The 144,179-nt window shown below is 40.9% G+C and overlaps 3 protein-coding genes across 13 annotated transcripts in view; 1 reads left to right on the top strand and 2 right to left on the bottom strand.

Moving 5' to 3' along the window:
* Positions 1-7,103: 7,103 nt before the first annotated feature.
* On the top strand, positions 7,104-21,675 carry CUNH6orf58 (chromosome unknown C6orf58 homolog). The gene is made up of 6 exons (XM_009460835.2): positions 7,104-7,425; positions 12,568-12,654; positions 16,784-16,968; positions 18,134-18,267; positions 18,717-18,955; positions 21,488-21,675. Exons 1-6 carry the CDS (start codon positions 7,104-7,106, stop codon positions 21,673-21,675), a joined length of 1,155 nt encoding a protein of 384 aa, XP_009459110.2.
* Positions 21,676-28,876: 7,201 nt separating this feature from the next.
* Positions 28,877-111,642, bottom strand: THEMIS (thymocyte selection associated). Of its 2 annotated transcripts, none has more exons than XM_087775654.1 (7): positions 111,478-111,642; positions 96,165-96,323; positions 87,686-88,144; positions 83,593-84,638; positions 45,108-45,261; positions 35,398-35,557; positions 28,877-30,998 (listed from the first exon to the last, which is right to left on the bottom strand). In XM_087775654.1, the coding sequence occupies exons 1-7, from the start codon at positions 111,566-111,568 to the stop codon at positions 30,989-30,991; spliced, it is 2,079 nt and encodes a 692-aa protein (XP_087631780.1). In that variant the 5' UTR covers positions 111,569-111,642; the 3' UTR covers positions 28,877-30,988. The 2 variants fall into 2 exon arrangements, with proteins under 2 accessions (XP_087631780.1, XP_087631781.1); XM_087775655.1 differs by lacking the exon at positions 111,478-111,642 and adding an exon at positions 96,768-96,887.
* Positions 111,643-131,895: 20,253 nt separating this feature from the next.
* The window catches only part of PTPRK (protein tyrosine phosphatase receptor type K), a 415,551-nt gene continuing 403,267 nt past the window's right edge, over positions 131,896-144,179 (bottom strand). For all 10 annotated transcript variants that reach the window (XM_087774463.1, XM_087774462.1, XM_087774464.1 and 7 more), the window contains 8 exons: positions 143,964-144,099; positions 142,514-142,663; positions 141,765-141,938; positions 138,614-138,745; positions 138,257-138,382; positions 135,987-136,150; positions 134,555-134,690; positions 131,896-132,039 (listed from right to left, as the gene is read on the bottom strand). In XM_087774463.1, the coding sequence (XP_087630589.1) occupies positions 131,986-132,039; positions 134,555-134,690; positions 135,987-136,150; positions 138,257-138,382; positions 138,614-138,745; positions 141,765-141,938; positions 142,514-142,663; positions 143,964-144,099 (1,072 nt within the window). In that variant the 3' untranslated portion in view covers positions 131,896-131,985. The remainder of the gene's footprint in view (positions 132,040-134,554; positions 134,691-135,986; positions 136,151-138,256; positions 138,383-138,613; positions 138,746-141,764; positions 141,939-142,513; positions 142,664-143,963; positions 144,100-144,179) is intronic.

Below are 144,179 nucleotides of genomic sequence, written 5' to 3'. Positions count from 1 at the left end.
TTGTGCTTAACTGTATACTACATTAGTATGTGTAATTTAGCCTGTAGCAAGGTCTATGCTAAGGCAAAAAAATTACTCCTGGTCTTTCATTTAAATATAGTCTACAATGTAAGGCTTTCTTATACCTGTGTCAATGACACTCCTAGTCATCTCTAACAGGTCTCAATGCTCTCCAGGAAAGGCAATCTTTATTCCTAGGGAGAACAGCAGCTCCCTTCACCACCCAAATGGCAAAAAAAATTTGGATCATAGCTCCCCAGCCTCTTCTGCTGGACAGCTTCCCATGGTCTGCCATCCACTGTGAGTAAGCACTGTGTTGTGTCTCCCTGTAAAAACCACAGAGCATGACCCAAGCAATGGTGCAGGCAGGGAGAGGATGAAGGCAGGTTATATTGGAAATCAAAGTGGCAACAGGACAGAGAGTGGGATGGCAGACTGAAGAAGACATACTTTTTTTCAACAAAGCTTATTCTCGTCTTCCCAATGAGAATAAAATACGGCAAATATGACTCGAGCTGAGTAAGGTCATGTGCCACATTCATTTGAAGAAATGGGTCTTTGGAGAAGGCAGGAATACTTGGGAATCTGGACATTTTTTCCAGTGAAATCAGCGAGCCCTCAGAGGTTCTTGTTTGGTAGGAATTTCTGGGGACTAAAATGAATTACTTTCAAACACATTTAAACCAAAACATCTGTTTCTCTTGCGTCCCTTTGATAATCCAAGGCCTAATTTTTTGGCAACATGGGGCAATGGACCAGAAAGCCCTGTCCCACAACGGTTGCCTTGTTGTGCACCGCAGGGTTTTCATTATGACCCCAAGCTTGGGGACTTTGTGGCGCTTAGTCATGTTTATGTTTGCTGTGTAATATCAGCAGATAGCTGTCAGCTACAGGAAATATATTTCACATGAATCTTTATGCATTGGACACTTGTATTATGGAATTGATATTGGTGCATATGAAATCATGTCATGTGAGAAATATGAGAAGCGGGGTCCTTGGGAGCATACAGGTATTGGAGTTTGGGGTGTGATCTAAAAAGAAATAAAAGTGAAACAAAAGCGTGAAAAAATGGACAATGGAAATACTTATGGTGTGTTCCAGAAAAATATTCTGTTTTAAAAAAACATGTTTTCTCTCATGTCTCAATTTGGTGATGTGACATCTCTCCATATACTATCATTGACCCTTATTTCAAAATAATGCTGGCTTTGTCATGCAAGTATCTGTCAATACCCAGTCATTCTTTTTTAATACCTGTCCATGCATATGTTTGCGTCTTACATACCTTTCCTAGGCCTATAGTACCATGATTATATTTCAGAAATGACATCTTAATTTAATCAAATAGGTTTGGAATTTGTTTCTAGCGAGTTATTCACACTTCTCTAAACATGACTGAAATCTATTTTTCTTGAAAATAACCCTTCTTTCCTCTGTCATTGCAAATGAAACAGCAGAACAAAATCACTGTGTTGTATACCAACACAGAATATCAATTAGAGACAACAAGAGTGTTATTCTTTCCCACGACAGAAGCAAAATTAGGCAATAAAGGCAAGGATGATTTATACCTCCTGTCTTTTATTTTACTACATTTCTTTTGAGTTGCCTTGTACCAAAATTTATTTTTTCCTGCTTACACAATAAAGACTAATTTATTTCTTCGAGAAACATGTTTGCTAACTCTCCTTTCCTTTCTTGCAAGCAAGCTTCTCCCCTCCCCCTCCCTTTTATTTTTTCAGTTTAAGGAAAATGGCTGCAGCTGGAAGAAGATGGATCACAGTCCTCTGAAAATTTTCTCTGCAGTCTCTGAGTTTCAAGAGGTGAAAATAGCTCCTGATTTAAATTTCTGAATTAATTGTTTACTCCGTCCAAATGGCAAAAAGGCTGTTTTGGTCCAAGTTTCTAATTGATGCTGTCATTTTGCATACTTCACATCAGTTAATGTGGGCGCTAGCATCTAAATACAGATTTACTGCTTTGGATGTTTGTGCCCTTCTTTTAATGAATCTTTGCCATTATGCTGATTTTTTTCTAATTAGCTATTCCCACTTATTATCATTTTCATCTAATTAAAATGCCATGCTAAAAATATAAGTGAAGATTCAGTTAATTTGTCTTATAAATGGATGCATAATTAATGAAAGATTGAAAAAAAGCCAACTCACAATGTGATTCTGGTACTTTTTTCTGCAGTTTGCTCTTTCCCTAGTGATACACAAACAAACAGCCAAAAGATTTCCTTGCATTTATTTGCAGACTTAGGGCTGTATTTGAGTAACTATCTCTGAGACAAAATAGACATATTATATTAAAAATGTACTGTCATCTTCCTACATTAGACAATTCTTTACAACCCTGATGCTCTCAGGAATATATCTATCTATTCTGGTTTCACCAAATTTTAAATATGTGTTTCAGTGAGTGGGGGTTTAGTGTGGTCTGCCTCAAAGGAATGATATCCATCACGTTATGAAAATAAGGCTGATGTCTTTTATGATAAGTGTTGTGGAAGAGGTGATGATGAAGACCATACATCTGTAGGTGCTAAGCGCTACAGATATTTAACTCCATGATCAGTTTAACCTTCACCTTCTGGGCTGAAGATAACAAAAAGACGTGAAGGTTATAGTACCATCTGAACTAACCTATAAGGTAAATACACCTCCATGATATCCTTATGAAAATGAAAAACATAGGTTGATTCAAATTTTCCTGTTTCAGGTCTGATGCAGGGGGTTTTGTTTGGTTGGTTTTTTTATGTAAATATCTTAACATTGGTCCTGCAAGCAGGCAAGCTCAGGAAATTTGAGTATTGCCTGTACTCCTCCTCTGGAGCACTCTGATCTGAAAGGGTGCATCTGGGACAGCATCAGGTACCCATTACACATCTTGTGTACAGGCTTGATCCTAAATCAATATTTTTACCTTGCCGGTAGTTCACCTTCTCTTAATATTAGGAATTGGAACTCTGGAAACATTGGATTTACACTTGTCTTTGTAGCCATTTATCCAGCCAGTCGTTCACCCAGCCAGCCTCACAGAAAAATGACTGCTTCATCTGGGAAAGAAAAACTGCATGTGGTAGATATCCCACCACAACTATGAATCTGGTATTTCCTAAAATAGGAGCAATTGGGTTTTATTTGGAACATTATTCATTATCAGTTTATTTAAATTTAATTTTAATTTTTTTTTGGTGCTACTGTGTATGCCCAATTCAGTAGATTGCTTCTGTTAAAAAAAAAAAAAAAAAAGACAAAGTGGATATTTGATTATTACCATCCTTCATCAACAGGATTTATCAGCACAATTTAAAGCCTGAATTGTCAGATCTGCAGCACAGGTTACTCTTCCTGGTGAGGCAAGATCAGCAGATAACATGGGAAAGCTTTTGCAGAGGGGAGTACAGGATTAATAGATAACGAGAGAATGATGTTTTCCAAAGAAGGAGAAATTTTACGTCTAAGGATGTATGGAGGAGCCAGGATACAAGGATACAGCACCTCCTGCTAGCTCCACCACACACGCAACGTAACTTCCCCTCGGATGCCTGATGCTCTTACCATAACATGTGTTGCTGCATTAGTGGTAGAGTCCACTCATGTGGCCAGGGGCTTTGGCTGATGACCTTTACTCACAACCACGCCTAAGAGAAGTGAAGCAGCAATTTAAAATCCCTTTTATAGCCCTGTCATGGGGTTTTGCTGGAGGACACTGGGGCCAGAGAGATTCTCCCTGCCAAATAGCAAAGGCCTGTGACAAAAAGAAATAGCAAGTCTGTTCAAAGCAATAGCTGCAGACAATAGCAACAGAGATTGTTAAGCAACCTAAATATATTCACTGCTACAAGTTTATCCAGTGAAATACATGAAGAATACCTTTAGCTACAGTGTGGTCTTGTTTTCCCTGGAATGGCTTGCAGTCAAGCAGCCCTCACAATCACTGGTGGGAGAGTCAGGGAATGAAAAAAGGGTGACAGGTGACAGGGAGGCTCATCCAGACCAATATCCCATCTAAATGAAAACTCATTCTTCTTCTCCTTAGGAAATTTACCCTAAAAGAAAGTGGGTGAACCCTTCCTTTCAGTGCTGTTTTATGTGACTGAAGGATAGTGACCTCCCCAGGTTACCTGAAGGTTTTCTCACCTGCAAAGCTCTGCATCAGTTCTGAGTTCATTCCAGTGATAGCACTGATGCCTCTTCCTCACTGGCTTGCCAGTTCCTTCCTCAGCGCGTCCCATCAGGACTAAGGAACTTTATGTTTTGATAGTTTTGGGACTTACTTAAACATGGGCTGCCATTTCTTCTTACAGTCACCTCAACTAATCTAATTGATGCTTATCAGCTTTTCTGCAGTTATCTTGAAGCAAACTTTGCAGCCCAGCTCAAAACTATAGTGTTCTCTCTTGAAACTTGACAACAATTACATATCAGACCCAAATGCACCATCTATCACTATCTACAGTCTTTTCCAGGACTTGCATCTGTTACAATGTCTGTAAGAGCACAGCTGTACTGAGTAACTGGTAGAGTACTTATTAAGACAGTGGTAAATAGAATAGTGATGCTGACATTACTAATAGTCTTCCTTAATCTTCCACTTATTTAAAATGCTGACATCCCTGAAGGGATGGTATGACTCAAGATCCAATACCAACACCACTCACATCCCTTTGATGTCACATGAATCCTCCCCTCTTCCCTCTCAGGGCAGCAAACCAACAGGACAGGATTCCAAGCTGGAAACGGCAATGCAGAGACTTCTTGAAGGAAAGCTGTTGTCCTTAAAGTCTTATAAAAATTTCAGCAACTTATTTGCCTACACAGATAAGTGGAAAAGGGTGTAAGAGCTATAAAATTAATTATAAAATTTTCCAGGAAGAATATTTTTATTATATTAATTTAAAAATTATTATTGACACTTTAAAGATTAACTGGGTTGTTGAAGTCCTTTGTCACCATAATAAGGCAAAAGGCTCAAACTTCAAGAAATGAAGGAATTCAGCAGAGTCTGTCTAGTAGGCGTATTCTTGTTTTACATTATTTACCATTTAGTGTATAGCACAGACCTTTTTTATCAAATAGCTCAAAATTTGACATAAGGCAAGCATTATGTCATTAATTTATCTTAATTATTTATTGTAAGTCTTTTGAGAAAGTATGTTTTTGCATCCAGACTAGTAATTCATATTTGTGTGCCTGCCAGTTTAGACTCCCAAACAGGACACTTCTTTCAGTGATGGTAAAAATAACTCTCACTCCTTCATGTTTCCAACTAAAATTTCTGCCCTAGTGCTATTGTGACCTTTGTGCCTTTTATGTCATAGAATCACAGGTTTCCTCCATGTATCTTGTGCCCTAGCTAATGCCTTTCAGGATCCTTGCTTTTCAGGTGAGCCTCACTGCCCATTACCTCAATTAGAGCCTAATATATATATATAAAAACAACACAGTTCTTGACATTTATCCTCAGCATTATTTTGTAGAATGTCATCTTTCAAGAAAAAACAAATACCTTTGAAAACATTTCTGAAACTATTATGTGAAAGTAGGTAAAAACAATATTGATTTTATTTAATCTGGAAGTCTTTTTCTATGTCTAAAGCTAAACCTGTAATTTCAACTCCCTCTACAGTCAGTCAAGAGCAATACATCTCTCAGTGGTATATTTTAAACGAGCTACATTCTGGACATACCTGATCCTCTGCTTTGGCTATCGAGGGAATCTACATAGCTAGGTTAATGTTTAAATGTCCACAGTTGGGTTAGATAAATCCCATCCATAGAAACTTAATGAAAGAACAACTTGGTTATTTGAAACCTCTGTCAGGCAGCATGATTAGGAAAAGTGTTCTCAGATCTGTGCTAATCTGTATTGAACACTGATTGTTTTTCAAAAGTCTTTGGGTTTCTTTCTCAGTAGTGGAGCCGAAAATAAAAAGTGACCATTGAAAAATTATGCTATTTACTAAAAAGTCTCCTTAATAAATAGAGAAGATGGAAAATTTTTGAATTGAACTGATACATTTCTTTTAAATTTACTGTCGAAAGTTTGCAGCCAGTTTTGACTTGCTCGCATCCAGGGTTTAAGGTACTTTAAACACACGAAGCCCAACCAAAACTCACAGAATTAATTCAAAGAAATTAGGCATTTGCAATTTTTCTCATGTGAAAGAAAGGCTACAGAGATAAGAAATTAAGTGTTTGTTTGCTGAGTGCTCTTTTGTAACCATTGCTTATCTGAGAAAAAGCAGCTGGAGATTATAAAGTCCTAGAAGTAGGTGAGGTGAACGTAGCTGGACAGTTCCATTTTTGTTGGAGTGTAACTTAGTCAGCCACTGATTTTATCAGTGGATGGGTGGCCTTTGTATTCCCTTTGGAGTCTACAAGATCATGGAGGTTTAGTAGGAGACTTTAGATCTTTATAATAACCATTTCCACACAAGACAAACAAACAAACACTAAACATACAGCTATCCAGGTGCTGTGCGACATGCAACCAGGCTGATTTGGCTGCCTTCAATGCTTTTAGGATCTGAATGCTGCAGGCAGTTGTCCCAAGGCCAAAAGACTAAGGTGCCAACAGCAGCACCTGCCTTATGTTACTGCTACTCCTTGGTCGGCGCCTGGAGCCCTCCTCAGAGCACCTCAGCTCTAACCTAACCCTGCCTGTGCCTGTTTTGGGGTGAGCTCTGTGGCATTGCTGTCCCTTCTTTACCTGAAGGAATTAGTCAGGGAAGGAGAAGGTGACAGCTAGTAAGAAACACGGGGACAAAAAGGTTGATAACGCAACTATACAATCAGTACTGTAGCACCTCAGCTTTTTGGGAGGGTGGGTATATGCCACGGGCAGCACAGATTTGGACATTTTCTGGTCTTACTGAACCCTCTTAAACATCTGCTGCTGCTCCCCAGATGCCATGGGGAGGACAGAGCATTACTCACAGCTTGCTAATCTGGCAACTCCATGTCAAGGTCACAGGAAAGAAGGAAGGGAGATGGAAACCTCTGCATCTGACTCACCCTTTTTTGCCCAACCCTCACCTTTCCTTGATAAAAGCCCTGCAGCTACAAACACCTGGGTCACAAACCTTCACAATGCAGCCCTACTTTGGCATACATGCTCTTCTTATAGTGACTGTTACCCTGAGTCCAGTGATTGCCACAGCACAAAGTGAAAAAGATGCCACTGGAGAAGATGTCTATCCCCCTCTGTGGGACCTTGCCCCTGAAAACCTGCTGGATTTCCTAGTAAAGGATAACAAAAGTGTCATCAATGCTTGGAACTATCAAGAACGACTGGGAGTGTACAAGAACTTGCTAAATTCTTCAGCCAAATATTTTACTGCCTTTGGATCCCAAAATTTTGGCAATATTCTCTGGGGATTACCGTTGCAGCATGGGTGGCAATTTCGTACAGGTATGAGTTATGTCCTTAAGCTACTGGAACAGCTAAGTGTTTACCAGACCCACTTTGGATCATCCTTTCCAAGGTTTCTGCATCGCAAGCCCCGTATAGCCTCAGACAGTGTAAATTTTGACATACCAAGCTAAGCTGCCGTTTTGAAAGAGAAATCCTGAATGACGGGAACACCCTTGCCTTGTTGAGCAATAGCTGTTAAACTTCCTAATAGGAAAAGGTATTGCTAAACACGGGACTGGTCAGAATCTAGAAGATCTGTGGTTTAGATGGGTAATATTTCAGTTAGCTGAAAATCTTTGAAAAGATATTCTCAGTTGTTCCAATTTACAGTAGGTATATTTTAAGTCCTGCACTCTGCAGTGCGGTTCTTAAATCATTAACTGATAGGGGTTTTTGGGTTGTTAATGTTATGATCTTTTATCAGTGGTTTGAGTTTCATTTCTAATACAGATAATTGAAAGTCCACCTCTCCATCTGAGAATTTGTTACCATTTGCCATTTTTGATCAGTTTAGTAGTAGCCTCATTATTTTCTAAATATGTTCTTTACAAAATTAAGGTTTGTTCTGTTTGTTGGGTTTTTTTGTTTGGTTGGTTGGTTTTGTTTTATTTTTTAAATTATGTCCAAATTCTAATAGCTCATCGCCCAAAAGCTGGTTGTTATCTGGGGTGGTCATTCTTGTTTGCTTATTGGCCATGCCAGGGAATCGGACACAGAAACACATGTGAAAGGCCCTTTGAGGCTAAGGCTGCAGTATCTTATCGAGGGCTTTATCAGAGAACGTGTTCTCCCACACGCTGCCTCACACACAGCTTGCAGTGAAGCTTTCTGTTCAAAGCTGGAGTTGACTTGCCTTGTTCTACCAACTGGGAGAGGTGGGAAGATAGGAATAAAAGTCAATGATGTTTTCAGGAACTTGTGCCTGCTGGTAACCAGGTGTAAGCAAATGCTTCTGTCTGCCTGTTATTTTCTTTATTGGTTGCAATCTGTAGTTTTGTGAGGTGGTGGTTTGGCTGAAGTTGTATGTTTGGAAGAAGCAGAGGCGCTGCAGCTGGTGCTGAAGGAAGGCTGTCAGCATTTAGTCACACCTAATGGAAAATTAACTGCTAAGTCAAAATGAGGAAAAGGAGGAAAAGGAGGTAGAGTAAGCAAAATCCAAGCAGGCAACTAGCTGGCCACCAGAGAGCAGCAAGAAGAATTTGGCTGGAGTTTAGGCAAGCTTTTTCCTCTTTCCCTTCTTTGACCATCCCCATGTGCCAAAAGACAAGCCAGTGGGGAAGAAGACCGGCCTGGCTGAACAGAGAGCTTTGGCTGGAACTCAGGAATAAAAGGAGAGTTTACGACCTTTGTAAGGAGGGGAAGGCAACTCAGGAGGACTACAAGTATGTTGTGAGGTTGTGCAGGAAGAAAAATAGAAGGGCCAAAGCCCAGCTAGAACTTAATCTGGCTACTGCTGTAGAAGACAACAAAAAATGTTTCTATAAATGCATTAGCAACAAAAGGAGGGCTAAGGAGAATCTCCATCCTTTATTGGATGTGGGGGGAAACATAGTGACAGAGGACAAGGAAAAAGACTGAGGTACTTAATGTCTTCTTTCCCTCAGTCTGTAATAGTCAGACCAGTTGTTCTTGGGGTGCCCAGCCCCCTGAGCTGGAAGACAGGGATGGAGAGCAGAATGAAGCCCCCATAATCCAAGGGGAAATGGTTAGCGACCTGCTACATGACGTAGACACACACAAGTCTATGGGGCCAGACGGGATTCACCCAAGGGTACTGAGGGAGCTGGCAGAAGTGCTCACCAGGCCACTTCAAATCACCTGGCAGCAGCCCTGGCTAAATGGGGAGACCCCAGTCGCCTACGGGTTAGCAAATGTGACCCATCTACAAGAAGGGCTGGAAGGAGGATCCAGGAAACTATAGGCCTGTCAGCTTGACCTCAGTGCTGGGAAAGGTTATGAAGCAGATCATCCTGAGTGTCATCATGCGGCACGTACAGGACAACAGGTGATCAGGCCCAGTCAGCATGGGTTTATGAAAGGCAGGTCCTGCTTGACTAACCGGATCTCCTTCTATGACAAGGTGACCCGCTTAGTGGATGAGGAAAAGGCTGTGGATGTTGTCTACCTGGACTGTAGTAAAGTCTTTGACACTGTTTCCCACAGCATTCTCCTGGAGAACCTGTCTGCTCATGGCTTGGACAAGTGTACTCTTCACTGGGTAAAAAACTGGCTGGATGGCCAGGCCCAAAGACTTGTGGTGAATGGAGTTAAATCCAGGTGGCGGCCAGTCACAAGTGGTGTTCCCCAGGGCTCAGTACTGGGGCCAGTTCTGTTTAATATCTTTATCAATGATCTGGACAAGGGGATCGAGTGTACCCTCAGTAAGTTTGCAGACGACACCAAGTTGGGTGGGAGTGTTGATCTGCTGGAGGGCAGGAAGGCTCTACAGAGGGATCTGGACAGGCTGGATCGATGGGCTGAGGCCAACGGTATGAGGTTCAACAAGGCCAAGTGCTAGGTCCTGCATTTGGGTCACAACAACCCCTTGCAATGCTACAGGCTTGGGGAAGCGTGGCTGGAATCATAGAATCATAGAATCCTTAAGGTTGGAAAAGACCCTGAAGATCATCGAGTCCAACTGTTAACCTATCACTGCCAAAGCTGCCTAGTGGAGAAGGACCTGGGGGTGTTGGTTGACAGCCAGCTGAATATGAGCTGGCAGCGTGCCCAGGTGGCCAAGAAGGCCAATAGCATCCTGGCTTGTATCAGGAACAGTGTGGCCAGCAGGACTAGGGAAGTGATTGTCCCCCTGTACTTGACACTGGTGAGGCCACACCTCAAATGCTGTGTTCAGTTTTGGGTCCCTCACTACAAAAAAGACATTGAGGTGCTGGAGCGTGTCCAAAGAAGGGCAACGAAGCTGGTGAAGGGTCTAGAGCACAAGTCTTACAAAAAGCGGCTGAAGGAAGTGGGATTGTTTAGCCTGGAGGAAAGGAGGCTCAGGGGAGACCTTATTGCTCTCCACAACTACCTGAAAGGAGGTTGTAGCGAGGTGGGGGTCGGTCTCTTCTCCCAAGTAACAAGTGATAGGACAAGAGGAAATGGCCTCAAGTTGCACGAGGGGAGGTTTAGATTGGATATTATGAATAATTTCTTCACTGAAAGGGTAGTCAGGCATTGGAACAAGCTGCCCAGGGAAGCGGTGGAGTCTCCATCCCTGGAGGTATTTAAAAGACATGTAGATGTGGTGCTTAGGGACATGATCTAGTGGTGGACTTGGCAGCGCTAGGTTAAGGTTGGACTTGATGATCTTAAAAGTCTTTTCTAACCTAAACAATTCTATGATTCCATGATTCTATGAAAGTTTTTAATGACATTTTACAAAATAGGAATGAAAAGGGGAATTTCAAATCTGGTAAGGAAACACCTAAAGGAGAGTTTAGTGACAAGTGTTGCTAAGGGAAGTTTACAGCTAAATGGAGGATATGCTCAGAGTTCTTCAATTATCATTCTTGAGAACAACTGTATTTAGCTTTTTCATTAACAGCCTTGCCACAAAAAATAGCAGAGAAACCTTGCTGATGAGGTTGCACATATTTGCTAAAGACATACAGCTGGGAGGCACTCTCAATACAGAGAAAGACTGGGATAGCTTGGGTAGACCTGAAGACTGACATAACAATCATGTTAAGCACAGGGAATAGGAGGGAGACAAGAGGACAAAACCTGGAGTGTAGACCTGGAAGTAGGGTTACTGCTTCCAGCTCCAAGTAATTTATACATATCTTATAATTACCACCAATACTGCCCAGCACTCTTCATTTTCCCAAAACACCTAGGCTAACAATCTTTGGTAAATCTCATGTACAATTCTTCTCCAACATTTTGTCTTCTTTTTCTCCTTTTCCTTCACCCTTCCCATTCATCCCCTTTGCACACCAGTGAACCACTGTTGCCTATTTCTGTTGCCCTGTGTCAAAACAGAATCTTGAAAAAAAAAATTTCTGTATATTAAAAAATATCGTTTTTCTTTAAAAAAAAAATCCTGTTGAACTGCATTCCTCACCACTGCAAGTTCATGCTTTCAGTGCTCTGCTACTGAAAGATGCAGGCTTGAGCAGGCAGCATGCCCCAAACCACAAGCTCTGTCCAGTCAGCTGGAGAGGATAATTAAGATAATGTGTATGTACATGGTTCATGATCATCTCTCCTTCTCAGGCAAAAAGTATCAGAAAATTTGGTTTGGTTTTTAAAGAATGTGATGAGGTTTAGTTCTAATCTGACAGAAATGACAGTGTTGGCATTCAGCTGACTCGTCAGAGAGTAAGTGCTCTGCAGGGCAGAGTTTGGGAGCTTCTGGAATAGCTCAAGTCATTGGACCTGACCATGGTAATTTCACATCACACACTTAAAGCAGGCTTCCTGACTCACTATATGACTAATTACCACATAATGTACATGTACATTATGCTTTCAGGAATTAGGCTATTTTTCCACATCACGTGCTTAAAGTAAAATATGCCTTACATGCTGTCACAAATAATTGTGAAATGTCTTGCACGTTTGCTACAGCACAGATGCTTGAAAACCCTGCTAATGAGGTACAACAACGTTTGCATGCTTAGCTCCACAGTAAGGCCATGTTTGCATGCGTCGTTAAACTGGAAGGGATTCTGTATCACACAACCCAATTAGGTGAGACAATTACTAGCACATTTAATTTGTGTGATTCTGCTCGTTAAGCAGCTCTCCTACACTAGCAGCCCTGCATCTATTGAAAATGATGAATCAGTTATGCGTGTGTTTATGCTTGTATGTGCATGTGTATTTATATGTCCATAAAAATATCACTGTGATGTCCTACTTTCAGACAGTTCCATAAATTCTCAGAATACATTTACAGTGAGGAATAAATTGAACTGTAAAACACAATCAAATTACTATGCACAGCATGAAGTATTGACTGAGAAATTCAGCTACTCGAGGAACAATAGTTTATGAAGCAAAACAACAGTAATCGTTCTGCTTCTCTGAGCAAAATTCTTCATGCTTTACTCCTATATATTTTTTTCACCTCAGTGGGATTTCTTGTGTGAAAAAGACTGACAAGTATTTGGTGTATTATCTCATTTGATTCAGGCAGATTAGCAGATCCTTCCAGTGTGACTTCCTGTGGTGATGAAGATGGAGACCTCCTGTGCATATCTGTAAGAAGCTGGTGGTCCTGTAAGTATATGCTATTACACTGTTCTTCTCTGAAATATGGTTAGTGTCCTAGAAGGCAATTTAGAATCTTTCTTCCCCTTAAACTTCTGTATTACAAAGTAATTCCAGTGCTATATGATTCTCCATCAAAAACTTGCAGCAAGACACCTAAGTGTGAGTGAGTAAATGAAAGCTAATTGACTTTGATAACTTATTTGAGGAAGGAAAAAAATGCAAATTTGCAGCCTTAACAATGTTTAGATGCATGCAAATGCATGCAAAAACATGTGAGAAACACCATGATGGGTATCTATATTGGTGGACATTTGTAGAAATTACAGTTTTCAATTACTCCAGAGCAGATTTGTTCTGTTTAGATGCTAGTACTTCAAACTAAAACTTTGCGTGAGAATGTCAAGCAGAATCTTTGTGGTTCTTGCATCGCTCTCAGTAATACAAATCTGACAGGACTTTTCTGCCTTCAGTTGCACCTCCACAACTTCACTGTGGTCAGTAGAATGAAATAAAGGGAGACTTTGTGCCCACAATATCCAAATAACTTCATTACCTTCATCGCACTGACAACATTTATCCAGCAGGCTTTTAAGTACCGAGCTGAAACTCAGTTAATACTTTGACCTGGTGTACATGAGCTATCAGACAATTTCTGTTCTCTTTAATATTGGCTTTGGAGTTCTAGTAGGCTGAAATTCTGTTTGTTTTTTTTTTGTTTTGTTTTGTTTTGTTTTTCTCATTATTCCGATAAGTAGCAACAAACTGAAGACAGAGAGAAGTGTAAAGGTCTGAATTTCCAATGTCAGTGCCACTGGCATTTTCAGTGTTTTCCTCAATATCTCTAAAAATACACATCCAGATAATTCAGTCTTCCCAAAAATGGAAATGTCCAAAGTTCCTGGATACTTTTAATAATTCAGGCCATTCATATGTTGCCCTGTTGAACTGGAGGGATCAAGTTAAAATGTGGTTTCTCTTAGCCTGAGAGAAACAAGAATTTCATTTGTAGAAATGTATATCATAGATGTAACAGGAGAATGGGTCTATCCACTACACCTAAGCAAATATGCATTGCAGGAAGCAGTGTCATCTCAATGATGGTGGCATCAAATTTGGAACCACCTTTGCACTAGGCAGTGCAGAGAAAAGGCAAAGTGACAAACTCTACTGAAGGACCAACTGTGAGCTAACTCAGCCATATGTGCTGTTGGCATCACTCCTTGTAGATGTGGCAGGGCACCTTATCTTCTTGTGGGACATAAGGGCAGGTCCACTGCTGGGATCATGGGAGAAATAATAGTGTGTGAGACAGGATACTATAACCAGATTTTTACATAGAAAGGAAAATAACGTTGTATCCATTTCTAGCTAAGAGCTTTGCAGAAGAGGAAAGGAAGTGATCTGGAATGCCACATGCAACTTAAGGGTATCCATTTGTTGTTGCACAGGGCAGCCCAAGGAATAACACTTGTAGCATCAATAGAGAAAGCACCGATATTACAATGCTCACTGTCTCAAGTGCAAGAGCATGTGTAGCCTGTTTCCCTCTGGTATTTTTACAGTCAGTGTCTATATGGAAATAGAAACCTCAAACAACAATGCATACCTAGATTTCCAGAGTTCATCTTACAAGACAAATTTTTTCTGACCCCATGAAAAAACATAAACAACAGTTAAATTTTTTTCATTTGATAAATCAAAAATATTTAATTAATTTGCCTACACCCAAACTGAGTAACATATTCCAACCAGTCCAATAGAATCCCCCAAAAGATGTTTTTGTTTCCATTATGCAAAAGCTGAATGAACATATTATTTTAAAAAACCTAAAATTTACTTTTTATCTGCTCTAGGTCAAAGTCAATATTTTTAGACTCCCATTTTTCTTCAGAAACTGGAACTCTGACTCTTTTGGAAAGTTTATCTTCTATTTTTTCAGAAAGAGAACTGACAGATAGGATGGGGGGTGGGAACAAGCCTGACCTATTGGTTACAATCACTACTTGTATCTAAAGGCAATAAAATGATTGAAATATTTTTTGGTTTTAAGGAGGTAAAAGGCCTTGTAAGTCCTCCAGTTTAAATATTCTTTCCCTTCCTAGGGAAGGGAAAGCCTCATGTTCTTTTTCCTGTAGCACATTTTCCCTCCATCACTTCTGTCCCTCACTCCCTCAGCTTCTCTGCTGTCCTGTCACAAGTCCCCTTTCCACCAAACCTGCTGGCGGACTGCAGCGAGCAGCTCTGTCTCTTCCCAGCCACATGAGCGCTTTCTTGTAGGGGCCCTTGGAATGAAGCTTCTGGCTGTAAGCCAGAAATTAAATGTGTATATCTTCAAGTGATCAAAGACATAAGCATAGAGTAAATTTAAAATGTAAATTTAGACTAAAACCAAAGCTTAGTGTGATACTCACTCCAGCTACTAAGTTCAGTTTCCCATCTCTGTGGGTGACTAGCACTAGGTCCTCTGTGGGAAGGTGTCCCATGCAGTGACAAGTAAGAAGGGCCATTGCATAGCTCTGTGCAAGCAGGAGACCTTTCTGAAACAGAAACCACCACCTTTACTTTCTCAGTGTTTGCATTCCTGCTCTTCACTTCTAAACACTGCATGTTTGCATCATACCAATTTTGTTGCCTCCAGAAAATGAATAAACTCAGCCTTGATTTACCCTGTTGCAGCAGGAACATGCAAAAAAGTCTTTCAGACTTCACAGAAACATCTCTTACGTCTTACATCTGAGGATGTAAGTGGTTTGGCTGGCCTTCAGGGCAGCCCTCTCTGGCATGAGTAGTCATACAAAGCTGGGAATGAGCTTAAACCAGAAACTCCCATTTAATACACCCCAAGATGTATGAGATGCTCCCTGCTCAAGAAGTTCAGTCCTTTTTGCCTAGAATAATATTCAGTATGGTCCTTTCCTGCATTGTCTTCTGCCCTCTGAGTCCCCCAAGCAGGTATAAATATGTAATATATGCAAGCCCATTTAAAAGACTGTAAGTACTTTCTGATGTGAAATCCAGGTTTCAACAATTCTCATGAAAATAGTGAACAAGAAGCAAGGCCCAGCTCAACAATGACTCCCAGTGTGACACTGTCTTCTCGCCACTTGGGACTTTTCCTTTGCTCTTCTGACTGGCTATACATTTCCTCCTGAATTCCCAGCCAGGCCCACATACAGGAGGTGGAACAACAGTTTCCCATGAGTAGGACAGGGATACATGGTAGGTGGTCAGGTTTTGATGACTTTGGTCCTCACTGCTGGGACTGTGTACAAAACACCTAGGCAGTCCGTGGCCCTGAGACCCAGCACAAGCAAATGACTTCTCAGCGTAACGGCTCAGGAGTACCCATCCAAGAGGGAGAACAGCTGGTCTCCAGGCTCCTTCTTCACTGAAAGTTATTAAACTTTATTTCTACAAAAAGGACACAATTAAGAGGAGAATTTAAAATCCTCCTTTCAAATGAAGAATACCAAATAGCCCTATGGGCACTCTCACTGGAGACATGGTCTGGCACAGGTGAGAACTGAACCTGTTTTTCCTACGTGCTGGGTCTGACTGCTCCAGCTTATGGATCAGACCAAAGGAAACCATTATCCTAAAATAAATCTAAAACAAACTGAGGTAATTTTCAAGAAGTTTTCAGTGAGCAAAATATTTTTTAAAAGCAAAGCTCGTATTTTCCAGTAAAATATCATTAGTATTTGCCTTTTTCTTTCTTATACCTAGCATGCATAGAAGAGATTTTTAATGAAAACAATATTCATGGAGTACCACTTAGTCTTTCTCTACTTAGTTTCCAACTAATATTTGAGAGACTTTTGATGACCTGTCCATGACAACCTATAAAGATCTAACTTTTTTCAGTTGTTTGTCCTTTCCTGCAAAGTATAGCACACTGTCAGCTCATACAAGGCTATTAAAGGACAATATATAAAAGAATATTACAAATCACATCTAAATCAATACAGATATCATCATTAGTGCATTTCGGTACATACGTCCCACTGCTGAACACAGTTGTATCAGTGGCAATTTGAAACGGTTGCATTTGGTATGGGAGAGTTTTCATTTTTCTGTGCAGGAATTTTTCATTTGCATGTAGTTAACACATTCACCTTTTAAATGATTGTTTCAGGTATGAACTACTACCTGGCTGTCATACCCTTTCTGGGGGCAGTGGAGGCTGGCCTCTTTGGGCAGCTGCAGTACGAGATAGAAATATTGCCACCAGAGGAGCGAAGAGCTGATTTCTGTTACAGTGTTGCTGACTGCCGGTCTCGCATTCCCAAGCTCATGGATAAGTGGAAGGCCTATTTTGAAGTAAATAATTTTACTTTTTTTAATATTTTGTAGGAAATGATATCAGGATATTACTTTTTAAAAATATTATTACTGTTATTTGTAAGACTCAGAGAGCTTGGTTTGCTTTCAATAACAGCTTGATATAAAAGTAACAAGCAAAAAAAATGAAAAACATGACATAAAGTGAGTCAGAGTTAAGAAGGCCAGGATTTTTACAGGTTATGGATTTTTTCCCTTACTTTAAGATAATTCTGTATTTTGGAGTCTGTCCCAAGAGACTGTTTTGTTAATAGCTATATTTGTATTCTTGCTATACTGCTTATGTTAGCAATGCAAAATAAGCATGTGAGATAGAATGTTACCCTTGAGAAATGGCCTTGTGTTGGTTTTATAGGGTTCATTTATTCCTTTGAACATCTGAGAAACTGAAAATGCTGAAAATTCATTCAGAAGGACACTTGCTTATGCAAGTAGATATTCTCTTTCCTCCTCATTCATCTGTTCCCTAATCCCAAAGATGACAGTATTTTTATAGATAGGCTTCTATATTCAACATTTTTGTTGGTAGTCAAATAATGGATAATGATCAGAAAATTTAAACCGTAAGTCCCTCTTGGCAACTGTGAGTGAAGGTAGAGGTTTTAGGAGCAAGATCGGATTTGTTTTCTTAAGATTATTTTTCCTAAGCACTGTGTTTCAGAAGTTATTATAAAAGATCTGCTCCTCAAATAGCCATAATGATAACCATTAAGATTTATTTTCTTCTTTTCTGAAAATCTCCAGAAAGTTGTGGCCAAAAGAGTATAAACAGGTTTTCAAGGAATCCAATATTTCAGCACAGAAACTTCCATGGCACTCAGATACAAAAATCCACTGAATTATTGTGATAGAATACCTAGATTATGTAGGTAAAACCCTCACTCTGTTGAAATCAAAGAACTGGCAACCCCAGTTAACTTCAGTGGGGATACGTATTCACTTTATAAATCTGTGTTAATGACCTTTTTCTCCCTATGTCAGACATTATAGTTACTTACAAAGCAGCATATTCTAACTACTCAAAAGCAATCTCCCTTAGTTTGCAAACTTACTATTTTATGAGGTATGTGCGTAAGTCTGAAAAATTCATTGGTCTTAAACCACCACCCCGTTTCTCTGCCTTTTTTCCTCCCTGTTGCTGCAGTATCTGTTGTCTACAGAACACAAAGCCATGAGCCCTGCAACCTTCTCCTCCTTCAAACTGGATGATGCCCTCCATCTCATGTGGAGGGCGCACGTCGCCTCCATTGCTTACGCACTGCCCAAGTTCCAGGACAGGTATGGGGACGAGACAGGTAGCCAAGGGGGATCTTCCCACCTGCGTGCCTTTTTGGAAGGACAGTGTCTGAACAAAGTCCACATGAGCTTTCCTACTTTTAGCCTCTACTCTTTAGTCTCTGCTCTTACTTCTGCTCTCTTGGAGCATGGGATGACCAGCGAGAGACGGCTGCCCAGGTTGCAATGGGTGGGCAGGCTGTGGGCTTAACATGAGATGCTGAATCCTCTCTGGGAGCCAGGGCCTGAGTCAGGAGCCATGTCATCTGGCGAGAGGCAGTGATGCCAGGAGAAATTACGTGTAAAGTGCGGAAGGTGGCTTTAAGTCACCGTGGCACTGAGACCACTCAGGATCTTACACTGAACAAAACATCTTTGACATAAATGATAGACTAATGTGTTCTACAGTGGATTTCAATTATCTATTATATCTTTATTTTAATGTCTTTCAGCTTAAAATATCTCTCTCATCCAGAAGCAAATTTCGGTGAAGACTGGGCTAATGCTGTAGATTTCATTGCAGCCACACACTTCTCTACAGATTTACAGACCACAAACAACTTCCAGGCTTTCCTGCCCCCGAGGATGCTGGTGGAAGGGGATGTCCTCCCATCCATTAGTGACTTCAGTCCACAGCAAAATAGAGTCCTGCTTTCACTGAGAGTTCTTCACAAAGCAAATCAATTAACAGGTACGAGCCTGACATACAAATGTCCGTAATCCATGCATATTTAATATCTTATTCCCTGCTTCTACACATTTCTCCACATGAACACACTGATTTTTGATATACAATAGTATAAACACTTCCTAGAGACTAACAATAAAACGGTACAGCTAAAAATACAACCAGAAGTAAACAACACACCAGAGAGCAAATGCAGCAATGGGATACTGACGATACGCAGCGAGGAATTCACATGAGACAAATGCATCGTTTGTTGGAGCAGATGATCTTACTTTTTTTTCTCCAGTTTTCACAGGAACTTCAGAAACACGGACACTACTTTGTGTTTCACCAGTTAAATCTGAAACTGTTCAAGCTCTAAATGAAGTTATTAGATCAGTTGAGGTCATTACAAAATAATGGGCAAATGATCATGAACAACAGTTTGTGCGTCCACAAGTGTTCTGGTTTTGTTTTTTTGGTTTTGTCTCAATCTTTGGTTTAACAGAGAATATCATCTGTCCCAGCAAAACTGTATCCTTAGACAATGCCGGCTTCTTCACGTTCGCTAAAATCAGTTGTGCATCACCATCCAGCGGTGAGACACAGAATTACACCCTCTCGAGGTTTCAGTTCGTTCCTAGATATTGCTGGGTTGGATATTTTTGCTTGCCCTTTGTGAAGAAAAGCTATTTTGAACCTTTAAATGAAAACACAATATAAACATACACTGAAAAACTAATATCCAGAGCTATGGCATTGTTTTGTGAGCTGCTTCTTCTGTCTATTCATTTCAGTGAAAATTCTCTCACCAGCTGTGTTTACGGCTGAAAAAGGCCGTTTAATGAAGCTATTCAGTGTTACAAAAGAGCATCCTCACATCACACAGTGCTTCCTGCGCACCTTCCACATAGCACGAGGGGTGCTCGTAGTCTTAATAGGGACCTTAACCGCTCTGTCCCACGCCTGGTAGCCTGTGACACAGTTCAGGGTTTCTTGACTTACCTCCTGCAGGGCAGGGGGGCACAGCAAGGAAAAGCAGCACCAGCAGGGCAGCAAGGAGGGAGCCGAGCACCAGGGCAGCAGAGCAGATGAGGGCAGCACTGGAGGGAGAGAGGAGAAGAGGCATGGATGCCGAACACGGTAGAGGGAAGGAAACGGAGGGATGAAGAAGTTTCATGCAGGTGCAGCCATAATGAAATCTGTAGCTGAAATCCCTTGCAGGTCAGAGATTTCCCTGACTCTGCTTTGAAAGGATGGGCTTTGCATTCAGCTGAGAGTTAAATGCCTGCTAACTCAACCTGGTGACTCCTTTGCAGACCAGAAAAGGAGCTTTAAACTAAATTTGACTTGGGTCTGGATCCACAGCCTCAGCAGGGACCTGAAACACTAGATCTTATTGCTACAAAACTCAGATGACAAAATGTCAATACTGTTTTTGTAGAGTTAAATTCCTCAAACTTTTAAATACATCCTATGAGATGTGGAGTCCTTTTCTGGTGCTGCAAACTTCAGCTGCAGATAGAGGGTCTCAGTACCTCTTAGAATGGGACCCTGTGCAATGCAGAGTGAGATTTGATTTCTTGATTCAGAGTTTGATTACTCTTTATTTTCCTCTAGCTGCCTCTACCAGTCCTACAGAAACCTGTATTGAGAGAGTGCTGTGCTATCTCTAAGGCTTCTTGACTCACAGACAGTCAGAAGCTTTACTTTTTACGCTCTGCCCCTCACTGATATCTGAAGGCAGAACAGCAGATGCCTTGTTATTTGAGACCTTTCCTGCTGTCCTCACCTTTTCTGCCATCCTCCTATGCAAGAGGACCATTAGCTGCCTTCTCCTCTTAACTCCTCATCTCCCTTGTACAATACTGTGCAAATTCAGTTCTTCGCTGTTGCTAGTTTTATACAAAAGCAGGTTTTGCAGGAGAATAAACTCGCCTTCGTTTTCTAGTAGACTTTTTTTACCTTCAGATTTCCTCTGTGGACCCTTTATTCACCATAAAGTTCGGCACTGAGAGGACTGGGGAGCAGGCAATGACTATCCTGCAAACTGGTGCTAATGCTAGACTGTTCAGGCACGCTTCCTAGAGAGCTGCTGCTCATTGCCTGGATGAAAGTATTAGGATAATTTGCTTCTTTAACTTGAGCCCTTAGCTGGCAGAAGTGCAAATTCTTGGTTGATTTAGAGTAAAAACAAAGACGTACATGATTATAACTACCAGGCTACTGCTTCATAAGCCATAAAGCTATGTGCAATTGCAGAACAAGACCTTAACAAGCATCTTCAATCATTTTGACTTGTAACACTGGTGACAAGGGAACAAGCCCAGTTGCCTATCAATACAAAGGATCCTGAGATGAATGAATGGCCTGTGTCTCCCTACACAGTTGTAGGCAATTATTACCCCATCAGCACGCTCCAGCTTTGTCTACATTTCACTGTGCACAGGAGAGTGGTGGGTGTTTGTTGCCAGACGTGCGCTTCATCCCTTGCGTGCCGCAAGCTGCCTGTGCTCCATGTTAATTTGACAATGTCATGTTGTGTTTCTTTCCAAGGAGGATTGCTGCTGAAGCTCTGGCAAAAGGCTATGTCTACTGAAGCAGGAAGAAAAATAGGACAAAAACTGATTGAAGACTTGGCTTCAAGCCAGAAGTTTGACCCAGTGGGAATATATAATGATTTGAAAGAAGTGGATTTGACAGCACCTAGTTTCTTGAGAAAAAGCAGTTCCAACATTGATTGATTTAATCTTTTAGCAGATATGTGTCTGGTAATCTGGCCTTGGTAATTTCTTACAGCAGGATTTCCTGAGTAGCCATGTGTGCATCTCTCTCATATTGAATCAACATTTTTATCCTTAATTTTCCTAATTAGCTCATTTGTTTAACTCATTTCCTTATAAATAAAACACCTCACAGAAAATCTTACTTCATTAGTTTTTTGGACTTTATAAATAATATATATCATTATTGGAGACAAAAATTAAATACAGGCAAATTATATTATGTTTCAGACTGTTCTTTTTCCTGTATACAGGGATCCCACCAGATATGTAATTACTCAGGTCCTTGATGGTCTAACAGATGATCATCCGAAACTTTTCTTTGAAGTTCTGATCCAAAACCAATGCCTCAACTGTTTCCCACCAAAGTCGTTATTTTGCAGACCAGCTGCAATCAAATTTGAAGCTTTCAGGTTTATCAGATTAAATACTTGAGTACAGATGGACCCCCTCGGTATGCTGCCTTGCAACAAGTGCGTGCCTCATTTGGTACTGTGGAGCCAGTCCTGAGAAGTCCTGAAGTAAATGAGCTTATTCTGTAGCAGCTTTTACATGACCAACAGAGATTTCTGATATTTGATTAATTTCATTTACCTCAAGAAAACATTGATCTATCTATTGATTTATGTGATTACATAGGCTGTACAGCCACAGGTTGTTTTTCCATTCCCCCATGTCTAACCCTTCTTATTGCAGCGTGTCATATGTTAGATTTGGTTACTGATAGAGAGATGTATTTGCACTGTGTGTCCTCCCAGCGCCTGGCACACTCAGACCCAAGTGCTGATCCCGGTCTTCTGGGTGATAACACATATTGGGAATTAATTATACCAGCTGGCATCAGAGGTTGTGGGCAAGTGGGACAAGGCACCCGCAGGCAGCCAGAGGTTGAAGTTTCTTAGAAAATATCCTGACTTCGATCCTCCATCCTTATGAAAACTTTCCCCAGAGAATAGACACAGCTGGAGCTCCTTTTCCATGGTGGAGAGCAGAGGATGGCAATACAGCCAGTGCCTGCTGCGTCCTATCAGATAATAGCTTGCACTACAGCATAGTTAAGAATAACACAAGCCTTAGACTCATAAGTAAAAATAAGGGAAAGCAGCTTTGCTTTGCCACCATTTTAGGTCTGCTGCACAGTTTCGGTTGTACCTAGTATCTCGGTTGGTTACTCTGTCCTGTCCCTCTCACTCGGAAGGAGAGATGCATGCACCACCTGCTCTTCTACTGGAGCACACGGTTTCACTATGATGCACTCACATACTACATTTCATTTGTAGCCATTGTAGCAACAGCCTTCCTGACACATGTACAACACTCAAAGGTTTTCCACGGATGTTAGGGGTGAGATTTGGACTCCCAGCTTTTCCCCCAGGACCAGAGTGCCTGAAAGAAGCTCTCGCAGCCTCGGTAGCAGCTGAGCAAGGACCCTTCCAGAAGGCACCTTGCGAGGCTGCCCTGAACAGCCTGCCCTCCCACCCAGGCAGCAGCATGGTGCTGGGAAGCGGTGTCTCCACACCTGCAGGAGGAGTGTGAGGGAGCCCATCCACAGCCTGAAAGGTGATGCTACACCCAGCAGCGCTTTCCATATGAAATGGCCAGCCGCTGCGTGCCTGCCGGGCACAAGCCCTCGCATCTCTTTGTGCTGCTAGTCCAGCTCCAGGCAGCCGGAGAAATATCAGCTCCTCGGGAGTCTCCACACCTCCTGAATTATTAACCAGATACCAAGTAAATGAAGGAAAAGAAAATTATTTGTGTCTTTCCGTGCCACTTTCCCAGTTTGATTGGTCCTTTCTCCCCAAAACTTGCATGATATTCGCACCACAAATTAAGAAATAACCATCAAGACACTGAGCTGTTAAACATTGTTCTGTCCTTTAATGTTCTGGGACAAAGTTTTTAATTATTCATTGTTGTTTCATGGATAAACTCTTAATGTACCATCATTAGCTAACAATTTTCAAAGGAAATACATTAATGAGGTCTAACAAAATGTGGCAGTTTTTACCTTAATTACCTGGTTCATAGATCAGAGTAATTAGACTCCAACAGACTTTAGGTATCATCTAAAAGTAATTACCACAGCTGCCAGCTGTTAAAATATTAAGTTTATTGTGCTCCAGAAAAGTTTGGAAAAAAATTTGACCTTTTCTGTGGTTAACTTAGATTTAACCTAAGGTGTGCTTTGAGAAAACAAAAAGAGCCATTAATACAAACAGGGAAAACAAAGTGGCGAACTGCTGCACTTCAGGGGATATTTGTAAAACTCATTTTTAAAAAGCAAATATCTCCTTACCTGAATTTATGATAACATTAGGAAATACTTCGGTATTCTGAAAAAGAGCAACATTTCTTAATACAGCATTGGCCATTTATGTATTTCAGGCACTTTTTCCTAATCCAGCGTGCCAACCAGTCAGGTAAAGGCCAGCAACTGCACTTTGGATGTTGAAGCACATGTAAGAGTTTAGACAAAACACGGGATGGTGGATTCTTACAAGTAGAGCAGAGCCAGGTATCTTGAAACAGAATAGATGCATCCTAGTAAGAAAACATACAGGTGTCAGAAAATAAGCAGAGAGGAAAGTATCAAAAGAAGGCAGTACAGGTATGGTAGGATGTCTTTGGAGAAGGATGGGAGAGCACTGGAGGTGTCTGATTGCTAGTTAGGGCCAGCAAAAGCTGACAACTACCAAAGCAGGGGTTTGCCCAGCAAGAATGATTTGCAAAACAGAGGGGGATTTCTTACTCAGCATTAGTCTGGGGTTTGCAGCCCTGTTTTCATGCCTGTTACATGTATAATCTTTTTGCTGAGGACTGCTTGGCATTAAGCAGGGCCAGTTTCTATTTCACAGAGGTGCTGTTAGAAGAAAGCATAAACACAACTGGCTGCAGATCGGGACAGCCCCGAAGCTAAACCTCTGTACGCATTTGCCAATAATGAGCCTAAGGGGATTGAAACAAACAACGTTCAGGAGGGAAGGTTAGAAAGGGATATGTGATAAAGAAAGAACTTAGGAGAATAAAAATGCCCCAGGGAAGAGCCTGACCATCTTCAAAGTTTAGTCAATAGTGGTGAACCCTGCGGCCCTCCCACAGCTCTGTGGGGCTGATGGGGAGCCGCTGCCTTCCTCTCCTGAGTCTACTTTATGCTCTGTGATCCCTAATCTGTGCAGAAGTATTTGGGCTCTCTTCCTTTCCAGCCTGTGCTCTCTAATGCATAATTATGTGCTCTTTGCTGGTGGAAAAAAGCACTCTCCTCTACACCTGCCAGGTATGGAGGGAGAGCAAAGACGTTCTTGCCCAGGGCAGCCTTTAACTTGGCAGCTAGGAGGTTTTGCTGGGAAGCAGAAGATGTAGATTTGGACCCTTCCAGATAGAAAACAAAAGTGAACCTAGTATAAGTACTTTAACTGTTGGTGCACAACATTAAAGAAACCCCGCATTTCCCAAAACCAAACTGCTTAGTTACTTTTTCAGACCAGGGCATGCTGCCTGCCCCTCTTGGCAGGGTGTTTTGAGCTGTGGACCTCCAGTTCCCACTACTGGTGGGAAGGCAGTGAGATTCAAGATGATACACTGTTTTTACAACATTTCCTTCACCCTAACCTTGGTGGCTCCAGGAGGAACACACCGCCTTTTTCAGATCTCATGTTAAGCCTTCATATACAGAGTACAAAGAGCTGGCACCTGTAAAAGGCCTGATATTTCCTTCAGTTTAATTTTCAAAGAAAAATCCTGGTTTGATACCACCTCTCCCACTGCTATTTCATTTTTGCAGTGATGCTGGACATCAGAGCACTTGCTGGGCTCTGTTCTATTTAAGTTTGAAGTGCTTGTAGCCCATATCCACAGAGGCATTTGGGCTCCTAACACCCAGTAGGATGTGTTTGATACGATTTAAGAACTTGAATATGCTTGCAGAGCTGAACCTAAACTCATTTTGTATCTAATCTTCTGTACTACAGATGAGACAAAATGGGCCATGAGGCATCTTAAGAACAACTTGCGTGGCATGAAGTGCAGAGCTGCCCCAGGCAGGGGCTGGTAAGGATCTCTAGGAGAGACCAGGGGAGCCTGGGGCTGCAGGCCTGCCAGACTGCATCGGCTGAAAAGGGCTGCTCCAGCTAGGAAGCACAGATAGTCACTCAAAATGGGGTTCAGAGGATGAGGAATGGAGGCAGAATCACATAAAGATTTGTTACAAGGCATTTATACCTACTTAAAAAATGACTCTATTTATGTAACATGTTTATCTAGGAAAAACATGATAATTCTTTAATGTTTTTTAACTGATTCATGCCTAACCAAACTCTCCAGGACAGAAAATGCAATGAAATAAAATCCTTAATGTCTCTCAATTCTTTCTGCAAACCATTTGTAGCTGTGGGGAAGAGCTGCATGAACTGATTGTGCATATGTTTGCAGGAAAGGACTGCAGCAGGTACGGCGGGACAGATAGAGACAGTATAAACGAGCCTTGTGGACTAGAGAAAAGAGTCATTTTAGAAAGAAAGGCTGTTTCTACCTCTCCTTTCATGCGATGTTAGGCCCCAAAACACTAACAGATGTAATCACTGAACCTAAGGAGAACAGGCAGCTGGAATAAGGTGGAAAAAGGAGAAGAGTCTTTTTGCTGACAACGTAGCTGCAGTACCCTGTGGGGCAACCCCCTGAGCCCCACTCAGACCCTTCCTCTGTGCTGTGGGGACCAGGGGGATTATGAAGGAGCCAGTGTATTTGCAAGAAAGAAAGATTGTAACTCCTGAGGCCACCCTAGGAAGAGCTAAGCAAGCCCTGCGCTTTTCGAGGCTGGCCTGAGCCGCTGGCAGCCGGCACCGCTGTGCGCAGAGCCTCAGGAACAGTGTCACGGAGAGCGTGGGAATAAGGCACTTGTACGTACAGGCATTTCTTAAATCCTGGCGGGATCAGGCCCTCGAGACACCATGTAGCCATTTCCACACACTCCCAGATCTTAACACACATGAGGAATTTAAAGTTACATGAGAACATAAAAATGGCTGGACTGAGCTATCCATCCTGGTACCCCCTCTCTGGCGGTGGCCGGCAGCAGCGGACTGGGGCAAGAGCAACAGCAGCAAGGCAAAGGCAGGGTAATCCCTCCTCCTGCGCAGCCTGCCAGCGGCTGACACTTAGTTCAGAACCACAGGATTTACCAGTCCCAGAGAAAGAGCTGTAAATGGCTATCCTAGAAAATACAAAAACCCAAGAGAAGAGACAGGAAGCTCGTCAAAGAGATGCATTATCGCAAAGCACAAGAACACTCCCAGCACACAGGTGCATTAAAAAAAGGAGGGAGGAAAATTTAAAAAAAAATAGCAGCAACAACCTGCCACTTATGCATGAAGTATAAGCAAGAAAACTCTTTCTCTTCGGAGGCTATCAGTTTTAATATGGTGTCAAGGAGTTGAAAGGTAACACGGTACAGGCACATCAAAGTGAAACAATGTTGGGAAAACACTTGGGCAGTCTTAGGAGAGGTAGGAAAAGTATCAAACACGTTAAGTGAAGAGATAGCAAGAATAAATAGTGCTTTCTTATTGGGAAAAGTGTGGTAGATAAGCATTTGCTTGACACGTTGTATTTAAACAAAAGCGCTTTTGGCATTTAAAGAATAATGCAGGGAGAAGATTCTTCTTATCTTCCCAAGCACAAAGGCTGGATATATAAAAAATGTGCATGTTGATCATCCAAACAGAAAATGCCATCTCACTAAGGGCTTATGCACACATGGAGTGCTGCGGAAGCAGCTGCTCCTGAGCAGGCCTTCAGTGAGAACACACTGGAAATACTTCTTAGCATTAAAAGAGATAAGCCTTTAAGCTAACAGGTCTGTGCAAAAGCTTATGCCAATCTTCTGCAAAGCAAATACCTTATTATTTAAATACACTTGTATCCTCTTCAGGCATAGCGATTGTGGTCTGTGTTCAGCTGAAAATGGTTTCCCCCTCTCAAATGCAGTCTTCTTGAGCAGTAATGTCTGGCAAGGATAACCAGGTCGGTCCCTCAAGGATCACGGTGACATTATAGCTTTGTCAAACATGTATTAGCAAACCATATGAAATCACTGTGGTCATCTGTACAGCACAAGGAAACCACAATACTTATTAAGTCTTGAACATTGAACACGAGCCTTTTACTAGGATCTTACTTCATGCCTCCTCCCTCCCCTTTGCTTTCCCCAGCAAGACTGAATGTCCTTTCCTCGCAGCACAGCACCACAGCCTCTCTTCCATGCCAAGAATTGAATGCAAATGCCACCGTCCCTTTGCATCATGTAAACTCAACAGCCAGGCTAGTTCTCATTTCTGTGATAGGATACGATGTTGGCTCATGTGCCTGAGGAAAAGATACTGGAGACATCTCTGCTACTAATATATTTGCAAGGTTCATAAAATCTGCCACCTTTACTCAGAAGAATAAAACTCATTGAACTCAATGAGGCTGAATATACATGACAGGATTCTTGCATGTGACAAGGGTGGCAGAACCAGACTCCTTACATGACACAATCTATGCAAAGAAGTGAAATTGGTTCTATGGAAGCATTTTAAAGGGAAGAAGTTGCAAAAAGGGCTGATAACTCTCGGTTTTGTTTCCAGACTAGTTCCAAAATGTTTTTATAAAATGCCTGAAAGAAGCTTAGGTTTGTTGGGAAAGTTACTGCATCCCACCCTGTTCACACCCATCTTAACACCTAGGGCAACTAGTGAGAGCCTTGTTTTTCTAGGCTCTCTCAGCCTCTCCTTGCTGATGGTCCAAGTCCTCCATCATCTTCATATCCTTTTGCTGGACTCGCTCCAGTATGTCCATGTCGTTCTTGTACTGGGAAGCCCAGAACTGGACACAGTAGTCCAGATGTAGCCTCACCAGTGCTGAGCAGAGGGGAAGGGTCATCTTCCTTGACCTGCTGGCACTGCTCTAATGCAGCCCAGGAGGCTGTTGGCTTTCCTCTCTTCCTTTCTAGCTGCAGAAGTCAGGCTTCCAGTATTTTAGCGAAGGAAAATTGTGGTAGTAACATATATCTTTCAGATATCCAGCAGAGGACAACATCACATTCAGTAGAAAAAAGTAGAAAAAAGTAGAAAAAAGTCAGTAAAACACACAACAAATTCCTTTTATTTAAATACCAGGCTGCGTTTGCTGGCATAACAAACCGCGCTGTTTTGAGCTGCTACAAAGAGAAATACAGACTTTTGTGAAAAATGCTTGAAAGGTATTTCAAATGAGCACAAGTGATGTGTCAGCGAGTTACAAGTTTTGTACACACCTGCAAGCCTCCGTATTAACTAGTGATATGCAAAACGCTGTATGCTACATATGCATGGAAACAAAGCACTCTGAGCGATATTCTTAATACTTGTAACTTAATAATTGTAACTGATTTTAACGAGGATGAACATTTATCTTGAATAAATTAATGTGAGACAATATTGAGAAATTCTAAATTAATTTGCATTAGTGAAAATTAATCATTCAGTAGAATTTTAATAGGCAAGTTTGAAGATACTATACTCTCTGCTTGAAAAGACTTTTTCTTTAAAGTATATTAAGGCATTTTTGTGAGCATTTGCTTTTTAACTCCTCATAGGACTAAAAATATGGTATGTCTAGGCTTTCTAAACATGTTCCCTTTCTCCACCCTGCTGTCTGGGATTTCTGGATATGCCACTCCGATCAAGCTGCTGTTGAGTCTGGAAACCCTTGGCACATCAACTGTGTATTTACACATCAGTTTTCAATAATTTTCCCTGAGAGTCAAAGCACTGCCAGAGAGATATGCACTTGCCCTAGATCTAACACTTGTAGACACACAGCACTCACTATGCATGTGCTGCCCAGTTCTTATTCTTATCATGCCATAAATGATGTGTATCATCAGACTCACTCTGCCAGAACACGAGAACTAGGTCCAGTGACACCCAAAGACGTTAAGCACACTCTACCTGTGCAGCTTGTGTGATTGCACACAGCGATCCCAGCAGGAATGTGGCAGCTCTAATATCAGCACTGATGACGTGCTCACTGCCAAGCCCACTGAGATGCTCGTCTCTGTAAGCAGAGGCTCTCCCTGCCACTGCTCAGCACACACAGGGTAGGGCAGGGCACAAAGGGAGGTCCCTCCTTCTGGGACAAGGAGGTCTTGTATCCTTTCAAATACCATGTAACCATTTGGCTCTTATTTTTCATTTTCAGAAGGATAAAGTAAAAGGAAATCCTTCAAAGCAAACACTTGTTTTGTTGAAAAAAGGAGAAGAGGTTGTGCTGCTCTTCCAGTGCGGCAGTGTTGGCCATTCACACATGAAGCAGAGAGGCACCTGGGGCTGCCTCTTCCCCCAGACACTTGTGTGGAAATACAAGGTACCACAAGGTGCAGGAGAAGCTCTTCAGCACTGCTTTTCCCAGGCCTCTTAAAGAGGACCACATGTGCCTTTTTCTCAGTAGGGAGGGCTGGCCTGAACACTACTCTTTCAGCTCCAGCTTCTGTCCTTCCTTCCTGGCTGTGTTTTCAGCAAATTGATGAACAAAATAGCAAAATCTACAGCTCTAGTGTGAGTCTAGATAACTTAAGCTGTGCAAGGAGTTATGGAGATGGCAATGCTATCTAATTTAGGCACCCCCAGTCCTTCTCAGTAGCACTTCCCTCTAGGAGGGGTGGCATTGCTTTCCAGGGTGAATTACTTGTGGTGCAACAGTACTACTTGTGCAATAAAGCATCGCTCATCATCTGAAAGAGTGGCACAATCTGGTCATTTGCAGTTTTTGAGCCTTAACCTGAAACATACACGACTGGCTTAAGAAATGCACCTTCGCCTTAGACAACCCTTCATTCCCCTCTCTACCCTTCCCTCCTCCAAAAACCAAAAGAAACAACCATGCAGCTGTTTCAATAAGGGATATTCCTTTTGCATATGCCCTACAGTGGTTCAGAAAATCAACTGGTATTTCAGGTGCAATAAGAATGAAGGATTGGACTTGGCATCATTATCTGAATTCATGAATAAATATGTACAAAAGAACTTTGTCCCTTCAAAGGGTCATGAGACATTAGCTGGGTTGACTTCTTATTTAGGACAAGTAAGCAGTTTAGTTTCTCAGGGGATTATTATAGTTAAATTACAGCCTCGTATGCTTTTCATGAGACAAGGAGGACACTTTCACGAGCAGCTTTTTCTTACAGTTGCAGTCGATCTTAATGTGTGAAGGACACGGCTTCCTATTTGTTTCCAGTTAATTTCAGAATTATTTTGCTTCAGATGTCTCTGAAAACAAACAAAACAAAATGACAGGATGAAATGGGAAACCTTTACATTTGGATTTAAAAATTACACAGAGAGTGCAGGTGAATGAGCTCTTGAGTCAAATTAATGGCTGCAAGTTAGGGCTCGTCTGTGCTGTAAAATGGTTTGTCAGTACAATTATACCAGCAATCCCAAGACTACAGCAAAAATAAAACTAATATATGACTCAGACACAGCTATGCCAGCAACTTTGCCTAAGTGTGTAAAACTCATACCAGTAAATTTTTCTTTTACTGGTACAGCTTATGCAGTTTAGGGAAATGTTTGACCTATACGGGGAGAAAGAGCTCACTTAGTGCAAGCTGTGACTCCAGCAGAAAGTTTTCCCGGTGTTTCTCCAGTGTGACTATACCCATGACACCTGTGTCACGTTGCTGGTCTGGCAGACATGGGAGAAGAGATACCCCCCTCTTGGAGAGAGGCTTCCAATGGGTGTGCCCTGGGGCTGGGGTAACAGAGATGCAGGCCTGGAGGGAAGTTAGTTTATAACTTAATTAATATTTAATGGAAATATGCCAGTGTGCTAAGACTTCACCAGTGGGCTCTGTTCCCAGCTCTGCCACACTACAAAAACGCATGTTTTAATCTGCCCTCTAGGGGAATAGCAAGATCTGTGCATGTAGGAAGAACATCTAAATAATCATGGTAGTCTGGTAGTGTTCCCTGCCTTTAGGGTCTCTGGTCCTACAACTGCTTTGAGACATGCTGCTTGAAGTCCTGCCTGTGTCAAAGCTAAGAACTGAATTGTAGCTCTCGGACCAGCACACTATTTATTTGCTCCCTCTCGACTCTTCCTTCCTTCCTTCCACCATTGATTGCACCCTGGAAAAAAAGCTTCAGTTTGCACATTAGGGAAAAGTGAAAACACCAGGTAGTAGAAAAACTACCTAACAATGAAAAGAGCAAAGTAGGTGATGCCCCTAAATCTGCATTAAAAACTACTTAGGAGGAGAGGGACTTTCAAAAGAGCTGAGAACATACAACTCCAGTCACGGATTTGGGTTCCTCACTTCAATATCCCTGAGGCTGCAAAGTTTGCCTCAGCCTTTCAGCCAAAGGCAAGGGGAGCTATGAAAGAAACAGCTAGCTTAGAGGGTCAGTGGTAGTAAAGCTCCGGAGAAATGTCATAGAAAAACAGTACAAAAGGATTAATGAAGATGCGGTGGGGTCAGAAAAGTTTGGTTTCATTTATAGCACTGTCTGTAGCCTTCTGTTATGGAAGAACCTCCATCTCAGCACAACCAAAGTAAAAAAAAAAAAAAGTTCCATCTCAGTCTGTTTCATACAATTACTTTTAAAAAAATCAGTACAAATTGAAAATACAGAAAAGTGCTTTGTTCAAACAAAACAACCTCAACTGTTGAGTTCACAACAAGAGAAAAACACAGCTGCGTAGTTTTTTCATTCCCTATTGCATTTCTTTTCTACTTTTCTTTTTTTGGCTCTTATTTAATAAGCACCCAGGCTTAGTCAGCTGAGACTTTTCCAGTGCTTGTGTGCAGTTCAAGTCCAGAAAGCAATGTCCTGAAGCAGCCTGACACCAGTACTCATTTTCAGCTCTCCAGGTGGCCAGACCATGTTGTTTCTGTCCTTTTCCAGCCATGAGGTTACAAGCAGCTATCAGCACTGGAGACAGAAGCTGCTTTCTCTGGTTTTGCTGTTGTTGTTTGGTGTTGTTGCTGCTCCTGCATGCCTCCATCTCATTTTAGTTTGCAGGCACATGGGATGAGACATTATAGCAGCACCAGAGCTATTCCAGTTCATTGCAATGAACTTTCTCTCTCTCCATTTTTCTCATACCCAAGAAAAAACACTATTGACAGTTCTAAAAGGCTGTGAAACTGAGGGCTCTCCTCATTAAAAAAAAAAAAAAATCCCCCAAAAAACAAGTCATGGCAGTAAAAGGAAAGAAACTTGCATTGTTAAAAAGAAAGCCACACATTTTAAATGCTTTCAGGGTTTTTTCCTACTTTCTCTTGAATCTTTAATGAAAGGTTAAAATACGTTGATGATGGTTGTTGCTATAGCAAGCTCAGGCATGTGTGGTCAAGTCCCTTGTTTAATTGCTTATTGTTCTGGAGTGTTGAGGTCATGTTAACATCATTGACCCTCTGGGCATATTTATTCTATCAAAATTAACATAGCAATGACCTGAGGCAAATCTCTGTTCTTTCTTTCTCCCTCCTACTTGGGGTGAGGACTAGCTCTTAATATCATCCTGGCATGCTTTGGCTCTGATTGTGGAAAGATTTTTTTGGGGTGCTGATGAAACACTGCAAATAATAAATACTGATTTTCTCAAAGTACGCCTGACTGTTGAGGTTTACTTCTGTATTTCATTAAAACAATTTCCTCCCCCCACCCCCATGACTATTTAAAAGTAATTTGGATCAATAGATTTAATTTTAATAGAACATATATACCAAATAATTAAAAGTGGATATTCATAAATAGCATAAATGTCCTGAGCAAAGGAGGGACCACGGGTGGGAAATGATTGACTGATGAATTCTTGAAGAACTAACATGATCGAATGTTACGCATTTGGCACAGGTGCAAGAGACAACTCATTTTTGTGCATTATTTGCCTGTAAGTAAACCTAAAACAGCTAATTTGGTTATTTTTAATAGCCCCTTCAACCGTCTGTGTAGCATACATGCTCAAAAGCTGATTTTCTAAGCTCCATCAATCATTTTACCTGGCTAGATATTTTATAGGGCTTTTGTCCACATTAAAGGTTAATTTCATATGCCCACATCAAATCCATATTTCTCAAAATGCTCACAAGTGCAAGCATGGCAGCTTGATAGAAATTTTAAGTGCTAGATAAAAGCCATAATGGAGGATTTCTGATAGTCAGTGGGAGACCAGCAGGCTGGAGGAGCTACGTGCTCCTTGGCTAGCTAATGATTTCAGAGGGTGGATACCTCTGTCATCTACCGAGGATGATAATTTATGGGATTGCTTCATAGTCCAAGACAGGCAGTGATCTCCCTCAAGGTGGCAAAGGTCCTTTCTTTCATGTTCTGCTAGAGCCCTCAAAGAAGACAACTAGTAAAGTGAAACCTTGCCTCTGTTGATAGGGAGTTTAAAGGGAAGGTGGATAAAGTCTTAAAGGATCTGATGCCACGACAGTAAGTAGTATAATTAGAGGCTGATCCTCTAGGTTGGCATTGCTTCTTGAAACTGTGCTTTTTCCCTTAATGCCTATAGTCAAAAGGACTATTTTAGTCAAAAGAGTTTCATTCTCTCTTTCTCAACTTCTCTACATGATAAGGCATGGACTGAGGAAGCAATGCATTGTGTGAAATGTCCTACGTCCTACTTTTGTTTCATTTTTCAGTCTTTCCTGTAACTTTGGAGTTTCCGTGGCTGTGAACAGGGGAAGAGATGGCCACACGGTTACCACGCACTGCCCTGGATGTCATGTTTCTGAGGGGTTTGAACATTTCAGAAAAAAATAAGATCTTCTTTCAGATTCAGTATGCTGCTTAACTCAAATAGAATAGAAACATTGCATGCCATTTTAAAATAAATACAAAGTACATTTTGAAAGAAAATACCACTTCATAATAAAATAATTTTTTAAATCTCTGAAACACAACGTTTCAAGTTTTGCTGGGTTTTCAGGGATTTCTCTTAACAAGAGAAGCAATTCAGCCAAATCAAGTGAAGTCCATAGAAGGTTCAGCTGTGAGTGGAAAAAGCTGGGACTACACAGTTTCACTCAGATCTAGAAAAAAGTCTAATCTGTGTTTAGTTGGAAATGATGCTTGGAGCTTTCCAGAAGCATAGGCCCCCTTCACTAGCACTTTAAGTCTCTGCAGACTGCCAGAGCAGAACCTCAAGGATTTAGTGAAAACACAGATAATTCCTGAAAGCTTTTTAAGAGACAAACCTTAGTCACGCACAACAAGGCACCCACTTCTAAAACGAGGAAAAGGATTGCAGTTAGAGTACTATAATTTGTTACAGCAAACTGGCACAAATCAGAAAAATTAGACAGGTTTTCAGATACAAAGCCTTTCTCTGGGTTTCTGTGTGTTTTTGTAGGAGTAACTGTTGGTCTAATTAAGGTTTTGTCTCTATCTGTAAACCTGGTTTTGCCTGTGCACTTCTATCACCAGAATGACAAGAGGTACTGCTTTGACAAAGGTGACATCGCTAAGAGTGACAGGGTGTCACAGGCAGCAGCTCAGAGGTGCCCTTCTTGCTTTACTCACAGAACACTGGGGGCAAGAGCAGCAGCTCCCAGGGGAAACCCTCCCTCATTTGGGGGAGTGAAGGTTACCAGCCAGCCTGAAAAATCAGTCTGCCCGCACTTGTTTGCATCCATAAGTGATCATAGGTCACACTCACCTTCTTCCTTCAGGGAGTGCATGCTTATTTCTAATGGTGGTGTCTTGAAATACTTTTCTTATATTTTCAATTATGTTTTCATCCACATAGTCGTAGTTGTGCTCTTCCTCCTCCTCCTCCTTTTCTGCCTCACACTTTCCAAGTGCCTTATTTGTTAGACCTGAGCAATTAGCAAAATATAACTGTAAGGAGACAGAAGACTCTGCCCTTGCCCTGAAAAAATGTGCAATTCATACAGACAACCACAAAAGCAAAAAAACAAAGCAAGCAATGTTCTCCTCACTTTTCTCGTTTTCACAGAGATCTTAAATGACTTGCTCAAGTTCCTGAACAATACCTGTGGCAGATCAAGAATGAAAACCAGCTAAGACTTTTATAAGAGAGTCTTCACTCTTAAGAATTCCTATTTCAGTTTTTGCATAATACTTGTACCTCGAAGTCTGTAGGCAAACAGGATAATCTGTTGTCCACTCCCTGCTAGCTGTCCACAGCTAACTCTAAGGTTTATTAAAATGGTTAAAAAGTGTGATCACTGACATCGCAAAAGCAGGCAGATAAAATTGTCTGACCACATCACGAGAAGAGCAGTCCACTTGCCATGTGCAGCACGTACCATCCCTATTGCAGATGTGCTCCCATGCTCTTGTGTTTCATTGCCTGAAGAGATGAGCCTCTGCAGCTGGGAAACTGTGGTGTTACTTTGGGATTTCCTAGAGCCAAACCCCCAGTTTCTTCTTATTCAGAAGGCAATATAACAAACAAAGATGCAGGCTTGAAAGCAGCTTGAGGTTAAAATGAAAAGTTGCAGTACACTTCTTTACATCCACCTAGACAAGCCTGGGGCAATACTGAGCACAAACCTTCCAAAAAGCAGTGGCCTTTTCCCCACAAGGGCAGAGACCCTCATGGGAAGCCTTTTTGCAGCTCCAGTGATGGGACAGGCTCTGCTCTGAATCTTGGCACAGCAGCAGCCTCACATTACAGCTCACACCAGTGAGCTACAGGCTGCTGCCAGAAGGCCCCAGGGTCTCCTTCCCTTCCCCAGACAGTCCTAGTGCTTCCCTGGGGCTAAAGGTAGCTATGCAAGACTCATGGGACCACTGGTCACATGGAACAGGACCCCACAAGGATCAGTCACCAAGTGCCCCACTTCCCCCCTCCAGAGCCACCACATCCCTTGGCCCAGGGTGGTGGGCAAGAGTCAGGCGGCGGCAGCAGCAGCAGCAGCAGCAGCTGCAGCAGCAGCAGCAGCAGCAGCTGCAGCAGCAGCAGGCAGCCTAGCCAGGGGAGCAGCACAGGAGTTCCCCTGCCAAGAGCACCTCACCCTTAGGGCTTGTCAGGAAGCCTCACATTTAAGGGAGCTGGGAGGATACTGTGTCTCTAAAGCAAAAAGTTTCACCTGAAATGGCAATTCAGTGTGAAACACTGCTTTTGGTACAGCTGTTCCTGTTTGGTTAGTTTGCTATGACATAACCTGAAACAACCTGCAAATGTGCACAAGGCCTCACAGCCTATCAGACCTGCAGCAAGGCCGTGCTTGTCAAACAGGTCCTTCTTTATGGGACTGAGCTGCTCAAACAAGAATCCTCCCAAGCTTATCCTTGCAAGCACTGTGTTCCCTCCCCTTCACCAAGAAAACATTCTTTTGTTCGTCTCCAAACCCCAGTTCTGTTCCTCCTGAGACTCTCCATGGCTGAGCTGTCTCTTCCTGTAAAACTGGGCAGGATTCATTTCTTTGTGAAGTTGTGATCCTCTCCTTTATAGAATTTTTAAGGCCAGAAATAACCATTAAGTTAATCAAGCAGCTGTCTGGCCACACCAGCACAGAGTTTATCATAGAACAATTTACTCACAAGTCCCCCTGCTACTTTTTAGGAATGAGTAAATTGGCAAAGTATTTCCAGATCTAGGGATCAAAAGGAAAAAAAAAAAAAAAACCTATGATGAGAAATTTAATTAAGATCTCACTCACACATGTGGCCGCTATCTTGTTAATAAGCATTTCCAGGTTTGTAGTTCATTTGCAAGTTGGCTGTGTTTGATATCAGTAAAAGTAAACTAATGAATAAAACAGGCACTGAAAGAATAAGCTAATCCCTGTGATTCAGCAAGGGAAATATTGTTTGTGCGCTTAGACTTGCTAATACGCATATAAAGTACAGATTGCTCATGGATGGCATAGCTAGATTTTCTTCTTTTGAAAAAACACGCAAACAAAATGATACGCTTCTAAGCAAGACAGCTCAAGGAGAAAGCAAATTAATGTCATCAGGCCAGACTAAATCACAGCTGTCCCCAGTCCCAAGCCTGTGTAGGATGCCTTCTGAAATGTATATATTTACTCTTCTATAAAGCATTAAGCAACGAATGGGACAAGCTGAACTATCCCAAGGGAATTCTGAACAGTGAAATCAATGCAATTTGCTTCCTTGTTTGAAAAAAATCTATTAGCCTCAACACTGAATTACTGAATCAGATATGCCATCTCAGCCTGCTAAGAAAACAGGAATTATGTCATCATGCTGTCTATCCATCTGTCAATCTCTTCAGTACTTTTAAAAGTTTTTTTTGCCAATTTCAGTCAGATTTGAAAAGGGCGCAGAAGTCTCAACGTGGTTACAGAAGCAAGAGTTGAATTAGTTCCTCTATTGAAAGAAAAGCGTGCAGAACACAGCCGTTATGCAGTCCATTTGGCAGCAGACGGCAGGATAAATCAGCATGTGGATATTGGCTGGCCATTTAATACGCATATAGCTCCAGACTTGCTCTTTTTCATTTGATGGGGGTGCCATCAGGAGAGTTTTGGTTACTATCAGGGAAGGGGGAGAGAAGCGGTAGGGGACAGCAGACCTGACTACTTATTAAACCAAATTTCATTAATTCTGCTCTTCCTGGAACAATTTGTATAATTACGTTTGCCTTTATAGTGGAAGGCTAGTGCTCTGCAGACTAAAAATTTCCATTTCTCTCACTTGTATCCTTGAGTGGGTAGGATTTGGTTAGGTTTTTTTTTTTTTCCCTTGGAATGTATTTGCTGTTTTTTCACAAATTTCAAGGTCACAAACAGTTGTCATAACTCTCCATTCTGCCCTCCTTCAAAATGTAGGCAACAGAAGTAACCCAACCCATCAGGACCCTTGCTTGAAGGCAACCAGTGCTAGAAACCCCAACCCATGTACATGCACACCTAAACGCTCCTGGCCGTAACCATACACAGTTTTATAGCTGTGCTAAATATCTCAGTTCAGGATTTATGCTGCATAAATCAACATTCAACCACATAATAACATTTAGTGCTTATTTATGCCTAACTTGAAAACAATAGTTGCGAATTATTATGTGCAATAATATTGTGAACTAAACATGGTAGAACCAGAGCCTTATTTCTGCACATCACTTAAGTGAATATATACAGAACTGAAGGCATTTGCATAAGCCAAATCTATGAACAGTAGCATTTTATTTGCAGTGGGCCTGGTTCTGGTGCTCCTCAGTGCTAATGAGAACTAATTCCTTAGGGAGTGTGTTGCGAACGGGTGATTTAGAACACTTAAGGAATCACTGATAAAAGTATTAGCAAAAGTGGTTTTAATATGATGTACTACTGAAAACTATTGAGTGATAGCAAAATCAGAGCCCATAAAACTAATGGACTGTTCCTTGAGCTCGTATCCATCAACCGTTCCTTCATGTGATGATGTAGCATATCTTTAAAAACTGTTAAGTGCCACAATCAAAATAATTCATATGCACTGTAGGGTTGTAATTTGTGTATGGGTAATGTTCATCTCCATCTGGACTCTACTAACCTGTTGCTTGGGAAAGTTTAATCTTAAATTTAATTTCTTAAAAAATCTTAAATTTCCTGAAAGATACATCAGTTGACCTCTTTAACTGTCCTTTTATTTTTTAATTTTCTTCTTTGTTACTATCTTACTGGTTTTACTGAATTCTTAGAGACACTAATTGCCACTGTTGCACTACTGCCTCTTTGTAAAACAAATCCTCAGTGTATCTACAGCTCCTGCAGATGAGAAACAGTTGCCACAAGTTTTAAACAACTGCATATTTCAGGCCTCATCATATCTTCCTGCAAGAGGGTAAGGAGAAGGGCCAGGCCACCATCACGCACCCCACCAGGCTCCCAGGTGCGGCTCTGCACAAGGCTGGTGGAGCAGAGCCAGGCAGCACTGCCAGAGAGCAGGAGAGGTGACTCATGTGAAGTCCCCTTTAGTTACCCTACATGTAACACTGCGATACCTCTTCCTTGCAACCACTTCTACAAGTTCCTCTGTGTATTACTGCAATTCAAATCAGTCATATCTAGTAAACGAGGGAAATATGTAAGGATTCAGAGCCTATGCTTGCTTTCCTCTGCTGTACAACAACTTAGAGTTTAGTTAAGAAGAAAGATGATTGAAAATGTTTAAATATATTTTACTAAAGTGTACCCACCATCCTATGAAATGATATGATCACCTTATTTTAAGACAATTTCTTACCTTTTTTTAAACTTATCTCAGAAGATGTGTCAGCCAAGAACAAGTTTTGTGTTCGCAGCCCAAAATCCAGGAAAAGGAGTCCAATTATTTTTTTTAAGATAGTTACAGGACCATAGGAGCCAAAGGATCTAATAACAGTTTTGCCCTAATCAAAGACTGAGCTAAAGTGTGGAAGCTGGAGACAGTTGTCATACATGCATTCAGTAAAGGTTTCCTAATTCATATTGCTTATCCCTATGCGCCTAATTCAGAATGCTAGTATGAAATCCCTGTGACCACACCAAAGAAAGAAGAGCTTTTTTTCAAAATAATTTGGAATTCTATGTTTTGCTTTAAGATTTTGGAGATATTATGTTTAATTCATTTTAATATTTGGTTTAGAGCACAGCCCCATAACCAAATGTATTGTCCTAACTGATGGGACAGCAAGCTACAGCACTGGTGCAGAAATTTCTTAAACCATCTTTGTTGCCAAATTTAGTAGATGTTACATGTGCATCCTCAACTGCAAACAGAAGATCCCTTCCATTTTTTTTCTTTCTCCAGCCTACTGGCCTCCTAAATCAAGTGCCTAAAGTCAGAATATATAAATATTTTCCCTAAGACGTCCTGACATCAATAAACAAAATCAACATAAACACTTTTTTATTGCTGACTGTAACAATTCCAGAAACCTAAGCCATGAGCAAGAAGATTAGGTAATGTTTCAGAAACTCCACTTAGAATAAATTTCAAGGTTAAAGAAAAACTGATACAGCAGATTTCTGATGAGAGTTATTATCCTGCAGATATTGCTATTATTTCTAATGAATTCAAACTCAGTCAAATATAAGAAAATAAGATAACATCTTTAGTGGCCAATTCAGGTTTAATTGCAACAGAGGAAAAGGTTCAATTTCTTAGAAACAAAGATAATAAATCCTATCTTTATTAACATGAACTCTGCAAGGGAAGACAATAGAGGCCTTAAAAATGAAAGAAAAACATGTTGCTTTTCTTTGCAGAACTATCTGGCCTTTGGTAAGAAGTAGTAATTGTCTTTGTAACTGGGTTTTTTTGAGAGCACAGATTCAACATCCTTATTAGGAATTTGAAACAGGTTGGTGCTTTGGAGGGTGCCTTAACATTCACCAGTGGAAGTTTAAAGATTAGTCAGTGAATGGTGCATTTCCTCCCACTCAAAACCCACAGGAGTGTGTCTGTGTTATTAGTCTTGACATATTTTCTAATCCATTATCCTGTGAATTAGCAGAGCAGAGTACACTCTCTGGAACAGGCAAGCTTGCTGCACGCAACAGTGGACTCATGGGGATCCCTTGACTGGCCAGGAAGAACTGCTATATCACCTAATCCAATCTCCTGTATAATTCTGCAGTTATCTTTGAATTAAGCCCAATAATTTCGGGCTATACTAACACACATCTTTCAGAAAAAAATTTAGCTTTGATTTGGGTATGTTGGCGTATAATCCATCACTGCTTTTTGGTCTAGGTTAAATCTGCCTAGCTCAAACTCACACTATACTCAAATTTAGATAAAGTTTGTACAGGGATATACTCCAAGGCAATTAAACAAGAAGCAATTTCCTAGCCTTGCAAAAGAAGAAACATTATGATACTACCACTCGATTTTCTGTGTGTGTACTAAACAGAGGTACTAAGAGTTTGTTTGAAAACCCTCAGTAACAAAGGTTATTCTTTATCTGATCTTCTGTGAGTAGTCTAACCTAATACAGTACATAGGATGAACTTAAAATGAACTAATTGCAGCTTTCATGAGGAATGAGGCAGCATACATACGATTGATGAGCTTTGAAATCAGAAACGCTGCTAAGAACTGGGCCAGCTGAGAAGAGTTAGTGCTATGAATCTTTGGAGGACCAGAGGCAAACAAGACTTCAGCAGCCCTAACACCATTTTTTCTCTAATACTCTTGGCTGTACACCTCGGGCTACTTGCAAAGCACAGGTCTCTAGCCATAAACTCAGGGAAATAGGTAGGAAAAAAATGAACCCGATTGATACCTGAAGTTTAAAAGAAATGCGTGTACTGGAAGCAGGAAGAAATAAGTCAGTGATCTACCGTTACGATTGTTGCGTGGGTCACAACCAGCAGGTAAGAAAACCCTGCTTTCACAGAAGGGATACCACAACAAAGGTTGGGATTTTAATGGAATGAAGGTCAAAGGAAATAGAGCAAGAACAGCTAAGAGAAGATAATTTCAAACTTGAAAAAGTCCCTAGAAAAAACTTTCTTCTCAATTGGAGTGTTCCGGAATTAAAAACAAATGAAAAATTGGCTAAGAAAAATAGACGTGTGCTAGAATGTGAAAAATAGTAAATAAAAAATCAAGTGCTCTTGGAGGTTCTGAAAAAGACTTATCAAGGAAATCATATAAATAAGGCTCAATGGGATGGACAAAAGACTAATGCTACTGCCCCAGAATGAATAGAGAGAAGGCAGGCAGTCTCCAACCAGGGCAGATAAGACAGTCAGCAACATTGCCTTGTTTCTCTGCAGTGCTGAAACATGTTCAGTAGAAGGTACAAATCAAGAACATTTGCAAAAAGTCCAAGTCTGTTTTCTAGTGTCCGACACCGCAAACTGCGTGAACTAACAAGAAGAGTGAGCAGCATGAAGAAGGCGGCAGAAACTTTGCTGGTAGCATGGCTAACAGAGGCAGCCCTCTGCCTAGGGCCAGGTGAAGAGCCTGCTGAGAGCTCCTGGGCCAGGATTAGCAGACAAACCAACATGGGCAACGTTGCTATAGGTGTCTGCTACAGAACTGTGATTCATTAATGACGTGGATGATGGGACAGAGTGTATCCTCAGTAAGTCTGAAGTTGATACAAAACTGGGAGGAGTGGCCGAGATGGTTGTGCTGCTATTCAAAGGGACCTGAACAGACCAGAGGACTGGGCAGAGAGGAATCTCATGAAGTTCAGTGAAGGAAAACGGAAGGTCCTGCACTTGGGGAAGAATAATGCCGTGCGCCAGTACAAACTGGGGCTGACTGGCTGGAAAGCAGCTTTGCAGAGAAAAACATGGGGGTCCTGGTAGATAAGCTGACCATGAGCCAGCAATGTGCCCTTGTGGCAAAGAAGTCCAACAACCTCCTAGGCTGCATTAGGCCAGGAGGTGCCAGCAGAGATCCTTACCCCTCTGCTCAGCACTGGTGAGAGCACACCTGGAGTTCTGGGTTCAGGTCTGGGCTCCCCAGTACAAGAGGGACATGGACATTCTGGAGAGAGTCCAGCAAAGGGCCATGAAGATGATTAAGGGACCGGAACATCTGAAATAGAAGGGGAGGCTGAGAGGGCTGGGACTGTTCAGTCTGGTGAAGAGAAGGCTCAGGGAGGATCTTATCACTGGGTATAAATGCCTGATGGGAAGATGTGAGGAAGGTGGAACCAGACTCTTCTCAGTGGTGCCCAGTGACAAAAGAAACACAAATGGTAACAAATACTCTCAGAGTAGGAAGATGGTTCCAATACAAAGTATGGAAAGACTTGTCCACCTCCCAGTCCTGTTATTGAGCTGAAGCCTTAGTAACAGTAGCTCCAAGCTTCTCTCAGCCAAGGGATCTCAGTTTCAAAACTACTGCAGAGTTCCTGTAAGAAGCACCGGAAGTGACTGTATGACACTGCTTCTCGCTGCATGAACTGCGTGGCTGCATTGAGAAAAATCTTTGAAAAATCTTGACTGTAAAACCATTATGTGACCTTAGCCTGTGTGGCTTTCCCTGTCTGTGAGGAGTCTAAACCCATCAAGTAAAGCACCTACATGAGCACTGACTCCTGTGCTTGTTAATAAGCCAGTCCTCAGCATAAACTTTAAGCCTGGCTTGCTTCAGTAAGGATGCTTTGGTCATGTTTTCTTCAGGTATGTCCCCCCTGTTTCCCATGCCTGCCTCACCCCACAGAGACTAACCCATGCACGTGATCCCACTGATCCCTGTAGCATGGACAGCAGTTTTCAAAGTCAAGCCGCAGTGATTTGCAGGTAGTTCCCTTGGCACAAAAGAGTACAACATTAATCCATCTTGGTATTCATTTGTTTTGGTTTTTTTTCTGGGGTTTAAACAGATGATACTGTCCTTTGTAGCTGCCAATAGGAAGCTTCACCATTTATTCCTACAAAATCTAATCAAATCATTAAGCAGTGACAAAATGGAGCCTGCAGGGAGATTTTTGAAAGCCACAAAATAACAAATTTGGGATTGTCTTTCAAAGCAGCCAGATACCAAAATACCTTTCAAAAACAGTCCCCAAATAGTCAACTTGCACAGCAATAACGATTAGTGAATAGTCAACATGCCACAGCAATTCTTCACTATAAAAGTTGTTTATGTTGCGTTTGGATGTTTCAACATGCGTAGTTCCAAATAGGCAGTCCTTTTTAGGAGTCTCACACGCTGAATGACAAGACAATAAAGAGAAACTTTATGGGAAGCTCTTACATTGATATCAATTATCAGGGAACAAATGCTGTGAGGATGGGTATTTATGCTTTAGTCTTCCAAATGTTCTAGTGTTGTCATTAATGTGATGTGTTCATATTTCAGATATAACCTGTGGCTGACAGATTAATGAAATCAATTGAATTTTTTATATTAAGTGCAAAGTCTTTTGGATTTGTCCTCTTATCATCTAGTTTCTCAACTTCAGTACATTTCCTTTCTGAAAAAGGAAAATCTTGAAAGATCAGTAGAAAAACTAACCAGCTATCAAAAATGCTTGGGAAATCCAAGCAAATGGTGACCTTAAAACCAATTATCAGTCAAGTAACTTGCTCAATATTGTTTTTTTTCTTCAAAATACAAAAATGTGATTTTCATATCTTTAATGTATATTGCTTGCTTGTCTTCAACACCTGTTGGAATCAACGTTTTTTATAAGAGATGATGTGTAAGCATCATCCTAAAGCAAAAGGATAGCGCATCTTTTGCACACGCCTGTTCCTAAAAGCTATTGAATATTCATGCTGCAGTGTCAAACAGAGTTTAATACCATGAGGCTGTTGAGAGCTTGAATGAATTTGCCTTACGGCATTTACGGAGGAAGAACAGAAATGTTCACTTTTCATCTCTTTTGACTAAGCCACAGATTCCAAGTGAAATCACGCAAGATAATCCTGTATGTAAATTACTTATCAGGGCTGGGGTTAAGCTTAGTTATATTAATAACTCAAACCATAAAGCTTAACTGACCTTTAATCACACTGGTTTCCACTAACGTAGCTTTCCCAGTCACGTCCTTCTTATTCTCACGATGCACCAAATCATTTTGGCAACTAACTTGTAATTCCAACACATCGGCAGCCTGATTTGAGCACAATTTCCTGGTGGTGTCTACACAGAAATTCTGAAATTACACAGAAAAACACATTGAATTTACATGTCAATTGTCACTCCAAACTGGATGCTTTCAGAGATGTGACACGTAAGAGCAACATCCTTTAGGTTACTTCTGTGAATTTTAACCACAAATCTTCTTTTTGTCAGAGTAAGTAATCAGTCACGTTTACCATAATGCTTGTCTGAGACATGTACATCACAAAATACCATGACCAGGAAATATGCTAGGTGAAGAAATTACCTTTAAAACATATCTCCAGTCTTTCTTTTCTTTTTTTTTTGGGGTGTATGGAATCATCCAAACACAAGGAGGGAGATTTATGTATCCCTTTTGGTTGATACAGGTTTCTTTCTGATTAACTGTTTTTATTGTATTGATCGTTCATTTAGTGAGTTCTGTTACATATTACATCACAAATTCATATAAAGTCTGACATTTCAATTACAGTTATCCATTAGCATTCATAGCGTAGTGAGTATAGTTAGATGATAGGAACAGGTAATTATCGAGTAATTAATTATAGTGTTATTACATTGCAGAAACTAAGTTATATGGCTGCAATACTTGTACCCCTTGAAATTCAGGTTTGATGATACATACATTTCTATAATTATGTTTGGTTGTGTTTTGTTTTGTTTTAATTCTGAGGTATTTATGTCATAAATACTTTCAGTCAAATACATATTTGTCATCTGTGTAAATAAGAGTCAATTAAAAGTGTCAAAAAGTATATCTTCAGTGAAGCTCTACAGTAGCTGCAGTGTAGGCACAGTACAATTGCAATCATTATACCAGAGAATATATATTTAAAAAAATAATCAGTATAGATTTTCCATTCAAAATCAAAGTTAGATTTTCCTCAGCAATGAAAAAAACCATTCTATTCAGAGAGAGAAGGTCATGTTGGTAAAACTGACAGTAGTTACACAGTAATAGTGTCTGATCTTTTCAGAATGAACCCACAATTTGTAAAAGCACAACACGAGCCTACATTTTATGACAATCTGCCCCTTTCGAAAAAAGGTATCAGCTAGTGATAAGAAAGCCACTGGTAATTGAAACAGAAAATTTGAGAGAGTATATTAAGAATAGATGAGGATGAAATCTGTAAAACGTATGGACAATTTTCCTCAGTTGGTGGGTCACGAAGTGACATAAGTGGAAGATCCTCATTTTTCATTAGAGGAATCTATGGTAGTTTTCTCAGTTTTCTAAAATAAACAGTGCAAGCTCGATATGCAGGGATTGACTGAGTTACAGTATTCAATGCAAGGTTGTGCAGTACAGACTGTACAATGCTAGCTAGTGCTCTTGATTGCAAAAGAGCCTCTGAGGTCAAGCAAAGCTTTAAGCACTGATGTAATTCACAAAAAACTCAGGGATTTGTTCAAAAAGAAATACAGCTTTTGCAAAGAGGGCGTAAATGTCAGAAGAAGTTCTTCACAACAGAGAATTAAAATAACCCAGTGGAAAAGACACCGTTCAAACTAGGACGATGCTCGGCTGGTGTATTGTGGAATGGCTTCACTTAGGTTACAGGACCTTTGTCTTTCTTTCACCAACAGAGCATGGCCTTTCTTTGATCTCCAGTTCTTTTCTCAATATCATCTGCACTTAAACATGCCTATATGCACCACGTTTGTTGCCAGTCTGGCCCGGCAATATGAACATATACTTTGCAGGTAGTTACTGAGAAATGCCCATCTTCTGCTCGCTTAAATAACATTTTTTCAAAGCTGTCACTAAACTTGTCCTATCCTCAGTATCAGTCATACCTGTTTATCACAAATGAAAGGTCTTGGGAAGGGCAGGGAAACATTATTATTCATAGGCAGATTCTTCCTCTGTTCAAGTTATTTGGCATACTTAGCATACAGAAAGCTTTCACTTAAAAGTCAGCTTTCAGGTAACTCGGGAACCTTAATTTAAATAGTGGACATTGAAAAAAAAAATTTTTTTTAAATCATAAATTCTCTTATTTTCTAGTCCTTATTTAACATATTAATTCTAGCAATCAATATAATGAATGAGTATGTTAAGATTATTTATTTTTGCATTGCCTTAACTAACTAAAAACAAGACTTGGTATCAGAACAGAAAGATCCCCTCATTAAGAAGAACGTAACTGAAGTTTGTGCTAATCTTATCAGTCACCAGCAAAACCACACACTGCGATACAATGGTGACCTGGGGCACCCTGCAAATAAATTAAAATACGCAGAACTCAAACATTTAAAAACAAACAGGATTACACAAACTGGATTGTCACTTCACTATATGCTGAAATCTGATATCTCTTTAACATTCTTAATAGCACTATAGATAACAATTATACTAGAGACCAACAGAGATAAGACGCTTTTTTAAACTATGCAAGAGTGAAGTCTTACAGTTGTCTTTCAAACACTATGCAGGCTTAACAGCACAGGGTTTCCATCTATGTGGAGTCATTGTTCCACTAATTTAAAGAAGTCTGGATATCAGCCATGGTTTTAAGTACTGTTACTGCCAGAAGAAACACTAATTCAGTTAAAAACTCATGATCTGAATCACAGTCATTTGCCAAATAACAGCCTACTCGTGAGGAAACCCTGAATCTCAGCATTTGGAAAATCCAACCAACAGCTACAGGTGCATGAACTAAAAACTTTACCCCAGTAGCTAAGCATTGCCCATTACATCTCTAGGTTTGCTCATTGTCCAGAAATAACTCAGAAGCCAAAGCACAGAGCCATAAAGGTAAGGTAGCATAAGACTGCGCAGTCCATCTCAGGAAATAGGAGGTGTTGTATCAAACAGAATACAAAAAAGTGTGAGAGCTAAGGTGAGAACTAAAGGGTTGGAGATGGATCACTTTAGTAAGAACAGAAGTTTCAGCATTCTGCAGAAGTTGTAAGTGAGTGCAGAGTTTATCTGAGATGCACGAACTGAAAACACTGCAGTCGCAAACTGAGTTTCAGCGTGAATGGTTTGAATTAATTTCCCTTGCTTACCTGAAGAGCTTAAAGCACTGCATTGGTGTGTTTGTGTGCATGAGCTCACTGCAACAAGCGAGGCTTCCCTCTGCTTGCCGCACCAGAAGCAGTTAAATCTGACAGCAGTTCTTATTCTTATGAATAGCACTGCACAAATAGTAACGCTTTGCCTATCTACAGCCCCAGTCACACAAAACCTGTTTCAAAAATGCCAATTTTCCCTGCAATTTAAGCATATGCTAGCATCCCCTTCTCACAGCTCCAAGGTGCATTCTCCTCTGGCTTAAAAAATTTGGGCTGTTAACAGTTATCTCCCTGTGAATATTTCTTTCATTACTGTGTCTAATTGCTTTTTGAACTAATTTACATTTTTGATATCAACATCATGTGGCAATGAGTTCCAGAGTTTACTTCTGGATTGTGTAAAATTTCCTTTAGGTTGGTTTTTTTTACTGTTGTTTTTTTGGGTTTTTTTTTTTATAATTTCATGCTGGTGCTGTAATCCCTCTCTGTTCATTTTCTCCCTGCATTCAGGTTTTTACTCTTTTTCCTGAGTCACCTCTTCTTCAGGCTGAAGAGTTTCTAGTCTATTTAATCTTTCCTCTTACAGGAGCCAAATTGCACCATGATGCACCAGCTCCTGAAATTCTTCCTTCTTTGCAAGATACAATCCAAAACTACTGAAGGCAGTCCATATACCACACATACTTCAGACAGCAGTATTTGATCACAACTACTCAGTAGAGAAAATAGCACAGGAGTTCTTACAATTAAAAAAAAAGAAGAAAACAAACAACTTTGGAGGGGCCCAGCAAAACTAGAGTAACCTCTGAGATAGAATAGCAGAAAGAGGAGCTCTTAAAGCAAGTAAGGGAAAAAAAAAAAAAAAAAGGCTATTAAATCTGTTTACACAAAAAGAAAATAATACATGTGTTCATAAGACACATTATTGTTTTGGTTGCTTTCCTTCTTTTTTTTTTTTTTGTTTTTTGAAGGAAAGAAAGCCTCAACAGCATTTAGTGCATTCAGAGTAAAGAAAGAGAAACAACATTTGTTTAAAGTACAGAAAAATGTGGGAGTAAATATGAAACCAACAGTTGTCATAGTCTCTGAAAATGCTGTGAGAGAGGTAGTGGCATAAACCAATCTGACAAAACTATGCTTTTCCGGACAGAAAGTCAAGCTGTTATATGATTACAAATGACTCTAGTGAAGAGGAGTACTCACTTGTCGGAGCAATCAGTGCTGGACATGGCACTACACCTTTGGAGTACATTTATTATGAGTCACCCATGCTAGTAGATACAGATCATAAACCTTTTACTGCAGTCTTTAAAGACAGCTTGGAGTGGCACTCTTTGCTGCCTTCAGAAACTCAAGCCAAAGCTCTAGAGATATATCTTTGCTTTGGCATATACTGCGTGGGTATACTTATCTGTAAAATGCTTAATTGCTGCATGCACCTTTCGACCAGAAAAAAAGCTGTATACGTAGAATGCAAGTGTGATGAATGATTTTGCAGCCTAAACACATTTCACTGTTTCCAGACAAAAAAGGCAATTTATCCCCACAAGCTACAAATGAAGATTCTGTAAGAGTCACACAGCACTGTATTCATGGGGAGGACCAAACCAGGCTGAATGAAGCTTTAGCTTTTAATATTTTGGAGAATATTTTAAGAAAGTTATGAGACAGGGGTAGAGAGAGACATATCAGTCTAAGTGAGACAGGGTATTCATAGTTGCTGATTTATAGAGAAGGCTTCGTGAGTTTCAGGGCAACCTACAGAATGACAGCCTACCTATATAATTTTGCTCCAACCTTCATTATATCTGCATAACTTTCTGCAAGGACAGTTTGGAACTGCAGTGACTCAGACAAGAATCACAGGTTTTGATTCCCATATTGCATCAATACAGAAGCAGGGTAAGTGCTATCACAATCAGAGCCTTAGACCATCCTGAAACACAGATCTGAATTATTTCATGGTTTGCAAGAGCATAAGCAGGAGTAACTACATTCTGGACGTAATTACATCGCTCAGATTTAGGCCAATATTAGTCAAAATAAAATTTCACCTACTGCATGACTAGAAGTGGGAATGGATACTTCCACCTAACAGATGGGAAACACAAATTCAAATAATGGGAATACACACATGGAAACTGCTGACAGCTCTCAGGAAATTTGCATTATTATGGCAGACAGTTAGGACTGATTTACTCCACTTGAAAAGAAACAATTACCTTTAGATTATAACTCATTCGTATCCCAAGGTAGCCTTCTTGCATGATCTATTGGCAAGCCAACTTATCTTGCACATAGAGCTAATTTTGGCAAGGGCACAGTGTACCCACAGTTAAGGGTACTGACAAGGGTCTATGATTTTTTACTAAAGAATTTTAACAGTCTTCCCCATTGCACTGATTCCAGTGCATGATATCAAGCCTTCATTTTCCACAGTCCACTGGAGTGTGGAAAAGGAGAAGAGCTAGTTAGAAGATGCTTCAGAAAGGCCGTAGGCAATAAAGAGGATCCTCATTTAGCCTCATTAACATACAGGACGGGAGCACTTTGGAGAATTATTATTTGCCTGCAGAACTCATAAGGTACTATAAACTACAGATGAACTATTTTTGCCAAAGAAGGGGTCAAGGTTATATCATTTCAAAGACAGGAACAAAATTACATTAGCTCGTGAGTTCTTCTCTGCCTAAAAGGGACATGAAACATCTGATCATATTAAGTTTTTTTGAGCAGGGTTCGAGCTCTTAACAGGTTTCTCCCTTACAAGGTACTTTCTGTACATGCCTGCACTATCACAATTAATTTGACTTTCATTGTCAGTAGTCTGGGTTTTCCCGAGGGTTAAAAAGGGGGAGGCTATGTAATAAAGTCATGATAGATTGCAGGCAGATGCCACTGTAGGCTCATTCTTAGGGTTCAAACAATGTATTTAAAGAGTGGTATTTTCCTAGCAGTAGGGACAGAATTAGTTAATCCTTGTTCAGAGCTTGAATAAGAACATTTGGATTTAAAAAACAAAACAGAGCAGAAAGTCACGTTCTAGCTACGTCAATTTCTACAAAAATAAAAGCAAATAACATATCACACCGAATGGTCTTAGAGAAACCAGCGGCGCCTGGAGCATTCTGAGTTTTGCCCACCACGCAGTTTATCTGCGAGCTTGAACAAACACGCCGACGGCATACTGACTAAAAAAATACTGACTTTAGCATGCTGACTGAAAAAAAAAAAAAAAAAAAGAACAAACGGGGAAGGAAACGACGCCTCTGCAAGCCCAGAGCAAGCTCTTCTGCTCCGGGGGGTCCTGCTGGGGCTGGTTTCTGGCAGGAGGGCGGCGCGGCGGCGGCGGGCGGGCCGCCGGGCACCGCTAGATGGCCCTGTCCCCCGCCTTATCCCCGCTGCGCCCCGAGCCTTCCCGCGGAGAACTCGGTTGCGAGGGCTTGCAATTCAAGGGTAAAACGATAGGTAAAAACTTCGTCTGACAAAGGTTTCTCCTGCGGGTCCACCCCTTTCGCCCCATTTGAAACCGCAAGCACGACAAATGTCGCAGTTGTATCTGGGACTAGGCAGAAAGAAGCTATTCTTGATCAGACTCGATGATTTCTTGGGGCAATGATATGTGGTGAAATGTTGAAATCTGATAATTGAACAGGCTGAGGTTTAATAATTTGGGGGGAGTAGCAAACGCGGGGGGGAGGCATCCAGCCAACAGGATGACCTTTGAAGGAGGGTTGTTGTACATGCACGGTACACGCTTTTCAAGGAAAATTCATGAGGGCTTTAAGGAGGTAATTAAATACTGCCACTCTCCACTGACAGTTCCCACAGTTCAGGTAAATATTCTACAGCTGATTGAGACAAAATAAGTTGCATTATGTTATCAATAAAAACCATGCAAGGGTGTACTGCTATTACATTCTACTAAAATTCTTTTCTTGCTCCAGAATTTCAGACCCCCAAGCTTTTTGTTCTTAATCCAATGACTTTCATGTACTCATTCACTGCTCACAGTACTCATTTAATCATTTATTGTTGAATGAGATCTTTTTCTTCTCCAAAATGTGTCCCAGAATAGTACAGAGTACATCTCAAGAGACCTAAAATGAAGCTTTGCTACCAAAGGGTCTTTTATGTCAATGGGTAACTAGAGCTGTCAGCCTCTTTTCCCAGACATTTTTCTCCTGCTGTCTGTGTATACAAGCAAAAGAGTACAGAAAATGGTGTTGGGCACCGGTCAGTGACCTGGGACAAAACAATGCTGAATTAGCCAGCATAAAATCACCAGGCTTACACCTTCAGCTGTTAATGTTACAAATCAAAAAGGGTATTTTAAAATCATTTTTAGCAATAGTCCAAATGCAAAATACAGACATGCATAATGCCCTCCCAGCTCCATCTCTTCCCTCTCCTCTCCCTGCTAAATACATAAAGGGGGGAGCGCTTGTTCCCCAGAGCCTGAGAGCAGAGAACAGTTTTTTCATCTTTACTGTAACGTATATGATGTTAGCATTACATTGATTTTTGCAGATATGTCTTTATCTTAAGGCCTGTTTTTTTCTGAGTACTTAGTCTTAAACAGCACTTTCTTTATTCAACACACTGTGCAGTGAAAGGTAAGTATTGTTTTCTGCATTTTACATGCTGGCAAATTGAAATGTGGTCTTTTCCAAGTAGCTTCAAAAAGTGGGTAGGAATCAGTGAGGTCCCCCCAGCTGTCACCTTTCCATACGCCCTGACTCCTCACCCTGCCTCTGCTGCCAGCGACGCTGCCTGCCCGCCCTGCTCAGCGACTGCAGCCATGCTCCTGAGCGCTCAGCTACAGAAATTAGGCCTGGGCTGTCTCAGACTGGGCAATGAAATGCAGTCAGTAGCCACCTGTGAAAATCCTGGTTTCCATGGCACTCACGGCGTGAGAAGGCAACCGTGAGCTGAAGCAACAAGAGGACCCTGTTGTTCGATGCCTTAACCCCAAGGCAGGGTTTGCTCTTCTCCTGAGCTACTCACCTACTAAGCACTGAAGTTCTTGGGAGAAAAAAAAAAGTGTTCTAAAGATGTAAATTATTAAGATCTGCTTCTGTATTACAAATACATCTCACCTCGGCAAATGGAAGTGCTTGTTTGTTCAAAGACTATGAAATGTTGTACTCTGTGAAATCACCGCTTAAGCAGAAGATGCGAATTCTTCTCATTTATCTTAATGGGACATTAACTGGAAATTTAATTACAAGGGAGAGCTAATTATCTGCAGGTTTGCCAAACTGCAGATGGAATCTACTCAGCAGAATGAAATCTGGATGCTGAAGCCGATGTGAACATAAGTGCAGTTTAGTGTGGGGAAAATTTGAACTGAAACCAAATGAAAAGAAGAACGAAATTTCCTGTAACTCCTGACACAGAATCTTAAACGAGGCACCCCTCGCTGCACTGTTCTGCCAGCTGTCTCTCCCCCAGTCCTCAGATCCTCTCTGCTCCTAAAAATTGAAATAACAGCCACCCTGGTTCAGAGCAAAATACATCTCACTCAGTTTATTTGCCGTTGCTCTAAGGAGACACCAAGGAAGAGTAAGGACAGAGCAAGGCGATCTGCTACCTTCAAATACACTCTCAGCCTCTCACTATTTTCAGCTCAGGGAATTTCCTGAGTTTGACGTGGTTTGTCTGTTAGTAACCCTCAAAGGGTCTCTCTTCCAAATATCTGTCCAGTCTCCCCTTGAACTCCTGATCCACTTCTAGCCTTGTTCTGGCTCCCCTTGGTCCGAATGTATCCTGCCCCATTTCCTCTAATTGTGCCCCTGCAGAGAGTGGGGAGGGGGAGGAGAAAGGGGGGCAAGATTTTTAAAATAAATTGTTTTCAGGTTCTTACTGCTGTGCTGCCCTCCCTAGCATGAGTCTGCAAGTCCAGCTGCAGAGCTCACACTGTGCTTCCCCTTACTGCATGACAGAAAAGGCTGTGCGTGGCAGACAGCAGCCTCAGGAAAGCAGCAGGACACCGTGTTGGTAGGAATTAAATACTTCAGACCAGATTCAGATCTCAGAAACCGGGTGTAAATCTGGAGTCACTCCCTGCAGTTCGGAAGCATTATTCTAGATTTACTCAGTCATGGCTGAATTCAGCATCAGGCTTCTTGTTTTTCAAAATCATCTGGTTTCCAGGCCACAGTGGGGAATGTAACAGCAGGAGCAAAAGGAAAAATGGGTTATTTTATTAGTAAAATGCATTCCTATTCTAACAGGTATTTCTGCCACGTTTGGAACCCTTCAAGAATTTTGCCTTCTCGCACGCGTATACACATATAAATGTACACAGAGGTATGAGTATATAAATATTTCAGCTTGCCCACTAGAAGTTAGTCTGTTTTGGCAGAAAGAAACTATTCTGCCCCATTTTTCACTTCCCTCTTTGTTCTTTATTCTCTGACATAATTTTGAAGCTCTGACACAGAATTAACTCGCAGCTGTGTTAAACGGCACACCGGTGGTTAGCAAACCTGGCCAAGTCACAGGGGGTTTTGGTTTGTTGTCAGTACTGAAAAATGTCCTGGGGAGGAGCTGGATTCTTCCTCATCAGAAAGGACATTCACATCCTGGAACTTCTGGCAAATTGGGAAGTGCCTACGCCCCAGAAAAGATTCACATCTAATGACAAGTACTTATCAAAACTATTAAAAGGGGACTTCTAGGTCTGTTTCTGTCTGTTGGCATTTTGGATTTTGAATTTCCTCAATTCAGTGCAGGGAACAAAAAGTAAGGGGAGGGAAGGCTTGCAAGGGCATTTGCACCCTGGTATCAAAATGAAACTGTGTCATACAATGTGCCCACTTCTGCCTCCTGCCCCACTCCCTGAACCACCCTCTCTCCTGGGCGCTGGAGCTGGCTGGAGCTACGGGAGGTCTGAGAGCTCTCCCCGGGTTATCTCCATGACAAATGGCAGGCCCTGGTCACCAGCCCACTTCAGAGCTGGGCTGTAGATTCAGACCCCAAGCTGCCTCAATACCAAGCTGTGAGGATGAGAATTAAATGTCCTCATCTGCTCTGTTTTCCAGTGCTTTCGTTATATCCATTCCATTTCTAGGTTCTCTTCAGAGAGTTGGGTTTGTAGGACAGACTTGGCACTCCAGCGGTCTTCAGAACTATGCCTCTGTGGCATTTATAAGGCCTTTTAAGCCCATTCAAAACGAGACAGATGAGAAGAGGCGATCTGTGCAAATCCCAACCTGTTATTTCTTGGATCAGTGTTAAAAACTGGCTTGCAGAAAAACAACTGGAAAGTCATCCTAGTAAGCAGCATAGAAAATAGTGATGGTGGTACTTCACTCGTACACTAAGAAATGTTGAATAGCAGAGAAAGGTTCACATTCAGTCATTTTGCATTGTGTTGTGGAAGTCAAGGCCTGTAATGCACATGTTCATATTAATGCGTAATGGGTTCGTTCATAGGACACAGATGGATGTGCCATACCAAAGGCTTCTTCCAACAAAACACCACTGTACTTTGCCTCCTATATCTTCTTCCCAGTGGTTATGTGGCAATTATGTGTTTTCTTCCCTTGCGGTCACTGTGATGGTATCCTTGACATTCATTTCTGTTGCTCCTAAAGGAACTATTCTGGAAACAGTAGTTACTCATATTCTGTTTATTTAGGATACTATTAAAAAGATGAGCATAAAAATGTATCCACAATCTGTACTGCAGACCTATGGCTTAAGTTATAGCTAAAGTAAAATACAGGTAAACTAAAATTCTCCCAATATTGCCTCTTAAAATTATACTGGCTTTCACACTGAAACTTGAGCTAAATCAGATGAGAAAGGATTAAGCATGATCTAAATCTAAAATTGTTTCACATTTACAGAACACATAAAACAATAGCAAAACTGTATATGGCAGAGAAGAAAGAGGAAGTCAGTTAGGAAAGAAGTTTTTTTCTTTTACACAATTCCTCAAAGTTATTTCAACTGGAATAGAACATTTCAGAAAGGGAGTGGAAAACAGACCTCCAAACTGTTCATCACCTCCTCCTCCTCCTCCCTCCATCCCTTGCAAATGCTACATATTTGTAGCACGCCTAACAAGGAAACAACATGGAGTCTTGTCAGATACACCACACTCCCTCCCCCAGCTCGTGGCGAAAAGTGAAGGCTGTGTTCCCTGCGAGGGACTGCCAAGACGGGATCTCAGAGAGAACAAGATGTCTTCAGCAGGTCTGTGAGGACACACGCCAGCAACTCAGGCGGACTGGCTAAAGCTGTGTAGTGTGTTGTCATTTTTTAGCCTGTTACTCCAAGCCATTGTATATTGTTCTTGAAGAGGATCAGGGACCTATGGTTTAAGCTCTTATGGGAGCTATCAGAAGGGGGCTGTGGAAAGCATCCAATCTTGAATGTCGGGCAATGCTACCTTGGGCCTTCATGGCTACTGCTACTGCTGAACCTCAACTCTAACTCCCTCTGCAGGAGTTTGGAGGGGATCAGTAACAGCACAGTCCTTTGCAAGCAGGTAACGAACCCTCTGAGGAGTTTTGAGCTGTAACCAGTCTTCAGCCTGGATCACTTGAATTTTCAAGGCTGCCTGGCTCAAGATAGCGTGGCCAGTGGTGAGACATGAGGGGGTATGCCTGACTGGTCAGTTGAAACAAGTCAGCTCCTACAGACCACCCAGGAAGTTAAGACAAACTTGAAGGTATAAGCAATTCGTCTTCATTTCTCTGATCTTTTGGATGTATCATACAGGGCAGACAAGTACTTCCAGTTGAAACAAAAGGCCTGAGTGAATCACATGGCAAATATAAGGTCTATATTTGATGATCTTGTTAGTGTTCTCACACAGACCTTGGGGAATATCAGTCTTCAAGCTTACAGGAAGGACCAAAACATCTCTTTCATTCTCAGTCCCTGGGGCCATCTCTTGCTTATGTCCTCAGTGCATGGCATTATCAGGATCCACGTTGTCTCCTGGTGAACTCCCCTGGCACTGATGATGAAGCTGACAAAACTGTGTTCAAATCAAACAGATTTCAGCAAACTGGTTGCCACTGCCTGTTTTACATGCATGGTCATGTTCCCAGTCACCTGTCTTGAGCAGGAGGTTTCTTTGTAGTCCACCTACCAGTGACAATGTTCTTACCACAGCTATGGTAAATTGGATGTGAACAGTACATTAAGTAAATATTGATGCTTTGCAAATATAATTAAGACAATTGTGCTTTTACAGGAGCCAACACCTGTGGTTTATTTTTGTCGGACACAGAAAGGTCTGAGATAAAATCTTTTAAAGTATTTAAATACTTAGGTAATTTTTAGACCTTTAAGGCAGATTTTATTCTCAGTCAGACAGCTTGACAAATAGGTCTCCTTTCACCGCTTGTCTCTTTCTGATATGGGACAATTTCTTCATTATAGAATGGTACTTCAGCTATAATAATGGTTGGCTTGCTTGGGTTAAAAATAGGAGAATTGGGAGTTCATTAATCTCACTGAAGGTTTTTTCTCACATCTGTTCATTCAGTGTAGTAGCTCAAAAGGCGAGCATGAAATTTCAGCCATATTAAGTATGCATTTGTCTTAAAAACTAATGATACCCCAGTAAAACCTCGGTTGTTAGTTCCGCCATTCTGTAGATGACACTAATGATTACGCAGCCCTGAAAGTGGGTGTTCCTTCTCCCCAGTTCACATTCATTTGTGTTCAGAATATGTCCAACTTCATGAAATATTGTCTGAACTTTGCATATAGTCTCAATGTACTAACCCAGGCCTTTTAAACCACTTGTTTAATATTTTTCTGGAAGACTCTATGTGCAGAAGACGTTCTAAATGATAAGTATCCGCATTTCATAGCCAAAATAATGAAGTAAATAATTCCCATATGTTGTGATTTAACCCACCTCTGTACCAGCTACTAGGAAGAAAATTAACTATCCCAGCTGAAACCAGGACACCATACTACATTTACAAAGCCCAAGAAGACATCCACATTGGTGGGTTTTTAAGCACCATTGCAGCTGACTGATGCATTAAAGAGCTGTTGGCATGGATAGCCCTGGTGTGTCCCGTGTCTAGACACCAACACAGCTGTTAAATTCTCAGCTGTCAGGGCAACCACATACATCTTCAGAGGGCTTTGCCACAATGACCACAGATATACATGAGATAGAAGATTCTTTGAGCAAATAAATCATTGCTTGGTGGACAATGCTTCAAGCTATTGCCAAGAAAGCACTTTTCAGTTTGCTCTGAGGACAAAGAGCTGTGTAACTCGCATGACTTTGATCACATAGGACTGCTTTGGTTTCCTCAGTCTGCTGAATTACCTTGGGAATTCAGAAAAGGTTTTATTTCTGCAGCCTAAAATTTGATCTCGTTCAGTCTTTGAACCAAGCTTTATTGTTTATTTGCTTTTCAGTTCAGCAACCAGCCTTTAAAAATATAATACTGTCTTCTCCTGAGGCTTCATGCTCAACATTCAGATGGTCAGCCAGATCTTTTTTTCTGGTGTGAATACTTTCTTCTCAGGAGATGGAAATTTAGATGACCCTAAGCAAGCTCTCAGAAGGTTTTAAAAGAGATTATTATGACATCAATCTTGTGCCAGTCTTGAGAGGTAATATTTGTAGTCCTATTACCTGCACAAGAAAGACAACTTTCTCACTCTTATCAACAGCAAGTAGTTCGAACATGCAGACTAGACCTCCCCTCAATGGTATGTGTCACACGTCAGATTATTAGTAGAGCTTTCATGCCCCACGTTGCAGAGGAGCTTGTAAGCAGTGTTGCAGGCTGGTCTCCCAGTTCTACCAACTCAGCTCTTGTGCTCCAGCTCCAGGAGCAAAAAGCAGAGTGTGTCTGATCAAACTGGCAGTGTTGTCAGCAGCAGGACTTTTTTTTCTCAGCTGAAATGACTGCTGATCTCCAACCTTCCCTCATTTCCTTTGGCTGGTTTGCAAAATGGTGGCAGGCAGGAGAGGAGGAGGCTGAACTGGCAGGAGTTAGTCGGTGATGCCTCAGGAAACTGCCTGGCGCAGCCAGCCAGAAACATGGGGCTTGGGGAAGGAAGACTCACCACAGCCAGCTGTGAGAAGACATTTCTCTCTCCAGAGCTGTTCTCTTCTGTATCTTTTACCAAAAACACAGATTGTGGAAATACAGTGCTGTAGAGGGGCACAGCATTGAGCAGATGCAAAAATGTTACAGCGGTGGAGAGACTGGGCTGTCTCCCAGCCATGCCTTCGGCCAGCTGCCACGAGCAGATCAGGACTGCTGTAGATCATGCAAACAAAGAGGCATGTGGCAGAAGTGAAGTCACCTGAGCTGAAACAAAATGGCAAACCTGAAATGACCCCGGCCAAGTCGCAGAAAGATGAGGTGGCCGGTGCTTGTTTCAAGCTGGTTGAAAAACATCTTGCTGAGAGTTTAATGAAAGCAACACAAATTCTCAAAAGCATTTGGCTGTTTTTGGCTATTGTTGTCTTCTTGACCCAGTGAGAAACAGATTAATGCAAGAAAAATACCTAATGAGCTGGAGCAAATTAGTCTATTAAAATCAGTGTGCATCCTCGTATAAGTACAGCTATGCACATGCGTAAGTGTTTACAGGAGCAGAGCCTTAGAGGCTTTGACCCTGCCAACATGTTCACAGATACTTAAGTTTACTATGGTGAACAATCCCATTTGGCAAATGGAAAATCTCACTGTGGTATTGTACAAGCCTAACAGTTGGCAAGATCAGGACCTTGGACTCAATGCTTTCTACAGCAAAGCATATTTTTGGCACTAATGAAATGATAGAATGTAGCCAAATAATCTATCAGATACACAAATCCTGTAAGTCTTAAACCAAAAAGTATTCAGGGAAGGAACTATATTTTTCCACACATGAGGTCAGTGTTTAACATACTGTGGGTTCTACTAAAATTCAGATAATAACTAGATAAAATAACTTGGCATCATTTATTTATTTGCTTCTTTGTGGATTTATGAGAAGGCTAACAAGAATAAAAGAAGAATGTACAGCTTGTTATAATTAATTTTGTGGGTTAATAATCTTTTGTTTACTTAGGTGTAGAAAACTTCAAAACTAACAAATCCATCTATGTGTTCTGGGTGCCTGGTGACATTTGAAAGCTTATATAAATAATGCAGATCTCAGGTTAGCCTCACCCTCCAACACTTATTTCAGCTTCTTGGATAACTAATAAGATCAACAGCAGGTGACACTGCATGTGACAATGGCTCTTGGGAGAAAATACTCTAATCTACCTGGAGCTGGACTAAAATCTCTCATTAATTTCTCATGGATCATCAGAGAGCATCTGTGAGGTAGCAACAGTTTGTGGATGACACAACCCTGCCTGCCAGCAGAAGCCTTCCCTTAAGCACTACTCATTTCCTAAGACATATAGTCCCAAATTCTGCATTCTTGACTGAAATAATGGAAACAAAATGCTGTGAATTAAAAGGTGTGTCATAGGCAACCTGAGGATACCCCCCATGCCTCCTCCTGAGCCAGAATTTATTGGGTCAGCAACTTCTGACTCCTCCTAGCCCATTTGCCCACCTCTGTAGCCAGCATGTTAGCAACAGGGAAACATACTCCTCTGTGACAGTAACTGGCTCCCTTTTGAGGCCCCATTTTACATTGGCATAGCAAAAACAGGCTTCAATGCAAGCGAGAGCTAGACCCAGGGTGGAGTAAGGAGCCACATTTGCTGTGCAGAGCTCTTTGAAGCCAGTGAGTTTCATCATGCTCTGTTTTCTAGCCCAAAGTAGGATTTCACTGGAATTTTCCAGTAAAATTTCTCAGAGCTTGAGTTCTGATCCCTCGTACCTATGTTTGAAATTAAAAAAAGGCAGAAAAAAAAGATCTTGCATTTTAAACCAATTTATTTCAATATTTTTAGTAGTTTACCAGTTTTGCAGATTAATTTAGTAAATGTTGCATAAACTTTTTCTAATGTCTTAGAACTTAATATTAGTAAGACTGTAGTTACAAAGTTTCCCTTTTTTTTTTTTTTTTTTTTTTCAGAAAAAATGGTTTGCAACATTCATATAGTGACAGGAAGAAAGCAGAGGCTATAAAATACTCTGCTGATAAAAGCAGTATTACTGATAGAAATTTCTAGGTTTAAATAGTCTTCATCACATTTCTCTTACAAACTTAAGAATATTCTTTATAGCATTTTCGTAATGTAGCTATCTAAAACTTCTATATTAAGCCCTGGATTCAAGCAGGTATTCATTTTTTGTGACTTTACAGGTACAATTGGTACATTGCTCTTGGCAGACTGGCAAGATAGCACAGAGGAATTATCTCATTTAACTGTAGATCAATGCCATGACTGCAACTATAAAATTGTAGGCAAATTGTACAGTAACTACAAGGTTACTATCAATCACTTTTAGCTCTGCAGTGTCACAGGAGAGAGGACAGATACCATAATAGGCTCTCTGCTGAGTACATTTCATTAATATACTCTGTTTTCTTCCGGAGTCTTGCACATCTCTTGCTCCTGATGGCTACTTTTGTCTTGCTAGTGATAAAAGTAGGGAAATCAACCCTGGTTCAAGTAAATACATCAGGATCAGTGATGTTTTTCTTCTTATAGATGAAAAGGTTGATTTAGTTGATTATTATTTGTTAGAAATGTATCTCATGGACATTTAATAAAATCAACCAGTATCTTTCTCCTTTCCCTTGGTAATTATTAGTTCACAGCCCTAAGTGGAAGACAAAGCAAAATCAAAGGTCCATAGCGGATTTCCAGTGTAGGCACATGCTACTTTACTGAACATGGTAGCATTACAGAGGCACAAAATCAAGAGGGTGGCCAAGCCCCAGTACTGTTCTTCAACAACTGATCAGATTTTAACAGATAACGCATAGAGGCAGGAATGGAGCCACACGCTTTCTCACTGTTGCTCATTATCAATGGCTGCAAAGTCATTTAAGGATTTAAAGCAGTGGTACGGGACAGTAGACTTTACCCTTTGTTAAAATAACCTTTTTTTGCCCATCTCAAATATTTCCTTCTAAAATTACCATTTTAAAAGCATTTATTTCATTCCTGACCAAAATCCTTTATTTCAGGCAGTCCTCTGACTTCAGCTCTTTCATGGCCATGGTGGAATTTAATGTTCTGGGCCAGGGAAACTGTTGTAGCACACATCATTGTCACAAACGGATCTCCTGAGGATTTTACTCCACAGAAGAACTGAATACAGTAGTAACTTGCTCCAGGATTTCTTCTTACCTGCCTATATTTCAACTTTCCACCATAAAGAGAGGAAGAGCAGGGGCTTCCAGGAGAACAAGGTGGCAAATTTATTCCTGCTATCAGTACAAAAGTGAGCGTCATTCATGAAAGAGCCATCTGGTGATGATCTCCAACTACTTCAGAATAATTTTGCAAAGATAATACCTAATAGTATTTCACAAGGCTATTCTAACACACAACTCCTCACTTGGCTTTGATGTAGATGTATAGGGACAAATTACACCTTCATGACAAGTGCATCCTTCCAAGGACAGCATTAATTCAACCTGAACAACAAACTGTTGACTTAAAAAATACAACAGTTTTTGTGAATGAATTTTGTAGGCTGATGGTTTGATAAACTTTTTATCTGGGATCTCAGTCTATTTTTCTCCCCAAAAACTGCAGAGAAAAATTCCTGTCCAGAGATTTAGTTCAGGACAAAACAGGTCTGCTAGCCAAGAAACCTAGCCACTAACCTGCTGAGTGACTGCAGGCAAGTCATCTGCTGTCTGTTCCCTCTGCCATGCGTTCTCCATCTTTTTAGAGCATAAGGATGTCTACTGGGACTGCCACTTACTGCGTGTTTCTGCAGAGCTCAGAGACCCCAAGACCCTCCCTCCACATGGGCCTGTAGGTGATACAATGACTGTAAATATCCATGCAAGGGATCGTTACCATTACACTATTTCCTAGTGGAATTCAATCTCATCCAGATATCCCACTCTTATTTTCCAGTGATTGGCCAAGGCAAGTCCCCAGGTGTGAGAAGCCCTCCAGCTGCCTAGTAACTGAAGCTACAGACAGCTGCAATAGTATTAAATACCTCCCCAGGATTCTTAGAGCTAGCAGTAGTCTTTTGTTCTCATCTCTTTTCATATTACCCTTATACGGTCCTCTTGTATAGCCAATACTAACATGAAAAATGTGGAAAAAAAAATCAAGCTTGCCTTAGTTCATTTGTCTTGACAAAATAGACACATGCACAAACAAATATTTATATATTTATAAACTATACATATTTTGAATACAGAATGCTGGAAACCTTCTAAATGAAGCAGAGGTCTGAGGTCAGAAAACTTCCACTAAGTTATGGTTGAAGGTGCAAAGATGAGTTGATTTAAATGTAGTCTGCCAATAAAGAAAACTGTTTTCATCTCTGTACATACAATTGAAAGAATCCTGTCTCCAGCAACTGACTTGTCTGTTATCAAAAATCCGTGTCCTTGCAGAAGTGTGTCTGAACCCCAATATATTAAAACCTCTGAGAAAACATAAAACTGATCCCTTAAGACAGAGTCGCCTTTTGTGAGGGTTCACCGTGTATTCTGGTCACCATGACAATAATTACCAACCGGCTCACAGTGTTATCTGAGACACTGCAGGGACCTGACTTACACAAAATAGAAAGCAGAATGCAGTACACTGTATTCCACTGGGCTGTAAGGCAGGTAAGCATTGATGAATATCGAGATTAAATGACGGGCACAGAATTAAATACTAGTAAGCAATAGGATCAGTTCATAGCTTCCCCCACTGCCCATAATGTCTTTACAGGCCACATACGCTTTCCATTTCAGTTACATCAACTATAACACCAGCCTTAACTTTGATACAGTTTTTTTCTGCAAATTTTTTTTTTCAGATGGCAAGCTCTTTCAGCAAGGATCATCTCTTCTTCACTGTTTGCAAACAAGGCAGCCCTCTCATGATTAGCAGCACTTACTTATGTACATGGCTGTCCTGTTGACTCCAAATTAATTTTGTCAGAAGGAAAGGTTAATGTGCAAGAATGGCAGCATCAGAGCTGGACCAGGGCTACATGGAAGCATGCCTCAGGTACCATGAAGGCAAATACTCCAGCAATTAATGCAGACAAGAAAACTGACCGCCAAAACCAGAGCACAGCCTTTACAAAATTACTAACGTGAGACTTGAAAAGTAGAAGCACGTCAGCTTTCTTAATTGCATGGTTCCTCTGAAATTAAGTGCCCCATTAATGGTTACATGTCCAGTGTCCAGGTGAGACTGTTGTCAAATTCGTTACTATTCAGTCAAAAACCTTAGGGCGAAATTCTGTGCTGTGCAACAAAAAATTTACGGCTGAGAAAGAGGGAGCTTTGATAGCTTAAAACAGTCTTCTTATCATCTAACTTTTAGCTGCCCCAGGAGCTATAGCTGACATCGACCACTTTTATTCCCTACTACCTCATTTTTTACCAAGGCCCTTCAGAACAGAGGGAACACTGCAATGAAGTACAAGAGCTACCATCCAAGGATGTATTTATTTCAGTCAGATGTAGTGAAGAAGGCATGCTTAGCAGAGGAGAGGTGGGAGATAGGAGAGAGAACAAAATTAGGGAAGCGAAGAGGAGCTGTTCAAGTTAGCTCATTGCATCTGTCTTAAGTCATACAAAAAGATATAATTTCACCCAAGAGCAAGCCTTTTAAACTGCAATTTATTTTCTAGAAATTATTTAATGACACACCACTACTTGAGTGCCTGGTACTTTACATACAAATAAAAATGGCTAGTCCTTGCACTTCAGTGTTGTCATCTAAATTAGACTTTTGAGACCGAGTCCTCTGTGTGTATAAATTAACATAGCTCCACTAATGCTAGAGGAATTATTTATGCACCAGAAGGGGAAATAGTATGGGGAAAAGACATTTTTTGACTATAAAACACCAACTCAGTCCTGATTGTTTTTATTTAAATTATTAATCCTCTGAACATTTCCAGTGACTCCATGATTTTACAACATTAGTAGATCTGGAGAATCCATATATAGATTCATAAAGTGATAGGAACAGGCCTTTCAGCTCTCAAGAAGAGGAAAAACAGGGATAAGCCATGTAGAACAAGGGAATTCTATAATCAAGGCTTCTAGGCTGCTTACATAAAACTCCTGCAATTTTGGCTTTAAAGGCCACAGAAGCCAGCAGGGAAAATGGTCATAAAAATTAGATATGTTCACATTTAAAGCAAAAAAATTCCTTGACTACTAATTATAGTCAGAGCCAATGTATTCTCTGAGTTTTCAGGTCCCTTGGTAGAGAACTTAAATCTTTCTAAAGAGGAATAACAAGCAGTAGAGTAGGCATGAGCACGCTCCTCACGCCACTGGTATGTGCTGTTAGTATCCACACATGGGGTGTAACCTCCTGCCTGAATGCATATCAGTCACAAAAGAGTGGTAAAAAATTAATTTTTGCTGTAATGGAATTTAAAGCCTTGTCCAAAAAAAAATTAAAGTGGTACAAATTATAGCCAGAAGGAATCGTGCCTCTAAACTCTTAGAGAAGAGAATCCGAGACACTATCCATCAGCATCATTGGACTCAACGACATGGCTGCATTCAGCATTGCCTTGGAGCCAAAACATCTGTACTTTATTGCAACCGGTTATGATCCCTTCAAACAGAGGGACTACAACTGGGCTATTCATATTTCAGTGATACATTGATGGTCCTTCAAAGGTGATACAATATTGCTTTTTTTTTTTTTCTTCTCAGGAGACATTAGGTAATGGTACTTTTACCTGCTGACGTGCATCAGGACAGTTCACTTGTGAAATGTTCCTTGGGAATGCCGGGAAGCCAACAACTATGCTCCTGTTTCCTCACTGTTAATTCCATTTATTTCGAAATACTGCTGATGCATTCTCTCTTCTCAAAGAATATATACAAATGGGCCCACAAAAAGTAAATCAAAAAAGCAAGAAGTATGTGATGTTAAAAATATACATTTAATTATATAACGAGAAAAAAGATTGTGGTAGTAGGAGACTAGGTAGTGCTCTGAACAGAGGCATTAGCAAGTGCTTCATCCTCTGAACTTCTACTGAATATGCTTCACTAGGAACATTTTACTCATCAGTCATGTTCTGCAAGTTGAACGACAGTGGTGTTTTCCCAGACTGATCAATTTATTAAATGGGGATTTTATATCACCTCATTTATTTTAAAGTGTAGGGCACAGGCTAAGTGGCCAAAAAACTTTTTTACAGATGAATATTGCATTTATTATTAGACTAGGCAGAAGTGAATCAAATTCTAACATGAAAAAGTGTGCTTTTTCTGGGTTTGATTTCTTTCTCCACAATAGTGTTGTTTGAAAGTGTAGAGGTGGCACCTTTCCTTAACTGAACAAGCTTTTAAATGTAATGCAATGATAGGTGCACAAAAATGTTCTTAGTGGTTGTATATCAGTAGATAATCCACTCAGATTTTAAAAAAAGTTTTGTCTAAGGTTATCTCAGTCTGTAAGCTATAACCATTTCAGGTAAGTTAATAGAAAAGCCTAACTTACTAGACTTTAGGCGAGGGTTCACAATATGGTGTGGTGTTTTGTAAATCATAATTCTCTATAAATTAAATCTATTCACATATGTCTTCCAGATGAAAAATAAATGTTAGTGAAATAGCCATCATAAAGTAACATGAAAGAGAAATAAATTTACTTTATTACACCTATTAATGAAAATATGGACCCTGTGCAATTAGTAGCTAGGGACACATTTATTAAATACTGAAGAAAAAAAGAATTTCAGTACAAAATTGTTCTTTGGATGATTTCTTTTATCTGCCATTGAAAATTATCTAGGACAGAAGTTCAATACAGTGCGATGCTTGTGTAATAAGCATGAATGAAATGGATTGATAATATTCAAAAAGAAAAGGAAAGCTCAAAAATTTTTTACTTCTGTCATGCTACATTTGGCAATATCCAGTGAGGAAGGAGAGGGAGAGAGAGAGGGAGAAGGAAAAGGAGAGGGAGAGGACCTATTCAGTTATACATCCCTATATGTGTTGAGCAGAATTTTAGCAAATTTTTATTGTTTATGTACCAGTGAGGAATGGAGAACCATGACAGATGGATACTCTCTTATACCTGAAATAGAATCTGAACAGACACATTGACGTGCAATATTTCAATATATAGGAATCAAAATTTATGGCAGAAGTACAAATGATACACATTTCTTCCAATGTAAATGAATTTTTCAAATGTAAATTCATGTAATCAAAGTGTTCTTTGCCACAACAAAGGTATTAAAAACTTACTGGAATTGTTTTTGTAATTCAAGCTGGTACTTTACATCTGCACCGGCAGTGAAGATAAAGTCTTCAGAAATCCCTATTATTCATCTTGTTGTAAGAAAAGCATGGGGCATGCTATAGGCTTAGACTGTCAAAATAAACACTTTTCATCTTTTCTGACTTATTGTGTGTGTGCATGTTTGCAGAGAGCAAAGGACACTCTTCAAGAATTTCAAAACTTCAAACAAATATTTGACCACTAAGCAAACACAACATGTTTTAAATAAGATTTTGAAGGGAAAAAGCCACAACTGTCACTTCTGAGTGGTCAGTGTTTCTTATGCCTTTGAAACATGCGTGGATCTTCTTATTTGTTCCCCTAGTTGCTGTTATAAAAATGCTACAAAAGCAAAGTGGTGGATGAAAACAAGCACTTGTTAGACATCCTACAATCCAGTGTGCCCTTCAATTACTGGCATTGCAAGAGCTGTGGAAACAGGAGGACTAGCTTACATTTGAATTCTTATTTTATCTCTTTGTCCAGAGAGAATTGGCATGACAATATTTAGTTTTATTTAAGGAAAACAAATCTGAGAAACACAGTTTTTTTCCAGCCCTACTAAGTAATTCCATTAAATGTTTACTTCTACATTTTTCCTGAAGACCTTCTCACTTCAGTAGGAATGAAATGTGTACAACAGGAAAGCATGGATCCTCAAACCTTTATTTTGAGGATCTACTTGTAAATTAAATTATGTTTATGCCTGCTTCTGTGCAGGAATGAACTTCATCCTCAATATGCATATAGCCAAACTTCCAGACCCCATGAGACTCCTGAACAAAGCTGAGAGACTAAGACACATGCCACATAACTGGGAGAGCCAAAAGGGCAAGCCACTAGAGCAGCTCGTAGGCTGGGGATGAAAACAGCCCTCTGAGAATGTGATTTTTCCTCTACAGGTGGGTGTGTTGTAGGTTCCTGGGTGACACAGGGACACCTAAGCCTCATCCTTCCCTGCCGAAGCACTTCCTTCTGAACCAGGGTTGCACTTCATCCCTCAGATCTTGTACCCTCACAGGCCTGCAGTGTCCAAGTCAACACAGCCATGGTATCAGGGCTTTGCCTGAACTGCTGATGGGCCTCATGCATACCAGCAGCCATAATGTGGTGATCCTTTCCCTATGCAAATGCACTAATCATAGCTCTATAGTAAAAAAGAGACGCTTATCATTCAGTTTGGGTTAATTACTACAGCATGGGTGGAGTTCAACTCCAAATCAAGGCACAAAAATGTACATAGCTACATGTACCTATCTACATGCTCCACATGTCCTTGCTCTGACTACAGTCAGGAAACCTCATCAATACAGTTAAAAAGCGATGCAGCTAACCGCAAAGTGTCTACTTGGCTTTCTAGGTGCCGCTGACCGTACAGGCCATAATGGGAGCTTAGAGACGTAGCACGCATACGGCCACCTAAGCAAAGGCACATTTCTCTGGAGCCGGGCTGTCCCAGCCCATCAGTCAGTGCAGCATGCTGGCACAGCTCTGAAGAAACACATGTGCCATCTTCCTCTCCCAAAACAAATCTTCCAAATTCGCACTTCTTGGAAGAAGTTTCAATTCCATTACAGCGAATGGAGCTGTATTTCCTTAAACCAAGTCTACATGTGTCCCATAAGATCCATCTATCCAAGCACAGACAGCCTAAGACTGAACATAGGTGTCAAAATGCAGTCACAGCTGAGCAGCGAGACAAACAGTAGAGCAGTTGAAAGAGCACTCGTAGTATGGGTTTCAGAAAGGAAACCATTTGGCACTGCCTAATGAACGGCGTCAGCTAGAAAAACGAGATGCTCTGACAGGCGTTTTCTTACCGGAGGAGAGGTTTCTTTGTGGTTACATCTGAACGACACTAGATGTTGAGAGAAACCCAAGCACGACATTTTTGTTAGGGGTGCATATAATGTATAACTACGTAAAACATTTCCAAAGGATTTTTTTTAAATCAACAGCTTAGTGTTGTGGACTGTCATGTTATTACAACTCTGTTGTACTCACCATCAGGGTGAAAAATTGTATTTACATTTGAAAATTGTAAATACAAATTACATTTGTACATTCGAAAATGTATTTACATTTGAAAAAGTTATGAAAAATATGATGGCAGTGCTTGGCAATGTGTCTTTTGAAATAAGCTGGAAGTTCCCGTTAACTTGAAATTGTTAGCATAATGTTTTATGCTGTTAGGTATCAAATCTCTTTTTGTAATTACATAAGAGATCACAACCAACAATTAAAGAAAATGTGTTTAGGTGCTCAGGAAAAACAAATCAGTTTAATCTACAGTCTGTAGAAATTTGGGAGTCATATATTATTTTTGCTGTTGTTATTTTTGCAAGCTGCTATGATTTATTGCTCTAAACATATAGCCACAAATTGAAAACATGGATTAAAATGTCTCCTACTTGACCTTTTCACAGATATCCCATGAATATAAATATTAATTTTATGCATTCAACAGCTGCTGATCAAGTTCTATATTGTGAAAAGTACTGTTTGAAATGTTATTCCACCATACAAATTACATAGTTCCATGGCAAATTTTATGGGGTTTTTATGCTAATAGGCACTTTACAAACTGTTGCATAACCTCCACAAATTTACACTACGTGAGTGGCTGTAGAGGCATATGATGATTTCTGGTCTATGACTGGATGATCTTTGCACTTTAATGATACAAGAAATCCCCTTTGATATCAACCCTTCATCTGAAACAAATCTTGACTTTTATTTATTCATTCAGAGATGAGAAATCAGTCAGCTACTCATGCATAAAACTGCAAAAATGAATGCACAACAACAAAAACAAAACAAGCACTTTTCACTTTGTCTTGGAATTTTATTCCTGTTCACATTTGCAGCACTTTCACTCTTAGCTTTGTCCTTATTTCTCTCAGGCACTGTAATCTCAGTGAAGACTAAGTTGTCTCTGCTTGGCACAAAGCAAACTAAAAGATAGCGCTGAGCTGCAATGATTGAAGACAAATAATAGAAGAAGGTGTATTGTCTCAGTACGGCTACTAAATTCTGGTATGGGTTGCAGCCTGTTCTCCCTTCTGTGCCTCACCTGGCTGAGCCACTGAGGGAGAAAAGATTGCTTGCTCTCTTCTTCCCAGTGTGTATATCTGCAATAGGGTCAAGCACACAAACAGTAAGCCGTTACACTCATGCAAAGAATGCCATTAAATTAAACTTACACAAGCCTTACAAGATACAGTTCATGTGTACTCTGAAAAATAGATATCTCATCTATCACTGCACACGAAGCTCCAAGAATGGCATATTAATTCACATAATACTAGATATTTCTACATTTTGGCTAGGTTTTGGGTGAAAACTGAGAATTAAATAATTAAATTAATTTTATGATTTTCACACACAAAGCCTACTAGATGTTAACAGCATTATTGAATGTTTAGTTTACCACAAAATCATTCTAATTCTGCATCAGAATATTACTTCTTCCTATCATTTCGTTTCTTAGGAAGACTTTTCTCAAGAAATATACTGAGGAAGACTGGCTTTGTTGCAGTTGGGACTACTTGCCTTCTAGCCCCACTACATTTGTAGGTCATGGCATGAATAAAAAGCTCTTGGGACATAATAAGAAAGCATTCACTGCCATTACTACAAATACTCATGGCTCTGATATCCCAGCACGCTGGTGAGCCTAAGCTATGTGTTTTGAAGGAGGGCTGGGGGCTGCTTGAAGTTGACATAAATTTGCTTGCCCATCAGCTAATCAATCAGGCACACGCATTCCCAAAATGAGAGCTGCAAAAGGACTTGCCATACTCTTTACACCATCTGCAACAGCTTCCCATCAGATTCTTTGCCTCTCTTTATTTTCTGCCAGAGCAGATTGGTGATTTTTTCCAACTTCTGTGTTCCTCAAAACAAGTTGCATCAAAAATTACCTCTTCAGGCTCCTCTATGACTTATTGTAGGGAGTGCTTACTATTCATATATATAAATGACAAGTTTCTTTCCTAGTTCACAACCATTTTCTGATCTGTACCTAGGCCTGATGTTGCCAGATTATTTGCTACTTGTCCTGCAAGGCAGTAAAAACAATTTGGTGTCTCTATGTTTGCTGGCATTCTACTACTCATTAGAAAGCTACTTTAAGTTCCCATTTATTGTAACCACATTGGTTTAGCAGTGAACAAGAACACTTTCTGGTAATTATCATTTCAGGTGCCCTAGAAAAATGCTTTCTGTACAACCTTTTTTTTTAAGTTGAGTCTAAGGCATACTTACCCTGTGGCTTCTGTGTCCTTAACAAACTGTGGCCTGCATGGAAACGTACCACCTCCCTCTGTTACACCTATGGAATTGGGGCCTCCAATATGCAATTTATAGATTTTGGCCACAGAGTCTCTTCTAAATGACATTTATTTGAGATGCTTTTCTAACTGCTTTTAGTCTCAGCCTGAATATTCGTCTGCCTTTATAACCACCTCAGTTGCTTGTCCTGTCACTGGCCTTGTTTATAAAGATAGCATGCAGTAAGTTAGGGAATGAATTTATGGTTCCTTGCCACTAACTCTCTTTGTAAACACTCCTACAGCACACTAAATTGCCTTCGTTTGAAGTAACTTAATCCTCTCTCAACGCCACGTGAAATAGCTAATACTTTCTGCATACTGAGTGACCACAAAAGAGGCCATGCGGAAAACCAAACTAACTGTAAATTCACAGCGTACCACACTTCTCTATGTAGACAAGCCACCTATTTCAGCTAATTCTTTGCAACTAGGTCGTAGTGATGATATACCAGCATCCCCGAGAAGAAGTTTCGTTTACTCTTCCTGCTTTCACTTTCACTGTCATGACTCTAGAGCTGGTGTCTAGTCAGTGAGAGAATCTTATAGCAATGTCCAAATGTGACACACAGCAAGCATTAAAGTGTTATCCAACTTGTACATGCATAAGCAGGCTCCCTGGAAACAGAATTCAGACTGATATTTTCATTTTCAAACCTGTATTTTCCTCCATCTGAGCAGTCAATGGAGCATCTTTCTTTCTAAGTAAGATCCAATTATAATGAGAGCTTGGATTGACAGGAAACATTATTATAACTGAATGAGCTGTCAAATCCATGATTAATAAGGTTTTTCATTTAGATTCAACAATAGCAGCATCAGACCACTGGCATATTATTATTCAATAACTCATAACATTCATAAGAAGGTTTACTTTCCATTTTGGAGGGTAGAGGGAGATCTCTCACATTCAGATGTTCATATGGGGCAGAAATGGTTTCAATATTTAATGAGAAGATTTTATCTCTGTGTTTTCTGAAGATGCAAACTAATGAAAAGCCTTATGCAAAATCTAAGCCTGCTGTTTAAGGACTTAGTTTCTGTTTTCCTCCTAGCTTCCATATTTTTGCATCCACACTTTTATTTCTTGAACCATGAGAACAGAGAAGGAATATCAGTAGTGTAGGAGGTTTGTAACCTGGGTGTTCACATCGTCAGAGGTTGATGATATGGAGTATAAGTAGGAGGCAAACCAAGACCTCTACTGTCCATCTCTGTTCAGTGAGGTGCAAAGCAGCAGATAAACAGCAGATATTTCATGTTAACCACCATGTATGTACACATTTTAAAATCATTGTGTGTGTTTCAAGCGGAGCAGATTTCTTTTACAGTATGCTACTATTCATTTTTATGTGAGAGACAACGAGGGCAAGATAGTTATGAATTAGGATATTCATAAGGGGAAAGGAACATATTTAGAAAGAAAAATCTTCCCCCTCAAAAAAGCCTATTTATAACAAAAATGCAATTCCCTCCATCCTACATAAACTCTGCTTTCCCTTCCCATTTCACAGTTTGATAGAAAATAACTGGATATCCCATTTTTCTGTTTCACTAGTTCTCAATTTCAGTTTCCTAGCCTACCACCTTAATCTGCTCTTCCATCCAAATGGTGGTGCTGCTCCATCACTGCAAGTAGTATAAATGATTTGGCTGTAAAAGCTATGTGCTGGGGTTGACTTCAAAAAATGGCTTTTCAGTCCAGCATTCGTTTATACATCATCAGTTACATCCCACTGCTTTTTATCCAAATATGTTCTATCAATAAAAAAATATACATAACCCATACTGTAGCAATTTCTTGTCTCATTTTTTCCCCTTGCTGACACTTTGCACGCTTGCACAAACTAACCTTTAACACTCAACTTTTAGTTTAATGTTTTCATCCGTCGAAGTCCCACAAACTGGGGAAATTTATGGAGGCATTCTGAGAAGTGTCTGAGTTTCCATCCATAACCTTTCATGTCTGGAAACTAACTGGTACCTTCTGTAAGCCGCCAGGTGAAGACAAGGCTTGAGACACTGGATATACCACAGCAGACGCTGAAGGCAAGCACAAAGGCTGATGTCTAGTCTAAGAATAAACCATGAAGTTGTTAACAAAAGACCAAGCTTTCAAGGTGTTAGTGAGCCTCCAGGTTAACACCTTGCAATGATGTTAAATGGGGCAAGTTCACACTTCTTTCTTGTTTCTTCCTCTTTCAGATATCCACACTTCAGAAAACAGCTGTCCTAGACAAGCGTAACTTGCTTTTTGCATCTCTTCTGTAAATTAACAGTCATTTGAAAATTTTTAAACAAAGTTAAAATGTATTAGTGTTCAGGAATTTCATTGTTGTTATTTTTATGTTGTTACTGTTGTTCCTATTGTGGTAGCCAATGCACAAAATGCTGCATACATGCAAAAATGATGCTTGTCTCTATAAATATCCAAGATGGGAAAATGAAGCATTGTGTCCCATTTCATAGACAGAAGAGACAGCTACATGAACAAGTTGCCACCAAGTAAATGAGCGTGGATTTACAGCTCATTAACTACTCCATGGCAACTGTCTGTGTGGTTATTGCTCCAGAGTAAATGTGAGGTAGCTCTGACCCTTACTGAAAGCAAGGTAATGTATCTTGCATTTACCTGAGATTTAAGCATCCATATAAAGTAACTAATGAGCTGTAAATCCACACGGTCTCTTCACACGCGGCAACTTCTTCATGTATCTTGAGGCAATGATATTTATGTGATTTGTCTGGTGTCACTGAAGCAGCATGTGACAGAAGTGGGAATATAAACCAGACCTACTGAGCTCCCACAAACCCCACTCCTCGCATGGCCAGAATTTTCTTGTAAAGCTGTTGTTCAGTTGCTTGGCACGTCTCCCTTCAAATGAGAGCAATTCACAAGCACACTCAGCCACTCTTTTCCTCATTAATACTGCAGAACATGCATATTCCATTTATGTAAAACAGATGGATTGGTAAAAGTAGCTTCCAGATAGTTTCTTCATTTCACACATAAAATATTATTTACTTTTTCAAAGACTCCTAAATTTAAAGTTTTTTAAAAAGCGATACATTGGGAATAGACTTGTTCTGTTTTATTAATCAGATTTCAACTCTAGCTAATCTACAGCCCAATTTACTGCAGGGTTTATGTGGTCTTTAGCCACAATGTTGTCCATCAGGGTGGTGCATGGCATGCCACAAACTAGCAAAGAGGCTTCTTTCTTTTCCTTTTTTTCTCCAGAGACTCCTAGCAAGTGATACTCTACTAGGCTCCACCACAGTCATTCTGGTGGATCATTGATACAAGCCACTGCCTACAGTCATTGCAAGCCCGAGATTCTTGCTCTGATTTTTCAGTGGCACCACAGAAATCACAACAGAATGAAATACCCCGTGCCTCCTCAAACCCCTTGTTACTTTCTATTAAAAAAAGAAAAGAGAAAAAGAAACCCATGGGAGGAAAATCTGAGCCACAGCATCACAACATAATGCCATTTAAAGTATTTACCAGTAAAATTTTTTCGTGTCCTGAGGTAGAACAAGAACATAATGCTGTTAAATACCTTGACAAAGTTCAGTGTAAATTATACACCTCTATCTATAAAGGAGGAGAATTAATTTTCTCAGTATAGACATTAAATACATTGTTTTTCAGCCTTTAAAAGCTCCCTCATATAATAATTGATAAACTTCACAATTCATTTTATTATCACCATGCTTTTTATGTCATGTCTATGGACTAATAAATTCAAAAAGCAGAGAGGGAAAGACCAGGACATGGACTGCCTTTACAAATTTTAATGGATTTGCTGAGTTTCTCTGCAGCACACTGATCCCTGATAATCACTCAATTCCTCACTGCAAGGACTATCTGGAAAATGTGAGTCATGCCTACAGGTCCTTTGGGATTTGACTCTGCTGTCCCACTGAGAGCAACTGTCTCATTTCATTTCATGGAGCAACATATTTCAAAGCATAATCCCAACCTTCTGGGATGCTTTCAGTTCTGGGATGCCCAGCTCTGACAGTACTGCAAAAGCTTGAATTTCATGAAGGCAGGCATAATGTAAATGGGAAATGCCAGTGCTTTCTTTTACATTGACCACATATAACACCTTAGTGACCCTGATGATCACCCTTGTTTTCTTTTTTTTCTTTTTTATCAGAGGTTACATCAACACTGGTTGATTAAACAGTGCCTGTAAACATCCCTGGGCTCAGTTTCAACCTGTGCCAACTAGCGCTTTCCCAAACAGTTCCTGGGTGTGATCTGGGGGCTAGAGCACTCCAAGGCCCACTCCCAGTATGCAGTTTGCAAACAGCCCCACAGATCTGAAGACTGAAGGAGTTACTAGCAGAGTCATCAGCCACCTCCTGCCAGTTAGCCTTCAGAGCCCAGAAAAGTCTCTGAAGGTGTTTAAGCAGGGATGGAGTCAGAGAGCCTGGCAACTGCCTGGAGTTTCAGCAGCTGGCTCTGCGGGAGCCTAGGGAGCTCCAGGCAGGTCGCGGCTGGTCCTGCAGGCTGGCATTGCAGGAGTACAGGAATTGTGGAAATTCACTGTGGTGTAGATTATCTCTGGCCAGTTTAAACTGTAAAACTCTTTGGTGACTTCTGAACAGACCAAAATACAGGCCATAATAGGTAGGACTTTATTAACCATCTATCCACAAACTTAATTTTCCAACCTTCTTGCTGTGAGGAGAAGGGCAAATGATAGAGTGCAGTGTGGCAAACAGAGTTGTGGGAAGTCAGGCTGCTTGGAACCCCAGCTGAAAAGAAAACCATTTCAGATCCCCCCTCAAATTATATTTTTGGAGAGTTATTCTAGTACTTCCTAGAATTTTGGATATTTTTTTTTAATTTTTTGTCCTGCTTGATAATTATACGTAATTATGTGATTTTGTTATGTTATGCGTTTTGTTATGTTATGTGCGTTCTGCAAGACAGAAAAACATGTGCCAGCCAATTCTTCCCTTACTGACATCAATGGCTGTTGGCTCAAATACTCTGTGCAGGATTTTTCTTCTTCTTATCAAGGGTTCCATATTTTCATGTGGTCCAATTTTTTATTTCTTCTGGGCATCCATTTTATTTTTATATTTCTTTTCTCTTTGTTCTCCAAATAATTCATTTTTACCTCCAAATTAAGCAATTTGCTTTTAACCAGTTGGCATTTTCATCAGTCAGCATATCCAAATGTTCATCTGTACCTTCCTTAATTTCATGTACTGTATCAGCATTTCCTGTAGCAGTAATGGCTTTCTGCAATGAGACTTACACCTCAGATTGCCCTGCTAGTTTTTCAGGCAATTATCCACTGCCTGTCCTTCTGGCAGGCACATTGCTGTCTTCCCCATTGTATTTTGGTTTTGAGAGTAATGTCAATCCAGAGTAAGTGCCTACTACAGACTTGATGCTCCTCTGTGGAAATTTTAAGCTTTTAGCACTGTTTAAAAGAGAATGAGGTCTTAATGCCAGCTCTCCATACTGAGAATATCGGGAAAACTCCAGTCATTTATTAGCCGGGCCTTTAGGGTTTCCTGCTCCTCTAACTCCTTCCTGTTGCTTCATACAGAGTCCATAGGGTACCTGGCAGTCCTGTCCCCTATCATCCAGATTAGACTGCGTCCCTAGCCAGCATTGCTTGGTTTCTTTCAAAGAAAAACCCAGGACATGAGATGAGATGGTACACATGCAGGCTTCAGCCCAGCATGGTATCAGGATGCATATAGTGTTCCCAGAAAATGGTCATGGGGCACCAGGTATGGACATAGCTATAAGGATCTCTGCAACAGAGCACCAATACAAGGTCCTTCAGCTCCGACTGTCCAACCTACAAGAGAATTAAGTGGCTTGACATTTGTCAGCACCTACAGCCTGCTCCAAAAACATGGATGAAAACCCATGTGTAACTTGGGATGTCCCTGCAGCTCCTACCGATGATGCCTGTGGCCTTGGTTTCAGCTCACTGCATGAGAGAAGATCAAGCAGGAGAAATGCGTTGGGAAGAAACAAGACAAGCCTGTCTGAAAGTCGTAGAGAGGGCCAGGAAACCAAGGTCATATAAGTTGGGGGGGCTGAAGGGCACGTGGCAAGTGCGGTGCTGGGGGACCTGAGACCTGTGGGTCTGGGTGAAATCAGGTGCATGTGGCACAGGATGGGTGCTAGGAGAAAACAGACCCTGTGGCACAGTGTGAACATGGTGCTCGGAGGAGCGAGAAGCTGCAACGCGAGGAACTGGAGGGATTTGGGGCCTGACTCACCAGGCGAGGCTGTGGTGGGGATGAGATTTTGAGAGACTTCAAGAACTTGGCCACAGTGACAATGTGGAGTGGTCATTAAGCTGTAAGGGCTGCGCTTCCAGGCTTCCCAAGCTATTTAGTGGGGACTTACAAAGCTATTGGAAAGTGACAGGGAGAAACAGTACATTGGATGGGGAGGAGGGGAGAGAGGTGAGACTCCAGGGAGAGAGAAACCTCCTCTTCAGTGGGGACAGAGAAAAAGAGAGGAAGATGAAGCACAGCTGCAGCCTCAGCAGCCACAGTGCTGCACCTGTCAGAGAGAAACCCTCTTTCTTACATTTGCATATGCACATTTTTGCATCTGCTAATGAACCACACTTTTCTCCCTTGTTTCCAGTGCCAAAGGATTATTAATTCCTGAAGTGTGTTCTTACCTGCTCCTTGCTGGCTGTCCTGCATGTACTTTCTAATACGTATTTATTTAGGGAGGTTAGTTTCTTGCTACACAGCAGAAATATTTGTGTTAAATCTGCTCTATAAAGGCCCTAAAAACATGAAAAATGCTCTGGAAGCAGAAAAGAAATAGTTAGGAGGAAGGAAAGGAGGCGCTGCAGGAAAACTCATTTGCTGAAAAATGCAGCTTATGTCTTATCAATTTAATTCCAGATAAGTCTTCATTTTGCTGTGAAGACAGATGCGATAAACATGTTAATGGCAGATTTCGATAGTTCAGTTTGTAGAACTGCAAAGCCAGATGGAAGTGATAATTTTTCTTTCATTTTAATTTTGAAATAAAAAACAAGAAAGCAAGGAAGTTCGTGATATCGTAACACTGTAATGACTTTTTGAAGGATAATGGACCTCAGCACAGAATGACGATTAACTATCATGCCCTGATACTTACTATTTTATTAAATTCCAGTTTCCCTAGCTGGAATTCTCTCAGCTTTCTTGCCAGAGGTGAGCAGATTACTGCCTGTGACTCACTTTCCAGTTTCACATTCATAAAGGTATGTAGCAGCAATCCTAACTTGAAGCTGGTGAGTATTTTACTGATTCTACTGTTGCTCTGGCTAGATACATGCCTAAGCAGACCACTGAAAATAGCATTGGATGGAGCTAACCTCTCTTAGTGTTTATTAGGAACCAAATACTGCCTTTTTTAATTCCTTAAGCAGTGCACTTAGTGCCCTCGGGGTATTAGGATTATTGGAACTAAACTGTGGCCTTCCATGCCTTGATTACAGTTCCCCCAGTATTAACATGCACTTAACAATATTTGGTGTGGGCTCTCCTTTGATTGTTTCAATTTAAAACAAAGCCATTGAGGGACACATATTAACACCTTCTTAAATCTGTAGGATATTTACTGGCCGAACTGATAGGCAAAAAGAAAGCTAAAAAACTTTTGCTGCTTGAATCCCCTTGTAGGGGAGGAAACAGTAGGTAGCAGGTAAAAAGCCTAAGGAAATCTTAGGAAAAAAATTTCAAGTCTTTTTTGTTCAGAGCCCCACCTGAAACCTTACTCTGGAGTTACTAAGTGAAAACTTGGTTTGTTATATTCACCGTGGTGTTTGTAACTGTGGAAAGAACAGGCACATCTGGCTTGTTCTTTTTAAAAGAATTTTAATTTCAAGGAGGTGAGGTCCTGACTGGTTCCTCCCACGGGAACTTCTCTCCAGGAACAACTTGGCAAGAGAGTGAGGTGCTCCATTCACAAATCAGCAACATTAACTTCTAGGGTTTTATTAGGTCATTCTCATTTTCTAGAGAAGCTCACAAATCAGAAACTGAATGGCTTAAACTATTTAATTCAACATGGCAGTTAGAGCTCCCTGAGGACTTTATTCCAATGATTCCAGTGAGGAAAATGTGGATTTCTTGTGAATGACTATTTGTATCCTACATTTTACTATTAGGCAAAGGGTACAACCATCATTTTGTCATCACTGTCCTCAGCTGGGGGTGTTTGTGGGTAGAGGTGATATTGGTTATTAGATAGATATCTGCTATTTGATATTGATATTAGATAGATATCTGATATCTGAAATATCAGATTAATTTCATCATTTGATACATACCATTTTGTTTCATTTGTTTAGTTTGCATATATTTTCTTGGGGTTTGTCTTTGTTTATTCAGTTAGCAAATAACACAAAATTGCAAACATATGTGGTCTCGATGTTTCTTACCCAAACAAAATGATCAGATGAGAGGGAAAGGGGAAGCCTGCACTGTAATGTGGAGGGGAGAGGAGAGATCCCTAGGCTCTGGAAGTGAAAGCTGTGTCAGCAGGAGCCAAGTCAACTTAATTAGCCCTGTGAAGAGACTGGGCAGACTGCTTGGTTAATGCAGCTATATTATGTTTGAGAATTCATCTGTTGTCTCTGGACTTTGCTGAACTGCGCAAACATCCATGTCTCTGCAGCAAGCAGAGGCAGGTCTTGCACTCATCTGAGGTTCCAGTCCATTCTGGCTGCTAATCTTGCACAATTCAGTGACTAACGTGACCAAAAGTACAGTGGAACATACACTGTATAGTCCTGCTCCTGACCCTAGCATTCCCTTACCAAGGTCAGGGAACAGCAGACAGAGACATCTGGAGCCTTTCTGCCCTCACAGTCTTGCTGTGAGCTAAGAGGCGATCAAAGCACAAGCCGTAGCTAGAGGTGACCCACCCTTACAGAGCATCCTCAGGTATTGGCATAAAAGAGCTGGATCTTACTTCTCTGTGGACTCGTGCAGCAGCAGCATTTAATCCTGGAGCACCAAGCCAAGCAGAGCTTCTCAACTGGTGGGCAAGGAAGCCATTCACCACCCTCCAGCAAGCAGCCAGAGCTCCCTAAGCACCAAGCAGGGAGCTGCCTGCAGGAGAAGCATGGCAACTCATGCAGCAATAAAGCTTATTCCAGGCTGCCACCTTGTCAGGCTTAAGTTCAGCTCATTAGAACGTTCGTCTGTTACTTATGCAAATAAGTCTATGCATAGTCACAAAATATGCAAAGAGGGCCATTTATCAGTTTAGCACAATCTCCAGCTTTCTGAACCCTCAGACATCCCTGATACATGTAGAAGAAAATGCAGTCTCCCCTATTGCCATCGCTGGCAGAGAGGCCGAGGCAGAGCCTGTCCGCTAGGATCCATGTCCTCTCAGAGGATTCGCAGTGCTCGGGATAGAAGAGATAATGCATTCTGTGCGACTTTAAACCTATTATGTTACAGCTCAGGATGTTTAATCTTATGAATAAGGGATCTCTACTTGTTTCACCTTTCCAGGGAAGGAGATTTATGCATCTGCATAATTCTAAGCATTCTGACTGCAGTTTGTTATTTATTTATAACAAGCATGTGACAAAAAATGTCCTCTGGAACAGTCTACTTAAATGTGGTTCTTTGTCTGGACAGCTGCAGTCTAAGGTCACTCTCAGTCATGAATGTGCAAAGGAAAAAAAAAGCTCATCCCTCCCCTGCGCTTATTGCTCTCTCCTCACTTCAGGAAAATATTATCTTCTGCACGAGTCTAGTCTAGAGTCAGCATCTACCTGTTGCTCTCCACACACAGCCATCAGTAACTGCAGGAGGTCTGAGTCCTCCTGACAAAGGTACGGGTCTACCAGAAACACAACTTTAGGGAATTTTTCCCAGTTCTGTACCCCAGGCCAGTACCAGGCTGACAGCTTGCCTGTTAGCTCCAGGAATCAGTTTCTCAGGTATCCTCCCTAGCCTGGGAGGATGGCTTATTTAAGGTGCTGCAGGGGTCACTGTACAAACTAGCAGAGAAGAAGTTTTCTCAGTACAAGTAAAGACAGAAGAAAATGACACAGCTTTTTGCTCTGTTACCCTTATCTGAGGGACCCACCTTACCCATTCACTTCTCCTATTGTCTGTTGTAACCATCTTCCAGGACCTATGTAGAGCTGTGGACCTGTGTGTGGTCTTGGAACTGGCACTGAGAGGAGGAACACCTCCAGCAGGCAAGGAGAGGTACTCACAATGGCTCCCCTTCCAGAGTGGCTACGCCTGGACCTTAATTTGATAGCAACACAAAAAATAACTTTCCCTGAACCCCTCAAAATACAATTCCATGAGTTACATTGCATTTAAAGTGCAGCACAATCACAATGCTGAGGCCTGAAACTATTTCCAAAGTTTTTTCCTTCTTCTCCCATGGGGAATTTGTATTTGCACATGAGAGGAACTGCAACCTAAATACCTCCTGGACAGTCTGTTTTGTTAAAGTCCATCAAGGTGCCTTTCTTTGATTCTTTCAATATATGCAAGAAAATTGTGGTGGGTTGACCCCAGCCAGCAGCTAAGCACCCACCCAGCTGCTCACTCACTCCCCCCCTGACATCAGCATGATGACCTCATCAAGAGAGAAGATAGTAAGAGCAAAAGCAAGAACACTCATGGGTTGAGATAAAGACAGTTTAATAAGTGAAGGAAAGAGGAAAAAAAACCCAGTGATGCAAAGGCAGTCACTTACCACCTCCCACAAGCACACTGATGTCCAAACAGTCTCTGAGCTATGACTACCTTCCCAGACCAACCACCCCCTCAGTTTTTATTGCTGAGCATGGCATTGTGTGTCATGGAATATCCTGTTGGTGAGTTGGGGTTAGCTCTCCTGGCTGTGTCCCCTCCCAACTCCTTGCTCATCCCCAGCCTACTTGCTGGGGGAGCAGCCTGGGAAAAAGAGAAGGCCTTGACACTGTGGGTGCACTGCTCTGCAACAGCCAAAACACTGGGGTGTTATCAACACTGTTCTAGTCACAAATCCAAAACACAATATCTTACAGGCTGCTGTGAAGAAAATATTAACTCCAACTCAGCCAGACCCGACACAAAAATTAATGAACAAATGCGTTGCCTTAGGTTAACCATGAAGAAAATTGTCCTGGAAGGAGCACTTTTTCTTAACATCAAGAGCTATTCTAAAATGGCTGCCCTTTTTATTCCAAATCTATTTGCCACTTGGGTAAGTGCACAATCATGCAGTCAAAAATATCTATACAACTTGACTTTCTGTGAATTTAATTCTGCTGTTTCCAGCTGAGCAAAATTATCTTTACATCATGAAAACATATGCTTGCCCTTAATAAAGATTTAAATACAGCCACTTCAAGTCTCTCCCTTCACTTTTTCAGTGGTGCAGTAAAGGATTATCCATGCAAAATTATACGGCCAAGCTTTCTGCTGTGAGTCGGCATGGTTCCGTTGTTTTTCATGGATCAATTAACACACACTGGAGATTTTAGCCATTGTTGTCTATAATGGCTAATTTGCCTGTTACAGGGAACTGAGAGCCATCTGTGTGCATGCCATAAGGATACACCAATGAAACGGAGACTGTAAACCAACAGAACATGGCCTATGATTGTAAGAGATTCAAAGACAAGATGTGATACCTTACCTTCGGAGCCTGTAGTACATCAGACACACCTTGCTTACGTACTGCAAAACCAGGTTTTGGTGCAAGTATTGTTGGCTTTTTGGGAGGCCTGGGTGGTGGATGAAGGGTTTGGTTTTCGTATCTTCGCACCATATAGTATTGCTCTTCGCTGATCTCTTCCACTGTTGTCTTAGTTGCAGGAGGTACAACTGTCTGGACATCTCTGCTGAGCAAATGGACCAACATGTTTAAGCGATATACAGGAATCTCCCAGCTCTCCACTGGACTGCTGGTGTTACTGATCAGCAAATAGGAGTCTGTGATTTCTTCTTCAAACTGCAGACCAGGCACGGCAGCCAAGACATCTTCCTCAACGGAAAGGTCCCTCACAGACACTTTGACATTAAAAGGCAAACGAAATTCTTTGCAAATCTCAGAAAGCTGGTATTGTTTCTTGTCATGAATCACTTCCACAAAGCCACCTTCCATGTACATAGGAAGGAGCACTTTCTTATATGTATCACTTAGTATTTGTTCACAAGCTAAAACGTCTATGACTTTCTTTCTTCCCTCATACAGAACTTCACTAGTCTGGCATTGCTGAACTAGAAACTGGTCTCCGACTGAAACCGTAAAGAGCTCTTTATGAGGGGAATCAAAGGCTTTAGTTGCTACAACGTGAAGCTGTTCCTTTTCACTTCTTGCTATCTCTAAGTCATAGGCAGTTGGAAACTCCCGAGGTCTTCTCTTGAATTTTCCTTTGTAGCTCATAGGGATTAAAAAATGTCTTTTGGGGGAATCACTTCTGATCTCAGAGGCTAGGACTCTTGTTGCCTGGTACTTTTTGTAGATGATGATCTCTTTCCCTGTATGCAATAAGTTATAAGGTTTTTGGCTTCCTGAAGGCCCTTCCATTATCTCAGCAACCATAGGAAATTCCTTGCTTGTTCTCTCAAATACATCTTCCAAAGACAGCGGCTGAAGGAAAGAGCTAATATCATAACAGTCTGTTACATCCTTGACCTCAACATCTAGATCTGAGAGGATATGAACTATGTCCTTTCGAACTGAAAAGAAAAAGAAATACATTGATTTTTGTTTTCAGATTGGCATTGGAATAAAATATACGTGTCCTGTTGGCCAGATACTAAAAGTACCTTCCCTGAAGTGTGCACCTGCATATGTTAACATGCACAATTAATGGGGCCAGTCAAAGTCAAACTGTTTTAACTGCAAGGTGTATGGCTATCAGATATGCAGGAGACCTCATGAAGGAAGAAAGAAACAAAAGGAGATGAGAATAAGGTACCCAAGTGAACACAAGTTTAGGAAGAAGGAAAGGGGAAAAAAAAATATTGTTCACTATATTTCTCACAGCACCTCCAATTTTAATCAGCTACTTATCAAACTCTTTTTCTTGAGTACAAGATGTATTTCTATTCTTTTCTTTCATAGTAACTTATGGTTTCTCTGAAGAAATGGGTGGGGGAACATTTTTAATGAATAAACAGCATTTGTACCCATTAACACATGCTGTTGCTGTGGCCAGTCTGGGAGAAATAAGATACGATATTTATAAGCATAATGAAACCATCTATAATTATCAGAAGATAATACAACTTTAAAAAAAAGGGCAAAACCTTTGTATAACAAAGTAAGTTTATTGTTAATGAATGAATATCTACTACAGTGGTCCTCCGTGGAACTCTAGTGTCTTTTTCTGCAGCATCTGCTTTTATTCACGATCAGAACCGAGCCATTGCGTTTAACAGTCTGACAGGGAACAGCAACTCTTTTATCACAACTGAACTTTCAAAATTTTGGATGCAAAAATTCCAAGCACAAAGCTGACTGTGCAATTAAGGCTTGTTTAAGAATTTGGCTCCAGATCAGTGACACCACAGATCACTGACCAGGGCAGTAAAATTTAACAAGCAAATAATATTTAATAACTCTCTTCAATAAGACTTATTCTGCGTAAACCTGAACACAAGGATAGTATACCCTGGATTTACACTTTCTTATAGCAGGACATACCAATATTTTATACTTAAAAGTCGGTATCAGATGTATTTTATATGATAGAGTTTTATGACAGTGATTCAGGATCTGTTTACTCCAACTCTCCTTTTGTCACATTGATGCCTTCAGGTGACAAACATCCTAAGCACCACAAGAGAAAGTCAATGAAGGAGGAATGACTAGTGAAATTGGCAGTTTTCTATGAGCATTTCGGGGAGTTCCACACATATAATTTGTTCATTATTAAGAATGAGAAGTATAGAGGATTCCTGCCCACAGCCTGTGAAAATGTAATCTGCTATCCCTCTTATCAGGAATCTTTTTTTATTGAATTGTGGATAGTATTTCTCATACTTTATCTTGTGTCTATTTATAGTTCTTCTGAAAATAGTGAAAATCCATTTTTCATGGTCCACAAGAAAGTAGTTAATCATCTACCATGAAGCCTACTTTTCAAGTTTGTATTAAATAGTTATTTAGGACATATTTAATGCTTCTTAAATGTTGAGCACACTATGAAACATAAATGGGCATGAAATAAAATCAACAAATAATACACTCTCACTGGAATATCTGATTGGAAGACAAGTGAATACCAAACATTGCTGAATCTTCTGAAAGCTTTTTAGAAGCATTAAATTCTTATTTATCCTGCACATATACCTAAGTGGGTATAGGTATACACCTAAGTGAATCCAGCTTCAGGAGATGGGCTAGATTCCTGAATCTAGCTTGAGTTGTAGAAAATGAAGTATTTTATCTCATGAAGATATACTTTCCAAACTCAGACATTGAATCACATAGCAAGCACAGCTGAATATCTCATGATAAGCATTTAACAACTGCAGTATATTGTGCTAACAGTCTCTGCCCACTTTTATTTCTTTCTCTTTTAGCCATTTACTTACATCATTCATCAGAGAAATTTCAATTGTGAAAAGGTTTCCTGCTTAATATCCACATGAATGACGTATTTCTGTTAGGATTTCATTTCTATGAAGCTCCCTGGTCTGCTTCTAGTAAAGGCAACAGGCAGCAAAACCTTCCCAAAAGCTAAGCTCCTATCCTGCAAACTGTAACAGGATGGGTGCATCAACAAGTAGGATTGCAGCGAGTTTCCATTTACTGCCTGGGCTGTCCTCAAGCAAGGTCAAACATTCTAGCTTAAGCTGTTTTTTTGCTTAGGTAGGTATCTCAGTTCTGAGAGGGTATGCTGTGCACGCGCACATGGGTCATTACTGCAGCTCGGCTATTCAAGTCACCATAACTCAGGAGAATTTCACTGTGTGCTTATAACCTTGCACACCTTCTAATTATATTCCCGTAACTAATTTCACTAACAAGTTTAAAGTAAGGCATAGATATAGACACTGGTAAGAACAGAACCTAGCAGTTTTAATGTTTTGATGGAACAACTACAACAGCGATAATGTGCCATGGACAAAATATTTTTTTTTTAATAAAAACTCATAACACAAATTGCAGCTTTTAAAGATATTGGTTTTCTAACATCTTCCTGTTTCCTCAAACCTCAAGGTTTCAGAAATTGTCTGTGAGTCTTTTCTGTTTGTATTTTATTGATATTTGTTTCTGCAATAGGGTAAAATAATATGGTTTTGCTTTCTGCAGCATCCTCATTCTGAAAAATAATTGGTAGCTAAGTGTGTTACAACATGTATGTCTATATTCCTTTTCTACCTCCTAGCCATAGCCATAAATGATCAAGTGGCTTCTCCATGGTTAAAGTCTGAGACACAAAGAAAGAGAATCTGAGAACTGAACAGAATTGCTAAGCTCCGCTTTTTCACTATGCAATATATTTTCTTTGCAACAATGATTTAATTGTAGTGATCAATAAAATGGCAACAGAAAGAAATACATGGTAACTATCTGAATTAACAGCTGATAAAGGAATAAAAAAGCAATATTATTTTTATCTTTCTTCATCTCAAAACTATCATCAGTGGCAAATATGAGTCAGGAATTCTTGACCAAACTGAATCCTTCCTGGCTATTTTAAGCAAATTTTGTGTATTCAAGGGTACCTTGCTATACCAACATGAACAGAATATTGACTTTGATTCCTACTTACATTTCATTACTGCCTGCACTTCATAGACAGGCGTGAGAATCAAGCAGCCATCAAAATTCTCAGGAAGTGGATTAGAGGAGTCCCACATATGTAGAGTATTGGAAAGTTTGACGATCCGGTTTCTGCACTTAGGGATTTTCCATTCTGCAATCTCTTTTAGGGTATATATCTGGTCATCTTCACACTCGTAGAATTTTCCTTCTTGTGAAAGGGGCAAAGTAAAGGAATGAGACTGGTTATTTCTGACCACGCCACAGTTCACAGCCATCGTTCCGTTGACCTCTTCCACTGAGTTGAAGGTGATCTGCTCACCATGTTTGACAGTGAGGTTTGCCAATTTTATATCCTCAGGGCTATAGAAACACGGATGGCCAAATCTTGTTGGTCCAATAGAGACTTTTCTTGTAATTTCTTCAATGCTGATGTATGGAGTTTGATCTGCCACAACCTTATAAAGACCTAAGAACAGAAAACTTGCATTATCAAAAGGGAAATATATAAAGGAATCCATGCCAAATTTTAGACTGTGAATGCAATAAAAATGGAGGGCAAAGCACATCAAACAATTCATAGCTGATAGTTTGGTTGCTAGAAATGTGACTCTATAAAGATAATATCAACTACATGATACAAATCATAGGTGGCTGGAATTAGCCCTTTCTACTCTGCAGGTAATTTTTGACATGCAACATTTTTACGTCCATGGTAAAAAGAGAAAAAAGTTGTTTTCTTTGCTACAGAAAAAAGAAAAATTATCTTAAATTCTTATCTATCTTCTCAGGAAACAAACCTTTAAGAAAAAAATGCAGACATGGTATGAGGAAGAGCAACACTAATGCGATCAGTGAAATGCAAGATAAAGTTTCTGGCTAAACATTGTACTATGTATTCTTCCACACACAGACTGGGGATTCCTAGACCAAGTATGTTTAAAGACACATCACAAATGAAAATGTAGCACCTACAGATAAGAATGAGCAAAGGAAATTGATTTTAGCATATCTGATTGCCCAGACCACCAGATGGAGTAATTCAAAGTTTGGCCGTTGTAGCACTGTGGCCATTGCAAGGCAATTAAACTGCTGAAGTACTGCAAGGCAGAAGATGCACCTGAGCTTCCCTATCCCCTAGGGACATTATTATTTCATGTTAATCCTGCCCCTTGGAGCTGTCTCATTAAGAGTCCACATTGCAAGAAAAATACATACATTTCTATATTTGCGTGAGTGTTATAGAGGAAGATGAAGTGGACAGTTTAGAGAACTAAACAGTAGGGTTTAGCTGAACTGTGTGATTCAGCTGTCTTCTTCCCCAGGCATGGCAGTGTGAATGTTGCCTTGTGGAATTACATTGCAGCTTCCTAGGACAGGCATCAACTAAGGCTCTCTTCCAAGTGAATACAACAGAATGTAGAGGTTATTCCCAGGCCAAGTTTGCAAGCCAGGCGATCCACACAAATTAACTGGTAGCTACAGGTACAGTGACAAATCAGCCAAGCTCCCTGGGAGATTCAGTGTTTTTTTTCCTTCCTTCGCCCAAAGCCAACTAGCAGAAACCCTATAGCCCCCACTGCTCCACGCTTTTGCCTCCTCTGGACCACGCAAAGGGCACTGTATCTTTGTGGTAAAGGAATACTCCCACCTTGACAGTTATGGAGCATGGGATGAGGACTCGAGGATTGCTGCTTGGCACCACTAGAGACTTTTTCATTTCAGCTCCACATCTCATGAGTGGTTTCTGCCATGTCTACAAAGGTTTAAGTGTCCCATCCACCTGCCCTCAGTTGTCTAGTGTGGGAACTGGGTCCACACTGGCTATGACTGCCTTCTCATGGGAAACAGAGTGTGAGAAAAGGGCAGGATGCCCCAGCAGATACCTGGGTCTCAGCAGGGTCGGATGCTGCCAGAACACAGTTCATGTTGGATGTTGGGAAGACAATCACTCCCTTCTCTAGACGTCCTCTGATAGTGGGATTGTTTAACAAATTAGATTGGGGGATTGATTCAGTTAAAAATAACCTCCAAATTGCTTATTTTCTCCCACACATTTTCCCTTACTGAATTTCACCTACTGACCACAATGAACACAACTAAGGGGCCTGAATGGCAGCAGGGGCTCCTTAAGATTGTATACTTTAAAAAGGATATATCAAACCATACCGTCCACCACAACATTTATTTTTTTGCCACAGAATTGCTGTGATTCTTGTTTCAATGTAACAAAACCTGCTACTTTTGCGTCATAGCTTTAGCACCCTTCTTGATAAAGGAGGTGTTATTAAGATTCTCTCTGCTGAGTAGGATTTAACTGAATTTATCACCAGATTGGGCATGTTTGGTTCTAGGTATCCCATGAGACTACTAGGATCTGTGGCAACTAACAGCTCTGAGGGCTTGTGAGCAGCCTAAACAGTAATAGCCTATTTGATCTCCTGCAAAGATAGCCACTAGTTGTGCCTATGTAACTGCTTTCTGCAATTCTGTGCCTTCACAGATGTCTGTATGACAGCTAGCTTTTCGTGTGTGAAATTAGTATCCTTGTGCAAATACATCCTCTACATATATATGTCCTCACTGCAGCACTACGGGAAAGCCTTCAGACCTTTTTCCGGGCTGCAAGGAAGCCACACCTGTGAATGTAGCTGCACAAGTACAAAGTACAACTTCAATACATTTTTCTTTCTCACTAGTATTTTTGATGTTTCTCACAGCCATTCTTAACATAATTATTAACAAGCAAGTTAGCTACCCCAGTCCTAATCAGTACTGGAGCTGTCAGTGCAGATCAAGACAAACTGGTTCATCAGCATTTAGAAAATATCGCAGTGACAAGGCACCAACAACAAACTGAAATTGTGGAAAAGACATCATCCCCCAAACAGTGTTCCAGTGTCATGCTTTGCAAGCACAAGATGGGCATCATCTCCTGGCAGTGCTCGGAGAAGCAAACAGGAAAATTCTTCATTAAAAAATGTATTCAAAGTACATATGATGTATCCCCAAGGCAATAACTATGTTTACCCATCTGTGATACAGGAGCATGCGCATTGCCCCTAGAAAACCTCCAGAACTGCATTAAAAAGCGTGCATAAACTATGTTAAAAAAACATTCCCAGTTGAAAATATTTGGCAATGTACAGGTATGAGAAACATTCTTCTCCTCTATGAGTTTGCCAGTAGACTCAGGCTCTACTAATTTTGCTGGGACTACACAGCTATTTGGAAGCCAGCTATTTCAGCAACAAACTGATGAGCATCCTGGGTTGGAAAACAGGTTTCATATGGAAGCATAATTACCAGATCTCATACAAAACTAGACAACTGATTATCCCCTCGGGCCCAGGCAGACTGACTTTGTCAGGGTTGGGAGAAGAAAAATCTTCACCTTCCGTTCTGCTGGTTTTCTTAATTTTGGTAACAGAATGCTTGCATAGGCAACTAAAGAGCCATGTGGCCTTGAATACTTAGCTTCTGTATTGATGAGACCCAGAAGCAGAGGCACCTAATAGCCACCTGTTTATGCTTATGAGTATGTAAAGTTCCATATGTTTCTCTCTATATATAGAAGAGGTGAATACATAAAAAGTTATTTTGGTATGATGGGTGAAAGCCACTGTGGTTCCTACCTAACTGTCATAATCTGCCATGGTATCTTCTCATAAATGCTTTCCTTGCTACAATATGTATTTAAAAAAACCAAAAACAAAAACAAAACCAAACAAACACAAAACCACAAAAACCAAACCAACACAAAACCCAAACAACATTATCTGGAACCATTCAGAACCTTATTAAAATCATTATGAATCAAATTACAAAACCAAATGTTTTTCCAAACCTAAGATAGCAAGGAAATCTCCAGAGTAGGAGACATATGGTACATTTGAGATGCTAAAGTTTGGACATTTTGAGGTCAAACATAAATATTTTTGTACTTTTTAATAAATCATAAAATGACTGAATCAAATTCACTTAGACTTTCTTGATAGAGCTTGGTGGACTACTGGGGGGAAAGACAGATGGAAATAACAAACCTGGAAAAAAGTCCAGCTGGTTTATCGAGAGCTGTTATTATTGCTCCTACAGATCTACTTTCTAAATGTAATCTGGTCTACAACCAAAGTGCACTGATGCCCAAGAATTTGGGGGAAAATTACTGATAGAGACAAGAATAGCTACACACAGATAATAACTACAGGAATGTACAACCATTGTCACACTCCATTAATCCTCTGCACCTACTGGCTTTTCACTAGGTGAAGTGCCTGCCTACCCATAATATGATCACTAGTAAGCCCCAAACATAATCAGCCCATCATTTTCAAAAAAAGTTTTAGGTATTGCTGTACACATTGGTAGAGAGACAGGGTTTGGGAATCTGAAAAAGTTATTTTCACTGGTATGGGAGAGAAAACATAGCCCAAGGATCACCCATTTAGTCCTGTTGGAAAGTGTGTTTTGATAGAAGGATGTTTTTACCACCTTTTTACAGAACAGTATATGCAGCTCTCTTTTACTGGTTATAGAGTGATAAAGTGTACCTCCCCGTAGCTTTATAGACTTTCCTTTTTCAGTCTTAATTAGAGTCCTGAAGGAAAGCAGTATCCTTTTTATTCTCTCTTTTGCTTCTTTTCCCCACAGAAAACTGAGAAAACCAGTAGTTAGGCTTACCTAGTAGAGCAGCAAGTAACCTTCAAGGAAAAAAAAAAAAATAGCAGAAAGACCTTCTGTCCCAGACTAGCAGTTTTTGTTCCCCAAGGTAACGCAGAAGACCGGGAAGACCTCAGCTCCCAACTTCTCTGGAGCTGACTTGACTGCTTTTCCTTTTTTCCCTCACCTCCGCCACCCACTCTGCTACCTCCTCTGCTCCATCTGCACCAGCATCCTCCTCTCCCCATCCTGCCCCAAAGGCCATCTCTCCTATCTCTCCATCAACTCCTATCAAGATGAGCCTTCTAGTGCCTAGCCTCTGTTCTTCCACACATGTGCTGTGTGGGCACAGACAAGTCCCCTGTCTTGTGGCTCGCAGAGGCTGAGAGCTCAAAGGGACAGTTGTGCTCAGCTGCGTGTCTGTCAGACCACGTAGGAATGAGCAGCAACTGTTAGGGATCTCCTGAGAACAGAGGCAGCCCAGCAATATTTTTGCAGAAGAAGGAGTATAACAGAACAAAATGAAATAATTTGTGTTGGCACACAGTTCAGGTGGTGTGCAAATTACCTGTCTCTGCTAACTTGTTAGTAGTGAAAATTGTATTTCAAAATGCTGTTAGATGTAGCCATCGAAGTGTCTAGAGTAACAGCAGACTTTTTTTTTTTTTTTTTTACCCAGTGTATGAGCATAGAAAGAATAGCCTGGCCCTCTGAGGCATGAAAAAGAACAAATTAGAATGAGGATAAAATGACGTAACACAGATAGTGAACTTGTGGTTGCAGTGGTTTCTCTAATGCAAAGGGCAGATTACGCCTTTATCAAGGATCTGATTTGCCAGAGCAGAAAAAAGGAATTCTGTAGACTGCGAATACATTCAGAAAGACAAAGAGTAAGCCTCGTTTAAAGCCAATGAGCTCAGTTCTTCACTCACAGAGACGCTATCCGCAGAGTAACCTAAATAGAAGCGTTGCTTGTTTATGCCAGCATGCACACGGTGAAAGGGTACACGAGCCCATCACATGCAAATGATAACTCACGACAGAGGAAATGGAAAATAACATCAAAGCAAAAGATTTCTTTGCATCAAGACTGGCAAGAGAGCACTGTAAATACAGTGCCAGACTCCTAGAGACCTGAGGATATTTTTACTGAAGTAAGTCAATGGCAGTGTGAAAAAGATCATCTGCAATTTGGTTCTGTGCTTGGTTCTGGGGACAGGGGCAAGCCAACGATGCTCTAATACAATGTTTCATTTGGAGCATAGCATGTGTACGTAATAAAGTGAAAAGGAAAAAGGTCAAGAAAAAGAAGAGACTGGGACATCTTGACTTTGTAAAGCTGAATCGTTCTCCAGCTAAGAATTAAATTAGACAAATGACAAATTTACATCTTACCAAAAAGCTCTTGAATGCATAAGAGTACATATACAGAGAGAAACAAGAGAGCGGTGCTCCCTGTTGGGCTAATGAGAAGTGTCATTATGCCCCTCTTCAGTGCTGCTGTTCAGCAGTACCCACTATGTGGAGGATAATAATGATACATTTCAGAAAAATGAACTCCAAATTTATTTTTCTAGTGAAATAACCCAGTTTTCTAGAACACTGTTTGGGAGAGTTCATAAGTATGCATGTAAATTGCAGTGATTAGACTGAATTTGAAAATGTGCTCAATAGGGCAACAACATCCAAATGCCAAGCTGCAAAATTGATCACTTGAATGCAAACAAATCCCGATTCACTAGGTTCAAGCATTTGAAATTACAAGTCATTCTGTTCCAAAAATCAGGAGATTCAACATTAATAAATGTAGGATTACATTTATCACTCCGTTGTGTTGGATATTTTAGGATTCGAATGTTCAAACCCGTGTGCCAATCAAGATTTAGAATATGACTTCCTATATATATATATATTTTAGAGACAGAAGAAATTTTAATAATAGCAAAGAAGCCTGGATTTCAAGAAAAATACCGAGTATCTGGAGAGTTCACAGTACAGCAGTACTTCAATATCTTAGATAGTCACAGATAATTAAAATGTCTTTGATCACTACATTTGGGCCCTACCAGTGCTTGAAAATGGCATTCCATAAAAGTCTTTTAATGAGCGGTCATACAAATGGTTCTGATTCACTGAGTAAGAAAAACATGAAAGTAAATTGATGTTCTACTGGGGAAAAGAAAATGATATATAGGACTATTTCAGAGAGAAATCTGTATTTTGGAGATGGAAAATGAAGGCATGGCAGAAGATATTTTCTTGTGGAATTCAGATGAAACATTGCATTCCCATGCACTTTTACATTTTATTTGCTTCAAGAAGTGTGTCTTGTCTCCCTCTGCAGAAAAAGCACATACCAGTTTGGGTACTGGCGTAACCTAAACCATATATATGCATGTGCACACATTCTCACATGCTCGGCAATACATTAGAAGAACATCAATGAGGTTACTAAGTCAAGCACTCAAACACTAGAAAACACCCATATTATGTTTCCTCGTGCAGCACCAATTTAACCTCCTATGTGCTTGCAGTACAACAGAGTGTTAATTAAATGTTTACAATCTATTTTTTTTTTCTATAAAACTGTAGTCTCATTCAGTGTATTAACTAGACTGCTGGCCAAAGTGAGTCCTGGACATGATCACCGCCTCTCAAGGTCTGCTCTGTCCTTGTGTGTGCTCTATCCCAGTGTTTCCTACCTGCAGATGTCCCGCAACTTCTCTCCCAGACCTATACAGGCTCCCTCCCACATCCCACTGGCCTCCTCGTGCTGTTCTCCAGCCCGCTCATCTCCTCTCCCTGAGGGGCTCCCATTACCTCTGCTGCCTGCAAGACTCCCAGCATAGGAAATGCCCTATATATATATTTCTGTGTGGGTGCAGTCCTCCTCTGGTGCCGGTAACCACCTCCACTGCTGTCTCTAGTCCTTGATCTTTGCATATCAAGTCTTCATCCATTTACCCTGCTCCAAGATGCAACCTTTTTCTACCAGTTTCCTAGCGTAGTTTGCCTTCTCCACTCCCCACACATGGATACTCACAGTCCAGCACTTCTCCCTCTGCACTCCATATCACTTCCCTATTTAACACAGCTGGGCCCTAACAGTAGAGGAATTGAGATGAGAGCAGAATTGAAAAATGAATAAATATGACAGGTACCCTGGGTACAGTACTTGGCCAGCTCTCCCTAACAAGGCCACATGAACAGAAGAAGATATTTTTCAAATAACAGGTCAGTACCACATGCCAAATTTCAAGTCCATCCTCCAAAATACGGATATTTGGGGACTTCTCTATAGAAGAGTTGAAGTGGTTTTTAAGCAGGAAAACGCATGCGTTTTCCTCTAATCCTATTTCTAGTCATGGAGCAGCCACTTTGGCCACTGGAATTAAAATAAATCATTAAAATAAAAACAAAGCATAACAAAGTATTCAAAATATTTTATATCCAAAATAATAAAATAAAAATATAGTAGTAGTAAATAAATTAGTCTGAGCACACAGCAAGGAAGATTTCAGCTCAGACAAAGTTTAGCAAAGTCTTAAGTAACTGAAAAGAAGATTTTTGTAATAATTCTTACAATGAGTGACCTCAAGTATAGAAAGCATTACTACCACATAACATTAATAATTTCTATCCAAGCTTGAAAGAGAATTCATTTAAAAATGAGTTGATTGTATCTTGTGCCATCTGATAAAATTATATCCTTGACAGCTGAGTTGTAACTTCAAACAAATATCAATCAAGACAGCGAATCAATAAAATGAACAAAGGTGATTACTCAGGGTTATAATTCCTCAAAAACGTGTATTCATGAAATACTGTACCAGGAAAATCTAGTGGTAATTCCACTTTGGCTGAAGATTGGCTGACTTCATTATTCTCACAGATACTTGCTATGAGCTTATTAATTTTGAAGCCAATAATTTTAATGACATCTCCTGTTGAAAGGCAGCATTCATTTCCAAACATTTCATAGATGGAGCCTGAAAAGAAATACAAAAGGAAAAAAAAGTGTTATTCAGCTTTTTCTCACTTTGTCAAGTGTCTTTACCTCTTTGAATGAAAGCAGAAATACTTAAAATAAGTTATAGGAAATAATACTTATCCTGCGATAACTAAATTTTCATTTTCTTCCTTAGTGTAATGAGAAAATCCATCTTGCAACTTCAGTGATCTCTAGACCAGCTCTATGTGTACACTGTTCTTAGACCCATGTAAGGAGAACAAGGTCTGAAGAACTTGCATTTCTCAGTTATGAGACCAAAACAGAACGAGGTAAAACATAGGATCGCCTGGGTCATCAGGAATTGCCTCCCACAATCAGCAGGCAGTGGAACAGCCAGCATTTGAGCTTTCTGTAGTAACAGAAAACCTGAAGAAAGTACAAGAAATTGGAAAACCTGCAAATTAACAGCAGTAATCCCTACCCCATGCTGAAATAAGACTACTGATTCCTGGCAGGAAAAAATTCCTTTTTTGTCTGTGATGTTCAGAAGCTTGAGTACAGGAAGAAGGCAATCCAACCAAGCATTTCAGAGCTTCCTCAGCAAAACCTGGAACTGCAGCTTGCCCCGCCAAAAAGACCCTTCCTTCTCCATTCTTGCTGTGGTCAATCTCTGCTGTTTCAGAAGCAGGGGCAGCAGGGAAGAATAAAGCAAAGCTGAAACAAAAGCCAAATGATGCAGAAGAAGAAAAATTCTTCCTGGTCCCTGCAGGAGATTAGTAGAAGCCCCAAAGAGGCATGGGATTAATTAATTATATACAAAGGCAATGCAGCAAACACACACAAATTGTCTTCTATCAATCAGTTCCATTTGTAGACAGAATTACATTGAGCACAGAACATCAGAAATGTTGACTTGAATGCTAGCTTCTGTTCTTTTGATGCTGTGCAGTTCCTTCCAAGAGCTTACCAATCTCTGTCCTGAAGTGTTGTGGAAGTACCCTTTCTGGAATCCCATCTCAGAATTTCATTTCCCTTGTGGTGAGAAACCTTATTCTCATTTCCACTCCCAATGCATTGGTGAGTGTATTCATTTGCTCTGCTACCGACATTGCTCTGCTATTTAAAATACTTTTTTTTCCCCGTAGGGTTTGCAGGGTTAATTTTGCCCTTCTCTGGTCACATTTTTGACAAAAATCTAGAAGAAACAAATTGTCTTAATCTCCTCTGAGAAGACAGATTTTACTTCCCACAATCCCTCTAATAGCTCTTTCTTGCATCTTGTTCAGTTTAAAGTCTTGGGTTTTTTTTTTCCCTTTTAACCTAGGTAACCAGAATCGTGTTAGGCAATGAGAGATATTTAAAACCTGACCTCTAGCTATATAGTAGCAATCAATAAATGTGATGGCCTGTACTGAAATATTGCCATTGCCTGCAGAACTCACTTCCCACATAAAGTAACATTCTTTACTCCACAGCTCTCCTTGTAGTTGGTGGGGAGAATAAAAAAAGCTTTTTTTTTTTTTTTTTTTTTTTTTTTTTTGCCAAGTGTCATATCAGAAATGCAACTATTAGCCAAGTGATTTTCCTAATGCTCACTCAAGATCAGTTCCAGTCATGACCATAGCCTGGGCTAATAAGTATCTCTTACTGAGTCTGGGATATATTTATCTACTCTGCTGCAGCACTTGCAGGTGACAAGCATTTGGTTACCACCTCGGCCTCACTGAAAGTCACTGGGAGATCAATCTGAACAAAAGTTGCTCTAGTTTTAGCCTAAACCCAAAGCCTCAGTAGAGCACCACAGAACAACAGGTTTGTGTCAGGACAGTACAATGAACGAGAGTAACACTGAGCAACGGATTAAGTTTAGCCTGTTGTGAAGACATGTCCAGGCAAACCTGCTGTTGCTTGTGCAATGCTCTCACAACTGAGATGGACACCAGGAAATCCCCAGCTGCTCCCCTGAAGAAGACAGGTACTGATGTACATTTTTAACCCTATGTAGAAGAATCTATGTTAAAAAAAAAAAAATCCTGTGGCAGATGCTTTGGGCAGGCTGGATGTGACAACATTACCTGGTTTCCCTTGCTGAGAATCCTACACAGGATCAAGGGGACTGTTGTACTCTAGTCTCTAACCTCCCCCAGCAGGCTACCGCCTTTCTGTTGCACACCAGGATGATCATTAGCACAGAGATATTCTGGATTATAGTGCCACACAAATATCGACCACAGTCAGGTGAAAGAACATGCTGTTTATGCATCTTTTCAACCAATCTGGTACTAAGCAGAAGACCAAGAGAGCTGCTGCCCTTTAACTAAAAAAGAACAATTTGGTTTTCTTATTGTAAAGATAGTGCATCGTTGTTTGCCCTCCATTTCGTCCCCAAGCAATTCAACATTGACTAACTCAGATGTCTCCACTGGATATTGCTACAGCTCCCATCAGTAGACTGGCTGCTGCTCTAATAATCACATGAGGAATTATCATAGCTCTCATTGCTTTATCTGAGCTCCACAGGATATTTTATGGCAGTCAGAAAAGTGTACGTGCAATATTTATTTCATATTAGAGTGAGAGGGAGAGAAAGATTGAGCAGCCATGAAGAGGGTAATATTCCTTTTGTGCTGAACCACCTCACTCCTCACATCAGACACAGCAGAGATCACAAGCAACCATGATATTATTAGATACAGGGAATCCCAGAGGACCCAGCGTGATGAACTCTGCATTATAGAAACATGGAAAGATGAGCAAAGAATTACAATGATGTTCTCACCCTCGAACAAACATTTGTGAAAACCTGCTCAAAATGGGAGCTCATTGCTTCTAGAGACCTTTTTTCTTCAGCGCAGATTTAGATCCAGCTTCTTCAGATTACCTGACTTGAAAATAGACCCCTAGAAACCATTTAACATATCAAAGTAACTACACTGACTAATTATGGGCTTTGGGCACATTTGCTTTCATCTCTGCCAGACAGCCTTTGCAAGCATGGGCCTCAATGCAGCCGGGCCCCACCATGCACCCACCTGCGGGCAGTGCTGCTCCATAGGAGCACAGGCACCGAGCCACGCAGGTTCGGTGGCCTCGCTGGCTGGGGCCGATTTCCAAATAACATGATAGCTGGAGTAGAGCAAACCAAGCAACAGCCCTGAGGGGAAGAATGGAGCAATTAAGAGGCTGACACTCTCAAAAAAATGGTGTGATTGAAGAAGATTTAACCACTACTTCAGTCTATAGTCTATATCCACAGCAGAGTGGTGCCACCAAGAAATAAAGAGGGGAGTCAGAGGAGGGCCCTGTTTCTGATCATGGCTGGTTCTGAAGGAATTACTACTTTTAACAGGTTTGCTTTTCCTCAGGCACAATAGCTTAACTACAAATTGTATGGCAGAGAGTTTGAGAAGTCCTGCCCTTCATCACAAAATAAAAAGTATAAACGGAGCTTGCACAAAAGTGAAAACACTGATCAGTCAGTGACGGGTCCATGGCTGAAGATCCAATCTGGCAATAGCCACGAGAAGAAACTAACTCTGCCAAACACTCAAAAATAGATGAATGAATGACACAAAAAATTAGCCTTTGACAAAGCAATCAAAATTTGCAAAACATGAGAAATACAGATAACAACCTACACAGGGTAAACAGTGGCCTGGCATTGTAGAGATGGCAGAGAATCTAAAACACTACAAGAAAAGGGTAAAATACACAAGAAAAGAAAATCTGTGCTTATAAAAAAGAGAAAGTACCTGAGGCAGACAAGCATATGGAGTTCAAGCTGGAGTCTACAAAAAGCATTACATGGAGCTGCAGGCTCTGTTTGAAACATCAAGGGCCAAGATAATGCATTCAGAAAAAAGATGGATTATAAATGCCAGACTTCAAGCCACAAAAGAGTGTGCAAAGAATAGACACACAGGGCTGTCACAGCACCTTAACTCTCAGGGTCTTTTATCAGAACAAAACATAACATTGTTATGGAAAACAAATGGATCATTCATCTAAAAGCATCAGTTCTAGGACAAAGTGAGATGAAAATTAAATTTTTTTTTAAAAAAAGTAATGTATTTAATTAAAATAATTTAAAAAAAAAGAAAATCAGGGGAGCTGGCTGTCCTAACATCAAAGAAATAAACTATTACATGGGTACACAATCCTCTGGCAAAGATAATGCTTTGTAATACCAAGGAAAATTAACCCCTTCTTGAATTAAAAAGGAAGAAGAAAGAAAAGATGTATTTTTTGGCATAGTCAAGGAGGGAAAGGGTATTAAGCAGCTAGGAAGGATGCTTTAAGTCTTCTAGAAGAGAGGAAAGCTCTTAGCAAAGTAGAAGTGGAGAGTGCCCAAGTATCCCAGGACTCGCGGCCATAGGTCGATACCTTTCATCCCAGAAGAGAAGTTGGATAAATTGGTCATATAACCACTGAGTAACGGAGGTATGCGACCACATTTTCCATCCAATTAAGGAAGTCAGAGACCAGTCTTCAACAGCTTATCAGTAGCAAAGCTTATATATATGAGTGGATAGACAGAGATAGATACGTGTGTGTGTGTATATATATATGTAGATAGGTATCTACCTAAATGACCATTTTCATGGGCAACTTGTAGGACTTTAATTACCTCCTCCTTTATCAGATCCATTTGAAAGAGACCAAGAGGTTAAAAGATTATGAGGGTGAGAGGTTGGGAGGAGGATGGCTAACAGACCGAGACCATGATTGCAGAAGCCTCATTTTTAATGTACCAGGATAAAAAAATCATTAAAAAATGAAACTGACAGCCATACAAGAACAGATTCATTTTTGGGGGTTCAATTGCACGTACAGTATTGATTGTAATTACATATTTGTCGGCAACTAGATTGCCTTAGCCCTGATTTTAGCCCTTGCTTGGCGGTTTGCCTGGAATAGTACAATGAAGATTACATTCAGACAAGAAAAATGTTACCTGTGTGATTTGTCATCTAGGCATTTGCAGCAAATATTTGTGCTAATAAAAGGGAGGGAGGGAAACTGCATGGTTTTCAAAAGGGACAATAAAAATTCTTTTTCCTTTAAAAGCCACATTAATTAGTCTTAGAACATTGTGAAAATACCCGCTATGTGACCCTGAAAGATTTTACTTCAGCTGTGTGATGTGGACCCACACACAAAATATACTGAAAAGTAAAATTAAAATTAAAATGGACCTTTTAGTACATTTATTTGTTGTTGCACAATAGTAACTGTGTTTTTCCCACTCAAGCCGCAAAGAAAGCGTAAGATGTTGAAAATGTAAATCAAGTAACCTGAAGGACTGAATCTTTTTGATTTGAGAAAGATGTATGCAATATAATGCAAAAAATATTTTATCAGAACCTAGAAAAAAGCAGCTTATTTACAGTGATCAAACAATGCCCCTGAAGGCTGTAATTAAAGAGCTTGTTGCCTTTGAATCCACCTTTTCTGGATTGTTACTTTGTTCAATAAAAAACACATTTATATCCTTTCATAAGCTCATCTCTAGTTTGACAATCCATATTAGCAACTGCTGTGATCACATCAAAGGAACCATAACAATTGGTTCAATATCTTTTTCCTCCATCTTTCCTAAAATGCTAAGCAGCCACACCACCATCCTCCCTAACATGAGCCCTTTATTTGATTTATTTTTCATTACAGGTACAAGAAGAGTCTTTTTGTATTAAAAACAACAATATAAAATATAAATACAGTGAATGCCTGAGATGGAGAATGTCATTCTTCATGTCAGACCATATGACAGTACCACTGAGAGAAATACTTTATAATACGAGGTAGAACAGCAAATATCTCAGTAATATTTCCTTTTTTCTTCCCAGCAGCTTAGAGCCCCGTTCAGTGACTGCTCTCGGAGTGAACGCTTCACTGATGCTGATAGGAAGTACGGCTCAAAATCAGGTTCATGACTAAACAACAGTAATACATCACTCATATGTAACTCCCTTTTGTTGCACGCTTCTGGGCAGTTTAGCAAGGAGAGCTAGGGAGAGCAATGCGAACAAGACAAAAGGCTTGACTAAGGCGACACAGAGGACCATTCAGCAGGGCTGGAGCTCAAGCCCAGGCTGGCTGACTCCCAGTCTAACCGTCTGTCTGCTACAGGGTGCTGCTAACCACTTTCAAATATCCCCCATTCTTTTTTTTTTTTTTTTTTTTTTTTAACAGAAACCAAGCTTTTCTCCTAACAAAACCAAATGTCTTTGCAGGCCAAACACTAGGCATTGACTCCCTAGCCCCATGAGCTTGAATCCTTGAAGGAAAAAAATTCTCCCTTTCATCTCGCAGTAGCACCCACTGAATTCATTGCAGCTGGCAGGCTGAACCGTCTTTGAAAGAAGATCCAAAGAACCGGGATCCTGGCTGCTTTGCAGGGAGATGAAAGATGTCCCAATGTGTCCTGAAAGAGTAGAACTTTGTCCCAACGTCCTTTTCCCAGTGCTTCTTTCTCCGCTATTATGTTGTCATCAGTTACCCATGTGGGTGCTGTCTTCCCAGATCAGAGGTGACTCTGTTTCAGGGGCTGGTGAAATGATTCTGCTTTCACATAAAGGCATGACCCCCTGGTGCAGCCATTCAGCCAGAATTACAATAGCCTGCTTTCCCCTACGACATAGCTCAGCTGAAACCACAGGTTTATTAAGGCTGCTGCAGGTTCCCAAAGTAATATGAAGGGCATAATGTATCTATAATTAGTGTCAATAAAAAAGATATCATTCTTTATGGGCATTATTTGGGGGTTAGCCAATTGTTCAGAGTTTATGCTTTTTGGCAAGAAGAGAGATCTATTTTAAAATTGAGGGGAGGAGAGTTTTGCTTAATAACTTTAATCATATTATACTCTGATTAAGCAGTAAGAAAAAGAAACCAATTTCTGATGGTAAGAAGTTACGTGTCTCTTTTTTTTTTTCAGTCAAATACCTCCTGAGCACTGAAGATGCTAATCAGCATGCTGGTTTTCACCACTGAACTCAAATAAACTAACATCTTGTGGGGAAGATACAAAGAGGCTGAAAATCACATGCACAATGGCAGGGAAAGAAGGAAGTATGCCCCAGCTTCTCTCTCCAACCCCAGGCTATGAGAGTGGCTGCAAATAGTATAAAGCACCTGTATGGCTTTTATCCACCCCTTCCTTCCTACCCCTAGAAGGTGCACCCACCAAGAGCGGGAAAGCCCAGCTCCCCCGTGCCTACACGGTGCTCCAGAGGCCCAGAGCTAGCAATGATCATGAAGGCATCATGAGTTTGTGTAGAAGATCCTCTGTCAAGTGACAGGGCAACTTACTGGGCTTTGTAACAGCTCTTCTCTCTTTAGTATGTCCTAAGCAACAAAAGTCTGCAGGTTTGGTCAGTCTGGGACACAAACCCTCCAAGGAGTTCAGCTGCTGAATTGCCACGGAGGTAAACTCCTGTCAAAAGGCTCTGTGCAAACAGGGCATCTTATCTTGATCATACCTAATTAGGCTGCAGAGGGTCTAACTTTTGCCAGCACAAAACCATCAAAAAACAAAAGCTGTAAGATTTATCTTTTGCCGTATAAAGTCAAACTTTAAATGTCAAGTGCTTTAAGCCATTTCAATCATAATGGAATTTTTTAAAAAATTACTTCTGCAGTTTCTGATTTATTCCTTTCCTGATAGGTTTATAGCCTTTTTTTTTTTTTTTTTTAATACTTTCTTCTGATTCTCATCTATCCAGAGGGCTCACGCTCTGCGTGTGGCAGCAGACGTGTGTGTGCAGCACCCACTATAGTGGAAAGAGCAAGTGAAACCACAGCTCCAAATGCAACATCTTTGACCTTTTGTTTGGGTTTACCCACACAAGTCGGAATTACTGCAGCAATGAAGAGAATGCCAAAATCTGCTTTAGAACAGCATAAGTCACTGTTTTAGCTGTTCATGATTTATTTAGTTTTATTCTTTTTCTTTGTAGTGTTAATTACTTTGACTTAAGGTATGTTTTATTGAAGTGTATGTTTAACAGTAAATCTGTGCTTTGTTGGACTGGGTTTAAGAAGGCTGTTTAAATTAAGTTGCAGGATCAGGCCAGAGTGTTGAGCACATCACAGGCAAAACCCAGAACTGGAAGCATGTTTAACCATCTTCCCCTACTGAGATCACAGCACGCTGCCCCTTGTGCCATTACTGTGTGTCCAACGGAGCTAACCAGAAAAAATGAACCTAGACTAATGCCATGTTTCCTCATGCATAGATCACCAGTTACTGGAAGAAAAAAATGCTCCACAAAAGCCTTGTTACTCAGCAATGAAGCATGGTCATGGGCTTGTGTATCATGAGAAATTTATCTCAGGATCTTCTCTCCCCTCTCATTTGCTATTGTTGCCCTCATATCTCCCCAGAGCCCAAGTTTGTGAAAATTGTCTTGGTATTTTGATAGGATGGCGGGTTCATGTGTAGGGAAGCAGAGCTCCTCCTGCTGCAGACCTCCTCCTCACATCCCTGGAGGCCCAAGTGCAACAACAGCTGGGGACCCCTTTCCACTGCAGGAAACCAGCACGTCGAGGGCAGCTTCAGCAAGCCAAGGCAGGGGGTTGACCCTTGAGTTGAGACAAGCCAGGCAATTTGGGTATTCTGCCCACCTCCTGTGCATCCACAGAGAGGCTTGGAGCTGAATGTCATGGAAAGAAAATCCCCACAAGGAGATCCTTGAAACAGCTTTGCCCTCAGCGCCAGCCACCCACTTTTCTCACTGTGTCTGGATGAGTCATCCCATTGAGGGCAGCGGCATGAATAAAATGAGCAATATTTGACCCATAAAAGTCAAGTTTTGTTCTCATATTGCATTCACTGAAGGGCACTTTCCTTCTTGTTCAGAATAAAACATGTTTTTGAAGCAGCCTGAATAAGTACAGGAGAGTTTCAGTGGTACATATTAATAGAGAAAATTTACTAACGTGCTCTGACTACTGACCACAAAAGAGAATCCAAACTATCTGTTATTCCTGCTGTACCTAGGGCTCTTGCTCCTAACTGCTCAATCAAGAGGAAGGGAAACAGCTATGTTCAAGGGAAAAAACTCTTCCATTTTTACAGACAGATTTGGCTTCTATCACTGTAAAAAATGAGACAAATTAGCAAGTGCAAACACTGTACTACAAATTTCACCAGTTTCATGTGCAATGCCCCCTTTGGCATGCACTCAAATGAGACTCTAGCCAGTAAATGCACAGGTCATTTTTATTGATCTTCCACCTCTAAGAAATACAACCCTAATGGTCTTCATCAAAGCTGTTCAAAGCTGTCCATGCTTTACCCTCTGTTTAAATTGTCTTGTTGCTTTTTATGAGAAAAAGTGCCTTTATTAATCCTGAAGAGGCAGCTTGCTTGTTTTATTCATACGTATTACAGACCACATATCCTAGCTTTTGTTGACTCATTGGCTTTTCACACTCATAAGGGAGAAGAATTTGTTCCCTCTAGGTTGGCCTAAAAACAGTAAAAAATCATTCCATCCTACATGATCTTTTTCTAACTATTAGCGTTGACAGCAATTTCTTGTCTAAATTAGGACTTGGGGCAGCTGAGAAGATGTGCAAGGATTCCTCTTCTATTCAGTTTGCCTAGCTGCAGTTATGGGGTTAACAGGACTTTTTGTAAGAGGTTCCAGCACTCTGCTGCTGCTCTGCTGAACCCATTGCTCCCCTGAAAGGATCACAGAAGTGCACACTGAAAAGATGCTCTTTCCTAGTAACAGAAGCAGAAAGGGTGAAATTGAAGCAGATGCGCAGCCAGCAAAGGAGAGCCAAGAGGAACCGTGAGCCTAAGCATGTTCATGTTCTTTATGGTTCACCAAAGAGAGTTTTGCAATGGAGCTGTGCGCATTCACCAAAGAAGGAGCAAATCCCAAAGGGCTTTGTTTGGCATCACCCCTCAGGCATCTGTCAGAGCGCACCAAAAAGCCATCCAGAGAGGGCATTCCCACCCGGCAATACTGACCATCTTTGACTCCCTTAGGTCTGGAAGGACATTAACCAGGGATGTATGTGTGACCCCACTGTTACCTCTTCCCACCATTTTCTCCTTGCGTGGAGAGACCTGGCATTTTCCAGAGCCCTGGGAGAGGGAGCAGAGAGTGGAGCACTGCATTTACAGCGTGCTGCTTCGCTGCACTCCCAACTTGCCGAGGTGGAGGCTGCTGACTTACAGATCCCTTCTCCCCAGAGAAAGAGCACACAGCATAAATTTTCCCGATGAGTTTCACGGGTCCGTCATAAAGAGGAGATATCTTGGTGCTATGATTTACACAACACACATGCTGCTTTCAAACAGCTGCTCTGCAGAGAGGAGCTACCAACTCTCCCTGTAATCTGGCAAGTCCCAGTCCTTGGGGTCCTAATGCCACTGCTGATGTGTGCATTTAGCTTTAGGGGAATAAAAAAAAAGGTAATGTGGGATTTCAGTTTAGGCAGAGCAAAAATGGGAAGGCTGCAAGTAGGGAACATGGCTAAGTGGCAAGAAACACCAACAGAATAGGTGCCTTGAGCAGTTCTACATTTTTCGCAATTAAAGTTTGACACTTTTTACTGTCCTGCCACTGGTTAAATTAAGCCTGCAGAATATTAAATTCAATTACCCATAAAACAATTATATCAGTATTAAAACAGACATAATTTTTGCAACATAAAGATGAAAGCCTGTACTTGCATGCTATCTGTAAAAATCAGCGGTCATACAGTACTTAGCTCACTAAGCATCAATATTTACTAAAATGTTCAAAGAAAAATACTCAATTCATCAAATCAGTTTCCAATGGAGTTTCAGCAGTTTAATTTTTTAATAACGTATTTTAATGAGCTATTAAATTGTCATGTACTTTAGTCTGCACTGTAGTTCCTTTCTAATCAGTGCTGATTACCAAGATATTTGTATCTGGCAAACTTGCTCTCATTTTATAATCAGCCTTCCTATTCCCTTCAGAGATTCAGCAGTCCAGTTTCTGTAGTAATGATATTATGACTGCAGAGTCCCAAACAACTGCCCTGAGTGGCATCCCTGGGGTTTGCAGAACCACCCTCTCCTTTCAGTTGTGTTTCTATTTTCAGACCAGGGATAACAACAATTTCTCTACTTTTGTGTAGTCCTTTGAGTGTGATGAATGAAAAGCACTTTAGAAGAACTCGGGGCTATTACTGAACCCCCCTGTTCCCGACTCTGCATAGTGTCGGACAGTCATTGATGGTGACTGCAGGTTGGGGCTCTGACTATGCAGCCACACACTGCTGGAGGGAAAGGGGACTGGGAACATGGGAGTATGAACAAGATTCTCAAACCTTAGCTCTCCTGCCTGAGGCAAACTGGATAAGGCTTCAATGAACCCCATAGTCCAGGTGTAGCATGCAAAACACTGATATCATCCCAGGGAAACCCTTCCCTCTGCTTCAGACCAGGAACAGAGAGGTGAACAAGAGCATAGCTTCCTCAGAAAGGTGACTAGATCATAGTATTCGTTACCAACAGCAAAAGTTCAATTGCCCGTAGCTTCTCTAGCTGAAAGTATTCTTAATGGAAACAGGGTCTATAAAGTCCTGCCCACTTACAGTTTGGGGAGCTACAGTTAAATACATCATAATTCCATTAATTGCAGCAGGAACATAACTTTTTATAGGCCAGTAGAGAGACTAATGGTGGAATGGGTGCACACAGCATATGTTTTCAACTTACTCTCCACCAGGAACTGCAGCAGGCAGGCTTGTGTCTGAAAACAGAAACCTAGATTGCATTTGGTGCTACATGGGTATGAAGGCAGAGGGGGATCTTTTAGAGCTTGTACCTCGCCCAAGGGCAAGCAAATTCCCACTCTTTCCCTGGAGCTTTACTTTGCAGCTTTTAATAAAAATACCTTACCACATGGAAAAAAATACATCCATCCTTACAAAGACTTATAGCATTATGCTATCCTTATGCTTCCAGAGGTACTGAAACTCTGTCAAGAGCAGTGAGGCTAATTTGCAAGTCACATATTTACTTGTAAAATCATCTAGACCTAAGTGCAGTGTGTGCAAAATTTTGCTTCCAGATAGAGTGAATTAAGAGTTTCATCCTGACAGCACACAGTGCACCACAGAAGACCAGTAAATGAATTAGCTCCATCGTCTCCTTACCACCTAGATAGCTATAGCCTTCATGGGTTGGCTGCTGCAGCTTTGATGTGACAGCTCTAATGGATTTAGTAGATCATTATTTACTCCAGTAGCCATTCTATGTACCTGATTAAGCCAGCATTAAGAAACCTTGCACTTTTTTCCTGGGTTGTGGAAAGGGGAATATACATAGAATGTACATAAGTACAAATTCTCGCTATTTTAAATTCTTACACCAGAAAATTAATCGTCCCTTGTGATTGACCGGTTTCAAACCATTCCATGTAATGCTTTAAAAATAAATGTTCTCCCTTACTATCTCCATGTTGCGCTGAGAATGGTTAAAGATTCCTATGAAATCCAACTCCATGAAACTGCTAGTCCAAGAAGGACTCGGCTGACCAGGCTGACTTTGTAGCTGGTTGGGAGCTACTACAATCAGTGCATGAATGCTCTGATTTGGTCCCTGAAACCACAGCAATAAACCCATGTTCCCTGCCAATAGACCTGCCATTACCCACAATGTGATTGCTGGTGTCCTGCATGTGGTAAGAGAAATCAAAAGGGTTTTTGGAGGGGCGGGGGGATCTGGCTGAGGAAGGACTAAAGAATGGTTGTCCTAATGGAAATTCAAAGTGCACAAAGTGAGCCACTCTCCTGTTTAGCAATATAACAGGAGTTACTTCAGACTCTCTCTGAAGCACTACTCTTGCTTCAGAAAATGCAACAGAAATCATAATGCAATCACAGAACAGCGTGTTCACCCCTGCTGCCAGGTACGAAGAGAAGCAAAATGTTCGGGAGAGATCTGACACAGCCAGAGAGCTCAGGGAGGGAGGGAGGCAGTGGAAGGGAAAGTCTGGCCTGAGAAGAGCTTTTGTAGCCCTAGATCCTGCAAACCTCTCAGGCACAGTGTCTCGAGTGTCTCTAGCCTCCTCTGAAGCAAGGAAGAAGAAGAGAGAGGAACCAACACAAGCCTGCTAGTGGACATCGGTGTTTCTAGGTACCTGCAAGTAGTCTGGGGATGTGCCGACTGTGAGGGGAAGGAGCCAAGTAGCACGTCTGTATCAGCCTTACTCATTGTATAAGCAAGAAACACCTGCATGCATGTTAGCGCTGCATCTAGCTTGCTGGTGGAAACATGTATGAGTGCAGTTGAGAGGAAGCCACCGGGAGCAGAGGACAGGAAGAGGTGGTGCTGCTGAAGACTGAAGAAGCATCAGAGCAGCACAAGGGCTCTCGCTTTTAGCGCAAACATTCCCAGGTCTCTATAGCACATACCACCCCCTCCCAAGGCTGTGCAGGCTCTTGTATTATAGACAGTCATCAGCTAATAGCTTTTTTCTCTCACATGTGAGGACATTGCTGTAGAATGGTCTGTGGGTTAAGTCCCCATGGGTTTTTTCTCTTCATGTGGAAGGGTTTACACAGTAAATGGAAGAAGAAGCTGAAACACCCTGGCTCCAAAGAGGTACTGGTATGAGTTTTACTATCCACTAGCAGCACGATGCAGACTGCAGGAACTCAGAAACCTGACAGCTGGGCTACCATAATTTTATCATAGTATTTTGTATATACATATATCTCTTAGAGTATTTTGTGTACACAAATATATTACATATACATGTACATACATGTAAATATACATACAACTTGCATTAATATTGCCTCTGCTTCCTAGGTGTGTGGAAAGAGAGAAATATGGTGACTACTCCAACTTAGGGAGGTGATCTTCCCATTTGTAGCTTAAATTCCACTCTTCACTTAGGTAGTAGCCCCCTTATCAAGAACTTAATTCAGTTCAAGTTCTTGGGCTGTTTTAAAATGTAAAACTTGAACAGGCCACATGTCAAAGGTCAGAAAAAGCATATTTTCAAAATTTTCTGGTAATTTTCGCCAAGTTTGTTTCCCAGAATGCCTTTTTGTGTATCAATCAGTACTATTCATATGTCCTAGGCAGTTTCCAGAGCAGCTAGAATGGGCAATCAGGAGAACACGGACAGTACACCACCATCACAGCTTAAGTATGCCCTTTCCCATTTTCTTTCCTCCCCAAGAGGCTGTTCTTGCAGAGGGAAGAATCACCCACTCCGGCCACAGCGCCGAGATCACAGCTTAGACTTTCCACGGCCACAGCTAATGGCGGCCACCGCCTCTCTCCTCCAACTGTGGAGCAGCATGGGGATTTTTAGATTAATGTAAAGATAGATATCGTGGATCCTGAAGCAGGTATTAGGCTGAAGCTGAAGCAGGCTTCCGCTCATTTCATAAAGCCCCTTCTGTTTTATCTAGTGTGACTCCTTTTTCGCTTGCAGTGGCAGGGAGATAACTTTCTTTTCCTAGACTAATACATGGGTCTGACATAGCGTTTTCACTGTCATTGAAGTCCATGCCTTACCAAGCACATAACTTTTCCCTCCAGTGCAAGTGCCTTTACTATCCTTCCACTGTGTTTTGTGCACAAGCAGAGCCTAGCAGTAAAAACACCATAAAAAGATCTGCTGCAGGAAAACCCAGCAAAATATTGCCCCTATGATGCTCCTGTCTGGCTCATACCCATCCCTTCGTGTTGCAGCACACCTGAAGTACCCCCAAAAGCAGGGCAGAACTTTAGGAAAACCTTATGGTCCCTCACAGTCACTTTCCAGATGCTCTGGTTCTTTATTTCTGAGACAGAGAGCACCTCGCCATGCCAACCCCAGAAGAGCAGAGCTAGGTTTAATCAATTAACCTCTGTGCAGTGATTTGCAATTGCTGGATTGATGGTGCTGTGTGAGTGCAAAGCAAATTCATGACTCATTCCACTACTCTTTCCAGGATACAATGAGTAACTACAGCTCCTTCCTCACTGCCTGTGAGAAGACCAGATTACACACCATACCAAAGACATCTCTAAGGCCATTGATCATTACGCTGGTTCTTCAAAGCGAAAATTGCAGCTGGTGGGAAACTGCTGGGAGACAACTCTGTCAGCATCCTCCCTCTGCCTCCCCCACATCTCGGTCCCAAGGGGGACCCAATGCCAAAGACTTGCAAAGCCCTGCCAGAAAACACCCGATGCTCACCTTGGAAATAGATGCCTGACTGGATTTGGAGGACCCTGGGAAGGGCTCTGGGATCCAGAGAATGAATGAACTTCTCCAGGGTAGATGCCATGGTCCGCAGCAAGGCAGCATGTGGGTTTGGCACATAAACACCAGTGAAAAGCTTTCGAGGCAGCAACACCTGCAGCCTGGTGCATGCTGTGCCCGGGAGAGCTGTGGGGCTCTACGGCGGAGGGGAGGAGCGGCACGGGGAGGTACTTCTGCTTCCTCCCCTCCGTGGCTGCTTCCTCCCACGGCTGCAGCTGGAGTGGGGTGAGGCAGGGGGATGCTGAGCCAGCAGTCCTGCCACCGGCCTGGGGTACCCGGGCCCACTGAGGGTCCGCACCAGGCTGAGAGAAGTGCAAGGGTGCTGTGGGTACTGGGCTTGGGAGGAGCGGGGGGATCTGCCACAAAACTCCATCTCGTTGGTGATGGTTATTGACCCTGTGAAGAGAAGATAGATACTGAATATCAGCCCTGCCTAAAGTGGGAAAAAAAAAACATCATGTCTGGGTGGTTTTGTTTTTTTCTTGGAGCACAGCAAAATAGTTTGGTGTTTGTTCTCTTCAAAACCACTAACAGCCTTTGAAGAAAAGAAATGAAACCATTTCTCTCTGATGCTTTTTGCTGCCTTAAATATTGTATCTGGATTTAAGACATACAAATAGAATACAAATGACTTCATCATGTAAATGGACATTAAAACACAATGTTGTTATGCAAAATGGCCAAGATTTTTTAACGTCACCAGTGACTTGTGCAGCTTTCAATTTGAGATGCTGCAACTGGAAATGAATTTTAAGAGGCTACTGCCCAGTACCATGTGAAAATTAGACTGCATTGAGGGCTAACCCACTGTGCTGGTCCCAGCTCTGCTGTTCTGAGCCTGATGAAGCGCTGTTATTGCAGCAGCACTCCTCTGAAGACCAAGATCATGTAGCAAATAAGCAGCAGACTCAGATCATGAGGAAAACTGCTTTTTCATGTTCCCTTACACCACTCTCCTGTCTCCCTGAGGTCTTAGGGAAAGTAGGAAGCATGATGTTGTGACGAAACAGTGAGCGAGTGAACCAAATGTTTATTTTCAAAAAGCTTGGTAGCTGCATTTCGTCTATATATAATATTTTACAGGAGACAATATTCCTTACATATTAAAAACTTCACATATTAAACCCCAAAATGCTTCTAGTGCTTGCCCAGGCCTTTGAGGTGCCAGGCTAACTATGGGGTTTGAAGAGTTCGTTAACTTGGTCTTAACAAATACTGTTCCAGAGAGTGTGAAATAGGTTTTATAAGCAGGGAGCCTGCAGGTGCAGAGCTCACTATTGCCAGTTGCTAACGCTGCAGGTGCTGCAGGCAAGATGAATAACAGGACTTTGGGTCTAGGAGTGACAGGTATTAGTAAAAGCCAAACTAGAGAACATGCACAGCCAACCACTCATCAACTATTTTAACACAAAAGATACCTCATTTTCCTCTCCCAACAACACACACTTGAAATTAAGCAAATATAATTGATCTGGGAGAGAGCTGGGGAAATCACACTCATTCGGTGGTAAGCAAAAGACTCATATTGTAAAAATCTGATTCTTACAGGGTACAGAGCACTGAAATGTGTGAGTGGTTTCAGCTTTTTCAGTGGGACATCTTTATATGTTTAAAAATTATGTGTACAACTCTAGCAAATCAAAGCCAATTTTCTTGATGTACCAGCTCCCAAGGTTGTCAGGTATTGTGTCAGTGCCAGCAGCTGGGCTTTACCTGTCCACATTGTTTTGGTCTATGGATAAAGAGCCCCTGAGGCCATTTCTACTGTTTCTGAATCGGTTTGTATTTGGCTCTTCATTTTGATAAGATTGCCAGGAACACTACCACAAAAAACATTTAACATGAACTGCAAACACACATAAAAATTAATAACTGACTTCAAAATCACTTGAATCAAACAAAGCAAATGTACAAACAGGCATGGATTTTGTACAAGAAAAATCAGAACAAAACCTGTTTTATGTTGCTGAATCCAGCAGCCCAACAGTATGGAGGAGGAGGCTGCAGCTCTGTGCTCCCAGGGCCGACCAACAGTACGTGCTCCCAATAGGCACGTACATGCACACACGTATACAGCACCTATACCCATAAATACACTGCCAGCCACACCGATCAACTTAGATAGAAACCACAGCACACAAAAGCACCAATGGCCTCATCCTGTTCCCCTCTCTGGCTGATCCAGATAAAGGTCTGTTACTGAGAAATATATACGTATATATGCAGTGTGGATCCCTCTGGTAGCTGGGCTTAGGCACAGTCCACCCAGTAACTGGCCTCTGATCCTGCTGGCATATGGGCATGCAAGCAGCCCTCGAGATGCAGAGCCCCATGCCAGTGGCTGGTGCATACCCCTCTAATGCACAGAAGCACAGGGACACACATACCTCCCTCTGGCTCCCAAGCCACTTGACCTGCTGGCACCCACACGGCCCTGTGACCTGTGGTCCCACTCCAGCTGCTGGCACTTAGACCTCCATACGCACGCACACACACGCACGGACAGGAAAATAATCAGAAATGGAGCTGAACGAGAAGCCAGGAAGGGCTGCGCTGAAGCGGTGCAGGGCATGGCCAGACAAGCATACTGACCAGCAGCCTGCTTGTGTGTGACCAGCCTCTTTTATCCCCTGAAGTCCTGTATTTTCCCACCCTTGTTCCTTCCAAAACCACCTTGATCTCACCCTTTCCCCACCTTTGGTTCCTTCCCAAAACATCACATAGTAAGTTTTGGACTTGGTTATTGTCCTGCACCCCATAGTGAGTCCCATACCTCTAAGTATAGTCCCCTTCAGTCTGTGCTCCAGAGACTGAGATGCTCCACAGAGCCTCTCCCCTCCACTCATGTGATGGGTGTCATGCCCAGCTCATGGGGCTTATCACCATCCTGTGATGCCCTGGGGGGCTCTGGGCAGGGCCCCATTCCTCTGATGCGTTACTGGGGTGCCCTGCTGGTGCTGTGCCTCTGTGCTTCCTCAGTGGGGAGATGAGCTGTTAATGGGCTGATGGCTCTCCTGTAATGTGCCTGGAAATACCGTGGGCAGGGTACCTCTGGGGTTCCCCCACCTGCTGTTGTTCCTCTGTTCTCCTCTGTGTGTGCAGAGACCAGCTTTTTATCACACAACCTAACAAAACCAGCCATCTTAGGTGTGATGAAGGAACTACATATACGCTTGTCTGGAATTGCAATCCAAATCAAGAATGCTATCCACTGCTCACATGTTATCAGACCAGTCCTCATCTCTGCTAGCACCTAGGCTGGTAAATGAGAACCACTGATCTGTTCTCCCAAATGCGCTGCAGGAGCTTTTCCCAGTTTGATGTGCAATGCCAAGCGCAGAGAAAAATAATTTGCCATCTCCAAACCATTTTTGACCTCAGAGTGGAAGATTATCACACCATCATCATGGACTGCTGGTAATAAGGGACAATTTTGGGAGGTTATCCTATTGGAGATTAAATCCTCAGGAGGATATTGACTTGGAAAAATTCCTTTTGCTTGGTCCAAGTTTCAATATTGAAGATTAAGACAAGCTGCTGGCAAATGCACGTATACGGTACTGAGAGGAGGCAAAATCCGAGCCCCTTCTTCCCATGCTGAAAGAAGGGAGGTCACAAACCTCTCCTTACCACACCTCCATTTCTGGTTTATTATGTTCTTCACAAAGAGCTTATCAGGACCTCCTATGGCCTGCGGGAGTCTGCAGGTAGCATTCGGTTTGGCCACTCTGTCCCCTCCCGCCAACAACGGCATGAAGGTCAAGCCAAGCATGGAAGTCTGTAAGATCCAAAGCAGCGACAAGTCCTCGTGCAGCCACGGTGTCGGCAGCTCTGGCTGCTCTGCAAGGCGTGAATAAACAGGGACCCACCTCCCCCCATGTGGAAAAGGCCCTGCTCATTCCCCCAGGGCAGTGGCCAGGAACCAGCTGTAGGGGAATACACCTGAAAAGTAGCGGTTAGCTGATTAGACAAATGGGCAAATGGGCAAAACACAGAATTTTGGAAGGTATTTCCAAGAATATTTTTCTACCATGCTGATGAACACTCATTTGTTTTACTTGCTGATTTTCAGGAAGCCAATAAAGTGTTTCAAGTTTCCAAATAGAACCAGTTCCGAGCCTGTGAAGGTTTGTGATACTTTTTTTTAAGATCAGACCATTCTCCAGATAGATGCAGCCATAAGTTGAGCTGGTTGAAGGGAATCTTTAGAACAATCCTATAAATATGAAACCAGGCATTACGTCTACGGGAAGATATGCCCCATTTATTGAGCTTATAAACACAAGGGAAATGTATTTGATACTTGACCTGGCAGAACTGTAATTCCAAAGAAGAGGATGCTTTAGGGAAACAGGGAACCGCCAAGCCCTGTGAGGCAGGTGTGAGTGAGGTTTATATTGAATGGTTATGCTATCTTTTGAATCAAATTCAAGGTAGTGCAGGAAGTTAACTACACTTACGTATTTTTTCCAGTGTAAGGTGGAAACTCCACCTGTCATCATTAAAAATAGAGTCAGACTAAATTGTAGGGAATCTTACCTGACAGAGGTGCATTGGACTATGAAATAATCTCCCGAGGGAACAACCTGGGATGTTTAGGCCTCGAATAAATATAGAACTAGAGGACACCATCAAGAACAATTCTGATAAAGAAAGGGAGATAGGTCATCTATTCCTATAGGTGATCAGCTGTAATGCCACCCTTCATTTATGGGAGTCTACTGGCCCAATCAAGTCAGGTGAACAGCGTTATACTGAAACTGCTCCAGAGGTGAACCCAGCATGAAAAGAAGCCACAGAGACTTCAGGAGCTGGGATCTTCCTCTCCCAGTCAGCACCAGTTCTGGTAGGATTACTCAGGTTTTGTACAACCCACCCAAGAAGCACCTGAGGCTCAACTGACAACTATGCCTTTTTAATGGCCCCTGTGATCTAAACTAATGGTATCAGCAGCTTGTACAAGCTGTCCCCATCATAAGCAAAAAATCCAACCCCTACAATGGTACCCCTGGATTTGTCCCAGAGAGGCAGGGACTGAATTGGCTAAAGACCTAATTTAGAAAACAACATGAGTTGTTGTAACATGAGTTACAATATGGTGGATGAAGCTTTGTGTACAAGCTTTTTCTGCTGCTTCTATATGCATAGGTGGATGGGATCAATTGCCCAGTAAAGCCAAAATGATCACCTCTTAAACACTGAAATCATTCCTTCCAAAGTAACCTAGCCTTGTTAGCCTAACATTTACATAACTTATCCTCCAGCACCTGCAACAATTCCTTCTAATTTTCACCTTAAAATACAAAGCACTTATTGCACAGCATATTTCAGTGACCCCAAAAAGATGTGGGTTTTTTAAACATACCTACTTCCACAAGCAGCCTCTGCTTATACTCTCTCTAGGATGAGTCATTTTGGGTAGAGGACTTTTTAATCCTGCAGACAAAGGCATAGCAAGATCCTGCTGAAATTTAAAATAAGGACCCATGTTAAAAAGCAAGGATGATTACTCACAGAAATTTATACTATTTCACCATCGACTGAAGCCCGTAGATAAAGATAAAATCTGCCCTTCTAAAGATATTACCTTGCTATTCTCCAAGTTTTTGGACTTGGTACAAAAATGATTGGGTTGAAAATCCCAACACCTTCACAAAGCAGGCGGTCACCCCAATGAATTGTGATGGCTCCTGGCTTTAAAATGCCCTGTGATTGTATTGTGAACTTTCCTTTATGTTTTCAGGAACTACGTTTTCGGTTCTTTGACATTTCCTTACAGCTCAGCAGAGAGATCTTAGATGTGCTCTTCATATGAAATTTAAATGGCTTAGCAGGTGTGAACAAAAGGCTGTTAGTAAAAGCGCCTGAGCCCAGAGGGTTGTTTGCCAATGTTTGACTCCAGTGAACAGTCTATTGAAGAACCAGGGTCCCCCAGCGTTTTTAAAAGAACTGAAGCACATGTACACACATTACATTTTGAAAAATAGTAAGTTTTTGGCTGACTGTTTTTATGGACTGAGCAATAATAACCTGTGGGTATTTTCTACATTTTATTGAGCAATTCTGTACCTACTGGAGTCAGAAAGGTCTTTCCATTGATTTTAATAGGGGTTGGAGTAGATTCTTAATAAGGAAGAGTTATGACTTTCAGTTGGTCGTAGCTTCCCATAGAAACACCTGGCTGATAATGGCATTTTAAGTTAGAGTCTTGCAAAGAATAGTGACATGCCTTTTTCCAAAGTTTCCTCAACGAAGAGTAATTGCTTTGCACACATCAGTAAACTATAGGAAATATATATCTCCAGAACTCTCTCTTCATCTGTTGGTAAGTGGGATTAGCATCGTGGTCTTAATAAATACATTTAAAGTTTCAGCACTGTGCATGAATAGGACACTCAAACCCCTGAAAAGTTCAAGTGCTCCATAGGCAGGCAGCTCTGCTAATGTTTTTTTCAACCATGGAGAGAAGGACATGATCCAAGGTTTCTAAGCTCGGCATTAGTACGGACTCAAAATTTCAAGCTAAACATTCCCCCATGTATTGATAGTTATTAATTAATGCTACCTGGTTTTGTAAATATATTAAGCTGATTGATTGACTCTTAAGTGTTTATAAAGTATTTTGAAGATAAAGTAGAATGCAAATGTTTAATACAGTGGGAGTTTGGGGCCTTTCCAATACAAAAAGAAACCTGCCAAAATGGGTGTTTATACAAAATCGGCCACACAGGTGACCCTCAACTAGTGTTACCACTTTTTATTTAACGTCACAAAACGTGAACTCAGTATTCCCATGGGAATACTAATATCTCTATACGTGGCGTCACACCCTAAAATCTGTCTGGGCACTTGACTGACCCTCACCATTCCAATAGCTAGGCAAATATTAAGCATTTTTGGTCTCTATCTTCCATACTCATTTTGAGGCACCATTTTGCAGAAGTAGACCTAAAGCAGACAACTTACGACTTATCCAGGGCTACATGGAAAATCTATGGCAGAGCCATGGCTTGTGTCCAGATCTCCAAAGACCGACCTGAGCACTGTTACCACAGAACTAGTTTTCTATTCTCTCAAAAAAAAAACCCAAAACCCAAAGAAAAAGAAAAAAAGTCAAACCCAACCACCTCTGTGGATTTCATTAAATATCTGGTTTCTGTGGGTGGTTGTTTTTTGGGGAGAAAGAGAAAGTAAGGGAGGGATCTAAAAAAAAAAAATACATCCCACAGTTTTAGGGAGACGTACAGGTCCATTAAAGATTTACTTCGGGAGGAAAAATTACTTGAGATATCTTCAAATTACAAAAAGTGTTTTGAAATATGTTTGGCATATCTTCAATGCATTTTTGACAGCTGGAGACATGTTGGAGAAATTTTTTGAATTAATTTTAAATATCACTCTCTCCCTTTGTGATTTCTTGAGTGGGGTGTGCTGTAATTTATTTTTAAAGAGGCAATGTAGGTTTCCACATGCTGTTAAAGGAATCCAAAATAATTTTTTTGCACCCTGCCACTGTTCAAAGAAAAGGACACTGAATTCATTTAAATATATTTGTGAAAGACTGATTCCCCCAATGGAATTTACACATCTACTTTCACTAATTATTCCTGAAGTTTCACCTATCAACTGACAATTTTCTACAGAAGGGAAGCAAAACAGTTTGACTTTCCCTGACAGCAAAGAGCTTTAACAGAACTAGAATGAAAATTGGCATCTCACACTTCTTACCTCTCTAATGTCTACATTACCAGAAGGAAGAGCACTAATAACCCCTTTTTATGAGAGCATTAGAATGCAGAGTTTAATTTAAGCAGCTGGGAAAAAAAATGAACAAAACATTAATTTTAATAATGGTTACCTTGAATTTTTTTGTCATACTGTCCTGGTTTCATCTGGGATAGAGTTAATTTTCTTCCTAGTAGCTGGTATAGTGCTGTGGTTTGGATTTAGTATGAGACTAATGTTGATAACACGCTGATGTTTTAGTTGTTGCTGAGCAGTGCTTACACTAAGTCAAGGCCTTTTCAGCTTCTCACACTGCCCTGCCAGTGAGCAGGCTGGAGGTGCACAAGAAGTTGGGAGGGGATGCAGCTGGGACAGCTGACCCCAACTGGCCAAAGGGCTATTCCATACCATATGACGTTACGCTCAGCACATAAACCTGGGAGAAGAAGAAGGAAGGGGGGGACGTTCGGAGTGATGGCGTTTGTCTTCCCAAGTAACCATTATGCGTGATGGAGCCCTGCTTTCCGCATGATGGCTGAACACCTGCCTGCCGATGGGAAGTAGTGAGTGAATTCCTTATTTTGCTTTGCTTGCATGCACGGCTTTTGCTTTACTTATTAAACTGTCTTTATCTCAACCCACGAGTTTTCTCACTTTTTCCCTTCTGATTCTCTCCCCCATCCCACCGTGGGGGAGTGAGTGAGTGGCTGTGTGGTGCTTAGGTGCTGGCTAGGGTTAAACCACAACACATCCTTAATATTTGTCTTAAATGACACACTTGTCTGACTTTCAAATTAATGATGAAGTAGTGGCACTGAATATGTTGGCCTGTTTTTATTGGAACTGCAATATCAGCTGTCATTTTAAAATACATACAAAACCAAGCATTTATCTTTTTTTTTTTTTTTTTTAACCATTAATGGTTAAAAAAAAGGTACACAGAAAGATACAGCCTGTCAAGCACACAATTTTATTGGCCTGATTTTGGAAACAGCTTCAGAAAGTCGGAGAACAAACTTAATTGCAATTACTTCCACTCTGTGTATGAAGCTAAATCTAAAAGCAAATTGTTTTTGCAGTAAAATTGGTGGTTCATCAAAGAATAAAGGCTGCATATACAATGCAGTTAACACTTACCAATATATCAGTTAAGTTGATTCTAATATTTCCTACCTTTTCCAAGGCATTGATATTACCCTGCTGCAAGGCATTTTGGTTATCATTATTATTTTACTGTATGAAAGCTTAGATGCATTTGCTACTTAAGTGATCTGCATCTATGGCCTTGTTCCAGGTATCCCTTGCTCTTTCTGAAGGAGAAGCAGTATAAAGATTTCAGTAATTGGTGGACCTCTCTCTTGGAGGTTTGTTTTTTTCTTTTTCTGAAATACACAGGAGAATTGAACATAGATGAAGGGATTTGAAAAAGCCTAAGCAAGCTGTGGGAAAACCAAGATCTGAAATAAAGAAAGGTTAAAGGGTCATTTTATTGGAACAGGCAGCCAGACTCTTGGGCTTGCACCCGCCAGAGTTTCAGCCCATGGGAGAAGAGGATGCCCAGGGAGGTCTCAGTCTGCCCTCGCGACTCCTTATCCCTAGGGATGGTGGGGTTGGAGGCCAGGCCCTGTCTGCATTTTGTCACAGGCACAGATACAACTAGTGCTCTATTCCGTTGTTTGTGTCGAATGGGATTTTTACTTATCATCAGCCATAAAGTTCTTTGGTTTCAGAAAAGGGTCCCAATGTAATTAAATAGAGATTCATTTTTAAATTAATGCAGAATCCAGTACATTTGGCCATAGAAAAATCTAGGAGCAGCGTAAGCAATGTACATTTTCTTCATATCAAGCAAAAGTAAGCATCCCCTGCTTTTCCTCTTCCAGCACTATTTCTCCCTTTCCGAGAGCAGAGCGTTGCCTTTTCCTCCATGTCTGGTACCATTAACCTAATCAGGTTGGTCACCAAAACCCTGCTAATGTCCTCAGTGGAGGCACACATCCCATCCTCTACCTCACACAAGAGAGAAACACAGTACTTGCAATGGCTGCTGGCCAACATCTTTTTCCAATCCTATACAGCCTTCACCATCTTTGTGGCAGATTACAGCAAACAGGGAGATCACTAACAGCATGCAGCACACTTTCCACTGTGAGGAGATAAGCCTTTAGAGATTCATTTGCAAAAAGTGCTGGAAAACAAATGTATTTCCTTATCGAATTGGTCAATAAGCCTGTCTTCCCAGCTGTGGAGAAAGAAAGAGCACAGGGGTTTTTCTCCAGAACAACCTATAAAAAGACTGCAATTGTTTTTTTTCTTGAAGAATCCATAGGTAGCATTTATCCTAACTTTTCTAGTGTGTATTTTAGCCCTTGCATATTAAAATACTCAAGTCAGAAGCTTCACCATGTGTTTTCTTACCTATTTTGTCTGCTTTTCCAAAGCTAAATAAATCTCATTATTTCTCATGTAGAGTGATAACTTACTGAGCAGCATACACTGCATCCATTTCCTCTCGTAGGCAGCCTTGCAATATGGAATATATGTTATGATCCAGCCAAGGCTCCTTCACCTTGTCCTTCTCCAAAAACTTCATTTAAATTATCTAAGATTTCAGTCTGTAAGGAAACATCCTGGGGCTCTCACTTTGGAGTTTAAGTCTTTCTGCCAGCCTTTCATCTTGTTTTCAGTTTGTTGCATCTGCATTTATTTGACATCCAAGAGCGTTTGTGACCCTTGGGCATCTCCTTCAATGTGTTCCTAGCACATGTTCTTCTGGGTGAAACATACAGCGCAGCAGTTGGACCCTTCTTCTTCCTACTCCTCACCATACTGCTAGAGACCCCAAGCCAGGGGGTGCTCAGAGCCTGTGGGGCAATACAGCATCCTGGACCTTCTGGTGCTGAGCATGTTGCGAGATCTAATAAACAGCCGGCATGAAGAGACAGATACATTTTGAAAAATGAAAGGCTACAGCTCCCTTCACATCTCTCTGAGGAATGTATTTATAAGTATTCTTGTAGAATTATGTCAACAAATTAATTCAAACAGACTTCCCATGGCTAGAGGATGAAATCTGAAATCTGCAAAGCCATCACTTACACCAAAGTCCATTTTACAAACAACGTCTTTCGCTCATTTCTTTTTCTGCATTCTGCTCACCTACAAAACCCACCAACACAGTATGGCTGAAGACAAGCTTGCCAAGGAAAATTTAATACATCACATAAGAGAAGGTATGTAAAAAAGGGGAAAAAAAGCATCCGATCCAAACACTCAAGCTCTTCATAGAAGAGAGAATAAAATAAAAGCAAAAGCAAGCAGAGTTACAGCAAAAAACAGCCCAAAGGTTGAACAAAAATGCTGAAGAAAATTTGCCAATTCTTGTTTTAATGTGCAGTCGAGGATGATGTACAGCGTCCTAAAACTAGCAGATAACCAGAGCCCCTTGCTCATCCAAGCCTGTCCTATGACAGGCACTCCTCACTATGCTGCTCCCTGGAGTTGTCCTTTCTCCTTGCTTGGACAGTAGGGAAAAAGCAATTGACTCAAGAGATGTTTGCAACGTGGGGCGCCTCACCTCATTTTGGACAGTTATGGTCTTCCCAGAACATTGTATTTCTGAATTTTGTCCCTGGGCCGTGTGTTTTAACCCAGCACCAAGGCAAAGAGACAAGAGCATGCCTCCCCACTCCCACATGGACACTAGTTACGGTAACGGTATTGGAAGCTGGGTGTGGGAACATTGATTTTTGCCACTGTCCCTTTACTAGTTAATGTTTAAGTCTTATTTCAAAATCACTTCACTCTAGCACATTTCAGGAACTGCCACGACAGAAAGTCAGTTACACCATATGCACCGGAGTACATACACCCAGATATTCCTATTCCCCTTCCCTTCACACCTAGGATCTTCTGTTGAGTTAACCAGCCCCTCCCATACATTGTTGGGTTTATCTTTTTCAAATCAAACACACCTAGACACATCACTAACCAAACCTCTTCCTGTGCTGTTTCACACTGCTTTTAAAGCCCACAGACCTTTAAAGAACTGGAAAGGAGAGACTTTTAAAATATTGGAAAAGCAGTTGCAGTTTTTTCACTTTGTAATTAAGTGATTGTCATCCTGCTTACCACGCTCACCAGACTTTGAATGACAAACAGCAAGAAGCTTGCTTTCAGAGATGCTGGCTGATCCTGGCTCCAGATCAGAGGGTGGGATGTGTTGGTCCAGCCATTTAGTCTAAATTTGAAACTACTCCTTGAAATCTTTTCTGCTGAAAAGCTGAAATGTGTTACGGAGATAACACTATGTCCCATTCCTGCTTGCTTAGCTTCAACCTGTGCCAAGATGTAGAAGATAAAGAAAGAGTCAAGGAGGAAAAAAACATCAGTGAAAACAAGAATTAAAAAAATCCAAACAAACAAAAAACAACAAAATTGAGCAACCTAAACTATATTTTGGAAAGAGCAGTAGACAATGTCCATTTGTTGGATCTCAGTCATGCACAAAGACCACTGGAAGAAGAGGAAAAACAATCAGCTAAGATTACAGAGTCTAGTCTGAAAAACACACAGTCTTTAAGTCTTCTCCTTAAATGTTTGTGTGGTCTTTGGTTAAGTCCAGAATAGACACCTCACTGTCAAACTCAAAGTAATGAGCAAGACCAGGACATCACGATACTGTGATGAGCCTTTGCACGACCACTTGGTCAGGTGTGTTACTTAAAGTCTTAAAAGTGAAGATGTGGAAAATGCAGGCTTGTATGTGTGTATCATCAAAGTAATTGTCAGGTTTTATCCTCTTCTTTTCCCACGGCCGTCCGCTTATTAAATTTTTATTTTGGCATGCTGGATTGTAAACACAGATAACAACTTGCAGGGCACGTGCCCCTCCCCCATCCAAAATTTGCAGTTTTCACCAAAGGCTAAATGGCGCAGGACTCTGAAACTATTTCATTTATCAAGCTGGCTTCTGTTTTTAAGACACTCAAAATTCTTCTCAGTCTTCGAAATCTTCCTTTACAGTGGCTCCCCTGAGGCCATAGTCAAGCAGCTGCCTCTCAGACTGCTCTCCCAAAATGCTTCCCCTCTCACTCCCTAGTCTCTAATTTTGTTTTTCTCAGTACAGATTTTCTTCTTCTAAGAAAGGAAAAACAGAACCAAACCATAATTACGTTAAAAAACAGGCATCGGAAACAAGCCTGCGAAGTAGCATTTGGCTCTTGACTAACAGCAGAGTAGGGGCTGAGATCATGCCTGTGAAATCATGCCTGAGCTATAACTTACTATCACATTTACTTTACTTCTCATTTGTTGCTTGTCCTCAAAACTAAGATAAGAGCTATCTGAATGATCATGTCCAGCATCGCACCAGTGTCGTTGTTTTCCTTTTCTTGATCAGCAATGACAAATACGGTATCACGAAAATTGTACCTTCTGGGCTTCAGGGCAGCTAACTGCCTGGGTCCAAAAATCAAGTGGAGATCATAGGTCATAAAATGAGGTATGTGAACTGATCCTCACTCCTCTTGCCTGTGCTAAGCCTGGTTTTGGGGGATTATTTTTTTTCTCTTTCATGATACGTACTCAGATCTGTCCTCTCTCCTTTACTGAAGACATAAACTGCTCAGATAAACTGCCCATTTCTCTCCTTGACATTGTCCCTTGTTCAGCATCTTTCATCCTCAGTGGCCTAAACCATCTGTTCAACCTTGCTTGACCATAAGCACAACATACACTCAGTATTTGAAACTTTTTCACTGACTGGGGCATTCAAGATTTCTTATCTTTCTCCCATATATTTCATGACTGCATGCTTTTTGGGAAGTCCCCACCTGGTCTAGATTTTTTGTTACGCTCTCTGTCCTGCCTATGCTTACATTCAAAGCCAGTACTTTCTATGTTGTCGCCCAAAAAACCAGAGAACAAGATTCCTATCTACATGCTGGTCCCAAGCAGTTCACTGGCTATTTTATTCTCTTTGTCTTGCACAGTTTATAAATCCCCCTGTGCAAAAGCAAAAAGCCCATTCCTTGGGCCTCTGCCCCTTGCAGTTCCCCCCTGAATGCACTATAGCATCCATCATACCTGTACCTGCTACCTTTAATCCACACACCAACAGTTTACTTGTATTTGAGGACGGAGACTGCTACAGGGTGTGACTCTGACTACTTAAAGGACTATCATCTTAAAAAGGGTCTGTGTTAGGCAAGGCTATTATTTGAAGTAAACAAGCGCCTGAAAGGAAGGCACACTGAAGTAGAAACAAAGCCTGCACTTCTTCCCTGGTATTTCAAAAAAAATTTTTAAAAGCCTTTGCCAGAGACAAAACCACACAGCTATTTTCTCACAGCTGTAATTACAGCTTACTGTCACACTAGCTGAACCAGCTCATCTCGCTGGAGGAGAAATATTAGAAGAACCTATACTATGCCTAGTGCTTTTATACTCCATTTTTATCCTCGTCCCTGAGGTTGTCTGACCTGTGAGAACCACTGCTTAAACACTGCTGTATTTCTTAATGCAAGGTAAGCTGGAAACCTTCATCATTTCAGAAGACGAAACTAAGCAGCAACCTATTTATACAGCTTAAACTGCATCAACTGAAGCTTTAATGATATGATTTTGTGCAACAGAAAATCTTGCAGTAGTGCCACAGTTTTCTAAGTCTATGATTTCTACCTAACCCAAAATGAATGCATACACCCCTTCAGCAGGTGGTTTCAAGCATTTTCACTAAATAGTGGCAATTTTGTGTTGCTAATCTGTATCATCAGCAAGTTTCATAACAACTTCATTCTGAAACTGAGGAAAAAGGCGACAGCACCAGGTTCTGTGCTGAAGATAGTTAGGACTGTGGGTCCAGATGGGCTATTTATTGTGCCCACCCATGGATATGGCAAGTGGATCAGAAAGACTAATAAAACATGAGTAACGAGACTTAATGTCCTTGACCACAAATGAACTGGGATTTCACCTGCTGGGACTTAAGCCCCCCCCCACCCCCGCCCCCATTTGTAGCAAAACAAATGTCTTTCAAAAAAATGTTCTGAAACTTATAGTTTGGCTTTATGGCCTCTACAAAAACCAGCTCACTCTGGTTACCTCGAGAGAGAAACTCTAAAGATACTATAATCTCTGGTTTCACATTTGCTACCGGAGTGCAAAAAACCGGTACCTTTCTTTAACATTTCAGGACTTGGCACAATACTGTGTTGTGTCAGTTACTATTCTGCAAAAGAGTAGATACACAAAAGAAAGACAAAAGTTTTCCACCGTGAAATGGAAAGAGCTCACGCTGGTTTGCACCTGGCAGGAAAATACCCACAAATTATCACAATCTGGAGGTACTGTGTTTTGCCAGATGCCATTTTGTGCTCATTACCAAAAGGCTCCAGGGTATTCCAAGGCTTGCAGAAAGACCATGTTTTGGTTCCATGTCCAGAAGAGGGGTTTTTGTTGCTGTTTTTTAACATAGTCTTCATTTTTTTCTGCTTGCTTAGTGAGGATGTGAAAAATCTCTGAGCATATGGGGATTTCAAATTTATCTTGATATAATTTGTGAAGTCAGGACTATTTTCAGATCCAGATGGAAGCTAGAAGGGTTACAAAAGACTATTGAAATCAAGCTTTTGTATCTCAACAAGGCACAAAAACATCTGTTCTTTGTTGGCCAAGACACAGTTAATAAACATTATTATTAGGTAAGTATCCTGTTGTGCCTGTCATCATACATGTCAATCTCTGCATAAATTAGGAGTCTAAACTGAACAGCAGGGAAAATTAATTTCTGAGAAGCATGGGCCAAAATAACATTTATGCCTGTCAACCACCAACACCATCTCACATCATTCTTTTATTCAAGCTTAAAGAAAAGGCATCCAGCAAGCTTAAAATAATTTAGAAACATTTCTTCTATATTGTCAGCATCTCAAATTTTGTTCAAACAGTGCCTCTAGTTAAAAAAATAACAAAGACAAGGTTTTGCTGCATAAAGTTGAAGCGAAATTTATAGGACTAAACCTCTGCCTATTCTGTAAGTAAGTCTCATCCTCGGTACACATAATCTGTTACTAGCAGGTTATTCAACCTCAGAATGTAAAGACATACGTGAATATTCAGATACCCTTGACTATCCTGGATCTGCAGAGGTTACAAGACCTTTGACTGTTTAACAAAGGAAGAGCACTAGCAATAAACTGCCACAAAGGTTCTTTGTGAGATTAGGATCACTTAACTCAATTCAGACCTCTACGTGACACAGGAAAGTACAGCAGAAAATGAGTTACTTTTCTTTTCAGTACAGAGCAGGGCACTATAAAAGCAGCTTTTACATTTATTTCAAGATCTCAGGGTTTCTTCTGACACAGCAGCAGAATGAAGCTTAAAAGAGGCCATTTATACAGTCATTTGTCCGTCCAGGTGGCCTGGCCACGCAATGATTTTGCAACGTTTTTTCTCAGGCTGCCCCTTCCTTGTCCTTTAACATTTCAATTCACGTTGGAGGCTCAATGACATAGCACTTGCCTACCATTGCCTCCCCAGTTTGCCTTTTTAGACCTTTGATTTTGGAAATTGTTAACCCATTTGAAATAGCACACTCCTGCAGTAGCATTTGCTTTCATGTTTCTCTAAAGAATGTTGTGTTTCTTAATGTAGTACCTTGGGCAAGGCAAGGACGTACCATAAACTACATAATTCTGTTGTCTGAGCGACTTCTAGAATTAAATAAATCCCAGTAACTGCTTGCATATACCGACGATACTAAGCTGCAAGCTTCAAACTTAGGCCTGTGATCATTTTCCAGGAAGGCAAAGCCTATTTCAAAACTGCTGTTTCTTGATGGCAGCATTTACCCAGGAAGCAGGAAATGTAAATTCTAGGATCTCATCAACCAGCTGGGGTCTGATCTCTCAGGACCTGGATAAAAGTTCAAAAACTGGGTCTCTTCACACCCGCTTGCTGGAGCTGGGTCACTACGGACAGGGAAGGCAGATTCAGAGTGCTAAAAAAAAAAAAAAAAAGAATAAAAAGACAAGTCTCTCTCCATACAGTGTGCTGAGGTTTAGTAGCTCTTGTTTTAGCGAACTTCAATCTCCATGACACTGCTTTAGACACTTCCAAGGATTTAAGGTGTTCAAGGCCTGATATGGTCCTTCAGTGCTGGATCCTAAGATCTGGTTATTTAGGGAAAATTCAGGTAGTTTGAACACATCCCTAAGTTACCTTTTTGGTTACTGTTCTATAGAAAATGAACCAAAGCCATCAAGGCAACACTCAGAACTCCTTCCATTAGCAACTACTGAGTCTAGGACACTGGAGTCATCACTTCTCAGTTTTAGAGCAAAGAATACCTTCTTGCACACAGCAATCCTGTTTTGGGGAACTTGTACACTCCTTTGGTTCCTTTTGTCATGTGACATTAGATCAGTTTCAACTTCATTATTTCAAATTTGAATCATCTTACACTCCTCCACGGATGAAGTCTTTCGTGCCTCTTCTTTTTATTCTGACTTGATGCCCATTTGCTCTCTCCGTATTTACTGCTGGTGTTGGTCCTGCCTTCATTTCATGCTGCTAAGGAAAGCAGAGCCTGTGTACCTTGCAGGCCATAGCCACTTGATGGAGTCTGTGCTAATATTTCAGCAAGGGCAGTAGCCAGCAGAAAAGATTTTGAGGAGTCTTGAAACCTACAGACTTCTCCAGGGCAGGAGCTGCTGACACATTGCAATACTGGTGCTGGTGGCTTTTCACCGCCTCAGGGAGTAAAATATTTCCCTCTTCAAGTGTCCAAGGTCGGGAATATTTCTCTCCCTCCACTGCACACTGTCTTTATAAGCAATACCTGTTCTCCCTCTGGGGCAGGTTCTCATAGTCCCCCCTCTTCTCTTTCTTCCGTCTTGCACAGGTGTAAGAAAAGGATACTGGAGCAAGCAGCGACCTGGGGGCACAGAGCTGCCACAATGAAAGCAAACTGTCTCTTCCCGATTTTATACTAAAAAGCTGATTCTGCTATTGTCTTTTGCCTAAGAGACCCCCAAGATATACCATTACTGGAGATTTCTGAGCTGCTTCTCACACACCATATTCCCTCTGCATACTTTCCCCTGGCCTTGCAAGGAAGAAATTCCCACAAGTTTTTCAATCATGAGCTACTGCAAAAGTTCATTAGGTCACCACAGTCAGCTACAGTTACAGAAACTACATGACTCTCAGAGTACTTGAACAACATAGGCAGAGTTCCCATTTGCAGAATAACCACTGGCAGTTAGAATACCTTCTAGTTGAGGGGGATGCTCCCACAGAGGACTCCCGTGCAGGCACAGTGTGCTGGGATGCCAGGATTCATACTGGCGCTTGTACCAGCCATGCTTAACGTACAGGGGAAACCGGACACAAACATTTTACCAAGGATTATGAAGTACTGGTGGGATGTTCCCAACACAGCAGCTCTCCCTGAAAATAACTCTTCATTCAGCCTAATGGCAATGCTATATTTTTGGTCAGGAAAGAAAAAAAAAAAAAATCACTCTGGTCAGTACAGAACTTGGCTTTTGCATTCCACAACCTGAAGAGCTATTCATGTTATCTGTCAAAAACATTAATCTAGATTTCTAGACTAATCTAATCTCAAGACCCTTCATGGACAACAGAGGAAGGTTCTTCTAGAGTGCAATTCATTTAATCCTAGACACATGTCTAACAGGCAGGATGAAACAGTCTGTGGAGATGCTGCATTGTCTCCACAAAATGTGGTGACCAGACAGCAAGCTTTAGATGATACATCCAGCACTCTGACTGCCAAAGTTAGCTGAATCCCATGGCCTCACAGAGAAAGCTGGGAATGTTGCAATTCTGCTGCATGCATCTTACAATCCCCTTTCCAATGTGGCAAAAGAAAAAAAGAGCAATTTTGAGTATTAAGAACCCAGACCCAGTGAACGTTTTCAAACCTGTTTACCTTGCTGTTCATAGGTAGGAACAAACAACGGATGACAAGACTTTTTTTTTTCCATCTGGAAGAGGTGGAGCTATGCAATACAGATGAGGGCACTGAAAAAAATCTGAGAAGTAGAATTTCTCTAAACATTTCTCTGCCGTTTATAGTGTTGGATGGGTAATTTCATGTGTCTGAAGTAAAGGAAGAAACTTAGGGCATACAGATGACAGGGAGTCTTCTCAAATACTCCCTGAAACACTGAGGTGAAAAATAATATAATTTTCCTTATCCAAATATATCGGTCTTCTGGACAAGACTGACTCCTTAACAAGGACAGTAAGTGAGAGGGTATCAAAATAGGAAATAATATAAAATAATCTTTAAATAAAAGTTTAATTCACTCTTACTTTACAGAATATTTAAAAGCACCTTATCATTTTACTGTCAGTTCTAAAAAAGACCAACACAAGACTGGAATGACTTTAGCTGGTAAAATATAGGAAACCTTGTGAACAAATGGATACAAGCTAAGCAAAAGCACAGTAATATTTTGTACACCACAACTATAATCAGAATCTGGCATTGGTTTATTCAAATTTTGCTTTCTTGGAAGCAAAGCTTACATGTTCGTAAACATCAAAATAAACATTGCTTAATTTTACAATTTGCTAAACAAATACTTTTTTACCCTCAAGGGCTTATGCAGAGCCACCTATTTGTCTGGCAGTTGTCCTGTTGACCTGTGCTTCAGTATTTTTTTAAACAATCAGTTCCCTTACAATTTTAATGGTGCTTAAAAATGTCTTCCAATATTGTGCAAGTCATAGGCAAGGCCATTTTGATGTGTGCCCTTCCTCACATAGTTTTTTGATCAGTACTTAACTAACACAACTGTGAAAAACTATACATTTTCAGGAAAATGTTTTGATTTTGGTCCTGTAGTTAAAGACCTTCTATAGCTGAGTTGTTTACATGGATTTGAATCACAAGCATGTACACAACAAAACCACTATACCAATGTTTCTTGGTCTATGCATAAAAAGTATGTCTTCTACTTACACTAAAACATACAAAAAATAAACTACAAAAATTGTTTACACTTGATTTCAGCAAAAAAAGCTTTCTTCAAGAAAAATGATTCTTCTTTTTTCAGCCATCAAAAAAGGAATGCAAGTAAACAATAAATACATGTGCTTTCTCCATATAGACATATTTACACTTGAGTCTTTGGCTTATGTTTAAGTTTCTTTATAAAGATCTTTACGTGATCCAGCCATCATTGCACATTAAAACAAAATAAGCCAGTTTTTTTTTTTACTATATATAATATATATATGCAACACTTGAAACGTATAAAGAATGAACCTTACTATCAATCTGCACTGTTATTGTACTTTAACAATGTATCAAAAGAAAAAAAAGAAAAATTAATACCATAGAGGAAATATTGATACATGCAACAGATGGTCGCTCTACTGGAATTGAGAGACGGCTGCATATACAAACACTGGAAAGTCCTAATTTGCGCTTCTGACTCTGGTTTTCATTAAATAGTATTTATGTGGCACTAAATGTTGATACTGTATACAAGCATAGAAACAGATTGAGTTCTTTTATTAAGATACACAACTTCATAAGAAAAATACTTTGCATTTAAAATTTAAAATCCCTCCCACCCCCCCTCTTCCCCTAAAATCTTTCTTCACAGGATCAAGAACTGTTGTCAAAACAGCTTATTGAGATTCATGTATTTGGTGACTTTGTCACATCCATTCCAACTAAGAGGATTCCAAGTACTCCAGCGCCACATCGTAGCAGAAGCGATATTGCTCCTTTAAGGGGAAAGAGGAAAAAAAAAAGAGAAGTTAAATTAAGATTCTAAAGTATTAGCAGCAATATCTACAAACAAGAATAGTCTTTGCTAACTACTATGCAATTTTAACTCCAAGCCTGACATGCTTGGGTCCACCCCCCCCCACCACACAAGTATATTACCAGCTCTGATTTAAAAACTCACCCTAACCAACGAACTGGAAAAAAAACCTGACCATGAAATGCAATGATTTGCTTCCCTGATTTTTTCAGCTTCTGAACTGGTTTATCAAACATGAAAAGTTCTCCTATCAGTCAGAGCATTCTTGCAGTGAAAGCACCTCAACTCTGATACACCATTTATATTTAAGTGAGCTGATACTGGGCAGTTAACCAGCGTCTGCTGCATGGGCTGCCAGGGAACGGCTAGGGAATACTGAGCTGTGACACAAAGCTGCTCTGCGCCCACAGCCCACGTGTAGTCGTGTCAATGTAACGTCCAAGAGATCAGATGCACATTTAAAAGAGAAGTTAAAGCTCAAAATTTCATCACGGTTAGTATTTCTCCTTAGCAAGGCTGCTGTTCAGAGCTGATACTGGGGGAGAGGGAGGAGGAAGGAGAGGGCAAGAAGAAGAAAAAGCAAGGAAATGAATTCAATCTCTATTGTCCTTGCGACCTAACAAAATGAATCTGCTTTTGTGATTTATTTTTGTTTGCAAAGGAAGCCAGTGTGATCCATTAGCAGGAAGTGGTGGGGATATCTTAAAGGCTTTATTGTGCTGCTCATTTTTGTTATCTGATCATGTCGCTGAATGTAGGGCACATGACAGTGTTAGATATTGGTTTTCCTGGTTTGTTTTCTAACTAACGACTCAACAGCTGCTGCTGTTCAAGAGTTCTGAATAAAAACCCCCACAACAGAAACACGTAACTATGGAAATTCAGTAACTGCAGATTAAAGCTACAATGGAATGCAGGACTATTTTGAAACGAAATAAAAGTTTACAGACCATTTATCAGAAACACACGCAATCTACCTTGGCCTCCCTTCACAGTGACACAAGTAATTTTCCATGTGATCTGACCTGTTTTCTTCATAGCAATGAACTGAAATCCAGGCAGCAATTCAATATGTTACGTCTCAGACGTCTACGGCACAGTAGACTGCAAAGTATTTCTGACAAAACCAGCAATACCTAGCCCAATGTCACTGCTGCTACAGGATGCTCTACCTGTTAACATTTTAACCATCTTAATTTATGTGGTGGCAAAGGATGGAAGTGATGCACAATAATTAAACAAATCATGCCACAGAAGCTACTTGATGCCAAGCAAGCAGTGACACCTGGAAAAAAGGGCAATACGGGGAGAGGCAGCTACAGCCATTTTGCTCAATATGCAAGTTCAGAAGGTCAGAAGCAATTTTCACTATGCATAAACTGCAAAACGTTTTTCATTTCAATTGGCATCCCTAATTTTTATGCTGTAGGCAGCCACCTGGCTGAAAAGTGACACTGACTGCTGGTAGTGTGAGAGTCAAATGGCAGAAACTCCCAAACACTGTCTAACCTGCTTTCACATTCACCCAGAGGAAGGAAAAAAAAAAACCCCACTTGGGAGAATTCTTTTCAGGACTTTCCACTATGTTCAGTTTTCACGACTGAAGTGATCACACGGATGGATATGTCCTCATACTGTACGCATCAAGATTGACCAGAAGAGTGAAGGTTATTTTGAGTTCTGGCAATGTACATGCAAATATTTAGTGTTGTGGTTTTGCTAATTCAGCTCATATTGTTTATATTAGTTTATTGTTTATAGTGTTTATTATTTAGGTTAACTGTTGGACTCAATGATCTTAAGGGTCTTTTCCAACCCAAATGATTCTATATACTCATTTCCAACGTACTAGATCCAAGTCTTTGATTTTAAAGTCCTGAGGTATCATTTTGACTGCTACAAATCTGAGTAACAAACATTATCATTACTCAATTCAGCTTCCAAAGCAGCAGTTGTTATTAAGAGCAAAATATTGACATCTCCGGCTTCTAATCTGGACTTCAGAGCTTATTCCTACCAAGAAGAAATGCCTTGCTCTGCAAGATTTCAAGATGGTTTGCGTGAACACAACCCGCTGAAACTTCTCTTCAAATAGACCAGGTTACTTTTGGGAGATTAAAGTGCATTCTGTTAACTCAGAATGTTTTCTGTGAAAAGCACAGTACCACTACAAGAAAAGTAGCATAAAATGCTTAGCCTGGCCTCTCATGATGCTGGCTTGTGTGTACAGTCAAGAGATTTCCACCACAGAATGTAACGTTTCCCAATCTTACGCTCATACCAAGACTCAGAACAGCCTCTGCTCAGCCTATACTACAAGGGGAGCCCAAGACCCAAAAAACATGTCCCTTTCTTCTTGAGCAAGCATAGGTTTGCTCTGTTTTGTGGGCACAGGACTGAGAACGCAGATCACACAACAAGAGCGCCTCTGGCTCCCAGGCTGTTTGCAATAACCCTGATGGGCTGCTGCTTACCGGAGTTTCTACCATGTTGGGCTTACTGTTCCGCAAAGTCTTCACAGCGTGGAAAACGTCCACAACGTTCTGCCTTTTTACCATCTCAACCACAATGCCGATGGCACAGAACATCCCGCTCCGGCCACCACCGTTTCTGTACACAAGGAAAAGAGCCGGTTAAATGTCACCGTGGCATAAGAGAGTATGCAAAACGCACTTGTGTTCTTTCACTCTGTAAGCATGAGTGATTCGTGATCTCCACAGGGAGACCAGGCTTTAGCAATCTCCTTGCAGCTCCAGTGGGTTTGGTCTGAGACATTTGCTGTTTCTGACCTTCCTTTCAATTACTTCTTTTGAATTCTACCCTTACAGCCCACCGTGCTGCCCAGCTATGCTATAGCCTAATTTACATAGGCATTAGAAATAAAAAAGTAAGTTCAATGGCAAGTACGACATTAGAAATTAAAAACCAAGTTCAATGGCAAGTACAACATTTTCCATTTAGTTCTGGAAAGAGACTCACTTAAATTATCCTATGGCATGAGTATTATCTCGCCAGAGTAATGCCAAGGCATCACTGATTTGATATCTTGTTGACCTCTGGGGACACTTCTGAACTATTTTAATCTTAATTTCAAAGAAATTAAGGTAGGTACTTCTTAAGTTTAAATTAGCCCGAAGTTTATACGGATAAAAATGAGGGGTGGGCAGAAAGGGGCCACAAGTTAATTCTGAACATTTCAACAGAAGCCTTCTTTTAAAAGTAGGGAGAAATGCATAATTCAATTTCTAAGTTTTAAACTTTATATTTAAATAAGGTAGGAGAGAGACCGGTCATTCTCTGCTTAGAGAGAAAAAGATACTGCCTTTTCAAAACTTCCAAAACAGCTCTCATTCGATATTTAAAGGCTCAGATAAGCAGCCAGCTGTCATTTACCAACAACAGTTTTAGTACAATGTACTGTGTTATAGAACTTTTCTCTGGTTTCATATATCCATAGCTTTCAGTCTAAAACCCTCAAAATAAGTAGGCCTTCTGGAAAAAATGCAACACACAATATGCAAGAGATACCCAAAGAAATAACCATTTGGCATTCAGCATAAAAGACTTCCTTACTGAAACCATATAGAAGAAATTGATCTGTACACGTTTTGTACCTGAAAAACATGCAATTGTGTACAGAAGGAAACAATACACAGTATTACTGTAGCATCATGTCCAAAATACTCATTCCCATGGTACCTTGACCTGACACAGAGAAATCTGAAAGTTCATGAAAAGCTAACCTACAGTACTAGTGTGTGTGGTTGTTTTTTTTTTTTATAATAAAGAAACAAGGGCACGTGCAAAAGAATGTAGCCATGAGAATACTGCTTGAACTTAAAACAAGAACTAATTTATAAGCATTTATTTGAAGAGCAGCAATTTGACTTTCTCCCAATTACTCACAGGCAATGGATGATGGTCCGGCCCTCCCCTTCTTCACATTCCTCTTGCCATTTTTCAACCTGGAGAATTAACTTCAGGAAGGATCTCTTGGAAGCTGGTACATCTCTGTGAGAAGCCCATCCTAAATACTGGAATTGCTGCACCATCAGATAGCCCTCTTGTGGCTGAGGGAAACCAAAGAGCTTTAGGTCAATATGGCACCTTTACATCTTGGTTTAGAAAACCAAAATATAAAACTAACATGAAACCTAAGTGTTTATATTATGGACAGATTCAAACATGTATATACATTACATGGTAGTATGTAATGTATATACATTATATACATTAGGGTCTCCTTTAGGGTGTGTGTATATATATACACAGTGTATATATACACACACAGTGTGTATATATATATATATCTATATACACACACACACACAGAGTAGGGTCTCCATTAATTCGTATCACTTGAGCTCAAGGAAGATATCAAAAAAGGAAAAAAGGGAACTACATTGAAGACAGCATCACAGTTTATCAATCCACAGTTTATCAATCACTAATGTAACCGATACTGACTTTTTCTAATGAACAAATTCCCTAGATTCTACGTGTGCAGGATTTTTATCCTTAACATCAATAATCAATTAAAAACATTACTGTTAAATTCTTAGACCTACAGAAATGAAGAGACGTACCTTTGGCTCCCATGCATGAACTGACCCCATTATAAATAAACAAGTAATATTGGTGCACAAATACAACTATTTTCCCTGAAGTCTTCCCTTTTTGCCAGACTATGATAATCATGACAGCCTTGCTGCCAGTCTCTCGAGCCTTCCATGTGCTAGATGCTATGCAGGGAGAGCTTTGAATAGAATTAGACTGTCACAAGAAAGGCCTCAATAATTGGAAGAATAAATAGTCTATTCAGTTTCTTAGAGCTGAAAACGATGAAAAGGAGTAGGAATGTGGATTTCAGAAAAGGAAAAACAGAGCAGAAAGATACTGAGAAGCAAGAAGTAAAGGCAAAAAGTCATGGGAGACAAAAAGAAGTAGAGGAGTAGACAATCAAAACACTGTAAAAAAGAAGAAATGGAAAAAGTGAAAATAAGAAATAAGCCAAAAAAAAGAGGAAGTCTCAAAATACAACAAAAGAAGCACTATGGCGTAATATTTGCCAGTGTGCCTACATCTTCGCTTCCTGTAGCTTCCAAACAAGGTATGAAGAGCTCAAAATGTTTTTCTTTGCTCTGAATATAAGCAAAATAAAGGTTTGGATAAAATACTGGCCACACACAAACCAATCTCTACACTTTGAAAAATGAAAATGTGACCAAAATCAAAAGGAAAAAAAAAAAATCTTTGTATACACAGTAATCAGTTTTCCCCACAGCTATTCTCAACATGAATGAAAGTTAAACGTATACTCCAAGTGGCAGTTGGTGCTGTGTAAGTTCAGTATTGGATGAAAGGCACAAAGTAGTAATGGTAAATAAAATAGCGATTGCCGGTGAACTGTACATAATAAGAATGGCACAAGCATCTGTAACTCCTTACCTGCAGGCAACATAAATAAGTGATTTATAGTGGTGAGCTAAAGGAGGAGCCACTGTGTGGCAAACAGGGTTTAAGAAGATGCTGTGTAGTGCGAAACACTACGGGACAGCAAAAAGACAAGATGGTGCAAGGTGTGAGAAAGCCGACAAGAGTGCAAAACTGGCACTGCTACTGAAGTTGAGAAAAAGATGATAACTGTAGGTTGAGGCAGAGTGGTGCAGAACCCTTCACAGGCAGAGGAGCTTTCAGAGTTTTTTCGCACCCATTCTTTGCAGGGCGTCACAATCCTCCTTTTATGTTGTGGTTCTCACATTTTAGGCTGAGAAGGTGCTGGCTGCATAACCAGCCTCAGCACTCCTGTTCCTGATTCACCACGGAAGATGTCTTACGGAAGCTACGAATTAAATACCTGTCACTACACGTTCATCACAGGGATACTTCTTTCACTGCACACCGAACAAGCAGAATACTTCTCATACATCTTCAACCCATCAGGGAGAACGCCACAGAACAACAGTCATTCACCTTACTGCTCTCTCTGCTTAGCATGCAGCTATAGAAAAGTACTAGAAATTAGTATTAGATATCGATGCTTGACTGACTCTTTTCAGGGTAATATCTTAAGAACGTTAGTATTTTACTATTTTTCAAAATTAAAACCCACAAGAGCCTAGAGAATGTTAAAAATGACATATTTTTATGTTACATATTGTTATGATAATGCTTACTCTTGTTAGATTGCATATCCTGAAAATTCGGTTTATGACATCGCAGTCCATTGAACACGACATGCATTCCACTTGGATGGGACCGTACCGCAGTATCCCTTCCTCAGGCCAGTATTGCGGGCAGCCCTGTGCCAGAGCAAAATGGGCATAATTAAATGGTAAGTTACAACTTGTGCATTGCCTTATTCCACTGCAGACATCTCACCTAACCTTTACTGAGCAACTAGTGTTAATTAGTTGCTGTAAAGCAGAGAATAACTGTAAAGTCACTGCACTGCTCTACATTTTGATCGTGTAGTGGATCCAGAGTGATTAAAGCATGCGACGGTACATGGAAAACTCGAGCCCCAAACTAACCTGTGCTAAGTCGACTTCATTTAGCATAACAAGAGAAGTACAGCCGTAGTCATACACTAATCTCCAGAAATCTTTCACAGTGTTTGGTAAAGGATGTTGTGTGACAATAAAAGCTGCTGGCTGCCTGTAGCTCTGTAAAGGCAAACAATTTTATTAGCACCGGTAGAGGAAGTACTTGATAACTTCCACTCAAACACTGCAACAGAAAAAACACATAAATAGAACAAAGCTGCGACATCAATTACACCAGATTTCACCAAAGCTGATGTTAAAAATACATTGTCATCTCCGGTAAGAACAAAGAGGTTACTCTGCTCAGGTCTGCCTTCTGCTTTGTTACAGGCCAAGCCCTGTTTCAGTTCAGATATGCACAGGGCACTGAAGATGCTCTTCAGGGCTCTGCAGAGATGAGGCTCAGGCAACTCCACTCCAGGCACTGTGTCCAGGAGAGCAAGCAGGAAACCTCCTCATGTTGCAGAGAGAGGTGCAGAGGTCTCAGAAGGTCACGCCATCCACAGCAGGTTACACGTGAGCTCTGTGACTGAACTGGGGACTAAGCTCAATCCCACATTCTGTTTCAGTGCCACAGCCACAGGGTCACCCACAGAACTGACCTTCAGGACTACAGGGGCCCATTTCCAGCAGAAAGTAGAAGTTAAAACAGGAATATACTGTTTCCTGTCATGACAGCAGATTCCATTTTCTGTATACGGTGTTACATGCAACTGCAAATAGGGATTTCCAGTCTTGCATAGGTTAGCTGAGATGCAACTAATAGCAGAGGGCCTAAGTCCCTGCAGCACATGTATTATGAGCAGCAAGCAGAAGAGGAGAGATCAGAAGTTTTTTTGCAGGCAATCTGCAACTATGCATGGAAGAGTTCTGCAGTGAAGGAATACAGATATGAACTGGCAAGGAAGCACTGACAGGTTAACCTGAGAAACAGAGTAAGATGGTGAATATTCTTGTAGGCGGATGGGACTGTAAGTCACCAGTTTGAAGATGAAGTGCTGCGACTGCTGTATGCAATGCAGAGACCCCCATGTTTAGCACCTCTGCTGGTACCAAAAGCAGTTTGGCTGTTTTTTTACTGAATTAAGTAGAGTAAATTAACCTAGCAGAAAGATCTGGTAGGGTGGCTAAACATCTTCTGGTATGGAAGCTTGCTTGTCTGAAGATTGATATGAGGGATCTTCACATGCAATATATCAACATACCCTCAAAGAGCATAGTGTGAGGCCCAGAAGGAAAAAATACAATTCTTTTCACCCTTCTGCTTGCTGTAAATTGTGAAGATAACAAATTAATGTCTTTAGCATCAGTACTTGTTTGACAACAGAATAAGGAGGGTGACGGTTTTTTTATCTATGTTTGCTATCCTTGTCTAATGCAGAAAGCATATTGGGGTAGTAGCAGCTTGTGTTCCACTTCCTAGATCTGTCCAGGGAGCAAAGAGGAACAACCAATATCGAGTCTTCCCTTGTATTTTTAAGAAATAAAACACGTACTCGCTGATGTTTTCCTAGCCCTCTTCCCCATCATTTCTGGTCTTTCCTGAGATGAGAGAATGTACTGAGTCTGAGATGATCGGGTGTTCAAAAAGAACAGGCAGGAGATCTGCTGTCACACTGGGAAGCAGACAACTTCTTGTGGGAACACAGGGACAAGTACATTGCAGAAAGGGGAAAGTTTCCATTTCTGTTTTGCTATCAAAAGTCCCCTTTCCTTGCCCAGCAGTGGGGTCCCTCTCTCTGAATAAATCAGTCTTAAAAAAAAAAGAAAAGAGAAAGGGCAATAAAAAGCTTTTATTACCCAAAGTTTTAACCCTGTACTTATAGCCTTGTTATATGCCTTCATTGTAATATATTACTTTTTTTCTGCTCCTTTTATTACTACCATTTCTGTCTTTCCTTACTTGCCTCTGATTGCTCATCCATTAATACACTGCCTGGTTCCTGTCCCTGCCTGCCACACACTGTTACACACTGAGAGCCCTCCTGCCACCCAGCCCGTCAGCCTGCGTTGTCTTCCTTTCTCCCCAAACCACACTCCTCTATGCAGCTGTGTTGTGTGGTCCGTAGCACATCAATTTTATCCAGGTGCTTAATGTAATTTTAACTGCAATCCTACACAATTTTGGTTGCTACCAAAATTCTGCTCACTGCTCTAGCTCATCCGTTCAGCACCAGTGACTCCCTGATAGATTGGTCTCACACATGCTACTCCTCTATTTTTCTGGCACAATAGCTAACTGTGAGATCAGGGACTGCATTTTGCTAGCAGTTCAAATGTTTCTTGCACTAGCTCAGGTAGAACTCCAGGATGAATACCATTCAGTCCTGATGATTTCTGCTGCTATTTGCCATTTTATTCCCGCATCTCTTCTTGACACAGCAGTTTCTGACAGCACTTCATTTTTGAGGAAAGGGAGATGCTCCTGGAAATCAGGACACTTTTTAAAGTATGTATTGTAAAGGCGACTTTAGGGGCCTAACTTTGGACATGCTAACGGCAGGCACAGGCAGGTATCTGACAACACATGTGATGAACTGTTTTATGGATCAGACATCTATAAGCAGGTTCACCTCCATTCTTCCCATTAATTAACCTTTCCCCTGACAATACTTCTGTCGCTCAGACTTCAAGGGTCTTTAAAGAGCTGCAACTCAAAATATGAACAAAACCAATCCTATCCCCAAACGTGCTAAAGAAACGTTTGTTTGTTTTTTTTTTTTTTCTCCTTCTCCCTGTCTCTCCTGCCTCAATATATGTAGCCTTTCTGCTAAAACAGTGATAGTAACCTCATGCTCAGGCAGCTAATATTTACTTCCCAAACAGCAAATTTTTGAGATCCTGCTGAGATTTGAGAATTGGAGTGCTGGAGACTAGAGCTTTATACAGTGCTGTGGAAAAGGGGAGATTTCCAGTGGGTCCCATGAGGATGTGTAAGACTAAAGATAAAAAACCTTATGAACAAGCAACACAAGCTGGTGGAGTTTCTTACCCATTCCCCCCACCCTTCTTTGTTAGGACCGTTTCACTGGGCACTAGAGTAAGAAAGAACTACCCTTTCTTAAACCAGCAAGTGCTCTCTCTCATATTACACAGCTTTTCACGGCACACTACGCAGACAAAGAAGATAGTCTCTTACATCCATAAGAGCAGCATTGATGTAGTTGCTGCTCTCCCCATCAATAGTAATTAAGAAAGGCAGACATCTGTCAGGTGGCAGCATATCCATGAAGCGGTTCTTGTCGTGGTTCCTTGGCAAGCAGGCTATGCTGCAGTCCTCCGCTTGCAGGCGAGGGGTGACAGAATTCAGGGTCTAAGGGAGAGAGGACGCTCGCTTTAGCACGCTGAACTAACAGACAATGGACTCAAGATTCCCCAAGTTTTAATTTAAAATATTGCAATATGGGAAAAAGTGAGGCATTAGCAAGAAGACATTAGCAAATAAGAGCTCCTATCTGTTTGATGGACATGCTGGGGCTTTTCAAGGGGGGTTAAGCTGCCCGTGCACACCTGTACACAGGTGCTCTGTGTGCCACTGAACAGATTCCTCCTGCCACCATCCCCTCCAAAAGAAATAAAACAAAGAGGATCCTTTGGAGCCCTAAAGAGCTATGCCTTAGCTGTGTAAATGCAAGCCAAAACTCTCTGTTGTTCCTAGTCAGTGCTCTTTATTCCAGACAGATATTTACTGCAATTTTATTCAAAGGAGGATATTCCATCTTTAAAACAGCTTTGCAAAGCACATAAACACAGGTGCTTTATTTTGTGGACCCAAAGCAAGGCACCAAATGCTATAAACGTGATATGAAAACCCTTTCCCTTAAAATAAATGTATCTAGAGGCAAAAAAATTATTGTCACATGAAGAGTTAGTAGGAACTGCAAATACCTGAAACTCATCTTTGAGATGCGAAGAGTTTGTCTGAGAGTCTATTCTAATCATATCAAAATAAGCAGCTTTGAATTCGCAGACAGGAATGGCAGTTTCTCCACACAGGCAAGCTTCTAGAATGGCATCATGAATAAAGATGTACTGCTCCTACCAAATTAGGCAAAGAAACAAAAATTATAGCCATTTAAAAACAACAGATCTTTCTTTCTTTCAGGATAAACTGATCTCCTGCACACTGTAAAACTCATTCAAGGTAGTGTTCATCAATCCGTTAAATAACACTTTAGTACAAACACAATCTTGTCCTAATTGGGATGCAGTTAACAAGGATGTTTTCTTCAGAACCAATTTAAATTCAGTAAAACTTAACAGAACAGGCATAGCAATTTATTTAATGGGAAGTTTTCAGTTTTCTTGTGATGCTTGTGGGTTTCTGCATACAGGCCAGTGACTTGTCGGCTTTACTCATTTCGTTTTTTTAAAAATAGCTTTCAGTCTTATAAGACTAGCAGAAAGGGTAAATTGCTTCAAGCACTACTAGTGTGATTAGCAACTATTTGGCACGCTGCATTCTCCTTATGTGTGTGCAAGCGAATTGTCCAATAGCCGGCTCTAGGCCAGTAATAAACTCAAGTGTGTCCCATCAGGAACAGCATTTCTTCTCGTTTTTTTTTTTTTCTGACTTGCCTTGAGATATCCTGAGTCCGAGACAACTGCATTACTATTTCAATCGGACTTCCTGTCAATTTTTACACAAAGCCTTTTATATTTACTTATCCCGAGAATAATATATGTAAATCACGTCTAGACTGCTGTGCCAGCCTCACCTAGGTATTGTGGATACTGATGAGGTTATTAACAGCACAAACTTTAACATGTGCCTGTAACAAGAGCCATGGTTGTATTCTGGCTCTACAGTCAGATGGTTTTACTGTGGAGTTGCTGAAGGTATGACAAAAATCAAGAAGGGTAGAAAAGGAAAAAGGCTTGGCAATGAGGTTAAGAAAGCAAATAAAAACAGAGTTGAAAAGGGAGAGTGAAATCACATAAAATTCCACAGGTAAGTCAAATCATGGATAAAGTGGTTGGAGATAGTCTAAAACCGGTGGCAACCTGCTGAAAGTCCAACTTTGGATTCCTGGAATTGCTGATACCAGAGCTGGGGAGAGACATGCCAGAGAGGCCTACTGTAGGGTATTCCCTAAAAAATCCTCCTTGCTCTCCTTTTGTTACAAAGTTAGGTGGCCACTTCTTTGTGTGAAGACTGAAAATTGCTGGCAGATTTTTTGCACCACCCTGGTTCTGGGTGCTGTGTGCATTGAGCAATGGTCCCCAGTGGAGGTAACCCTGCAACAGGGCCACTGGCTGCTCTTTGCAGAGTGACAGTGAAATTCTGACCTAGCACGTTTCAGAAAGCACCAGGTGCTTTGAAGGTAAACCACCATACCTCTGTCTGTACCATGTTGATGCGACGGGACCGTAAGGCTTTGACACAGTTGTAGATATCCACAACACCTTCTCTTTCTGCCATATCTAACATGATATCAATCACAATATAGCAACCTGTTCGTCCAGCACCAGCACTAAAAAAAAATCAGTAAATATTGTTAGGAATAGCCCCATGAAAACACCTACAAACTTTATAAACCCATTACTGAGAGCA

Source organism: Nipponia nippon, unplaced genomic scaffold (genome assembly GCF_047370975.1).
Source record: "Nipponia nippon isolate SJK-2023a ecotype South Korea unplaced genomic scaffold, ASM4737097v1 scaffold_4, whole genome shotgun sequence".
Taxonomy (NCBI): domain Eukaryota; kingdom Metazoa; phylum Chordata; class Aves; order Pelecaniformes; family Threskiornithidae; genus Nipponia; species Nipponia nippon.
Note: the sequence above shows the minus strand (reverse complement) of the source record. Positions and strands in the feature narration are given on the sequence as shown.

Coding starts and splice junctions, on each gene's coding strand:
- THEMIS (XM_087775654.1), bottom strand. CDS start 111,568: ATGGCATCTACCCTGGAGAAGTTCATTCATTCTCTGGATCCCAGAGCC. Junction 45,262..83,592: donor ATGTACTACAGGCTCCGAAG/GTAAGGTATCAC, acceptor GTGTAATTTCAG/AATTTCTGTGTAGACACCAC. Junction 35,558..45,107: donor GGAAACCAGTGTGATTAAAG/GTCAGTTAAGCT, acceptor CTAATTGCTCAG/GTCTAACAAATAAGGCACTT.
- CUNH6orf58 (XM_009460835.2), top strand. CDS start 7,104: ATGCAGCCCTACTTTGGCATACATGCTCTTCTTATAGTGACTGTTACC. Junction 18,268..18,716: donor CTGCCCAAGTTCCAGGACAG/GTATGGGGACGA, acceptor AATGTCTTTCAG/CTTAAAATATCTCTCTCATC. Junction 18,956..21,487: donor CAAAGCAAATCAATTAACAG/GTACGAGCCTGA, acceptor TTTCTTTCCAAG/GAGGATTGCTGCTGAAGCTC.